The 121,706-nt window shown below is 40.2% G+C and overlaps 2 protein-coding genes across 4 annotated transcripts; both read left to right on the top strand.

Annotated features, from left to right (window-relative positions):
- Positions 1-1,386: 1,386 nt before the first annotated feature.
- Positions 1,387-35,142, top strand: nlrc5 (NLR family, CARD domain containing 5). Of its 2 annotated transcripts, none has more exons than XM_030731104.1 (56): positions 1,387-1,446; positions 2,323-2,669; positions 3,494-3,544; positions 4,988-5,077; positions 5,791-5,976; positions 6,205-6,359; positions 6,905-7,036; positions 7,662-7,977; positions 10,296-10,767; positions 10,944-11,106; positions 11,301-11,431; positions 15,120-15,351; positions 15,442-15,683; positions 18,149-18,232; positions 18,331-18,414; positions 18,525-18,608; positions 18,716-18,805; positions 19,075-19,125; positions 19,214-19,243; positions 19,502-19,585; positions 19,821-19,910; positions 20,077-20,166; positions 20,364-20,444; positions 20,685-20,768; positions 21,532-21,615; positions 22,119-22,208; positions 22,460-22,507; positions 22,607-22,636; positions 22,729-22,812; positions 22,907-22,990; positions 24,053-24,142; positions 24,253-24,312; positions 24,879-24,962; positions 25,090-25,173; positions 26,503-26,592; positions 26,719-26,784; positions 27,721-27,804; positions 28,048-28,125; positions 28,260-28,346; positions 28,487-28,546; positions 28,754-28,801; positions 29,040-29,123; positions 29,218-29,301; positions 29,379-29,462; positions 30,106-30,180; positions 30,274-30,357; positions 30,458-30,541; positions 31,106-31,204; positions 31,326-31,409; positions 32,090-32,173; positions 32,346-32,429; positions 32,527-32,610; positions 32,704-32,781; positions 33,106-33,189; positions 33,373-33,456; positions 33,563-35,142. In XM_030731104.1, the coding sequence occupies exons 2-56, from the start codon at positions 2,339-2,341 to the stop codon at positions 33,642-33,644; spliced, it is 5,862 nt and encodes a 1,953-aa protein (XP_030586964.1). In that variant the 5' UTR covers positions 1,387-1,446; positions 2,323-2,338; the 3' UTR covers positions 33,645-35,142. The 2 variants fall into 2 exon arrangements, with proteins under 2 accessions (XP_030586964.1, XP_030586963.1); XM_030731103.1 differs by having other exon boundaries at positions 10,293-10,767.
- Positions 35,143-36,626: 1,484 nt separating this feature from the next.
- Positions 36,627-87,732, top strand: cpne2 (copine II). Of its 2 annotated transcripts, XM_030731720.1 has the most exons (16): positions 36,627-36,839; positions 41,369-41,562; positions 50,275-50,454; positions 50,629-50,703; positions 50,907-50,978; positions 53,036-53,119; positions 53,314-53,403; positions 53,705-53,803; positions 55,916-56,002; positions 58,367-58,426; positions 72,762-72,895; positions 73,992-74,046; positions 74,479-74,530; positions 76,202-76,335; positions 83,350-83,586; positions 86,361-87,730. In XM_030731720.1, the coding sequence occupies exons 2-16, from the start codon at positions 41,386-41,388 to the stop codon at positions 86,466-86,468; spliced, it is 1,644 nt and encodes a 547-aa protein (XP_030587580.1). In that variant the 5' UTR covers positions 36,627-36,839; positions 41,369-41,385; the 3' UTR covers positions 86,469-87,730. The 2 variants fall into 2 exon arrangements, with proteins under 2 accessions (XP_030587580.1, XP_030587581.1); XM_030731721.1 differs by lacking the exons at positions 36,627-36,839; positions 41,369-41,562 and adding an exon at positions 44,963-45,104 and having other exon boundaries at positions 86,361-87,732.
- Positions 87,733-121,706: the final 33,974 nt, after the last annotated feature.

Raw genomic sequence — 121,706 nt, 5'->3', positions numbered from 1 at the left:
GAGAGGGCAAACTGGGAGGTCAAAGATCACACAATGTGGTCAGGGTGGGGATTTTGAGGGACAAGGCAGTTGTTGAAGCTCTTGTAAAAGAACAGAATAAACTAAAACTAAAATAAATATTGTAATAATCAGCAAAGTAGTTATAGGAGTACAACCAATAGATTGTCTGCTCATGATCAAGTCTATATGCATCTCACAAGGTGGGATCAGACCGATCAGGGAAACTTCTGACATTAATTCAAATACTTGATACTGATACATTCAAAAAGTGCCAGTATTTTTGGATGATGAAAAATAAACACCCAAATAACTGTCCATAGTCACTTAACTAATATGTTACTTGGGGGAATCTGTGTAATGATGTTATTATAGTCCATTAACCTTGCTGAATTTGAGCAAAACTGTCCTTTAATTTCTCAGGAAACTCTGCACACATATAAGGTGGATGAGTTTGTTTATTCTAATTCTATTCTAATGTTTTTTCTCACCCATGAGAAACACATCAAATGAAAATAAGCTAGAACACAGTTTATGTCACACTGAAGATTTGAATTAATTTTAATACGTGAATCATGAATGAAGAAGTGGATTACCAGCAAAACTGACAAAAAAAAGAGTAAAGGAGCACATCAGTACTGGAGCTTTATTTCTCTTAATTTCTTCCAAATAACACACACACACTCTCTCTCTCTCCCTCTAACTTTTGTCTTAAAATGCAGAAATCTTATGGGGATATGTCAGTGTTTTACGTAACTGTGACATAAATACAGTGTGTCCAAGCTTTTGACTGCATATATAAATGAAATTATTACAGGTGTTTTTTGGTCCATGGAACAGTAATCAACAACGAGGCACTACCGTAAATCTTAGGATAGAGGTTAAAGAAGATTTAACCTGACCTGCGCGTGTTTCACCGCGGTTCAGAATTACGGCTCACGGGGCCGCTGGTGGCAGAGCGCCGCCCACACGGCACTCCAAAGGTTTACACTTTCTATAATAAAAACCTAGTTTGGATGCATAAAGCAAACACTGCTCACCCACTGTCCTGTCTACCCCTTATCCGTATAAGGGCTATCACACTATCAAAGCCACGGTACTTTCAGAGATATGCTCATTTTCCTGCATTGAAATGGGTTTAGTCCGGGAGTGAAGGGTAACGCAGAACGCACGACGCAGCGCGCTTGTATAATTAACGTTATATATTTCAGAGAGGGTATGCTTAACCAGAGCCAGTCATTTGTATGCCTTTATTATCTCACCCTTCCAGAACCCCACTGCTTTATATCTAATTTTTTATATCAGCGTATCCCTCTGAGCCTTTCCCAGTTTGGCTGCGCTATGAAATCGAAACAAAAAGCATGTAGCCAGCTATTCCCTGAGTTTCGTTTTAAATAAAAGCGACTCTGGCTGGCCGCACTGTGTAGCACTCTGCGACAAGCATTGTTGGTGAGTTTTTATTTTATGTCTGAACATTATAACCTACCTCGTGTCGCAGACTTTTGCCTTGCGGCGCAGCCTGATTCCGTTAATTCTGTTGAGTTGAACACAATGACGCAGGTCTTTCAGGCGCGTTACCTTACACGACCTCTGCCTCAAGCCACTTGAGGACAGGCTGCGGGGCGGCAGAGACAAAGCGGTGGACGTTCATTTTTACATTAAAAGCCTTTTCACGAGGCCAGAGTATTGAATGCAGCTACAGACTTAGCTACGTAAAAAAGAGGGAGAGAGAGAGAAAAGAGAACAAAAAAAAAAAAAAACACGCATCTGAAAAGTGCTGCGTAAACGCACGCTCACGTTCTTAATGAGTCGAACGTTCCACGCTACTGCCTATTTCTTGTTAATAATCCACATAAACTTCCCTAAATTATAATTCAATTAACGCTTTTTTTCCCCTTATAGGGACACTTTTAATCGTTTAAAGTGTAAATCTATAAAGCCGATGGAAACATGCAGCGATGGTTTGTCAGATGCATTAATGTCAGCAGCAGAGGGTGTGTTTAAAAAAGTTGGCAAAAAAACCAAAAACATTTACAAAAAAACGAAACATTTCTGCAGCTTCATCTCACTTCCTGTGAAAATGTGAAGCACAGGGACAGGTTTTTGCACATGAAAATGTATTTTTATCCTCCTCGTGCGTCGACTTTGGCCTGTGGCTTTCTGTGTGATTAAGCTCACAGTGCTGAATATTGAAGCTTTGATTGCTATAGCGTCATAAGAAACCAAAGATATAAGAACTAAAATGGTTTGCTGTTTGTTCTTCAGCCCTTCAGTTAAAGCTCCATTTCTCACGCAAGATTGTGCATCTTCCTTTTTTGTTTGTAGCTGATGGAGTCTGACCATGGATGAGGAGGTCGACCTTGACCCTGAAAATGTGAACTCGGTCTTGGCTCAGGAATATTTAGAACTTTTCCACATTCTCAGCAGTCAGTCGCCCTCAGTCATAATGGCGCTGTGTCACATGATTCCTGCTGAAGCTCGGTGCCAAAACCAGCTGGACCCCACAAGCTCTTGTGCAGCAGGACCAGAGCTCATCAAAACCATGTTGGACTACTTCAGGTCAGCCAGTGCTGGAGAATGCCAGAACTTCCTTCAGAGTGTGTGCTTCTCATGTGAGAACATCCCCATGCGCCTGGAGTCCAGGCTCATGTCAGTGGCAGGATATGAAACCAGTGAGTATGAAGTGATGTTTGTCCCTGACTAAAGCTGTGCAATCCTCACTAACTTTCGCCTTAAGGTTCGCTTTAGTTTTTAGGGGCTTATATTCAGTAAAAACTGTAACACGGTGCGAAAGGTAATTCAAAGAAGTCTTAAACTTACATTTTTGTTTCATACATACATTCATACATACACAAGTTTCATGCATTTCATGCACAGTACCAGTCTCTTGCTAAAGGGGTGGGGTGGGGAATCAGACAGGGTTAAAACACAGAGGTTGACGCGGAAGTAGGTGACTTTCATTGCATATGTAAAGCACCAAAAAAAAAACCAACCCCACAGTGAACAGAACAGCAGCCATGTTCTGCCCACACTGCATTCATTACCTTTTATTTTATTAATAAACTTGTTAAATCACCAAATTCAGGAGGAAAAGTTGTTTTAATATAAATGATGATGCACAGCTCTTAATCTGTCAAAGGTGGTCCATAAAGCCGGGACTTAATCATCAGAATCCCTTTTTTTTATTGTATAGATTCTCACTGTGGAGCATTTTAAATACTTTTGGTTTTGATGTTGCATCTCACATTTTTTCACGACTATAATGGTTTTATTTTGGGTTCACAAGTTTGTTAGGATCTAAGTTTTCACTTAGCTCTGGAGGCTTTGGATTTTGATGTTTTGAATGAATGAATGAATGATACTTTATTGATCCCACAATGGGGAAATTACAGTTTTCACAGCATGAAGTTGAATAATAAGCACCATAGTATTTTAAAAAGAGCTAAATGTGTTTACATGCATGGCTAACAGCATGACTTTGTGTTTGACTGTTCAGCTGATGGTATACAGTCTCTGGCCACTGAGAACGTGTCTCTGGGAAACACAGGTAAATCGCTTTAGTTTTTAACTGTCTCATACTGTATTATCTACAGTGATTACACATTTCAGATAAATGTGTACAGAATGATTGTGTGGGTGTGTGTGTGCATGCAAAAGATTTGTGGTTACGTATACTTGCAGGTTATTTTCCATTCATTTTGTGTTTTATTTTTTTGGTTGTCATAAATCAGACTGACTGCACTGGGTATAACACGAAGTCAGTTAAACTTCAGGGACATCAATCTGTCCAGTTCAGAGGCATAAATGATTATAAATCAATTTTAGCTGTTTTGGTGCAATTGAAAGTGATATAAGAGGCACTGGAGAGGCAACACCAAGATACTCCCCAAAGAGGAAATGCTTTTGCAAGTCGTTCTGCAGACCGTTGCTCTCACCTTATGCCTCCTTACTGATTTTTTTTGGTTGTTCTGCTTTTGTTACTAGCTTTCTTCTCGTTCCTTGTAGCAAGAGATGGTACCTGCAGATAGCCAGTGTGCCATCATAGAAACATATGGAGTCTGTTTATGACAGTTTGGTCATTAAAATCGTTTTCGTAAGCTTCTGGCATTGCTCCTCCTCTTCCTCCTCACACAAAGGTGCAAATGCTGGTCCTGCTGTTGGGTTGATGTTCTTCTATGACACTGTCCTGTCTCCTTGTGTAATGGTGTCTCCTCCATACTCTTAAGACTGTGATGAGAAACTCAGCAAACCTTTTTGTGATGACATGTATGGAGCTGGACTACCTGTGTAACATGAATGAGCTGCAAAAAAAAGCAGAACTCGAGAAAAATGAGTCTTGGGGGAAAAGGAGAGAGCGATCATCCGCAGACACCACCTGCAAAACGATTTCCTTTGTTAGGGGGGAGGAGTCTTGTTTTTTCCCCTCTCCAGTGGTTTGTGCTTCCGCACTGGGCAGACTGACAGACGTTTAACTGAGTTTCTGTTATACTGTAAGATTTTTGCCAAAATCATCACCATAATTACAGCCATTCTGCAACCACTCAATAATCAAGCTTCTTCTTTCAAAAGCTTATTAGAAAACGGTGTTTTCCTCTAAATTAGTTTTATGATGTTTCTTGAGTTTTTTAAAGTATCACATGTATTATTATACATGTATTATCTCAGTTTAGTTTACAGTAAATGCTCAAAAAAATAGATACAGACTAAGTGGAAAAGTGAAATTGAAAGTTGCAGATTGTTTATGTGAATTCATAAATTCATGTGACTTGTTTGTTTCACTTTGGGAATCCCCTAGCATTTTATTTGATTGTTTTATTAATGTTTAGACCATGTTGAAACCAAGAAGGCGGTTTAAGAAAATGAGTTACAAAATATTTGAAAATCTTGCAACACATTTTATTACATTCATCCATTTTGATATTTTTTAACCAATTTTTTTTCTGCAGTATTTTCATGCGCTGTATGTTTTCTGCGTTTTTCTGCATTGTAGACAGTTGTGAAAATTCTGGCCCTGCTGTAACGGATCACGACTCATCACCAACATCATCAGAGCAGCAGCTCAGCAAGCGCCCAAGGATTGGTAGGATACATATGTGACACTTAAACCCTCTTGCATTATAACTCCATTCAAATACACAAACCAAGAGAAATATTTAAGTAATTTATTTAATAATAATAATAAGCTGATAGTTGAAGGACTGGAACTCATGTTGGGATTTATCCAGCACCCATCTAGTTATAATTATATGGATTATGTGGATTAATTATAATAATTAATCCACCATGGTTAAAGTATTTCTTAACATTCAAAGCTCCTGCTTTATGTTGACAGTCATGCCTGTGCTGCCAAAAAATAGCTCTGACCCTTTGGCACATTGACCCATGAACTCTGTTCTGTGGTTTCTAGCATCATTGTGTTGGCAGCAGATCCTTTTGATGTTGGATATAGTGGATAGGGGGACAGGGCTTACGTGGATTAGGGTTACACCTCATCCCACAGATACTCAGTTGGATTTGGATCAGGAAATCTTTGGTTGTGCCATTTCATGTAGTTCAACAACTTTTAATCTGTGGATTATCCTACTATGGGAGGCTGATGCTGTCAGGGAGTGCCCATGCTGTGGATATCAAAGTAAGATCAATATGAAAGCTAGTAACTAAGGTTTCCTAACAGAAAATTGCTCTAAAGCAACTATATGCATTATCCACTTCACCTACAGTATAGCTGATTTTATTGTTGTTATTTGTTGTACTTCCTGAGGGAAATTGTTTTCTAATGGATTACATCCACAGATCACTGGGAGCAGTACATCGCTGCAGCGGGGAGTTTCTTGCTGAGGAAGTGGGAGCGGCTCAAAGATGGCCTGGTGAGGGAGGTCCAGCTGGAAAACGTATGGGTCAGCCTGAGAACTGCAAACAGAAGCAGGGACAGACCTGATCAAACTCCTGCCTCAGCAGACAGAGGGGGCAGAACACCAGGTCACCGAGACTTCCCTTATTGTACCACAATAGCTTCTGAATACATATCTGACTATTTTCTTTAATAACTGATCTTTTGAAAGTACTTTGTTGTATAGGAAGAAACAAGTACAAAACCGCCTTGCATGTTCAAAGTTGTGGTGTGGTTGTATAAACATAAAACATATCTAATCATTAACATTTCAAGTCTGCTACACACTCACTGCACACCTTTCTCACCAAACTCAGAGCCTGATGGGGATTATGGGTTTCTGGAGTCCAGAGTGACTTTGGAGACGTTCCTCCAGGGATGTGTGGGAAAAGTGACAGTTCTAGTCGGCCAGACTGGATCAGGAAAAACTCTCCTATCGTCTTATCTAGGACAGCAATGGGCTAATGGACTAGTAAGTTCCCTTTCTTGTCAGCATTATTAGGCACGGTCAGTGTTTATCTGCTCGGTTACTGTTGATCTGATTTGTATTTAGAGGAAGATAGAAATCCCTTTATTTGTCCCACAATGGGGAAATTTCAGAACAATGGGGAAATTTCAGGAATTCTCAGCCTCTGAGAATTTGTGATATAACAACAAGGCCATACTAAATGTAACTGACCTAAACTGGTTTTAGCGTGGCTACCATTATTTTAGTTTAATCAAATCAGTATAGTTTGCTGTAGTATAGGATATTGGATGCTGTGGAACCATCCCGGAATGCTCACAGATGTTTTGGGGAAAAACCTAATTAGTAATTAAATTTTTGTTCATTTAGAATAACCGCAAAGGAGCTCCTGGGACAAAGAATGGGGCTCAGTGATTGGTCATTAAGTAGACCTATTCACAGAGCTGTCGTGTTACTATCTGGCTGCTAATTCGTCACCACTACCTAAAACATGTAAACAGAATTTGATATGGCCTTTTTTCCTCTTCCCTTGTCCTTCTCTCATCATCCAGGGTCCTATACCTTCGTCCTTCATGTTTGTCCTGCTGGAGTTTCGTCAGCTTAATCTACTGTCGCGCCCTCTGTCCCTGTCAGAGCTGCTGTTCCAATCCTACCTCCCCCCAACTGGCGGAGAAGATGCAAAGGTATACAAGTAATGCTTGAATAGTAGCTGTTAAAAAACAGGGCATTTGAGATACTAAAGATAAAAAAGAAATTACCAAAAGGTGACCCCTTGGTCAGTTCATGTGTGTAGATAAGACCACGGTAATCACATCGGCCTTGGTATGGTTCCTAAAGAACTCCAGAGCAGTTTGTTTATGGTGGGAATGTGATCCGACCTCGATCCGCATCTACCAGATGTACGCTGCAAGTTTGAGCTAAACACCTTCCCATTGCCTGGTATGCTTTGCATTCTGGGATGTGGCAGAATACCATAGAAACAAAGTGCAACAATTAGTAGTAAAATTAATGTAAATTGAAGGTTCCTTGGAGTTTTTCTATGTGAAAACCAAACCAGGGGAAAAAGGCTACAAGTTTAAAAACTCATCTGCTGGTTTGGACCAGAGTAAACAAACTACACATGTGAAGTCATAATGGTCTGTGCTCATTAGGCTAAGTTGTTTTAAGAGTTGGTCTAAACTGAAACAAACAAAAAAAAAAATCTAAGGATTTAGCCCTGGTAAAATAAGAAAAACTGAAAAACCTGTATGTTGAGAAATGTTACATTTAGTTGCTCTCACATTCTGAAGATAGTCTGTGTTTGAACAGAAAGCCATTATGGACTACCTCCTTACCAATCCAGAGCAAAGCTGTTGGGTACTGGATGGCTATGATGAGTTTTACAGCAAACTGAGCAGACAGGAAGTACAGAGGGTACCGTTGGACTTGGAAAATCCTCTGCCTGTTGTAGACCTCATCTCAGGGTTGCTAAATCACCAGCTCCTTCCAGGAAGCACCGTGCTGGTCACCTGCCGTGTGCGGGATCTTATAGATTTCGATGGCATATCGGATAAAGTAGGCCAGCTGCTGGGTTGGGACCACCATGAGATCAAGGAGTATGTAAACAACTTCTTTGGTGCCAAAGGTAAAAACTTTATTGTTTTTTTATATTTAAATTGTGCCATTGTGCTTTATTTATAGAGCTAGATCAATTAACATTTAATACTGCAATCTCTTCTGAGAGCAGGTCACTGGTTAATCATAGTAGCTCAGCTAAAGTTTACATTTTGTAGAATCATCAGATAAGATATTGTATTGCATGTATTGGAATATAGCTTTTGCTGTTTGGTTCACGTTGAGCTTTTTATTTTATTTTATTTTGCTTTTCAGTGTGAGTGAAAAAATGGTAAAATGTATTTTGTGGTTTCTAAAGCCTGAAGGCAAACTCTGGTAAAGACATGGTGGAGACTTTAAATAGAATCAGAGCTCTGTTGGGCCGAGTACTCATTTGAACTTAACTGACTTCATGAATTTCTTCACAAATAACCATTGGAGAAAAAATGATTTATTACTATCTTACAGACATATCATTATGTACAGCTACTTTCAATACTACTTAGACTCTTTTGCTCTGATTGATCTGTCGATGTTAACTTCAATATTTACTTCCTCTAAGCCATCAGTGTTTCTATTAGATCCCATTCCTACAAAACTGCTCAAAGAAGTCTTACCATTAATTAATGCTTCATTGTTAAATATGATCAGTCTATCTCTATTAACAGGCCTTCAAGGTGACTGTAATTAAACCTCTACTTAAAAAGCCATCACTGACCCAGCTGTCTTAGCTAATTATAGGCCAATCTCCAACCTTCCTTTTCTCTCAGAGATTCTTGAAAGAGTAGTTGTAAAACAGCTAACTGATCATCTGCAGAGGAACGGTTTATTTGAAGAGTTTCAGTCAGGTTTCAGAATTCATCACAGTACAGAAACAGCATTAGTGAAGGTTACCAATGATCTTCTTAGAGCCTCTGACAGTGGACTCATCTCTGTTCTTGTCCTGTTGGACCTCAGTGCAGCTTTGATACTGTTGACCATAACATTTTATTACAGAGATTAGAGCATACTATAGGTATTAAAGGTACTGCACTGCAGTGGTTTGAATCATATTTATCTAATTGACTTCAATTAGTTCATGTAAATGGGGAGTCTTCTTCACACACTAAGCCTGATTATGGAGTTCCACAGGGTTCTGTACTAGGACCAATTTTATTTACACTATACATGCTTCCCTTAAGCATTTATAAGTAGAAAGCATTGCATACATTTTCATTGTTATGCAGATGATACCCAGCTTTATCTATCCATGAAGCCAGATGACACACATCAATTAATTAAACTGCAGGAATGTCTTAAAGACATAAAGGCCTGGATGACCTCTAATTTCCTGCTTCTAAATTCAGATAAAACTGAAATTCTTGTACTCGGCCCCACAAATCTTAGAAACATGGTGTCAAACCAGAGACTTACTCTGGATGGCATTACTTTGGCCTCCAGTAACACTGTGAGAAATCTTGGAGTCATTTTTGAGCAGGATATGTCCTTCAATGCTCAAACAAATATGTAGGACTGGTTTCTTGCATTTGTGCAATATTTCTCAAATTAGAAACATCTTGTCTCAGAGTTGATGCTGAAAAGCTATGGGAGGCAGAGCCTTCAGCTTTCAGGTCCCTCTTCTGAGGAACCAGCTCCTGGTTTAGATCAGGGAGATAGTCACCGTCTCAGTTTTAAAGATTAGGTTAACTTTCCTTTTTGATCAAGCTTATATTCAGGTCTGGATCAAGTGACCACGAACCCTCCATTAGTTATGCTGCAATAGGCCTAGGCTGCTTCCTATGACACACTTAGTGTTTCTTCTTTGCTTCTTTGCTCACCTCTTTTCAATCTCACTGTTATACACCACTCTGCAATTATTATTTTAGGGTCTTTACAATATAAAGCACCTTGAGCCAACTGTTTCTTGTGATTTGGTGCGATATAAATAAAATTGAATTGAATTACTGTTTGCAAAATTGGTGTTAAAAATTTGTTGAATGATCAGAATATGAGAAGGCCTGTTTGGACACAATGGATTTACATTGAACTCATGTAATACATGCATTTTGAAATTACTGCTGTGCAGGACATGTTTTAATTAATTTTACCAGATCTCTGATCAGGTTGAACAGTGTTATGCTTTGTGTTATGTAACATCACTAAACTTCATTCAGTAACCAGTTATTTAAAAAAAAAAAAAAAGAAACAGCAGAGATCTCAGTCAAACTCAGTCTGAACATGCCTGACCAGTAGCAGAAGAAATCTAATCAGGGACAATGAGTAAAAAAAAGTAAAGTCTCTATAGTCATAGCTATCTTAAATTTCTGTCTTGAACTAGTTTATGTCTCATTTACAAATGTCACTCAGCAGATGCAGCTCTGAGAGAGCAGGCAGCACAGCTTCTTATCTCCAATCGACACCTCCTTGATATGTCTTCCATCCCTGCCCTCTGCAATATCTGCTGCATCTGTCTTGAGCATTTACTGCTGCAGTGGAGAAACAAAGATACGGGCAGAGCACAGATACCAGAAGAAAAAGGAAGTAAGGCAAAGACAAACACTCAGGAAGCAGAAGAAGGAGTGCAGATGTCAAGAGAAGGAAGAGTGGAAGAGGGCAATAGAGGAGGAAATCTTGCACAAACGAAACAAGATGGAAAAAGAAAAGGAAGCAAAGATGTGATAATGGATGGAACAAATGGCAGAGCCCAGCTACCTCCCACTTCACCCCAAATCCCCACCACCCTCACTCAGGTCTACCTCACTGTTCTGGGCTCATTTCTTCACCGTGACCCTAATCAAGGTGGAAGAGATAGCAGGCCAAAAGCTAAAAGCTTTCCTCAAAGGTAAAGACCGAGTAGAGAACTTAGTGCAACGTATTACCACCTTGAACATTATAATTCAATAAGATGAAATACAGTAAATAGTAACGTGGTACTGAAGAAAAAAAAATCCACCAGCATTACATAATACATGCCGTGCTTCACTTTATAAATTATGTGTTTTCTGTCTTTTTGTGCAGTGCTGTGACCACACTGACCATTCTGAGTCAGTATCAGTCTCAGCTGTGTGAGCTGAGTCAACTGGCTTGGAGAGGCTTAGAGGAAAGCAAGATAGTCTTTTTGAAAAGAGAAATTCCACAGGATGTTTTAGAGTTTTCAGTGAGGACGGGACTCCTCTCGCAGGTCAGACATGAATGCATTCATTAATGTTTTCTACATATCTGTGAACATCCACGAAATCCTCTAAAGCAGCAGGGTGGTATTAGTATTTAAAGGAGGCTTGATGTCAGGTGTATAAGGGGAGTTAGAGGTGGTCACTGTAGAGCCCCTGTCAGGTTTGTAACATAATAATAACATAATTATTTATCTGCTGTTAGGTGGAGCTCAGACATCAGGATGGGATGCTTGTTGATGCCTACTGCTTCATTCATCTGACAGTGCAGGAGTTCCTAGCTGCACTAAGAATCATGACTAGTAATGATGTTACTGACGCACAGCTGAAGAAGAGGTAAGGGACTGAATTCAAGGGAGCCAAACAGAAAGAAACATGGCTATAATTTTTAAGATGATTGCAGTGTCAGGATTGCATTCAGCTGCTCACTAAAGCAAACATCTGATCAGACAGTCACATGGCAGCAGCTCTGTAAATTAGGGCACATAGACATGGCCAAGATGACCTGCTGAAGTTCAACTCATCAAAATGGAGAAGAAATGTGATTTAAGTGATGTGGCATGGTTGTTGTTGGAGCCTGTACTCTTTCAAAAAAATGAGCTCCCTGATCATTTTTTCAGACACATTTTAAAATAAAATTAAGCAACCTCTAGCTGTGGTGCACAAAAGAGCTTATGAATACCATGTATGTAATATAAGCACTTCAGTATTCTGCCCATGGATACTTTGGCATACCAACTAGAACAGCCTGGGATTGAACCACCAACCTTGCAGTTAATAGGTGACCTGCTTTACCTCCTGAGCTATAGCGACATTACACACTGGCATGACCAACATGATACATGAAGCCACATGTAGGAGTGCTCCTTTTGGAAACACTCATATAGGTCATTTTGAGACAAACAACTTATATTATATTATTATGTTATGTTGGGGTCAGACGGGCCGGTCTGAGTGTTTCAGAAACTACTGATCTGCTGGGATTTCCCCACATAACCATCTCAAGGGTTTACAGAGAATGGTCCAAAAAAGAGGAAATATCCAGCGAGCGGCAGTTCTCTGGATTAAAATGCCTTGTTGATGCCAGAGGTCAGGGGAGAATGACCAAACTGCTTTGAGCTAGAAAGGCACCAGTAACTCAAAGAACCACTCGTTACAACCAAGATATACAGAAAAACATCTCTGAAGGCACAATATATCAAACCTCAAAGCAGATGGGTTGCAGCAGCAGTGAACCACATCAGGTGACAGCCATGTCAGCTAAAAACAGGAAATTGAGGCTGCAAGTCATATGGTTACACCAAAAGCGGGCATCAGACGACAAGAAGAACTTAGCCCAATGAGGCTGAATTTCTGCTGCAGCATTTAGATAGAAAAGGTCAGAATTTGGTACAAACTACATAAAAATGTGGATCTTCCTGCTTTGTATCAGTGGTTTAGGCTGGTGATGCTGTAGATGATTTGGGGAATATTTTATTGGCACACTTTGGGCCTTTGTGTACCAATCCAGCACGCTGACCATGGGCATCCCTTTGTGGCCACAGTGCACTGATCTCCTGATGGCTGCTTCCAACTGGAGGAGTCAGGAATTGAACCACCAACCTTCCAGTTAGTAGGTGGCCTGTGCTCCCTCCTTATGTCATAGCTGTATGCCATGCTGCAATGACACATGAAAACACATGTCGGGGCCCTCCTTTTAGAAACGCTCATACAGGTCATAATAGAACAAAAGCCTGATATTGCTGTTCAGACTGGAGGACAAATCTACAGCAACAGTGTGATGCCATCATGTCAGTATGGAGCAAAATCTCTGAGAAATGTTTCAAATATCCTGTTAAAACTATGCCACAAAGAACTAAGACAGCTCTGAGGGCAAAGGTTAATGACACGCGTGCAGTAACCACTGCACTCTGTCATTGGTGTGGGACAATTCAAATTACAAATAAGTGAAACTGCTTTTTTTCCCCCTTTACACAACATTATTACACAGTTGTTGAGCTTTTCTGTTAAATGCATTTAAATTGTCAGCCAATTCACATCCTTAAAACATTAATATTAATTAATTAATTGTCCAGCACATAAACCAAATTGACAAAATGCCCTAAATACTGACACATTCCTCGTTGCTGCCTTAGCTGAATGAGGCTTCTTCTGTTTCCACCTGTCCTCCCAGCTCTGCGCCATGCAGTCTCTACTTGGTCTGGAAATAGCAAACATTAAAATTATTTTCAAATCAGGTAGACACTAGTTTCATGGGACTGTTTTAATCTCAACCTGTAAATTAACTAACAATTCTCATTTGGATTACTGTATGTGAAAAACAACATGATAGAATTTGGCCATGTACAGTCACACCGTATACCAGGAATAACTTTTCCGTGGAAGCAACCTGAGCCGTGCAAGTTAAGCACGCTACAGTATGAGACATATTTGTCCTTACTCCCTACATCAGAAATATACTGATGTAGGCACAAAGTGAACGGTCCAATCAGAGTAGGAGTCTCTGGGACTCTGCAAAGGAGGGGGCGCTGGAAGTGAAATATGGCACAGCTGACATAACTAAGCAGCAGGCGGCTGCAGTCACTCACTGACAGACTCCTTGCATGTACTGTATGTCTGCTACCAGGCTGAATTTTATTCTAACTCTTTTTCTTTTTTGATTAAGTCTGATTCTACTGCTTACTTAATGTATTTTCTAAAATAAACATTTGAACCTATGTTCATAAAACCTATGTATTTACCTATTTATGCATTCTTCTGTGAAAGGGTCTTGTTTTTAATCAAAGGTCATTTTGAAAGCGGAGGTTTAATTGGGTCAGAGCCTGCAGATGCTTAGCTCCACCTCCTCACATCTAAGTGGTGCCCATACGGAGCTCAGCTTCCATCCCCTTTTTGGCTTGAGATCATCTCTCACTTGTCCAAACATATATGTGCTTTTGACAAATTAGACAGGTGGCACAGCTTCATTAATAACTTAAATCTTCTAAAGTAGTATTCTTATCATACAGGAACTTTTAACCTGAACGTTGTACAGTGGTTGTGCATAGATTCCAGGTTTGAAATCTCCAGGAACAAAGCCACTGCACTCAGGATTACAACAAAATGGAATCTGTTCATACATCTATATTTTAATCAATCTGGGTATTGTTTCCCCTAAAGAATTGCAACATTTTTTGGTGGTCATGTGATATATGGATTAGTACGTGGAGTTTTCATCTGATTTAGCTGACGAGGTGGTATGTGGAATGGACATTACCCGTACCCAGGCCCCTAACATGATTGGATGAGGGATCTGCCTCCTTGCACTTCCTCATTTAACCCTATAATTTCAGGTTTACTCCCTCAGCGTCTTGGAGCCTGCAGTTTGAAACCAGTCAGGCAGCTGCAGCACGGTTCAGTTCTGGCTTTGAAGTTTTGTTGTGTGTTTTACTCCGTGAGCATTTGGGGAGCGCAGTAAAATGTTTGCCTTTTCCTTTATACTCAGGAAGAGAGCAGAGGAAAAGGTAAAATCCACTCAAACTGGTGCACTGTACTTCCTTCCTGCTCTGTTTGTGAGCTGTAGAAGAAGCTTATTTTTTCCCTTTGTTTACCTGTTAGTCACTAATAAATGTAATAATAATATTAATTCCTTATTTCAAAATATGCCACTGACCAAAGCACGTTGGACATATTATTATTCCCATCTCCCTGTAGAGCACTGAAACTATCATGTAGACCAGGGGTAGGGAACTCCAGGCCTTGAGAGCCAGTGTCCTGCAGGTTTTAGATGTGTCCCTGATCCAGCACACCTGACTCAAATGACTGAATTACCTCCTCAGTCTGCAGTCAAGTTCTCCAGAGTCCTGCTAATGACTTCTATATGTGATTCAGGTGTGCTGGATCAGGGACACATCTAAAACCTGCAGGACACCGGCTCTCGAGGCCTGGAGTTCCCTACCCCTGATGTAGACAGTAATGTAGCATAGGTCATAATCATACTTCAAATGTTGACTTTGTTCCTTCTGCTTCCTCATCTCATCCTCAGATTCAGTCTGAAAACTCGCTGGACAACCAAATCAGACCAGAAGACGGTGTTCACTGACTCCCTGTACCTCTATGTATGCGGTCTGGCATCCTCACAATGCGCCCCAGCCCTGGTTCAGTTAGCCAAGGTTGCTGGTAGACCAGGACTCCAAAGTTGGGTACAGAAACGACAAGACCTCGTTCTGAAACTGCTCAAAACCATGTGTAACAGCAACACTCTGACCGGACCAAAGGTAGAGTAAAAAACAGGAACAGCAGATAAATAAGAGGCATTGTTTTCCTTTCTGTCTCTTTCTTACTGATCTTTTCTGTCATACGTTTAGATACTGCAGCTTTGCCACTGTGTGCAGGAGAGCCAGAACCAGCAACTGGCCAAGCAGGTTGTGAGTGTGAGACCCACACTGGAGCTACGCAACATCTGGCTGTCACCAAATGATATTGATGCTCTGGCTTTTGTAGTAAATTCAGCTGATTCTGATGGCATTGGTTTGGACTTTGGAGCATGCTCCATGGAGCTCGAGTGTTTAGAAGTTCTGGCCAGGTGTCGGCGTATTCATTGTCTCAGGTGAGTCCACACAGATCTTCACAAGTTGCTAAAAAAGTGTAAAGTGTTTAAGCTAGAAAAAAGGTAATTAAAACAATACTGTGCACTTAAAACTAGCATAAATAAAATATAATTATATTTATTGTCAAGTGTTTGTACTGTACTTCTGTACTGTTAGCATAATAAAAATAACTCCTACACTAAGAAAAACTAAACATTTTAAAGCATCTGAAACCAAACAGAAGCAAATGAGAAATACAAAACCATAATAACTCAGATGCAAGTATTAAAAAGTAACAGCATCTATTTGAAATTATTCCACAAGCTTCTTCATTTGATATTTGTGTGAATGCTTGGGGCCCAGAGGCACTATAGGAGCCACTGAATGCTGTCATTGTGACACATGAGAATGTTAAAGTGGTGGCGTTGATCTGTCAAAAATCCTGAAACCCATGTTTAGCCCGTGGACATTCGGAGAGAGGACCGGTTATACAGCAGCAGTGGATGTCGCTGTGGACAGAGCTGCTGCTTTGCCTTTGACATTCCCCCAGCTGCCCGGCCACCTGTCAGACAGGGAAATGAACGAGGCTTTGTATTTCCTGCCGTGACCCCGTGGTTAGTGCGTGCAGCCGATCCTTCTTGTTACAAGCAGACAGAGAGTAGCCTGGACTCAAGTGTAAAAACATAACTACTGATTCCTTTAAAGCATTGTTTTTTTTATCAGTTCCAAGAAGAATGCCTCCTGCACACAAGTTTGCACTTGCATGTTACTTCGTGGTGGGCAGGTCAGGGCTTATCTGTTTAGCAACATCTGGAGGCTGCATGTTCCCATCCCACAGCGAGTTACTCATTTGTTTATTGTGACTAGTTTTATGCTGACTGGTGTCTTTCTAACTAACGCTGTCTGTCCAGCTGGAGAGCTGTCCCTCCTTAGTTGCTCTTCCTGATCTTTTCCTTATCCAAATCAAGGATTTAATAACAGAGGCATGTGTGTTGTACGGACTGTGAAACTAAAGAAGGTGTCTTAATTTTGGACATGACAAATGAGACAAACAATAATGTGGTAATACCTTAAACCAGATTAGGCCCAAACATCAGAGAACAAAGAGAAGTTACAGTGTAACTATATGATAAAATGCATTTACACATAAGCTATCATAAAAAAAAAGTGCTGTCATCAATACTATATGTAAATGTATTAAACTACACTAAAAAATTGGCCCTCAACTTACATATAAATTCAAAGGTTTATTTAGTCAAACAATTAATGAATAAAGAAAATGTCCTTGTTAAAAACTGAATGTGTACCAAATTTCATTTGACCAGATTCATTAAACACTTTACTTATGTAACATAATTACATGGAAAGTTTACATGTAATTAAATTACTTAAAGTCATTTTTTGAGTATCCGTCATAATTTCATTCAGAAATGTGAAAAATATAATCTACAAAAACTGCTGTAAACTCAAAATCATATACAGATTAAAACTTTATGACCCTGCTAAGCGACTAGTTTATACAAGTAAAGCAAACACATACCATATACAATGTAACCAGTGTTCAAAATGAATTGCGTCAAAAGACCCAATATATAGGGATCCTTCAGTGAGTTATTGACAGAGGTTACAGGAAACAATACAGCAATTGTTTTTTTTTTTGTTTTTTATACTTTTTTTTTCAGCCTTTATTTGACAGTGTAGAGAGACAGGAAAGTGGGAGGAGAGAGACGGGGGAAGACACGCATTAAATGGCGACAGGCCAGGATGCGAATCTGCACCTCCTGCACCGTATACGTGGTCGCCTACTCATTCACTGAGCCACCCTGGTGCCCACAACACAACAATTCTTCATATAATAACCTTTTTTGGCTTTCAGTTTGCAGCCTGTGAATTCAGCGTGCATTCCTTTGTAACTGTAATCTGTCTCTGTCACCACCTTTTTGAGTAAGAGGTACCATTTTTATGATTTGATGCCTCCTTATTTTACTTTTATGTTCAGAAATTCAAGCACATTTTAACAAGTATATTCATTAATTTGGTCCTGCACAGAGTCTGATTCATTTTGAACTTTTTTTATTACCAGTATGAGGATGTAAAAACAGATCCTCTTTAATTATAGCTCTGCATTCAAGCAAAGATTAAGCATGGGAATTTAACAACTCACAGGTTAGATAAAAAATGATAAGGAGGGTCAAAATGGGGTTTTGGCACAGTTATAATCGAGTGCCTGTTTTCTCTTTGTTTTCATAAGTTGGTAAACTGCCAAGGAAACTGGCGCTCTCACCGGGGACTATCCTCAACTGATAACTACACAATTAATTTATCTGTTGATATAAACAAAGCAGTATAAATATGTTAGCTCAAAGCACGTTTTCTCTTGTCGTAGTTTTCAGTGACATTTTCCAATTTATGCTTTGAACACGTCTGATGTAGATTGTTTTTTTGCAGCTTCTAATCCTAGGCTTGTTTCCATGTGTGGTTTCAGTTTTCACAGCCGCAAGTATGGAGACAAGTTTGCTGAGAAGTTGTCATCTGTTTTGCATGAATTCACAACCCTGAGAAAGCTAGAGTAGGTTTCATATTGTTGCTTTGTCCTGTGAGAAATTTATTAAAGGTAACCGTCCCTTAACCACAATAGTTAACTCATTAGATGTTTGTCTTCACAAGGTTTTCTGTTGCCAGTCTGACTGCTGCAGGAGCAGCTAGCTTGGCCTCTGGTCTGCAGAAGTGTCCAGAAATCACTGAAATCAAGTATATTTTCTGTTGTTCATATAGCACACCATTATTTTACTGCTAGATTAACAAGATACTTCATATAATAAAGTTTATGCTAACTTTCCTGTTGGTTTTGTTTGTTCCAGCCTAAGTGACAACAGTATGAAAGATGAAGGAATCAGCCATATTGCTGGGATTTTTACCAAACTACCAAACCTTTCCACTATAATGTAAGTTCACATTTCTCATCGGACGACTGTGCTGCATTTGGGCCAAGTAAATTATACAGGTGGTTCATATGGTGAACATATATCTGTGTGTGTTTGTGTGTTTGTAGGCTGGGACGAAACAGCACAACCCTGAATGCGGCAGACTGTCTCATCGAGACAATGTCTTCATGTTTGAACATTCAGCATATTCATGCAGAGTATGAGCGCACACACATGTACACATACACACACATTGCCAGTTAAAGCACAGGCACGATTAATCACTAGAGCTACACAATCTCATTTTCAACAACAACAAAAAAAAAAAAATTACACAAATTTATTGACTGCTCTGTAAATATTTTCCCAGTCATAGATTTGAGTTTCCTCAACTTCAAAGCAGCAAATTATAATGAATCAAATAAAAAGTACCAGGTAAACATTGTCGTGAATGTGTATTATAGTCAAGATTTTTTTTTCTTTGCAGAGGGAACAAAGAATTGACAGTAAAGTTCTTCCAAAAGTCAGATATGAACAGGTGACTTTTATGCTTTGATAAAACAAATAAAACAATAAAATGAACAGAGTAATATTCTGATCTATTCATTTCCCCCCCCCCTTCACAGCCATAAATTTAAGTCTGAACCAACAATCAGGTAAGACATGAAACAAATAAATTGATTTACTGTATCTTAACTGTGTTTATTTGGGGAACTTTGTTCCTGTGTTGATCTTAAATGGGTGTTCACAAAAAGTGCACTCACCTCGACTTTCTCGGCATCAATAAATCTGGAATAGAAAGGAAGTTTATGTGCAGATTGATTTAAATACGACTCCTTTCAGGGTTGCATTTTATTGTTTCAAGGTTTTTGTATCATGAATGTTTGGATTATGACGGTAACATTTTCCCCCAGCTTGCTGAACCAGAAATGGAGCAAGTCTGAGATGCAGAAACTTGCCAAGTCCTTGGCTCGATGCCGTGCCCTGTCTGTCCTAGAGTAAGCTACCATAAATACTCCTCTTCAAAAACCTCCAGCAAAGGCACAGAGCACTAAAAACAGAGAAAATCAGTAATGAATAGAATAAAAATACAGTTACTGAATTATTGTTTTTCAACTCGTAGCAATTGAAGAATCTGCAAAACTACACAATCTGTACTGTACATTGGTTGTTTGTAGTAACAAAGGCCAATGAATTTGCGTGCATGTTGTGCTGTATGTGTTTGCACTCTAGTCTGTCTGGAGGCCAGTGGGACGAAGAAATTTTAAAGACACTGACTCAGTTTTTGCTGAAAAAAACTGATAAGATCACTGAAAAGATCATGTAAGTCTGGATTCATTTTGGTGGTGTGCTTGTGGTGCACTTTTCTATAATTATGCATAACAAAGTCCCAAACCTTTCATACACTCTTTGGCTTTTAAGGTTTAAGAATAAGCAGTGTCAAAAATAAGCAGCAGCATTTTGTTGATGTTTTCCCATCTTTTCTTAGCATGAATGACAGCTGCTCATCAGTGGAGTGTTTGGTGGTTCTGACGGCTCTGCTGTCTGATCATCCCGCTGTGATGGAGCTTCACATCAGGTACAAACACACATTTATTGTTAACATGCATATGAAACACACATCCACACCTGCAGTAGTTGCAGGCACGTTTAGACATACTGTACATTTTTCTAATGCATTTTACTTTTTTAGCACCTCGTTTAATTAAACTGAATTTATTTTCTTAATCGTGGCGTCACTTCTGCCGTGTTATTTGATGTTTCTTTATGTTGCAGATTACAGGATCCTGTTCAGGCTTCTGTTGTGTTCTCCAGAGGGAGCGAAAAACCTGCAAATGAAATATCTAAAACTCTCTGGTATGTCAGCAATGATGAAACAGTATTTTTGAGAGCACAGCAGTGGGGTATTAATTACACCCAAGCAGTAACACTGCAGTTTGTAAGTGGTAACCATCAGACCATCAGTTAGCGAGAAAAACATGTTTTTATTGTTTAAATGGGTTGTTCAGGTATATCTTTTGCTCATCTAGTTCTGCAGTTGTAAAATATATCATCATAACTAATGACAATCACACAGCTTTTGCTGTATTTTGTCAGCCTCAGCTACTGCAGTCTGAATCCTGCTGACCTGGAAAGAGTGTGGAGAAGTCTGGGAACCTCGTCTGATCTCACCGTGCTGGAGTAAGATACACAAGAAGCACGAACATGCACACACTGTTTGCGGTTAGACCTTTACGTAGCTTTTACAGTGCTTAACAAATTTATGAGACCACCTGTTATAAAAACAATAAAATACAAATATTTTAGGAATCTCTCAAATGCTTGTTTCAAACTAAAAATTATATTCTTATTTATTAGCCAAATAAAGAACTGAATTCACATTTTTATGCTCAAATTTGAGCCGGCACACCGGACCTCTCTGAGAAGCATAATTTTCAATCACTAAAACTTATTTTTCTGTTCAGGAATGCAAATAAATAACTAATAATATTTTTTGTTAATTTGGCATCTATATCAAAAAATAATGTGCATTAGTATTTTTTCTGCTTTCTTTTTGTACAACAGTAAATTTGGAAATACACGGATAACAATAATTATATTTCAGCAAAAATATAATTGTGGTTAAAGGCCTTGCACATATTGGTGGATTAACCATTACAGAAACATGAAAAATTATTTTGGTAATTACCTATATGGTTAATTTAGGGCAGCTGTGGCGTAAACCTTACACTGGATGGTGGTCTAATAAATCTGTTAATATTGTATATTTGTTAGAGTATACAGATACACTTAAAAAAGAGACCACTGTTGACACTTATTATACATTTTAGTTTGAATAACTGTATCCACACTGTGTTTAAGAAGTTATTTATATGTTATGTTCCCTTGACAAAAATCCCATTGAATTATAATGAATTTTTTTTTTTTTAACCTCTCTTTTCAGTTTGTCCAGTAACTGTTTAGGCAACAAAGGTCTGAAAAAGCTGCTGGATGTCCTGCCTCATCTTGGCAAAATAAAAGAAATTAAGTAAGGCTCACACACATCCTTACATTGTCTTTGGGGGAAGCTGGAGCCCGTTCCAGCTGTCATGTGACACAGCCGGGTGAGAGGCGGTGTGCACATTGGACAGATTGCCAGCCTATCACAGAGCTTACGCACAACCATCATAACTAATAATTACTTAACAATTATACCTCTTTTAAGGGTGCACTGATGATATTTATAGCAAAAATTCATGATACCTAGAATTGTGTTGTATAAGTGACCCTGGTAGCAGGATTTCCCTCCATTGCCTCTTTAGCGATTTGCGAGTATTTCAGGAAAGACGAGTCTTTGTCTCGTTGTAAGATATACACAGTAAGCTGGAAAATGCAGGTCGGCTATTTTTTCTCACCAAACAGGTTCCAAACAGCCTGTGCTGATGTTGGCGTCCGCTTTGTTTACCCCACAGCATTATTCAATTTAAATTGCTTTTTCAAACACAACGCTGACTTCCTCCTTGCTCATTGTTTTTCTTTTCTTTTTTTCAGCGCCAGTAACAATGACATCAGCATGGAAGGTGTGGTGATGCTGGCTAGTGCTTTACGCTCCCATAGCAGCTTAACACAAATTCATGTCAGGTAATATTTGTTCTACATTGTAGCCAATTAATGATGCTGCTACAGTGAGCACCCGTTTTAACAACTGCTGCAGTTGGCAAATATTATTAAATAGCTGTTTTATCCAACCATTTCTGCGAGTTATTCAGGTCTGGGGTTTACAAATGCATCTGTTTATGAAACATTCAATACTATCTGTCATATAGCTTTATATTGGTCAATCAGGGAGGCAGTGGTCTGGTTATAAACTGGCTGTTGGTGCTCTTTTACAGTGGTGGAGGCAAAGAGGAAGTCAGTCTGAAGTTCTGCCCTGGTGAAAGGTTAAAAAAAAAAAAAAAAACTGCAAACGTTAACACAATCCTGCCAGTGCTGGTCTGGTAATCTAATTCTCTACTTTATTTCTTTTTTTTTTTTTTTAGTGATGACAAACAACAGCCAAAGCTATTCCGGTACAGTAAGCAAATAAAGGCGTGCAGAAAAAATACAAATTTGACTTCTGACTTTCAGTATAAAAGAATTTTCCTTCTTTATCTTTTTCTAGAGTGAACAACAGCGACGTCCCACCACCTGATTTAACCAAAATATGTAGAAAATTGGTTCAGAGTCACTTTTGTTTGGAGTTAGAGTAAGTTTTAATGTTGTATATCAGTAAATTATTCAATAACATTTTAAGTAGTGACTGAACAGGTACACATTTATGCACTGATATGTTCTGTCAGGTTATCTCGGTGTTCGCTGACCGACAAAGCCATTGAGACTCTCCTCAAAGTGTTGCCAAAAATGACGTCACTGAAGAGACTCAAGTAAGATGTTCACATGCATGCAAGAATCAATGGTAATAAACTGATGATACAGCTATATATATCTACATGCTAAAGCCAAGAAGCAGTCTAAAGAACTGTCAGCAGTGGTATAAATTATAACTAACTGGTTAACAAATTCAAATTTATTCTTAATGTCTAAAGTCTGCAAATGCAGATCCAGATGTAGGAGGGAGACCAGTTGTTGATAAATATTTAGGGACAAGTTAAAAAAAGTTGTGAATAGAGTCAAGAAGAACACATATTTGTTTAATATGTGCATTGAAAGACATATCCTGGTCCAAATTGACTCCTCACAGTGTTATTGAAGACCAAGGTAATGCCATTCAGAGTAAGTAACTAGTTAGACACCATTTGTAGGGCTGAGTACAATGACCTCAGTTTTATCTAAATTTAGAAGCAGGAAATTAGAGGTCATCCAGGCCTTTATGTCTTTAAGACATTCCTGCAGTTTAACTAATTGATTGTGTGTCATCTGACTTTGTGGATACATAAAGCTGGGTATCATCTGCACAGCAATGAAAATGAATGCTATGCCTTCTAATGGAAACATGTATAACCCTGTGGAACTTAATAGTTAACCTTAGTGTGTGAAGAAGGCTCCCCATTTACGTGAACAAACTGGAGTCTATTAGATAAATATGATTTAAACCACTGCAGTGCAGTACCTTTAATACCTATGGCATGCTCTGAGAAGCTCCTTTGTAACCTTCACTAATGCTGTTTCTGTATTTTGAGGAATTGCGGCTTCTCAGGTTCATTAAGTACAGTTCATGAAAAAAGACAGACACTGACCTTCTCTCATGCTACAGATGAAAATTAGCCTGTCTAAATCTGGTATATTTGCATGATGAACTTAAGTGCATTGTCCCTTTTTACCTAAAGATACAAATAATATCAACATGACAGGATAGCAATTTAAAAAAAAAAACACCCAGAAGAACACTCAGTTTCTTTTTTGTGTTACATTGTGGATTATTAAACCAAGCAAGCTGACTTCTATGACTTAATTTCCTAAATTCTAATGAACTCGTTCCTCCTCAGTGTCAGCCATAGCATCACATCTGCAACCAGTGCTGTCACGCTGGTCAGCTGTTTGACTGACAGTCAGCGAGTAACATCAGTGGAGCTCAGGTACGGTCCACACTTAAGCTGCATTCATCACAACACAGTAGGCATCATAATTACTTTAATTCCTCTAACTTGTCTTGTTTGGTTAATTGCTGCTTTGATCTCTCCTTTAGCCCTGAGAGTGAATCCTTCATCAATTTTGATGCAGTGAAAGCAGAACAAGTGAGCTGCAGGTCTGTGATCAGCAACATTTTGAGTTTATAGGTTACTGATGACTTAACAACCTCTGTGGGTGTTTTCAGACTGCTTTATTTGTCACTTACCTAAGTATTCACAGCTCACACACTGCAGCAGGTTTGGCGCCTAGTTTTAGGCTGCCAGTGTGTCTCAATAGGAAACTGAATATACACAGCTCTGGCAGGAGGTGTCAGAAAACAGTAAATGGATCAGAGCACTTTCAGTCTGTTTATTTTAGCATTTGGCTGAAAACTACGTGCTGCCATTTTTCTGTTTTACTTTCAGTGTAAAAAATGCTGTTTAAACCAGTAAGATGAAAGAGTGCACGGCACTGCAGAGCAGCACACATAATTTTATGGTACTTAAAGGAAAAAGATAATATCAATTGCTAGTTTAAAGGTCTAAACTGTATGTATGTCTCTGTATTTCATGATCTATGTTTTTTATCAGGACACAATAAGAAAGTTCAGGTGCTAGAATAAATCTGTAACTACAGCACAACTGGTAGCTAATTAACTTAATCAGCTGTTTCTTTCTGTCTCCCTGATTGTGTGTAACACAGGTTAATTAATTTCTGCCTAAAGAGTGACAACTTGAAGAAACTGCTTGAGATCCTGCAGCGGGGTCCCCAGCTGTCAGATCTTGAGTATGAATCACACAAACACTTATACACAGTCTTAGAAACATAACCGCACACCCATGTGGATAATCCAGTGCTTTCTTCTTGAACTTTCATCTGGGATGGATGCTCAGCTCTTTTCTTTCCATTGCAGTTTGTCAAGTAACCAACTGGAAGATGAAGGCATTAGATTCTTTGTGAATTCTCTACAAAGGCTAAAAATCAGCACATATGTCAAGTAAGATTTAAACATATTAAGGTTTAGGTTATTTATAAAGCCGAAGAGTAAAAAAAAAACACTGAAATGTACACTCACTAGCCACTTTATTAAATACGCCTGTTCAGCTGCTTCTTAACACAAATATCTAATCAGCCAATGACATGACAGTAACTCGATACATTTAGGCATGTAGACATGGTCAAGACAACCTGCTAAAGTTCAAAGCGAACATCAGAATAGGAAAGAAAGGTGATTTAAGTGACTTTGGACGTGGCATGGTTGTTGATGCCAGTTGGGCTGGTCTGAGTATTTCAGAAACTGCTAATCTACTGGGATTTTCCCAGACAACCATTCCTAGGATTTATAGGAATGGTCAGAAAAAGAGAAAACATCCAGTGAGCAGCTGGTTTGATGTCAGAGGAGGATGGCTGGACTGCTCCAAGCTGATAGGAGGGCGACAGTGATTCAAATAACCACTTGTTACAACCAAGGTGTGCAGAAGAGCATCTCTGAACATTCAGTGCATTGAACCTTGAAGCACACGGGCTACAGCAGCAGCAGACCACGCTAGATGCCATTCCTGTCAGCTAAGAACAGGAAACTGAGGCTACAATTTACACTGGCTCGCCAAAATTGATCAATAGAAGCTTAAAAAATGTTGCCTCGTCCGATGAGTCTCGATTTCTGCTGCAACCTTCAGATGCTAGGGTCAGAATTCAGCGTAAGCAGCATAAGAGTCTGGATCCATCCTGCCTTGGATCAGTGGCTCAGGCTGGTTGCGATGGTGGTGCAATGGTGTGGGGGATATTTGCTTGGCACACTTTGGGCCCCTTAGGACCATCTGAGTGCCTACCTGACTATGGCTGCTGACCACGTCCATCGCTTTATGACCAGAGTGTACTCATCTTCTTTTGGCTGATAATGTGTCCTGTCACAAAACTCAAATCATCTCAAACTGGCTTCTCAAATAGGACAATAAGTTAATGAGTTACTTTAACGGCTTCTGCAGTCACCTCATAGCATGTGATAGAACGGGAGATTTGCATCATTGATGTGCAGCCAATAGAGCTGCAGCAACTGTCTCATGCCATCAGGTCAATATGGACCAAAATCTCTGAGGAATGTTTCCAGCACTTTGTTCAATCTACGTATGCTGTGAAGAATTAAGTCAGTTCTGAAGGAATAAGGGGCTCAAACATGGTACTAGCAAGGTGTACCTAATAAAGTGTCCTGTGAGTGTATATCAGAGTCACCTTCAATCAGACCCAGATCAATTAATCAATATTCAAAAATGATTTGTCTGACAGTTAATGGGTAGAATATATACTAACACTTTTCTTTATGCAGTCTCAGTAACAACAGACTGACCCAGCAGGGGCTGCTAGATGTGGCCAGCACACTGAGCACCTATGCTAATGTCTCTGCTGTAGAACTCAGGTGAGTCTGTGCACAGGGAAAAAAAAAAAAAGTTAATGGAATGCTTTTGATTAATCTATAATCAATTATTTGGCCCTGTCTCTCTCTCTTTGTCCATGGACTCTACATTCTGATGTGTGCTGGTAGTTTGGGAGAAGAAGAGCGGTGTCTCATCTGGTTCAGACAAAATGACAGTTGTGAAAAAACTCTGAGGTAGGAGCAGAGCATTGAGACACATCACTACAACTAAAATCTACAATAACAGTTAATTTTTAAAGTGGAATTCGCACCTACAGCGTGCAGACATTACAAATTAATCAGGCTGACAAACTCTCCGACTCATCAAAGTTTGTGCCAACACTAAACAGCCAAAGTCACCTCAAATCAACTGATTGGGGATCTTAAGCTAATTGATGCCTACAGAGCAGGGGAAGGCTTCCAGTTTGCACTCAGTTAAGAGAAAGTGTGGAAAGAACCGACACAGAGGTGCAGTGCATAATGCAGCACTAGTGCACAACAGGACAGATAAAGGGAAAGCTTACATGTGCTCTGATTACAGAAGACAACATCTGATATTCAATGTAACATCTGCATGAGACAGGGTTTGCTTTGGGTTTGTGTCTGCAGCACCAGAGACATATAGAAAAGAATGGATTCAACATATCAGCTAAATCTGAAGGTCAATCAGTAAACTGTAAAAATCCACCATGAGCAACTTAAAAAGAGTTCCCCTGACCTCAGTGCCAGTAGAAAAGAACTTGAAGGAATCAGGAAAGAAAAATGGGTGAAAACCCCTAAATCCAGCTTGCACACTGTGGGCTACTAGGGGCAGACACAGCATGCAACCCACACCTTTGTATAAGACTATAAATATTTTACCACCTAATTCATTTCCGGTGTCTTGTTGACACGTTTTAGCTGCTCTGAAAGTACCTTCCTTCACTGTAGCGCTCACAGATGGAAACAAACAGAAAGTGAAAACTGAACTGTCGCCGTATGTCACTGTCCCAGAGTCGTTTTTGAACTAGAACAAGTTATTTTCAATTCTTCTTTGGAAACTCATAATGTCAGTGTTTCGGTAATCTTTGCATTCAGCACTCACTTTGCAGAAACCTACATTTGTATTTTCTATTTTTTTTTTCCCACCAGTATCAAGGAGGGCAGTTTGAGGGAGGACCATGTAATCAGGTTAGCAGAGATTGTGTCCAGTTGTCCCCATCTGGCCAAAGTGGAGTAAGTTTACCTCCATCTTTAGACTGCTTTAAGGGTTTCATCAGATAAAACAAAGGTTTCTTTGTAATTACAATTACAATTGATAAACTTGGATTCGTGAGATGATTAAAATATGTAAGGGTGAAGATAAAACAAGGTCATATTTCTTTAACATTTTAGACTTTAGTTAACAGTAAGGAATTGATCAGAAGTGTCTCAGCCCATCAGAAAATGAGTAATGATCGATCTGTGGTTGGTCTGCAGGTTAAAACACAGTTTGCTGCAGCTGACTGAAGATCTTGCACATCTGCTGAGCTGCAGTCAAAGTGGATGTGTTTTCAGGTGACCCAAATTAAGCTTTGCTGTTTAGCTCTTGAACAAACCTTTTCAGCCTTTTGTCAAACTACAATTTCGACAAATCAGTCAGTGAAGTGGTGTAGAAATGCTTAATCATACTGAGATGCTTTTCCACTCAGTATCGAGGAGAGCTGGATCAGAGCTGAGGAAGCGCTCCGATTAGTGCGGCGCTGTCTGGAACTCAGCAGCAACCTGCAAACTGTCAGGTGAGATATGCAAACTGATGCAAATGAATACACATGTCAGGAGACACTTCTTTTAAATATTCAAACTTACTGCTAAATAATGTCCCAAATAAAGATATACAGCACGTGTTTTAAAGCTGTCAGCGATGTTTATTTTCCAGGATTCACCAGAACACACTCCACCTGTCTCTGATGGAGTCCACTGAACTGACGTCAGTTAGGTAATGACTTTATTAATAATTGTGATTGTATGCAGTAGCTGCGTGCTTCGTGTGTATATTGATAAAACTGCAAGTATAAAAATGTAGTTAAATCAGTGGAAAATATGAAGCCAGCATCTGCTGGTATTTTGAATTTCATATGTGCAGAAATAAACTGATCCAGGCCGTGTTACATGCAAATGATCTGATGGTGTCTTTTGTTTGCAGTGGTGACTCCGGAGCCGCAGCTCAATCGAGGGTCACACAGAAAATAGGGTACTTTTTATTTTACTTTTTAATTAACTTTATTTTAACTCGCCTTCCACGCAGAAAAGAAAAGCCCTCCGCGGCAAAGGTTACTTTTTCTTTTAGTGATGACAAGGAAGAAAATAGTAGATGTTTATAGAATAGAATGTTTGTGGTTTTGTGAATAAAAATGCACTAATTTAAACCACACTTGGTTTTGATTCATTATGAATCAAAGGCAGTAATCCTCCTCTCTCCTCTGTTCTAGCCTTGTGGACTGTGGAGTAGACGGGCAGCAGTTTGCATCTATAGGGAGCATCATCCACAGTTGTCCTTTACTGACAGAACTGGAGTAAGCAGTCCCTTTTTAATATTTAACATTAATGTGTAAACTGCAGTACTGAAGGGAAATATATTAATAAAAAAGTATGTTTGTTCCCATTTAGTTTATCGCACAACAGCCTTGGTACGGAGGGAGCCGAGTTCCTCTGTTCAGTTCTTCCCTGCTTGCCAAATCTGACTTCACTCAGGTCAGAAGCTTTTCACATTTGACCAGCACGTCATGTTTTAAAGTTCTACTATAATGTATTTCCGCTGTCATCAACAGTATTGCTTCCAAAGAGAGTACTACGACTGTGGTTGAGAGGTTGTCAGAAGCCTTCCTGCAGTCTAACTCCATCCAGCACTTGAAGTGAGCAGCACATTTTATAACATCTCTTAATCACTTTCATCCATTAAAAAAAAAGGATTTTATATATATACACATGTTCCTAAATGAAAGGAGAAGTATAACACCTACTGTTTGGCTTTTTTAGACTGACCTCTGTATCCTAAACATAAAAAAGACACCGAACTCAAGGGATGAACTAGTGTTGTGTCAATCAGACAAATTAGCAAAGGACCAACTTTAAAGTGTATCTTTAGGCGCTTTGCTCCCAGTTCTTTAGTTGAATCTACAAAAAACGCCAAAGAAAACAGACATTAAATAGTATTTTTGCACCAACGAGGCGATTCCCAAAGAGTTATTACTGTAGCTGAAAACTAGATAGGAGAGCTGTGGCAAAGTTGTGTCCTCAAGCTTTAAGAAACAAATCCAGCTGGCACAGGAGCTGAGAGGCGCTTCTGCTCCGTCAGTTGATCCGTCGACTGTTTGCTGAAGCCTCATCAGAAATGGTCTCAGTGAAAGTGTGGCTGTGAGGAAGCCGTTCTTAAGTTAGGGACAGAATAAGATAAACATTCCCGTCACACTCCCTGGTGAACGCCCTTCTGTTAATGTTGGTGTTTCCATAATCTTTTGTGGACTGGTGGCTCTAACCTTCCTCGCCTTCTTCCAGTCTATCGGGTCACGGAATCAGTGACACGGCAGCTCAGAACATGAGCAGGTTGTTGCCCCACCTACGATCACTCAAGTAAGTGTGTGTGAAATATGCTTCTGTTCACAATCAAGTGAAACAATGTGAAAAATAAATGGTTAAAATTGCCATGTATCTTTTCTGCTGCAGTCTTTCCCACTGTGTATGCTACATGTCTGGAGCGCTGCAGTTAATTGAAGCACTGGGACTGTGTGTTATTCTTGAAGACCTGTGGTAAGACATGCACACACACATACAGTACATAGAACAATACAGCTGTTTCTCCTGTTGGATAAAATAGAGTGGCATGTTGTGTTTGTATGTGCACCCCAAGTTTGGATTGTGTGCCCCTGAAAGAGGAAAGCAGGGCAGGTCTGGCACAAGCTCTGAGGAAAATCAACTCCATACGCCGTCTCAGGTAAGAAACACACTCAGTTTTTTTTTTTTTACTGTAGTCATAATCCAAAAGCTTGGCTTGTTCTTCACCACATAGTCTTCAGGGTTTATTATAGACATGGAACTAACAGAGCAAAACTCTTCCAAGCACACATCTTTACTGCTTCTACCACAGTGCGCTATCACAGTGCATTTATGATGTAATATGCGTGCTCGCGCTGTCAAAGCTGCTCATATTGCAGCCACTGTTGGTGCAGTTTGTCGTACCAACATGCCACCAGCCCCTTGGGAATGTCATAATTCATTAGTAGGATCTGATCCTACTGATTCCCCCACAGGAAAAATTAATCCCTCATCATTCCCTGCTCTCTCATAGTGCTAAGCTCTAAAGTGTTGTTAGCTGGCAAGACAGAGTATAGAAATACAGATCATATTTACATGGCCATAAATACTCATCATATATCTACATATCTATGTATTTAACATACTTTGTGTGTGTGTGTGTGTGTGTGTGTGTGTGTGTGTGTGTGTGTGTGTGTGTGTGTGTGTGTGTGTGTGTGTGTGTGTGTGTGTGTGTGTGTACCAGGCTGAATGAGATTGTCACAGCAGTGGATCAATCAGAATCCAAGAGCGTGCTGGATCTCCTTGCTGCCATGGAGGGACACACACATTTAGAGGAGATTGAGTGAGTCTTTCACACATACATGGCACTTGCTGCAAATTACCAAACACGATTCCCCTTCTTTCAGTCTGTCATTAAAAAAGAAAAGGTCAGCATCAACAGTGGTGAATTTACTCTCTCTCAGGCTGGAGGGCTGGAGGTTGGCTGACAGAGGAATAGAAGAGCTGAACAGACTCATTCCTAACTGGAAGGAGCTCAGGAAGATCAGGTATGAACCTAATGCATGGAAATGATGTAAAGTTTGGATTTTGCTCATCTCCAATTCCTATAGCTGCATTTCCAATGTGTTTTTTTTTTTTTTTTTTCAGGATATGCTCACCTTTACTCCAAGAGAAATATTTTAGTGTTCTTTCTTTGGTCACATGATCTTTTATAGGTTATTATTAGGCACAGGGCCATTTATTCTTATTATTAATCCAACAATAAGTTAGCTCCTGCTTTGGCATTTAATTAATATCAATGCAAGTTAGGGCATAAATCAAGATCACATGGTGAGAAGCCATTCAAAACATTCCAGCCATTTTAATGGACTGTTATAACCTGTCAGTTTTTGAAATTTCTTCTATCCTAAATATTCCACAGTCAACTGTGAGCGTTCTTATTGCAGAGCTCTACAGAGTAGATTTAACCGTAATGTGCAGGCGGCCAAGTACTTCTGTCCATACAGTTTAAATGTAAAGTTTGAGCATTTCTAAGTTCTAAGGGGAAGAATCAGAAATGGCACATCATAGAACACTTTGCACAATATGTTAACAGCTTATTAAAAACTATTAATTTTACATTTTCTGTGTGTGTGTGTGTGTGTGTGTGTGTGTGTGTGTGTGTGTGTGTGTGTGTGTGTGTGTGTGTGTGTGTGTGTGTGTGTGTGTGTGTGTGTTCATCCTCCAGGCTTTCAAAGAACCTAATCAGCGACCAATCAGGAGAGAAGCTGCTCGACGCTTTGAAAGGCTGTAGGCACCTGGAGGAGCTCTGGTAAGAACTCAGTGACATTTTTATGTCTGGCTTATTCCTGTAAATGAGTTTTTGGAACTTGAATGCAACACTGTGTAAGAGTCTGTACGTGCACACAGCTGATGAGGTGAGTTAACATTTTAATGCAATAAACATGTTGCATATTTATACGTCGGATTGTGCTCTTTTCCAGTCTGTCCAGTAACGCTCTGGGTGACCTTACGGCTGCCAGGATGTCCCTCGTTCTCCCGTCACTGGCACATTTCACTGTGTTAGAGTAAGTGTCACACATGTTTATATGTTCTTATTGATATTTATTTTTCCTGTCACATATTCAAAGTTTTTGTCTTTATGTATTTGTGTGTCTTATGCAGCATTTCGCTCAATCGTATTGGGCGTGAAGGGTCTGTTAGTCTTTCCAAAGCAATAATGTGCATGAAGAACTTCAAAAAGATTAAGTAAGACTCATTTGCTTTGATTATTCTCAGCATAACAGCTCACACATGTAACTACTGTGTAACTACTGTTACTGATGGTTTCTTTTTGTTTAGCCTGACCTCTGTTGGGACTTCAGAGCTTGGTGCTGTTGCTGCCAGTCTGGTTCACTGCCCCCTCATGCAGGAAGTTGGGTAAGATTACTTAAAAATGACCAAATATTTAATCAACTTCCAGTGTTAAACACACACGTCCCCCAATTCCATAATAGGTGGGACTAAATTAACTGCAAAATTTTCCTCCAGTTGTTTTTTTTGGGGGGGGTTGTAGGTAACAGTTCAGTTATTTAATCTATAATTTTATGTGACACTCGTTTTAAATTGCAAGTGATTTTTAAATAGTTGCATCTTTCTTCGCACTAACTCTTTCAAGTGTGTCCTGAAAGATAGAAGTTTTGTGTGACACTCTGGCTTCTGCCCTTTGACCCTCGTTCTCCGTGTCTCTTGGTGTCTGTCTAGTCTGGGCTGGAATAACTGCCGTGATGAAGTGGCACTGGAAGTGGCCAGGGTTTTGCCTGCCTGTCGCATGCTGACCCGGATAGAGTGAGTTTGAGAAAACCACACATGTACCAACAGACCCACAACTGCAAGAGTTTTGCTAATTTCCCTCCATTTTTATGTCTGTTTACATGTTCATATGTACATCATTTAGGCTTTATTTTATTTGTAAAGAATATACGACTGTTGGCTCAGTACATGAGAATCTAAGTGTTTTATTTCTCCTAGTCTGGAGTGCAACAGCTTGAGTATTTGTGGAGCGGAGGCTCTGCTTAAAGCCTTAAGGTTTTGCCCTGCTCTGCAACTGATCAGGTAAACTTCCTGTACCTCCAGACCTGCTTTATCTATTGAAACCTTATTAAATTCTAATGTTGTGATAAATGTTCTATTATTTATAAGTGACTGAAATTGCTTTTAGACTGTGGAAGAACAAAATCTCTGAGGGTGACGTCTATAAGCTCGGTCTGAGGGACCGGAGGATGAATTTCTCTTCCACCTAATATGATCTGCACAGCGGGACAGTGCAGAAGCACCATTCCAGTTCATCAGCGTCGGCAGAGATGATCAGTCCAGTGCTTCTTCTGCGCACATGAAATTTCTTTTTGATTTTCAAAAAGAGCTGTACAGTTTGAATAGCTTTGATAGAAGAAAGAATGTATTTTTGAGACTTTAAATTGCTGAATGTGCACTGATTGGCCTTTAGTTTCACAAAGCAGGAAACAGATGGGACCGACTGAAAACATTTTTTTGTCCGGCCCATGAGGGATACAGTTTTTAACCTGAAGTACCAGCTGAGCTTGGGCAGTTGTTCCTCTTTTGGAGGGCGTCTCATACAGACAAGCCTCTGTTGGCACACCTCAGCTAGATCTTCCTTGTGGGAATCCAAAACATTAAATTTCTACACATTTTACTTCCATCACCCCCCCCCCCAAACTCCAATATTGTGATATGTCCCAACAGCAGACAACAACACAAAAGTGCTGCTGTTTTGAAACCATCACCAAATACATAACCATGATTCTTTCACACAGGTCACAGACCAGCCACCTGCTTCCAGTTTGATCAGTGTGGAAGGGAGAACACATGCACGCACACACACACACACACACACACACACACACACACACACACACACACACACACACACAGCAGGCCCCGCCAAAGCTTGAGTGCTCAGTTCTATGGGACTCACGGATAATGGTATTCTGTTATAATGGGGCTAAAAATGTTACCATATGAGGGTCGTTTCAAACAAGTTACAATAAAGTTAGTAAAAGTCACAAAGTACAGTTTAGAAAAAAAAGATTATACTAACTTAAGTATGCACTTAAAAAAGTGTGAAATCACTAAAACCGTGTCGAGCTCCATCTTTCAGTGCGCGCACCATCACTGCTCTTCACACCGACCCAAACTGCTGTGAAAACAAAGGCCAATGTTGTGTTATTTTCCTGTGTGGAAACAATGACTGTATGCTTGCATACTCTGATGAGTCACTTTGCACTGTAGCGTGTTTACAATAATTAGGGGCCACATTACTGAAAACACAAGAAATCATGAACTCACAGTAAAAGCAAAAAAAAGAGTTATACGCTCTTATGGTCATTCTAGGTTGTGGTCTCTAACCAATGTGCGTATTTATTACAGCTGTTTATCAGTGAAGGACACAAGATATTGTTTTTATTTATTGAACAGGCGTTACTTTGTAATTTGCTGATGCTGTGTTGATGCCCCCTGCTCTGAATCTAATGCAGTTCTTAGTCTGTATGTATTTGTTCAATTTTTTCCATTTTTATTTTGAGCTTTGCAGAGGGGTTTATGTAAGGTTGTGATTTGAGTTCTCACCAAACAATTTCCTGTATTCTTGACATTCATTGACTTGCATTGAGATGTCACCTGATGCTTATAAAAAATTACTTTCCATCTGTATTTTTTTAAAAATGGCTAGCTGCTTAACAAAGAATGTGTTGTGGATGTCTCATTTTTTATTTATGTTCTCTTTACGACCTCTTGTGGTCAACACGGGTACTGCAGAAGAGGAAGCGTGGGCCCTTTTCGCTGTAGGTGTTTGCTGTTCTTCAGTAAGTAAGTAATTATGATGGCTGTGTTCCATTTAGCTGCCTCAATTTCAGCACATCATCGGCAGCTGGTAAAGTTAAAGCTTTGCTTGCTTTGATAAGTGAAGGCGTTTCCTGATCAGGTAGTAGAAGAAGAAGAAGAAGAAGAAGAAGAAGAAGAGGTAGGCAACCACAGTGTCCTACACACAGATCCCAGAAAATCTAAATGTGGGGCAAACGTGTGAGCAATTCTGGGAGATGGTCTGAAACGTTCATACACAATAAACTGTGCGGGTTACCAGTTTGCATTTGAGTAAAGATAAAGAGGAGCTGATGTTTGTTCTTATAGTCTTTATATACTCTTGTATTATCTGTCATTTCACTTTTATTTCAGCTGCTGATAATCTTCAATGGGGGTGCATCCTAGGAGTATCTACCGTGGCACTTCACGCCATATTTTTCCTTTCCTGCAAAATACTTTTATCCAAAGAGACCAAACCTGTATCTCCCAGTATAAACTGACACTTCATTTCTTTAGGGTAGTTTCCACCATTCTCACCAAAATCTGTAAAGCTTGTGGCTGTTTGCTGCAGTAGTTTTAGCAACAAAACAATCAAACAAAACAGCAATTAAATTATATTAAAAGTGCAATGATAACATTTTTAAAATGGAAAAAAACATCAATATTGCACATGTTGCTCTAGTTATTTTTGTATTCGTGGCAGAAGAAGGATTTGGTTCCTAGAGATGCAAGTATAATTTTAAAGTAAATTGTGAATACAATGGAAACAATAAAAACAATGATAAATGAGCATACTGCTGTACATATTTTTGTTCTGTGTTTTGACTGAATGTGCATTTACTGTGGTTGCCAGTGCTGGAGCAGAAGCATAAAGCAATCACCTCGGAGCTGGACTGTTGTTGGCTAAATATAATGTGCAACTTGGGCATTGATATCTGTACCGTCCGCAACGGAGTGTCAGCAGAAAATTAAATGCAAAATTTTAAAGTACACGTTTACACACACACACACAAATCCACATGTATACGAAATACATTAAGTATTAAATATTTCGGGTAACACTATAAATAGATAAATAACTAGCAGGGCATTCTCTGCCTGGGCCTACTCCCTATTCTATAATTTCATGGAAAGTTATACGGATCCTCGCCTAATGGGTTCTTCCTTTACCCGTGCGCCATTGCTTTTCCAAGTTTCAATAAATTCGGCTCTGTAGTTTTTATTAATCTTGCTCACAAGGGGCACCGATCGCACACGAAGCACTAAACGGAAGCGGGTTTATCTGCTCGACTCTTCCGCTTTTGTTTTGAAAGTGAGGTTGCCGTACTTCCGCTGCCAGCGCTGTTGGCTTGATTAACCTCTGTCCTTCAGTGGCGCCGGGCGCAGAGAGCGCAGTCCACGCTGCGAGGATGACTTATGTTCACACACTGTTGCGCCTTCCAGGATCCTCCGGTTAAAAATAAATGAATAAATTTAAAAAAATGCCAACGTCAGCTTTCACTCCTTTATAGAAAAATTGACTCTTTATTCTCACTATTATTATTTATCTTCACTGTGCGCAGCAATTAAAGATTTTGTTAAGTGACAAGCGGCGGCGAAGTTGGTCGTCATTTACCGAGGTGAGTCAGTTTTCACATTTTCCTCTTGGATGTACATTTGAAGAAGAGATCTGCCAGCAGCTCCTCAGTCAAAGGGGAACCGGGGAGCTGCTAAGGCGCAAAAATAACCAAATGTACAGCCAGTCTGCTGCTCATTGGGGTTAAATACGGAAGGATGTGGGGAGACTGTCAGGTTTTGATGAGCATCTTGCATGTGGACGAATTTCACAGGAAATACAGTACAGTACAGAGAGGCACGTTTGTGTTTGTTTGTTTGGGTGAAAGAGAGTTTTAATCTCTGTCAGTGTAAGTTGGCACATCTCTCTCCTTGATTAATATTTGCAGCCTGCTCTTCATCGCTGTTGGCCACTTTGGGCACCAATATGGCAACACCGGTCCTGTAATTAAGCTTACAGCGCGCGCAGAGCCTTCTGCTGGGCTTAACAAGTTGGCATCAGCTTCCACGCGTTTCCTCCCTCAGTCACTTTAAACTGCCTGCGCATCCTGCAGATAAGTGGATCAGGTGTGACCGTATTTGGCAGGGTCAGCACCGCCGGAGTGCAATATTTACCACAAAAGTATATCATGTAGCCAAAACGGGTACAATGCCCTAAGAGCAGCTCTAGGTTGTTTAGTGCGACAATGCAAGAAAAAAATGCAGCTGAGAGGGTTCAGCTGCTTTTAGACAGCCTTTAACATGTGTGTTCTCAAAAACTGGAGTCCAGATAAAGTACAGTACAGTCTGACACTTTTTAAAGCTGCTCCGGTGCACTGAAGTCGTCTTTTCTGTGATGCCTTTTTAATCTTAATCACTGAGATTTTTTTTTTTTTTTTTGTGTGTGATGGATGCAGCAAGTGTCTGCTCAAAGCTGGGTTTATCTCACTCTGTGCTCCTTCTTGGACTGGAGTTAATAGAATCAGTGAATACAGGAGACAGTCGCTGAGACCGAGAACAGTGAGTGAGTGAGCAAAAGTAGTTGAGCCAGTCAAAACAAGCTTTTCGCCACCTATGAATGATGAAGTGAGTGAATGAAAATGTTGCACTGGTATTTTCAGTGCATCACCACTACCAGTGTGACATCACAGTGGAGCTGAGCGGGAGGAGCACGCTGCCTGTAACACATTAGTATCTTAGCAACAGACAGCATCCTTTTAGCATGCCGCTGTGAGAACAAAACCGCTGTTTTGGGCAATGCGCTGTTTATTTGTCCTTAAAGCCGCTGGGGAATTATTTCAAATACAAGTTACCACTGAGAACGTGTTTGCACAGTTTTTACTAAACTCAGCAATTGTTTTAAGATGAATGTGTGTGTGTGTGTGTGTGTGTGTGTGTGTGTGTGTGTGTGTGTGTGTCTGTGTGTGTGTGTGTGTGTGTGTGTGTGTGTTTCCTCTTTATGTCTTTTCCATTCCTAGCCTGAGGCTTCTGTAGTTGGGAGGTTCTGTGATGGCTTTGATCTGGGCTTAGGGCACTATGTGTGTGTGTGTGTGTGTGTGTGTGTGTGTGTGTGTGTGTGTGTGTGTGTGTGTGTGTGTGTGTGTGTGTGTGTGTGTGTGTGTGTGTGTGCGTGGTCTTTGCGATGCTTAATACTGGATATCATTGGGATTATCAGAGGGTAACTATGACTGACACAATGCCCCCAGTGGATTTTTCACACCACTGGTGTTTTATTCGTGCTCAGTGGGTATTTTTAGCCAAACAGAATCATTAGTGGGATGAAGCTGTATTTCTCAAAGGGGCTATAAAACCACAGGTGATGTAATGTAATTGGGATCTATTAATTGTGTACATTTCCCTCCTTTCTTTAGATCACACATATGTTAAACTCAAAAAAAAAAAACGTGACTGTAAAATGTTTCTTCCATTTGACAAATGTCAGACACTGAGTCCTGTGTGGTAATTGTGTCCTCTGTGCGTGAGAACAGATACAGACACCCAGGGCGTGGGGATCTTGTGTTCTCTCCTCAGCGATGTCTCCAGTAATGTAGGATTTGCTTGGATACCAGTGTAAGATGAACACACGCACATGCTTGTGTGTTAGAGTTACGTAAGGGAAACTGCAGGTTATCCTGGACGCCGGCCATCTGTGTGTATGTAACAACAACCTACCGTTGTTGACATTACGTGAGAGTAATGCATTTATTTATTCACTCTTCATGGCACTGGCAGATACTCTGAGCTGATTGTGACCACAGGTTACAAATGATATTGATATTGGCTGTTTATTTTTATTTTTCATGATAGCCTGGCAGGAAAATATCCACACTTCCTTTTTTTGTCTTTTTAAATGATGTGATGTTTCAGCCAGGTTTCTGTTTTAGTTTCGTCTAATTAATTGGCCCTTTACAGAGCAGCCATTTTGACTCAGGGTAAACACAGGTGTGATTAATAACTCTAATTATGCCTCTGTTTCATTAGGATGGGGTGCTGGTGCATGCTCGCTGAAAAGAACGGGACCATAATTTAGTTTTATCAGTTACACCTGTGTTTGCCTTGCTGTCACACGCCAACACGGCTGCTGTGAAAAGGGCTCTGTTAACATGCCAATTCCAAAAAAGTTGGGATGGAGCATAAAATGTAAATAAAAACAGAATTGATGATTTGAAAAGCTCATAAACAGAAAATGTACCACTCTAAGAAAAAATAAGGTAATTTTAAATTTCATGAAAACAACACGTCTAAAAAATTGGGATGGGGCAGCAAAAGGCTGTAAAGGTAAGTGGCACTAAAAAGAAACAGCTGGAGGAACATTTTGCAGCTAAATCAGGTTATTTGGCAGCAGGTCAGCGACATGATTGGATATAAAAAGAATTCCTTAAAAGTAAAGATTGGCAGAGGTTCACCAATCTGCGAAAAACTGCATCTACAAATCAGACATGATCAGAATAATAATCAGAATAATGTTCCTCAATGTAAAATTGCAAAGACTGAGTACCTCATTATCTATAATACATATTATCATCAAAAGATTCAGAGAATCTGGAGAATTTTCTTTGTACAAAGGGGGGTCCAGAAAACAGTTTGCCGTGCCAGCCACAGATTGAAATTAAAGATCTGAATCGAAGAAGAAGCCATATGTGAACATGATCCAGAAACTCCACCATCTTCTCTGGGCCAAAGTTTATTTAAAATGGACTGAGGCAAAGTGAAAAACTGTTCTGTGGTCAGATGAATCCAAATTTTAAATTCTCTTTGGAAAACATGGATGCTGCATCCTCAACACTAAAGAGCAGAGGGACCACCATGCTTGTTATCAGCACTCAGTTCAAAGCCTGCATCTCTGGGGGTGCATTAGTCCCTATGGAACTGGCATTTTGCACATGCTGAAAGGTTTTAGATCAACATATGTTCCCATGTGTCTTTTTATAGGAAGATCTTGCATATTTCAGCAAGACAATATTAAACCGCATACCGCCTCTATTACAGCAGCATGGTTTCAGCTGCCTGCGGTCCAGACCTTTCACCATTTAACCAAAAAAACAACAAAGCAGACCCAGGACTGTTGGGCAGCTAGAATCGTGTATCAGAAAAAAATGGGACACCATTCCAGCTGCTCACCTCCCAGATGTTCCAAGATGTTTACGGACTACTGTTAAAAGAAGAGGTGATGCTACTCAGTGGTTAAATATGGCTCGTACCCATATTTTTAGATGTGTTGCTGCCATCAAATACAAAATTATTTTTCTTTTTTTAAATGGTACACTTTCTTTGGAATTGGGGTCATAAATTAGTCAGTTGACAGAAAAGCAATTTGTTTCTATAATATGTTTCTAAACATTTCTATAAACAGTCTATAAAGTGTCAAATATTTCCTGCTGCAGCCTCCTAAATATCAGAGTTTTATGTATTCATTTTTGTATATAAGGGTAAAATGAATATTTGGGGATTTCAGATAGATAGTCAAGTAGTTGAATAAAACTAAAAGACTTTTAAGGCATGGGGCTGCTGGAAATTTTCTTACAATTTATAGACAACTGTAAATCAGGAAAAATGTTCAGCAGAATAATCAATAATGAAAATAGTTTCTAGCTGCAGTGCTCGTAGCTCCGGGCTGCTGTGCCATACTTTCTGCCAAAAGTTTTTTTTTTTCCTTTTATGTTATTTTCAGCTGCAGTTTGGCTTAGTTTCTCTTGAAATTGACCTTTCAAAAACAACGTCTTTCAGAGGCAGCCTGGTAAAAGGTCTTGAAGACAAACCTCTCCCATATGCTCCACTGCTTTGATGCAGACTGTAATAGCTCTGCTATGATGGGAAGTCTGCAGAGGATAAACTAATTTAGTTTGTGAAAAAACACTCACTACTTCACAGAACCAAAACTTGCATCTTCAGGTGTAATGTTTCCACCAACTAACTGTACAAAATGCAGAGATTTGTAATTTACTGTTATGATATCACTGCAGAGAATACACTGAGTTTTGTTATTAATAATCAGAGCAGCTGCTGGTTATTTTTTTGTCAGCCAACAATGTAAAACTCTAACATTATTGGTTAAGTAGGCAAGTATGAAACCAAAGGTCCTTTTGCTCATTTCTGCCTGTTTGCTTTCCTTCAGGGTGATCAGCTGTGACCATGGCCTACACACTGGGCTTGGCCACCGACGGCCAGAAGCGCAGTGTCGGACCTCAGCACTGCGTCACTCGGGTGGAGCTGTCGGTCACTGCGTCCAGCCTGCTAGATCGAGATGTAGCCTCCAAGTCGGATCCATTCTGTGTTCTCTTCCAAGAAGTGGATGGAAACTGGGTGGAGGTACAGTAAGGATGGAGAGCTGATGAGTCAGAAACTCGGGAAAAATGGTGATGGTGAATGAAACGGCAGATTGAAGTGGAAAGACTGAACAGAGATTTGCTGTATTAGTGTTAAGATCATAAGTAGTCGAACTCATGTTGGTGCTTCCTCAAACTGTGATTGCAATTCCAGGGAGGTGGAGAGAGAAGATAAAAGGGATGCAGAAATAAAAAGATTGAGGGGAGGATGGAAAATTTGAATAATTCTAAGAAGTGCTTTCAAGGTTACATCCACCATGCCGGCTCCTCAAGGAAAGGGAACCACAAGGGTTTGTTTGTAGTCTACGATGCTCTGCAGGAAGGAGCCTATAGGTTGTGAGCCAGATCCAAAGTCATGTCTTGACCATCTGGCATCAGGCATAGCATGCTGAGCCCAATAGGATGTTGCAAGATTCGTGAGCATCATTTCAATGTAAGACAAGTACTGTAGACTCAGGCAAAGGCACAAAAACCGGAGGGAAAGTCGATAATGTGTGTTTGACAAGGAGGCCCACTGTTTTAAACCATGGAGCTAAAATGTGAGGTTTCAGGAGAATGCATCATCATGTTAAACTAATAATTTTGTCAGAAATAAACTTTGGAATAATGGAAAACACTAAAAGCTGCTGCTGATGGCATTTAAAGAGGTTTTTTTGGCTTCCTGTTGCAAAGCTGCTGCATTTGAGTTGCTTAGAACTGAAAGGAATGTGTTCACACTACAGAATATAAGAGGAATATTTACAACTTGACAAGCTTACTTCACTTTAACACTCAGCAGCCGGACATTTGAGGAATGAAAATACTGTAAAATGTTCAAAGAGCGTCTACAAAAGCTTTTGGCTCTGAAAAATGAAGCCCATACAGACGTACCTTAAACCTGCATCCCTTCTAATGATTTGTGTGGAACTATATGGGAAAACATCCCTCAGCTCACTTTCTCTGTGAAGCCAGGCTAACAATTTGCCTAAGTTTCACAGATTTCAAAAAGCTCAGGTGCTGTCTTTGAAAAATGAAAAGCTTGAGACCTCACAATGAACTTTACAAACCAGTGGGTGGGGTCACAGTGGCTGCGTGCATCTTTTTCACACAGCCTGTGGAAAATGAAGGCCTTCGGCTGCGGCATTAGCTGTTTATTTGATTTTAAGTGGCTAGTAGTATTTTTGACACAGACGTGCATTTACAGGTCAGAATCTGGTAATTACACATATAGTGCCTTCATGGACCAAAGCTCAGTGGTAAAGCCACTCAGGACTGTGTTTGTATGTGCATCTCCTTCACTCACCTTATTATAGCATTAAATCTAGGCAAATGACATAAGACATCACTATATTTGAACCAGAGCACAGGTCTAATCAGCATAAAAAGTGATGATATTTTAGGTACTTTTTACTGTTTAGAAAAAAGGTGAAGAAGTAAACAACTACCTTACAGTCCTTTTGAAATTGTTTCTGGGCAGCAGAGCCTCTCATTGGTGGTGATGATGGTGATTAGGGCGAGCCTGGCTGGGTTGGGTTGTACTTAACTGTTAGCTGCAAATGCCAACAAACTGGGTGCCGGGCTAAAGCCAACACTGATGTCAACTCTGTCGCTACATAGTAACTCCAAAATGTCTCTGATTCCCAGAAATCTGTATTTGATGTGTGGTTAGTGGCCTGACTCATTTGATTTGCATGGCTGGTGTGGCGTTCGGGTGAGACGGGCCAGGCGGTAAATTCCAGTCTTGTGCATTGCATTGATTCAGCTTTCTTATAATGGCTATATTTTGTCTCCATTTGTTGTTGTGGTTCATAACAGATTTCGGTCAGATAGTTTTGCTGTTCGTCAGCTTGTTTTTTACTTTGTTTTCGGCTCACTGTAATTATGTGTTACTAACAGACCTTCAGTTGTTTCTTACATCCTTTTTGTGAAGTAAACCTTACTGTGGTTTCTAACGGACTTTATGCACATTTTAAGCATTAATTAGAAGTGTGCAATACATAGTCACTGTTGCTGTGTGCTTCAGTCAGGTTTGAAGTGTCGATCACAAGGTCCTAGCTCCAACATGTGAGGATGGTGATGACCATGGGGTCATTTTCTAGCCTCAACTACACCTCCCAGCATGGAAACCAATAGGTGAAATCATTGCATGCTACTGTACACTTATTTCTAAATAGAGCAGTTAACTGTAGGTTTCTCTGGTTTGTGTGTTTTTAATGTATAATGTATTTGATTTGTAATCTTTCCCTACTGAGTTTGGGGTAACATTAGCAGGTGCAGGTTTGTGTTTGAACTCTTACTTTACTAAGCTCAGGACTTCCTAATAATGTTTTAATTTTCTTTATTTCCATGGATCTGTATCTGGTGAGGATGATAACTTTTTGCTCAGGATGAGTAGATTTAACCTTTTATTTGAGCATAGCATCACATACAGTACCAAATATCCCTTTTGAGGACTTACCCAAAAGTGGTGCATGTGATGGGGACAAATGTCCATCACAGTAGGAATGGATATTATCTGATATTTAACCCTCAAGTGTGTGTGATGTTGGATTGTGCTGATGTCAGAACAGCACAGTTAATATTCTGGTGCATTCACAGCTAGGAAGTGTCTGTCGTGTGTGTGTGCTGCCTCATACACGCTCTGCCCGCGTGGATCCCTCAAACCTGAAGTAGCGCAAATTTGTTTGAACACGACTATTTCCTGCCTTGTTTGTGGTGTGATGTACTTCCATGGTGTGGAAAAAGAAAAGAAAAGCAATGGCGAACAAGTTGAAGACGCTCCAGAGGAACGTGGTGATGAAGTTTTGGTGTGTGTGTGTGTGTGTGTGTGTGTGTGTGTGTGTGTGTGTGTGTGTGTGTGTGTGTGTGTGTGTGTGTGTGTGTGTGTAGGCTGCTGCTTCAATAATTTTTTGCAGCTAACAGCTGGTCAACAGAGCAATCTGTGTTTTTTTTTTTTTCGTGTATGCACATGCCCGCGTGTGTGCGTGTGTGTTTGTGTGTAGGCGAGTGCCTCGGGTTGCAGCTAGCTGTCGGTCAGCAGGGCATGTGGCTCCGATGAGAAATTGCCAACAGTTACCATGGCAACGGGAAGGGAAACAAAAGCTTAGTGCTCCTGGAGTGAGGCAACGATGGAGGAGGCAAAATGAGGCCCAAACCTTTTCTCGGATATTATCCACAGCTCGCCGTTTCACTCGCTCTCACACAGCTTTCTCACTTCTCTCATCTCCTCCTGTTAGCTCCACTTTCTTTCTCCTCATTTCTCCGATTGTCTTTCTCATTCCTGTCACCAGCCTTCCCCTGTCTGTCTCTCTGTGTCTCAGTCTCTGCCTTGTGAGCTAGAGATGTGAGAAGCAGCTGGGACCATGGGGGGGGGGTACGAAAGGGTAAGAGTGTGAGAACGAAGAAGTGCGAGAGAGGGAGATGAGAAAAGGGTGCTGCAGAAGGCGAGGGGAAAATGATCCAGAGAAAGACAAGAGGAGGAGGAGGAGGAGGAGGAGAGAAAGACAGCGAGGTGATGACATAAATGAGCGACAGAACAAGAAGAAGGTGAAAGAAAGTGAATGAATGAAGCCATAATGGGGGCGATAGCAGCCAAAGTTGGTGTTAGAAAGTCTTTGTGTGATGTGATAGGTCTTCAGAAATATGGATCTCAGCTATGTAAATGATGTGGCACCCAGTTATCAGAATACTGAGGCCATTTTCTCTCCACGCTTCCAACTCCAAATCCTAATGCTAATCTCAACACATGTTATAAACCCAGATATAAGCCTGTAGCGCCATAAGTGAGAACCCACAGACAGTGGCACATTCAAACCAGAGGGTTTAAAAATCAAACATCCTCCTCAGTAAATGCAGCCTTATTTGTTGGATCTACTTTTGTGATACTAAACCGGATTGTCAGTAACATTTCTGTTGTTGTTATTCAGTTAATTCCAGTTCAAAGTGGTTTATTGCTGATATATTGTTGTTGGTAACTGAAAATTAGATTTCATTTTTTTTTTTTACTATTTCATAACATGAAAACACTGATGGCTGGAATATTTTGTCGATGGCAGGAAAGGTTTCTTTAAATTGTTAAATTGTGAATAGACAAATCAGTTTTGTATTCACTACAGTTTCTGCAGCGTAAAACTTGGCAAAGGTTAACATGGCAAACAAAACATTTTTCTGCATTTTTTTTTTTTTTTACATCGCTAACTGCAAATTCCTGTGACAATGCCAAACAGATAGTTTGTGATGCTGTAACTTTACAGCGGGGCTTCAATCAGTAATATTAGCAAATGCACGGCTCGACAGGCTGCATGTGCAAAACGTACCCTTTCAGCGGAGACTCTAATGCACCGGAGCGGACTGTCACTAAAAGAATGAACCTTACAGATCGTTTTAAACTGAAGCTGAACATAATCTGCTCCAGATTATTGTATATTAAGCACAAGTTACCGTGGTGATCTAGCCACTTTCCGAACACCGAGAACTCAGACTTTGAGCTTGCTAACCCATTAATCTTGCTTCGCGGTGCACCTCTTCACTCCAAAGAGCAAAGTTAGTGACTGGACAGTAAACACAGGGCTGTAAACACAGGCATTCCCCTCAACAATCAGTGGTAAACAGACTGGAGCTAACAGAAAAGTGAGTATTGGACTTGAGTTGTCAGGACACAGATTATACTAAAATTGCTGTATTTGATTTGTAAATAAGTAACTTTTGTGGATGCATTCACTGTTTTATGTAGAGCCAAAGAATGCTTTGACTGGTACATTGTTACGCCTGCCAGTTGTAACTGTTTTAGCAGAGATTGTTTTGCTGTTGTAGGCTTGTCCTAGTGATTGCTTTTTTTAGCGACATTGTCTCTTATGTTTAAGTTTTCAGAACCGCTCATTGATTCCACATCTTAGCACTGAGCTGTTTGGCTGAGCTGTTTCTGCTTTTTTCTCCCTGTCTGCTGAGCAGAGTGTGCACGCTCAAAATCTAAGGCACAAACAGTAACAATAGATTGCCACTATAGTTCTTTTAATCAGTATAAATTAAGCTGCAGGACTTTAAAAATCATGCCCATGCCTCCCCGCACTCGCTCTCTTGAAACAGCTTTAGTTGTGAGCAGACTGCATTAGCTCTATGAGTGGGCAAAATCACCAGCCAGCCCCAAATAATTGCCAAACCAGCAAACAGTGGAAAACTGAGCTGTGATAAAGGATACGGTTGAAATGCTGGATGCTACTGAAGCATACAATCTCAATTGATGTTTTGAATGGTTGATAAAACTAGAAGGTCTATTTATAGCTCTATTAGCAACTATTGTGCCTTCCAGCTGCAGTTCTACAGCTTCATTTTCTCCTGCAGAGGACAGTTCCTTTATCTGAAGTAATCTCAGTGACCTGTTTTGTTGTTGTTGTTGTTTTCCTTTTATCTAATGGTAAATATGAGCAGGTAAAAAAGAAAAGGGGGGGTGGAGTGCCACAGGGATTTGATTCATTTCTGTAGCTTAGTGAACCAGGTTCAAATCCACAGAGGCACAGCTTTGAGAGTTCAGGCCACTGGGGTGACGTGATGTCCCAGTAATATGAGTTTTTAAGCCATGAAGTAGAGCCATTCTCCACTGCTGCCTTCCCATGAGTCAAACAGATGGAAAAGTGCTGCAAGCACTTGTAGCAGACTGGAGTTAAAAGCCTTTTCCTGCTGAAGTATCTCAGTTCTGTACTAACATCATTACCTGCAGTCAGAGAGAAATCTTGGATAAAAGCATTCATAACAGCATGAGAAAGGTACATTTTATACAGATATATTGTATTTAAACAAGGTATCCAAAAAAAGGAACAATGGAATATCACATGTGACCACTGGGATACATTTCTCTGTAACTGTTGAAGAAAATCAAAAGATGAAAGAAGAAGGTGTGATTAGATCAGAACAGCTAAGTAACAGATGGCAATACTTTTGTATCGTATTGCTCTTTCAATTCCAGCTGCTGTGGTGACACACACACACACACACACACACACACACACACACACACACACCCGTGACAAGGGAGCACCTGAAAGTAGCTTCATGTACATTAGGACAATCAAAGTATCTACACTGCTCAAAAAAAAATTATAGGAACACTTGGAGAAAACATCAGCTCTTAATTGCCAAAAAAAAAAATCATACTGGATATCTTTACTGATGGACTGGGTAATGTGTTAGGAATGAGAGGATGCCACATCATTTGATGGAAATGAAAATTATCAACCTATAGAGGGCTGAATTCAAAGACACCTTAAAAATCAAAGGGAAAAAAAATGATCAGCTACTTCATTTTGCCGAAATTTCATTGCAGCAACTCAAAATGGTTCTCAGTAATTTGCATGGTCCCCATCTGCATGCCTGACAATGTCTGGGCTCCTAATGAGACGACGGGTGGTCCTGGGGGATCTCCTCTCAGATCTGGACCAGGGCATCACTGAGAAACATTTAGGTTACTCTAAAAATTCAGCTCACCAAGCCGATACCTAATGGCAGCCAGTGTGCTGTTGCTAGCCTGCAGAGGTCTGTGCATTCGTCCATGGATATGCCTCCCCAGACCATCACTGACCCACCACCAAACCAGTCATGCTGAATGATGTTACAGGCAGCATAACGTTCTCCACGGCTTCTCGAGATCCTTTCACATGTGCTCGTGGTGAAGCTGTTCTCATTTGTGAAAAGCACAGGGTTCCATTGGTGGACCTGCCAATTCTGGTACTCTGTGGCAAATGCCAATCAGGCTCCACGGTGCAGGGTAGTGAGCACAGGGTCTACTAGAGGATATGGGCCCTCAGGCCACCTTCATGAAATCCGTTTCTGATTGTTTGGTCAGAGACATTCACACCAGTGGCCTGCTGGAGGTCATTTTGTAGGGCTCTGGCAGGGCTCATCCTGAGCAGATACCAGTCCTGCTGATGGGTTAAGGACCTTCTATGGCCGCGTGTAAAATGTACAGAATCTTTAAATTTCTTCCATTTATTTCAGTAGAGGGCTCTATAAGGTTAAAGATCATCAACAGTTTTCCTTTTGAAATGAGTTGCACTTTTTTGGTGTGTGTAAAGGTTCAGTTAGTTAATTAATTTTAATTGAACAACAATATTTCTCAAGACTGAAATTCTACAGCATCAAATGCCACATGATAAAATCCAACGTGCAATGTAAATGTGTTTTGTTCCGTTCCTCTGAATCAGCAGAAGGTTACATGCATTTCAGTCTCAAGTGGTTAACATTTCATAGATTCCATCTCCCAAAGTGGTGACAGGCTGAGCATATATGACCTTGTTTAATGGTGGATAAACATAGTGTGTGTCCTGGATGAGTCAGACTGGAGAGTAGCACGGCCTGTGGGATTAGCTAGTCAACTACCTGGTTTAGAAGAGTCAGAGCAAAGAACATGACTCTCACAGCACTCTTCCAGGCACCCACACACTCTTATCTGTCTGCTGTCTGGACTGCTCTTTGCAGCCATGAGAACACACCACACTGAGAAACATCAAAAACAAATGGCTTTAGGGGAAGGGACCATTAAATTGGGTAAAGTGCTGTCAGATAGGTCTTTGTTTTGGTTTCGGGATACATGTACCACAAACCACTGCAGCAGGCTACTTTAAAAACCTGCTCTACTTTACCAGCCCAGCATCAGACAAAGTTAGAATATTTATAGCGATCTATGGTGACGGCAGGTAGGAGGCACATTGTTGGGTCTCTGGCTAACACACTCCCACTGTTTGATGATCACTGGCAACGTTTTTTCTTTTTTAAGCTGCATCTTGTAATCGAGGGGGGTCCTTGCTTTCAGTGGGCACCACAGACTTTACGACACACCATTGTCATAATCAGTGACGTAGAAGATTTCCCCGAGACTGGTTGTTGTTTAATGATTAATGTTTGCTGAGAAAACTAACGCTGACAGCACGCAGCATTCTCTTGGAGTCCCTCATGTAAAGTAGTTTGGATGAACTACTGTCGAGAAAAGACACACAAACACACACACGCACACAAACTTATTTCACAAAAGCTTTTTTGTTTTACATTTCCCAGATTCATATCAGAGTCATTGTATTAAATAGCACGTACAGGTTTCCATGCCAGAATACGTCACTTTTATAAACACTAACAGTGAGATTTTTATAACATGATATTAAAGTTTGCTTTTTTGCAATTTTGTTAAACAGCTTCCAAAGTAAAGCCTAATTTTATTTTGAAAATTTCAAACTTAATAATCAAAAATTATTAAAAAAAAATAAAAGGCTTTTGAACTTTCAGTCTGAATTATTTACAAACCCTGGATATAAATTCCTGCAGGTTTCAGGATTGCAGAGTTGCAGTGATACATCGATTACCCAGTCCTGCAATTTTGTACAAATGAGCCACAGTTCCTTTTATTGCTAACCTGTTAGCATAGCTGTCAGCTCTTTCTTAACCAAAGTGGAAGGAAAACTAAGAGCACAAATATCTAAAAGCACGGCCACTCGTGTTTTGCTGAAAGGGATAGGTGTTACAGTTTATGATGACTTTGAGGTGAGCAGCAAACAACGGACATCACAACAAAGGACGACTGAAGCAGTTTATACTAACTGACACACTAATGCTAATCAAGGGAAAAGGGAACAGCTGGGTACAACAAGGGAGAGATAGTCAGTCAAAGGAAGTAAAACTAAGGATAAGGATTTTTTTTTTTTAAATAGCATTTTTCTCTCTTGACTTTTAGCTGGGACGCACTGAAACAGCTGTGAACAACTTGAACCCAGTGTTTGGAGTGAAGTTTCAGGTGGACTACCACTTTGAAGAAATCCAGAAACTGCGCTTTGCCATGTTCGATGAAGACAAGTGTGCCACACAACTCGACGAACATGACTTCCTGGGAGCATTCGTTTGTACACTGGGAGTGGTACTGAAGGATTTCTTCTTCTTTTTTTTTGGCTTAATGTATAGTCTGTATTAAGCTGCAGGTATATTCTAGAGAAGGAGGAATAGGAAAACTGAACTAGAATGAACACATTCATACAATTAGACTGTATTTCAAAGTGGTTGATTGTGGTCCTGATTGTCTCTTATCCATTAGATTGTGTCCAATAAGAAACTTCACAGACCCCTGATCTTAGCCAATGGGAAGCCAGCTGGCAAAGGATCCATTACAGTAAGAATAAGTACAGTACACACTGTACTGCATCATTTATTTACATTAATGGCATGGCTGCAATTGCTGATTATGATGGCACAAGAAGTCACTGAGGCTGCTGTATTTACTGTTTGACAGTCGTTGCTGCTGTTGTTGATGTGAAAGTTAATAGTTGTGAGTGCTTCTGCTGGCACTAATATTGTGCTGTACTCTTATTTTAGATAACAGCGCAGGAGTTGTCTGACAACAGAATCATCACTTTGACCCTGAGTGGGCGTAAACTGGATAAGAAGGTAGGCAGTTGGACCCCCCCACACACGCATACACACAGATACTCAGGATGCAAATCCAAAGACACACACACTCAGAGATATTTGAGCAACGCATACCACATTAGGACAGAAAATTACAGCCCACACAGATGAGATTTACAGTAAATGTTTTCACACTCTTCACCTTTGTCTGCCAAGCAACGGGCTATCAGGTGCACTGATAGCTGGAAATAAAAACTGGTGCATCGACACGTTAAATGTTTATTTTTGGATATTTGCTGAATAAACTGCGACCTCCCACCCATCTATCAGTACAGAAAGCTTTTTTTTTTTTTTTTAATAAATGTGTATTTTTCCCTTTCAACATGACACCTTTTCTAAACAACATTCATCCCCAGAGCTCATTTGGATCAGCCAAAAATCACTGGGTGGAACATGAACATATAGAGGAAACATACATATAGGCCAGGGGCATGATCAGACTGAAAGTGGTGTGCTTCGCTAGTGTTTCTGGGTTGTTAAAACAGGCGTGGAAAGGGTTTTAAGGTATGTTTATGCTTGTTTGGTGGGTTTTTAGCAGCAACATGTTTCTAACATTATAAATTATATTGCCAAAAGTATCCACACACCCATCTGAATCAGTGAATTCAGGTGTTCCAATCACTTCCATGGCCACAGGTGTATAAAATCAAGCACCTAGGCATGCAGACTGTTTCTGCAAACATTTCAGTGAATTCCAGCATGGTACCATGATAGGATCAATCAGAATCAGAATCAGAATACTTTATTGATCCCAGAGGGAAATTTCTGTTGTTACAGCTGCAACCGTTTCATTTAGACGAGGATGCCACCGGCCCAAGTCCAGTTGTGTAATTTTCTCGTTACTACAGTCAACTGTTAGTGGTATAACAAAGTGGAAGCAACTGTGAACGACAGCAACTCAGCCACGAAGTGGTAGGCCATGTGAAATCACAGCGCGAGGTCAGTGGATGCTGACATTAGCAACTTTCTGCAGTGTCAATCGCTACAGACCTCCAAACTTCATGTGGTCTTCAGTTTAGCTCAATAATAGTGCGTAGAGAGCTTCATGGGATTGGTTTCCATGGCCGACCAAGTGCAATGCAAAGAGTCAGATGCAGTGGTGTAAACCACGCTGGCACTGGAGACATGTTCTCTGGAGGGATGAATCACGTTTTCGCTGTCTGTAAATCCAATGGATGAGTCTGGGTTTGGCAGTTGCCAGGAGAACTGTACTTGTCTGACTGCAGTGTGCCAAGTGTAAAGTTTGGTGGAGGGGGGTATGGTGTGGGGGTATTTTTCAGGAGTTGGGGGTCAGCACCTTAGTTCCAGTGAAAGGAACTCTTAATGCATACCAAGACATTTTAGACAAGTTCATGCTCCCAACTCTGTGGCAACAGTTTGAGGATGGCCCCTTCCTGTTCCAACATGACTGCACACCAGTGCACAAAGCAGGTCCATAGAGATATTGATGAGCCAGTTTGGTGTGGAAGAACTTGACTGGCCTGCACAGAGTCCTGACCTCAGCCTGATAGAACACCTTTGGGATGAATTAGAGCGGAGACTGTGAGCCAGGCCTTCTCGTCCAACATCAGTGTCTGACCTCACAAATGCGCTTCTGGAAGAATGGTCAAAAATTCCCATAAACACTCCTAAACCTGTGGAAAGCCTTCCCGGATAAGTTGAAGCTGTTACAGCTGCAGAGGGTGGGCCGACATAATATTAAACCCTGTGTATTAAGAATGAGATGTCACTCAAGTTCATATGTGTGCGAAGGCAGACGAGCGAATACTTTTGGAAAAATTGTGTAGCTGTAAGCAGGATTAAAGCTCAAGCTGTGTACTTGCTGAACACTCTGGTCAATCCTTCAGGATACACAGCCAAAAAATTAATTCATGATCTCATCTTTTAAGTGTTCAATTAAATATTTTTTTTAGCAGTTTGATTTACCAGTAGGGTTGCAATTGTCAAGCAGTGGTTGGTGGTTGTAGTTTTGTGATGGAAATGAGGTAGAAATTGTCAAAAAAGAAGTCAGAGCCATTTGTCTGTGTTCTGTGCAGGACTTCTTTGGAAAGTCAGACCCCTACCTGGAGTTTCACAAACAGGGAGAAGATGGTAAATGGATGCTTGTGCACAGGACAGAGGTGAGCCATTGGCAGGGGTTAAAACTCGCCTTCATCTGACTGTTATTATTGTCAACCACGAGCTGTCATTGTCAGCTAAACCTGGCCTCGCACAAAGTGATACACTGTAACTGTAATTACAGATGGAAGTTCAGGTAATTACATCATACATCTGCTGCTCGGTAATCTGCCTATTTTTGTGTCTGTGACTTCAGGTCATAAAGAACACTTTAGATCCGGTGTGGAAACCTTTTACCGTGCCTCTAATTTCTCTGTGCAATGGAGACGTGGACAGAAGCATCAAGGTTAGCATTAAGAATTTTTACTTTCTCTGTTGGAAGACATGTTTAGTATCACATTTTATCTTCCTGGGATCTAACGGTTGTGATTGACAGTGGAAAGCAAGAAAAAAATATTTTAACATGTTCTTTGGCCAGAATGTCAAACATGAAAAAACCCACACCTAAAAATCAAAAAGAGGTGAAGCCTCAGTATAGAATTGAAAGTAGGAAACAGACACCACATAACCACTTAAGTTCAACTTTTATAAGCTACCCATGTCAAAGAACAGACTCACATGATCTGATGCATTCTGCACAATTACAGGTGCTGTGTTATGACTACGATAATGATGGAGGACATGACTTCATTGGAGAGTTTCAGACCACAGTTGCAAAGATGAGTGAAGCCCAGAACTCAGTGGAGGTAAAACACTGAATCCATTGTGTTTGTGGCTCCATTTTACTATCATCATTGCTAATCTGAACTTGAAGGCAGCGTGACCTTGTTAGAGTGCTGTTCACTAGCAGGTAACACAACCCAAACGTGATTAAACACTGTTTATTGATAATAAAGGTGACAGGCACATGAGCTGGGAGAAAATGAGCACGGTCAGAGGCTGTGTTTTGAGGAAGACCTCATTCAGGATCCGTGGCTGCTCCTGGGTTTAGCATATCCCCCTAATACCAGGGATCCTCAAATCCAGGCCTCGAGGGCCGGTGTCCTGCAACTTTTAGATGTGTCTCTACTTCAACACACCTGAGTCAAATATAGAAGTCATTAGCAGGACTCTGGAGAACTTGACTGCATACTGAGGAGGTAATTCAGCCATTTGATTGAGGTGTGTTGGATCAGGGACACATCTAAAACCTGCAGGACACCGGCCCTCGAGGCCTGGATTTGAGGATCCCTGCCCTAATACCAATGAGATGTCGTGTGGCCCCACTCCTGAATGTCAGAAAAATCATCTCCAAATATAAGTATTGAGCTTAAAGCAAATGTGTAAACTATGAAGTCTACTAAAACGAAGCCTAAGATGTGCTAAAACATACACCACTTGAAATTAGGTAATTACCCACAGCCCTGGGTGTGGTTATAGAGCCACCAGTGAGAATGAAGAATACAACTGATTGACACGTGACCTGGTTATAAATAGATCAGACAACCAAAGCAACCAGAGCCTGGAAGCGACTAGCCCTCAACTTCAAATGTGTCACGAGTGAATTGCTTTGAGTGTGTAAGCATTTTAATTTACATAGATTGCCCACTTTATGTTACAGCTCAGTTATTACAGTCTATTAGTAGGTAATTAGATGATAATGATGATGTATTAGTTACATAATGACAAAGTAATTAACAGACTTAATACCAGGAAACAACAATGGCTATCACTGAGATTAGACTTTGTCTTATGCAACAAGGTAATAAGCCGTTATTTGGTTATTGCTTTGTTAATTGCATAATATTATAATTAATATTATTATTAACCATTACCTCACTGATATTAACTTATGACACAAAGATTATCATGTAATATGAAGCATTATATTTAATTTCTTACCACATGTCTGCACACCTGCCTTTTTTAGGGCCCCATTTGGAGTTTAAATGCATTCATATACATATCAGTATTGTTTATTGTAAGTAATTTTATTGATATGAATTCTTTTCACATGTAAATTCCTGGCCTGTTGTAGGGTCTTTACCTTACAATATAAAGCCCCCTGAGGGGACTGTTTGTTGTGATTTGGTGCTGTATAAATAAAACTGAACTGAACTGAATTGAAGAGATGCTGTGAACACAGTTCATTCATTAGCAGCTCTCTCTCTGTGTGAGTGTGTGTGTGTGTGTTCACTTGTTAAACAGCATGTGTGCATGTGCCAAAGCGGCCTCATGACTTGTTCTCCCACTGAGTCTGGTTGTGTGTGGTAACGATGTGGGGTGGGGGGAATAAGAAAATATAGATAAGCGGCAGGATGGAGAGACGGGAGGCTGAGAAAGAGACAGAGTGTAAAAGAAGGATGAGAAAAAGAGAGGTGCTTTTGAGATGTAAAACAGCCTTTAGCTGAGCCTCAGCAACACGACAGGGCATTTAAAGTCACCTGTCATATGAATCACCGACTGACTAAAATGTCTGTTTTGATCAAAGACGTTGCCACCTAAAGTGTGTCTGTGTGACTTACAGTATTAACAGCCATCCTGCTCTTCATTTTTCTTTCAAGAGGGTCACGTAAGAATAAATCCTACTGTTTTTGACTCAGTATTGTTGTTTTCTGTCTATGTGTAGGTAACTGTATTAACAGTAATCCCCTTAGTTTGACAGTCAAGTTGAAGCTGCTGTCATCATTATGGGGAAACTGCAAATCCAAGTCGCAGTCTTTCGGTCATTTGCCTCCATCGTTTTCCTCCATCTCTGCTGTCATCTCGACTTTTCCCCTCCTCGTATTATTCCTGTAAAAACCTGGACTCTGTTAGTCATAGTGACACCTTTAATTTTATTTTCTTTCATTTCCTCATATCTGTTTGTGTATCTGCAGGTGGAGTTTGACTGCATTAATCCCAAGAAACAGAAGAAGAAGAAGAACTATAAAAATTCTGGAGTTATCATCGTGAAGTCCTGTAAGGTGAGGATGGATGGATGGATGGCATATAAATTTACTAGCACTGCAGTAAATGTGTTATTTTTCTCACTGTTCTCACTGACACATTAAACTTATGAGTTCACATAAAAACTAAATCTAAAAATCACACATTTACATTTTCTTGTCTATTTCCCTGTGGAGTTACTTGTAATGCTTCAGTATAACCCAGTAAAAATGAACTAAAAAAGCAACTAATGGAAGTTACATCTTTATTGTACACTGCTGAATCTGTTGTTCACGTATCACAATTTATCATATATGTAAAATATCAGTCAGGAAATTGAGTGATATTATAAAAACATGAAAAGATCTTTCCAAAAATTATTTTCCAAGTTTTTGTTTTATATAAAAATACTACATAGTATTATATACTAATACTACATTCATCATTATTAGTTGTCATTTTCTGATATTTCCAAGAGCTCTAATGATGGTTTTAACTGAAAGCTTTTAGCTCTCTACCAATTTTTTTTAGCACATCAGCTCCTTTACATATATTATAAGCTTCTGGTAAATAAAACAGAAAAAAAGTATTCCATTAGATTCTCACCAGCTGCTTTATTAGGTGCACCGTAGTAGTAGAGGGTTGGACACCCTTCTCCCTTCAGAACTGCCTTAATTGGCATAGATTCAACAAGGTGCTTGAAACATTCCTCAGAGATTTTGGTGCAACAGACACTGAGATTCATCAGACCAGGTGATGTTTTTCCACTCTTCTGTTGTCCAATTTTGGTGAGCCCGTGTGAACTGTAGTCTCAGTTTCCTGTTCTTAGCTGACAGGAGTGTCACCACAATGTGGTCTTCTGCTGCCGTAGCCCATCTGCTTCAAAGTTTGACATGTTGTGCCTTCAGAGATGCTCTTCTGCAAATCTATTCTTATCAGTTTAAAGCAGCCTGGGCGTGCTCCTCTGACCTTTGGCATCAACAAGGTATTTTAGAACTTCTGCTCACTGGACAGTTTCTCTTTTTCTGACCATTCTCCGTGAGCTCCAGAGGTGGGTGTGCAGGAAAATCCCAGTAGATCATCAGTTTCTGAAATATTTAGACCCTGGCTCTGTGGCACCAACAACCATGCCATGTTCAAAGTTACTTAAATCACCTTTTGTTCCCATTTTAATGCTCGCTTTGAATTTCAGCAGTTTCTCTTGACCATGTCTGCATCCTTAAATCCAATGCCATATGATTAACTGATTAGATATTTGTGTTAATGAGTATTTGAAGAGATGTACCTAAAAAAAAGTGCATTTTATTTGGTATTGAATAGGTTTTGGGAATGAGGCAGAGGAGTATTGTTTCTCTGCAGCTCTTCTTATTTGTCTTTGTCCACCAACCTTTGAGGAAAATAAGTTTATTTAGCTCCAACGTCTTTGAAAAGCAATTTGCGTACGTGCTTTGTGCCATTTCGTGTCGGGCAGCTACCACCCTTTTATTGAGTTGCTAGGTTTTATAAAGTGAACCATGAGCCTTAACTGGAGATTAGAAAATTCCTGCTGTAATGGGCTAAACCAGGCCACACCGAGCAAAACAGCCAGGTGATATTCCACAGTGAGTTCAGCAGTGCAAGTGAGATTCTGATTTATTCCAGTAGTTATATGAAACTTTCTGTTTTAAATATTAGCTCGGTAAGTTCAATCATTTAAGCCGGGGGAACACAAATAGCCCACCGACTGTAACCAATCAAACAAACCATGAGGTCTCTCATCACGTCTTAATGACCCATCTTCACACTCGACTTGGTGAATTTCAGTTTTGATCAACTGACACACTTCTAACTGGGCGTTCATAACTCCATTTGAATAGCTAATTAGTGCGGCAGCTCAGAGCCCCACAGAGGACACATTAAGCTGAACCGTGGAGTCTTTAGATGCCTGTTGGAGTGACATTAAAGCTGTGTGCGTGCAATGACAAGCTTTCATAATTGATTCCTCTCCTTCTTTGCATTTTTCTTTTTCTTACACACAATCATGAACAAGCCTTTGTACAGACACACACATACAGCACAGCACATGAAGAAAATGGCTAATATAGTAATTATATTTGTTGGCTGCCAGCAGGGATTAGACTAATGACAGTAAAATCCATGCTAAATATTCATTGTAATTGGAGTGCTCAAACAAGATAATAAGTGGTGCTCTATTGGTTGCACATTATATCACAAAAAATAAGCTATTTACCAGCTTTGTATTAAAAAAAGAAATAATGTAGCAGTCTGTGTTTATGTGTTGGTGAATGGTGCAAAAATACTACTGAATTAAAAGCTCTGATCACATGAAATCTTTAGCAGATCAGTTCTCACGTCTTCTATTGCAGGCGCTCTTGATTTCTTACTTTGCCCTGTGTCTATAGATTACAAGGGACTACACGTTTCTGGATTACATACTGGGAGGATGCCAGCTCATGTTTACAGTGAGTATGATATTAGCATGCATGTTTTTACTTTTGCAATAATGTAACAACGAGATACGTGCTCTATTTTCATCTTCCGGGTTTACAGTTGGATCATTTAAAAACAGGGTGGAGGCACTGATTGGAGTTGAGGGGTGAAACTGGGCATTTTCAGGTGGTTGAGATTGAAAATGAATGAGAGGATGACAAATGAGGAGAGTAAAGGAGACAGATAAACAACAAGGAGATAGAATTTGGTATTTTACCAGAGGGAGGGGGAGAGAAAGGGAGGCGTCATGATCTATTTTAGTGTCTTGTTAGGAGAAACTCTTGTGTGTCCCTGATGATGTCACACCTTTTTGTGTAACTCAGTGAATGAGAGAGAGAGAGTCCAGGCGCAATCGCTGCCATATTGAGTTGTTTTATTAATATACTGTCTATAGCACACATCCAGTGAGAGAATACATACACACTCACACACTCTGCGCCGACTTTACTGTATATACCCTCCTTCTCTCTCTCACCAACAATTTCCCAGCTTTGTGAGCTAGAACCAGGTTCCAGATGTAGCCAGCTTGAAGATAATGTTGTTTTTTACATGCTTGATTTTTTGGCATTTCTTGTAAAGTGTGCTCTCAGATTGGACAGCTGTGCGCCACATTGTACTGGAATATTTATCTAGATTCATTTTTTTTCTCTACAAATGTACTGGAGGAGAGTCGATTGTTTCTGATGATATGAAGTATTATGCATAGTTTAAATGTCCTGCATGCACCTTTTGTTGGTACTTTGGTTTAGTTTTCTAATGTTGGGAAAATACTTTGAATACTCATATGCAATACTGTGAAAAAATAAGTAAACTCTTATTACTTACATAGAAATTAAGAGGTGCTAATCCAATGCACTTGATTAATTGATCATCAGCAAGTGTGAGAAGCTGTATAAAAACAGAAGTTTTGCTGATCTGGAGCATTCAGGTGTTTCTTAATACAATGCCAGAATCTTCCCAGGAGTGGATGTCCCAGCAAGTTCACTTCAAGGCCACACTCAGAGAATCTGCAAAAATCCCAAGAGCTACACCTCAGACTCTACAGGATTCAGTTAAATGTTAAAGTTCATGACAATATAATTAAAAAAATAAATAAACAAGTATGGCTTGTTTTAGAAGAGTTGCTACTAAAAAGCCTGTTCTCTCTAAAAAACAAAAAACTAAACTAAAGGACATGTCAGCATGATGATGATGATGATGATACTTTATTGATCCCACAATTGGGAAATTACAGTTAACAGAACACCCATCCAAGAAGACTTAGGTTTAGGCTTAGGCTTAGGTTTGCAAAGCATCTGAACAAACCACAAAACTCCTGGAAGATTGTCCGCTGGGCAGACAAGACCAATGTGGAGATGTTCTACCATAATGCACAGCACCATGTTTGGCAAAAACCAAACACAGCATATCTGCACAAGCACCTTTTACCAGCCATCAAGCATGGTGGTGGAGGGGTGATGATTTGGGTTTGTTTTGCAGCCACACCAGTTGGGCACCTTGAAGTTGACCATGAACTCCTCTGTGTACCAAAGTTTTCTAGAGTTAAATGTAAGGCCATCTGTCTGATACCTCAAATTGGCTCAGATTGCAGGAGTGATATTACCTGCACTCACAACAACAGCGACTCTTACATCGTGAGCTCAGGAAAACGTGTTTAATTCCATCAATGCAGCACTAAAGTAACGTCATACTGCAACTGACCGTTTTCACATTAAAACCCACCAACAAAGGGAAGGCTACAACATGTTTTCACATGAAATGAAATGTCTGGGATAACAACTGAGTTCCATTATGTTTAATTTAGGTAACAAGGAAGATGCATATTAATTAACAAGCACTTAGGTCCATCATGTACACATGTTAGATTTATCTATTATTGGCTAATTTTCATCTGCAGTCCCTGACAGGTTGATGGTATTCATAAACAAATGAACTGAATGTTAATATCTTTTAGGGAAAAACTCGATGTGGACACCTGTTGTGGTAAAATGGGCAATATACAAAATTTATCAAGCAGACATGAAAATGCAGAGGAGTTTGCACTCAGGGAAATGTGTTTACCATAACTTTTTAGACTGTTGGTATAGTTTAGCCCAGAGAGCAAATTTGCCTCAATGCTCTGATGTTTTGCAAATAAACACAGACAGTAGACATATGCTGTTTTATGTATGTTAAATTTAGCATCTTAACAAGAAGGCACGATTGTGTGTGTGTGCATTAGTACAAGGGTTCGTGTGAATGTGTGTGGAATTAAGAGCACACAAAGAAAAGAGCCCTTTATCAAAGCATACGGACACAGTAATAATTTGAGCTTTACAGCATGTACTGACTTCAAACCACCAGAATGTGCTGTGTGAATACCTGTGAATTACGACTTAAATGTTAAATAGATATGGAAATGTCAACATTACCCACCCTGGAATCTTTTCTCACCCTTTGCGATATGTTAACAGTGCAGAGAAGTTTCTGACTTGGGCCACAGCTCTGGTGCTGTATTTAGGGCCTACTATTCAGCAGTGACAAATTTTAGCACAAAACATTGTCAACTGTAAGGATTCATAGAACTTTTCACTGTGGATCCCAGTTCAAGCGGTTCAGCCTTGTTGCTGTTGTCTGCTTCTATGTGCCCCTCTTGTTGTCACTGAAGGCAGTGTTGAGATTGTGTTGAGTGATTTTTTTCTAGTCTCAAGAAAGTTTTTGTGCAGAGCGCTGTTAGTGTCAGAAGGCATATCTAACAAGCAAACACGCACACACACAAAGACGACAACCACCGCTGTCAACCTGTTATTAATTTTTTTTTTTGGAATAGCTAGATTTTAGCTTGTCAGGCTGAATGCAGTATAATGGATCAATTTGCTACATATGTAGTTATAGTTCTGGAGTTGAAAGTAATTAAAAAAATATTTCCCTGCTGAGTTTGGGGTAATATTAGCAGCAAAGCAGGTTTATATTTGAAGACCAGGACTTCCTAACAATGTTTATTTTTCTTTATCTCTATGGATCTTTAACTGGTGAGGATGATACATTTTGTTTGTAATCACTGTCCATACATTTAAAAAATAACAGGCAATGTTGTACCACCTATAATGCAGAGCTTGATAGTCAAAATGGGGAAAATGTGAGTAACATCAAAATTTGACTAAAAGATGAAACAGATTAAAACAGAGGTATTATCTAATCAAAAAGGTGTAACTACTAATCCTAGTATTTACTGAACGATAAATGGGTTTTTAGTAGCAGGTAAGGGCCATTATTGAAGTTTAGGGCCATCAGGATGCTCTAGATCCAGCCTGCTCTCTTTTGGATGGCTGAGGTGAAGGTGAAACACTCGTCCCCAGGTAATCAGCCAGCAGTCAAGTGCCCCAGCAAAAGGTTGGACAGCCCTCAGCCATGGCGATGTTTGAGTGTTGCTAAAAATGCAAACATCCAACGCAATGCGTTAAAATAGAAATATAATAATTAGTGGAATTTGCAGACGACTTCTGATTCATAGAATCGTGTAAATTTTTTTAATCAGTTCCTCACTCGAGGCTCTTCTTGTCTGGAATGTGTTGAATTTCAGTGCAGTGAGAATCTTTGCCTGCACTAGTGGTGATGAAATGAGCAAATTTGAGGCAGATTGGTAACTTAAATCCTCCCTGCTCCCTCCTAATCTTTTGCCGTTTGTCACAAACCTGCAGCTTTTTCACTGACGTACATACGCACGCACGCACATGCAGTCATTTCCTTTCTCCTGCTTACAGGCTCATCTACTTCACACATGTGAGCTCAAACATATATCCTCCACACTCGCTCTGAAACACTACAATTGATTTTAAAATGCAGACTGCCTTGTTTAAGCCATGACTTTACTGTACACACACACACACACACACACACACACACACACACACACACAAACATACACCTCACCTGCTTATATACACTGACTGATTTAGACATGTATAATGAAATGCTCAGTTACCAATAAGCTCTCCTCACATACACACTGACATTTATATGCTCAGATTTTAGGACCTCACTCTCATTCAGTGTTCTCACATACGGGGGGGCAGTCATGTACAAAAAACACATCCTCACAGTCACACACACACATGCAGAAAGAGCTGTTCTCCGGTGTTCAATCAGACTTAGTATGGCTCTAATCCTAATCTCCGCGAAGGGAAAGTCTTTCCTCTGGGCTGCAGGAGCTTGAGGAGAGAGCAATATTTCTCTGTTACACACTCCAACACAAAGAGGCAGCCTGCTACTGCTGATAGGCTGTTTGTGAAAAACATTTCTACTGAATTAAGATATTGTTAGCATTGTATGTTTGATATCATTCAGGGCCATGTAGAGAACAATTAATGTAATGGATTTTTGAAAATGGAAAGCAGAGTTTTAGCGAGTATCGAAAGCTTGCAGGAGCTACATGTATATTATACCACAATGAACCACTTCCTGCAGTATAAGCTGAACGTAGTATTAGTAATTACTGCAATGGTCAAATCCATTAGTGTCAACGAGGAGAATCGTGAGCTTGTGCTTAAATGAAAATTCCAGTTCATTTCAGCCTGGTGTGATTCTCTTTAAGGTGGCACAGGACACTTTATTGGCTGTCCCTTTGCCTTCGGGACCACCTTAGTTCTTCGTGGCATAGATTCAACAAGGTGCTGGAAAACTTCCAGAGAGATTTGGGTCCATATCGACATGATAGCATCACACAGTTGCTGCAGATTTGTCAGTTGAGCATCTATTATGCAAATTTTAATTTCACCACATCCCAAAGGTGCTCTATTGGATTGAGCTCTGATGACTGTGGAGGCCATTACAGTGCACTTTTTCTCATGTTAATGAAACCGGTCTGACCCCCAGATGAGGCCTGCTCGCTCTCTCAGCCCCAGCCCGCATGATTGACCTCCATGGGATGGAGGGGCACTCACCCTGCATATTGCATCCAGGAAAGGTGCTCTCTGGCCAGGGCAAAAATCCCCACATCCAGCCCCGGAGCCTAAGGCTCCTCCACAGCTGGGATGAGGGCAGTTTAACTGGGAAATATGATTTAAGCTTTGTGATGAGGCATGTGTTATCCTACTTTAATCAGCCATCACAAGACGTGGTTAGCAACAATACTCATTTGAACAATTCTCAGTTGGTTCTAAGTGGCCCAAAGTGTGGCACGAAAATATCCCCAACACCATTACACCAGCAGCAGCCTGAATCATTGATACGAGGCAGGATGGATCCATGCTTTCATGTTGTTTACATCAAAGTCTAATCCTATCATCTGAATGTTGCGGCAGAAATGGAGACTCGTCATTTTTGTGAGCCAGAAACGGACAGTTATAGTCTCAGTTTCCTGTCTGGCCATTCTCCTCTGACTGAAAGGAATCAACAAGGCATTATCACCCAGAGAACTGCCGGTCACTGGATATGTTCTGCTTTTTCTGACTATTCTCTGTAAACTCTAGAGATGGTTCTGTGAGAAAATCCCAGGAGATCAGCAGTTTCTGAAATATTTAGACCAACCTGTCTGGCACCGCATTCAGTCACCTTTCTTCCCCAGTCTGATTCTCGCTTTGAACACGATCGAGCAGGTGGTCCTAAATGGAGAGCTTTCAAGGGTGGTAGTACCAATCAAGAGATTATGTTTTTGCTTGTTGTGTTAGATTTCCTTACCATATGGAGATCTGGTTGTTTGTTCTGGCAGGTCATTTGTCTTTTCTTTTTTCTTTGTCCAGGGCAAAAAAATAGTGTTTATCAAAATTGCAAAACTAGTGCAATTACTCAGCTCTGTGTTGTTAAAAGCAAGTGTAACAATCAAATCCACTCAATATGATTAAGATGGATGGATCATCAATTATTGCTTTTTAATTGCCCTGCTGATATTCAGATTGCCAGTGGTAATAATGATGATTACTCACCTCAAGTGAATTGGCTCAAAATTTAAACCCCATTTGCAAGAATTGGCTCTTTCCACACTCTGTTATGTTTTTGCAGTGGGTCTATTCATTTTTTTAACTAGTTCAAATGTTTAAAGCTAAAATTGTGTCATTAATTCACTTAAATTCAATTATTTTGACAGGTGACTCACAACACATTTGGATCAAACATTTGAAAATATTAAAAAAAAACCTAATTAGAGAGATAGAGTGATACCTAGACAATGGAAGGAGTCAACCTTCATTCAGTTACACATTCTGAGTTTCAGTGCAGTAGAATTTACAGTACAGTTATTCTCACTGATATATCTTCATTATTTTCTTATCACGGCTACCTCGGCTGACAGGATGAACAAAACGTCGTGTTAATGGCAGCTGCTGTGCTGCGTGCTGTCGCAAATTACAAAATGACAAAAATCAAAGAGAAACTTGGACGCTTGATTGCAGTCGGTTCTACTTCACCCTTTTTGGATCAGTCCAAAGTCGGTGAAAGTGATTTCTTCCAGTTGCATCACATTGCACATGCAAAAGGGAGATTATGTCTTTAGAGCTAGTAAGTTTTTTCTTTCCTTTTTTTAAAATTTTTTTTTATGCATTTTGCCCATTTAAAAAACACCAGAGTGGCAGCGCATAATTTCAACATTTTTAAGTCTCTGCTGAGGTGGAATAATTAGTGTGTTAATAAAAACAAAGCAACAGAATTAGTAAGTCATTACAAGCAAAAAACAGACAGTGTGATTTAAGAGGCGTATACAAAAACAAGCAGCCAAGTGGACTCTATAGAATGTCAGAGAAGTCAGTGACTTCACTTTGTAATGTCCACCAGGGGTGACTCCTCCTTTTTCTGCTTCTTCTTCTCCCCTTAGAGGTCACCGCGCTGGATCATCTGCATCCATCTCACCCTATCCCTTGCAATTTCTTACACCATGCATCTCCTCCTTCACTACATCCATGAACCGTCTCTTTGATCTGCCTTTTTTTCCTACTGCCTGGCAGCTCCATCTCCATCATCCTTTGTCCAGTATATTCACTATCCCTGTCCAAACCATTGCAGCAATTCCTCTCTAACTTTGTTTTCAAACTGCTCAGCCTGAGCTGTCCCTCTGATATACTCCTCCATAATCCTAGGGAGATAAGAAAGAAAGATAAGAAAATTTTTACATCTTCAACTCTGCCACCTCCAGCTTCACCTCCTGTCTTTTTGTCGGTGCCAGCAGGAAAAACTCCTCTGGTAGCAAAAACAAGTCCGATTGTATACAGGTCATTTGATCTACAGCCCTGCTCATATTGAATGCAATTTGATATTTATTTTGTAAATTATGGTCCAGTTTAAAGTAAAATAGATGATAACACAGGTTGTGCTTCAGTGGGATCTACATTGTGATGGGCAAGTCGCTGCTGTGTGAGGGTGTAGTATCCTTCATCTTCTCAGTTGCTTACAACCCTTGCTCATAAACCAGCTGTGACAATGGTGGTGGCCAAAATATTTCATTCAAGGCCTTAAAAGGGGCCTTCACAAACCAAGACGTGACATCATGGTGGCTAAATTAATCTTTTATATGCAGTCTATGCAGGGACTAATTGTCCGCTACCAAGTGAAAGTAGTGAGTGAGGGGGCACTAAAGAGGCAAAAAAAAAAAAATGGCACCAGATGAATGAATGAATGTTTCTCTGATCAGTAAATGGAAAAAAAAACAAGTGTAATTCAGCAGTAACTTGGCTAGGTAGCACCTTAACAACAAATAAAAAGAACTTCAAAGAGCTGACAACATAATTATTCTGAGTGAGAAATCCTTTGATATGACATGGCCAAGATGGCAAACAAACAGGGAGGAAATTTGTATTAATTTTAAACAGTGCCAACAGCAAATTAAACAGGAGGTAAACACTCAGGAGTCTCACTAAAATATGATAATATATTCATAAACCCAGGAAAAAATACAGGTAATATAAAAGCTTATTTCACGTACGGTCTTAATCCCTCTGCACTTAAAAAACCTATATCATTAAAACAGCATAAAATACCACTACATTAAAAAAATCTTTGTCGAGCACTCATACAACCACTATGAGTCATTCATCACTGCATCCTTGGCACTACTGTAATTTGTACTGTTTTCTTTAAAAAGCATCCAGTGGCTCCTATGTGCCTCACAAAAGCAAAAAAACAAACAACTACAAGCAAGAGAACAAATATGAACCAAAAGCAGAGTTTCCCACAGTGGGCCGCAGCTTCTGGTTGTCACCATCTCTTTATCGCCTCAGAGTGAGACAGAGAATAACTCCAGAAGATATTCACACAAGCTCTAACACATTCATCCATCCAACCTCCCCTTCCATTAATCTCTGTGACTGTTTAACTGCAAATGAGTCTGAGAGGTTCTGACACGAGAACTGGCTCATCAGTACTCTACAGGGCACAGCTGAGAAAACTCCAGCGTGATTGTCAGCATGTCTGTTATTTGACAGTAATTTGGCAGAAGTCGAATCTGTCCATGTAATGCGGTCACAGACGTTCTGCCACATTGCTGCACTGAAATATACGGTAATGAGCTGCTCCTCTGTCACCCCGTGATCATTTTAATTCTTGTACTTGCTTGTCGAAACTGTGTGTTTGTCATGGTGTGTTTAGTCCACTTGTGTGTTCACTATTACTAATAGCTTGAGGCGCGGAATAAGTTGGAAACAGAATGGTGTCATCGCCTACTGTCATCAAATCCACAGCCATCAAACTAATAGCATCTGTCATGGGAGAGGCCACTGGAGGAAAAAATGCTGTAATAGTTTAGGGTTGATCTTATGCCCATCAATTTGGCGTACATATTTTCAGCTTCATAGTAAGACAAAATGGATTGATACCAGAGGGGAAAACAGTCACTGTTATGTACTAAAAAAAAACTACTATATAATGTACTCTTTTTCTCTAAATTAAAAAAATTTGAGGAAACTGAACAAGTGCAGGGCAAAAGAAGAAGTAGCAGACCTAAAAAACCATCTACAGCAAATTACCAGCATCTGAAAGTCATGGCCTTAACACTTTATAGGGCACTCGTTTAAATACTTTGAAGTTCAAAATTTCAATCTTACAGTGTTATAGGAGGACGCGAGACTTAATTACTTTTGTGACATTTTTCAAAAGGTTTCATTTTCATGTAGAAAATCAAGGTAAAGGAAGTTACCATAAGCTTAGGAATGACTCGCGGATGGTCTCAGAGAGTTCAGGTTGGATGGATGGATGGATGGAGAGTCCAGGTTGTGTTGAAGGATAAATGTGGTCATATCAAATATTGACTTTGAAGCTTGTTTGACTTTTGCACTGCTTTTTCCTTATATACTGTATTTCCGTGTACGTGTGCACATTTGAATAAAGCGCTGCACCTATTTCCCATTTTCCCAGCAAAACATTAAGAAATGAGGGGAGGTTTGAGACTTTTGCACAGTAATGTATTCAGTCCTGTATCCAGTCTCCTCAACCATTAACTTCTTTAACAGAACCAACTTAATTGCAGTACAATAGTGTCATCTTTAGCAGAGCAAATACTAAAGACTTAATTGTTAGCAGAAATGTGATCTTGGCTATGATACCAGCAGTGAGAGGTTCAAAATCACTTGCCACAACCGTGACCTGGCCAGCCCTGAGCTGTGAGCTGTGTGTGTGTGTAAAGTACGTCTGAAAATGCAGCTGAGTAAAGGAACATGTTCACAGCTATACCCATATGGAAAAGAAACAGAATTTTTGTTTGTTTGTTTATGTACTGTATGCCTCATAAATTATTTATGAAAGTTGCCACATTCAGATATAGTAAGACAGAACCGCGTGCATTCAAATCCACATACTCAGCCAATTTAGAATCACCAATTAACCTAACATGCATGTCTTTAGACTGTGGGAGGAAACCAGAGCAGAACCCCCCCCCCCCCCCCCCCCCCCCCCCCGTGCATACTATTACTTCACACAAAAAGGCCACAGCCAACTCTTCTTGCTGTGAGTCAGCAGTGCTAATCACTATGCCACCATACTGCCCCTCGTGCAACATAATTATAAGGATTAAGTGTGAATCAAGTAAACATTATATATTTGAGAAGAATGCAAAAGAGGCCACTTTGATGAGCAAATCATAGTCTTGTGAGACTTACATGAAAAAAATAAACATGTATTATTGGACACAAAAGCATATATGATAAAAATATATATATTTTTCAATATGGTAGTATGTTGGTAAAAACAATGTCAGTCCAGAGGACTGTAGGAGAGTCCTGCTGGGAGACTTCTGACTGAGTTTGACTGTCAAAACTAGAAAAGCAAAAGTCACCTCCACCTCCCTTTCTGTTCATCTGATTGACTGTCTTATCTTAAATTCTACATTTTAACCATATTACATATAAAAGATGAACCATGGTAACGCCACCTGTTGGTTTTAGACTCCACATTTTGATTCCTCATCGTTAGTGTTCTCCATCACCATGTTTGTTTGTTTGAGTCAGAAGTTACTATATTTGGACAAGATGCTGAATGACAAGCTGCATTCTTACACTGTCTGGTGGCAACACACAGACACACACATACCACCTATTTCGTACCAAGCCACAGAATAATAAAAAATTCAACTTTTAGTCACCAAAATTGAAACAGACCTTTTGTATGGGCTGTACTGTACCTCTCTTTTATCAAATATTTTCATTAAACATGCTCCAGAAGACAGGACAGCTTTTCGATGCTATAAAGTTGGGCATATTAATATGGGAGTTTATCAGGGTTGACTCACTTTTGGAGGCAGCCTCAAGTGGCCTTCAGAGGAACTGCAGGTTTTGGCATTGTTGCCTTAGCTTCATTATCAGCCTCAGAGTACGTCACTTTGTTTTAATCTGTCTTTCTGCAGGGCCTGGATCTGCACCGTTTATATTTGTACACAGTGCAGATTAGTTGAATGGTAACTCATAATGAACAGAATGCCGGGCTGAATTGCCTATTTACAGGTCTAATCACGGTTTTTCAAGATGGAAAAAAACAGTCAGTCTCTTCTTTCTCAGGGAGGAAAGAGAAAGGCAGTGTTATTATGTGTAGGCTGCTCTTATCTGACTGTTCTGTGCAGCAGTCTCAATAATAAATTTGGCCTGCTAAAAATCCAGCTGGCACCAGCTTTTCAGGGCAGATCTTTGTATGCTGAGGCATTGATTGGTTGCTTTGGCAGTATGTGTGTCATCTGGCAGAAATTATTCTAAAATTAACCGGGGGCAACAGTTCAAGGCTAAAATCAGGCTTAATCAGGACAGCCTCTGTGAGGCTTTAGTCAGCTGTGAAAATTCAGGTGCAGTGGTCAAAGTTGGAAGATAAATTTCCTTTGCCTCTGGAAGTAAACCTGAAGGTAAATCCACTGAAATGAAACTCCTTCAGTCAGTAATGTTACTGTTATAAAAGAGTGTCACCGAGCTAAAAGATGAACGGATGTCCTTGTGTCCCGTTGTTGGGTTTCTGTGTTAGCCATGGGTTTACCAATATCGCCTCAATCAAGGCTGATAAAAGGTATTTCTTTGCTTGACATCCCGAAGATCGCCGTGTTTTATAGGTCTCTTTTCCCACTTAATACTGTGAAAACGTTTTAGCTGCTAAAAGTAAAGCAAAGATGCTTTCAGAAACTATGAAAGTAGTAGTTTTAATTTAACTTAGAAAAAGTAATGAACAGAAAAACCTTAAATAGATAGCAGCCCAAATGCCTGTATGTTCAGGCTTGTTTTCCTGCTGCAGAATAAATGTGGAATGATCAGAGGTCGCATTGATTTTACTGCGATGGATAAAAAGTACCTAAAAACTTATGCGCAATCCTGCATGTTGTTGTCACATGCCCACAATACAAAACACAGCAGCACCCTAATTCTGTCACCCCGCATTTCTGTATCTGTCACTCCTGCTGCTCCTGTTGCTCTTTAAACTCTTTCCTCTCTCTGCCCTGCAATTCTTTACCTCATTTTCCCAATGTTCCCTCTCGTACTCACACATTCCCCCACCGTTGCTCCCTTCTCCTTTATATCTTTTCCCGGTCATTGTCCTTACTGAACCAGAACATTGTTGTTTCATAATACACCAAACAAAACACCAAAGAAGAAGATAGTTTCAGACTATGTTTAAGCTGATAGGAGGAAGGCGGAGATTGTGGGTTGGGTTCTTGTCAGCACACAAACCTCTATTCACCGCCTGAGGAAAAGCCTGTCACTCTTAATCTCATATTGAGTTTGGCTGTGTTTCTCTGTGTGTGTGTGTGTGTGTGTGTGTGTGTGTGTGTGTGTGTGTGTGTGTGTGTGTGTGTGTGTGTGTGTGTGTGTGTGTGTGTGTGTGTGTGTGTGTGTCTGTTTGTGTGTTGGCTGCATGTGGAAAGCGTCTGTGTGTGCTCATATTTGTTTCTACGCTATGTCACCCTGTGGTCATCTGTGTTAAAAAAAAAAAAAACCTCTGTATGATTTCAGAGTCTTTGCACCTTTTTTATTTGTCTGTGGAATATACTGTGGAATTGTATTTACGTTCAGTTTTCCTAACCAGAATTCACTGCACAGATCCTTGAGGCTCCAAACGCACCTTCTTTGTAAAAGTTCAAATCCTGCATTGATTACATCCATGTTTACGAGCAAGCAGTGCCATTTACCATAGCACTGGTGATATTTTATGATACATAAAAGCAACAACATGCAATGTAGACCGTAAAAAATAATATAAATCTACTAAATCATATCAGTTGGCACTTAAAGATGGTATGTGACTTGTGCTGAGTAGGACCTGATCTTAAGCTGTTCTCTTATACGCTGTTACACCAAGATAATCAGATGCTTCATCCAAAACTTATGAGAGACATAAAAACTTATGAGCAACTCTAGTTTCCTAAAGGCAAGAATAAGAATTCTCCGCTGTGACTGTTTGTTCTGTTTTATACTGAACCCTGAGCTGTTCACATCTGTCAACAGATATTCTGTGTTTTTCAGAGCCCCAAGTTAGCAGCTAATGCCACCTAGCGTGATTAAACAAAACAGGTACGGTGCACCTGGTGCACGTTGAATGATCAGAGGTACAGTTATAGGCTACAGCTGCACAATCAAAGCAGATACTCCCCTAACTTTAAGGTTTAACAAACTTTAGTTGGGTCAGTTTTATACAAATGAATTCCTTTTTCTTTTAAGTTGAAAATATGCCCATTTTAACTCATGTAGCTTTGCTGGTATTGACTCGCTTTTGGAACCAGCTTCAAGGACCTGCAGTTTTTTGACAAAGGTTTAGGTTAGTTCATATCAGACAAAGCAACTGCTGTTTGTTGTAGCTCTAACTTGGGCATCAGTAAGAGAGAAGGATTTATTATAGATGTTCTTCCTGTGACTCTTTATTTATATCAAAACCTCTTCCTGTTTTTATGCATGCAGGGCTCCACATGACCCCTTATACACCTTTTTTCTCACACAGCTGTTAAACCATTAAAATGATCACTATTGGTAAAACAAGTATTTCTGAGTTGTTATTCAAAGAAGTAATGTACAACACATTACTCATTACTTTTCTTAAAAGTAGTACATTACTTAATTACTTATCTGAGAAAGTAGCTCATTACACTACTCGTTACATTACTTTCTCTGTAACATGAGCTGAAATGCGCTGTCACATTTTCATCAGTTAACTGTTTAAACCTGACACAAATCCCTGTCCTAACGAGGACGCCCCAATCCTTCTTTTAGGGTTTAGGTTTGAACACAGAGCCAACAATAAAATGCAGAGTTGAAATCTAACTTCAAAGCGATCGCCACACTGATGCTACTGTAGAAACACACACTCAGGTAGAAATGGAAGCTACAATGTTACGTGCTGCTAGACTGCTCATCACACTTTTGTTACATGTTGAAGGTCAGGCTCTGGCTGCTGGGCTGGGGTCAGCATATACTCAGCTATAACAGTACTCTGGGGTCTTGGCTAGCTTTGCGCTAACATGCCATCTACGCATATGCATGCAAAAAGCTGATGTGATAGCAGCTGTTTTTGTCCTAGATGCTCTTGTTCTTTTGTGCAATGAAATATAAAAGCAATGTCTTCACTTCTTCAAAGCTGTAGACCACGCCACCTTTGCCCTCCTCCCTGCAGACAGACTGAAATCTGCTGATTGTAGCGCAAGTGCAGAGGAAGAAAAAGGCTTTTTTTTTGCCGATCTATCCTTCTGTCATGCAGATAACTAAAGAACCTTTGTAACACAAGTAACAACATAATTGTAACTGATTACTCAATTTAGTACAACACGTTACATTACTGCATTACTGAGAAATGTAATGTGATTACAGTAATGCTTTGGAACATGTTACACCTTAATCCAGGTTCCAATGACCACTGCTGATCCGTCACCTCTCTGTATTTCTATAGGTCGGTATAGACTTCACAGCATCCAACGGGAACCCCCGAGAGCCGTCTTCCCTCCATTACATCAACCCACTGGGCAGCAACGAGTACCTCGCTGCCATCTTAGCTGTGGGGCAAATTATACAGGACTATGATACGTGAGTATTCAAACCAAATCCTGAGGGTTGCTGCATTGCTTTTAATCGGTTACTGTAAGACTACAGTAAATGTAAATCTTACATACATTTTTTGCAAAGGTAGGGTCACGCACAACAGTAAGAAGGGGACGCGTGAGGCTGGTTTATGTAAAGGTTTATCTTTTCAATACTGAAATCCAAAGACTGTATAGATAAGATGGACTGTAACCCCAGTCATTTTTATAGATTCCTTTGCTGAAGCCTTGAGCATTTTTAGAGATATTGCACCTTCATATGGTAGCAATCTGTCAATAACAAGGTAGGCCTACCCAAAAGCAGTCATTTTATCACAGACTTCATTCAAACTGCCCCCTGCTGATCATTAGAAAAAATGCAGGTTGAGGGTACCTATGCATTGGCTTCCCTTTTCAGACTATGCTGTGTCCATCTTTTATATACAGTCTATGCTACGATCATATTAATTTTATATATAGCATGAAAGTGACTGGGGTCCTTATGAGAGTGACAGTGATGCAATGGTTTGAGTATTTTGGCAAAGACATTTTTATATTCCAGTTGTGAAGTTTGAGCTTCGGACAGTTTTGGCTTTGTGGAAAGAACTAAACAGGTTTATCAGTTCCCTAATACCCATCTTAATTCCATCATCTACGGAAGTGACACTGAACAGAGCTGTATGGCAACATTTTTGGACATTATACACACAAACATCTATTTCATGTTTTACATTTTATGTTTAAAAAAGGACAAAATACACAGACTGAGACCACCAGTAACATCTAGTGATTTCTATTCCTCCTTTTTTTTCAGCAAATCACTGTACATCAATATATATCTGACTTTCTGTGTTTCCTGTCCTTTAGAAAAAAAAAAAAACCCTGATGTTTTTCTTTGTGAGAAGCCATTTTACCTCACTGCCTCATTTTACCACCACTTCTCCGCTCGCTTTTCTGTAAATGCCTCTGAATGTGTTTCTATGTGAACAAGGTAACAGGATTTCTCCTGCTATCTAAATCCAGCTTTTTGAATTTGTATGGAGAAAAAAAAAAAAAAAAGATTTAACTAACGTTCCAATCTGTTGTCATGGTTTCCTCCTCAGTGACAAAATGTTTCCAGCTCTGGGATTTGGAGCCCAACTCCCACCAGACTGGAAGGTATGTGTGTGTCCATGGTGTTGTTGTTGTTGTTGTTGTTGGTGTGTATGTGTGCGCGCGCGCGCGCGTGCGTTTTCCAAACACAAATGTGTGTTATAAATGTATTTGTGTGTGGCAAAGAGCGAGGATGGTGGGTTGTCATTAGCGGACTTACCATATTAAAGCCAGCGTGTATGATTTTTACACACGCATACAGACACACACAAATAAAACTATAAGCATTATAGATGCATATTCACATGATTACGCAACTGTCAACCCATCTGTGTTGCCATGGCACTGAGCTATTGAAAAGGACAAAGAAGAGAGAGCAGTACACAGAGGGATGGAGAGAGGGTGGGAGGGAGAAGGCGGGTGAAATGGACGCTATTTCTTAACGGTATTGTACAGTGAAGGATTAGCATTAAATTCATTCATTTCTTGTCTCCTCAGGTGTCTCACGAATTTGCCATCAACTTTAACCCCACAAACCCTTTCTGTTCAGGTGAGTTACCGTACGGTAGCTGCTGATGTAATCAAGAACTCTGCAGCAACCTGACTGATCTCTACAATCTGACATATAATAGTTTTTTTTAAGGCAGATACTCATATTCACGTTTTCGGCATTACAGCCTGACATATGAGCTGACTCTTATTTTTAAACATAAGCCCATACCATAAAAAACATGCGCAGATATGTCTGTACTTATAGGATGTTGTTATCTTTGAGGGTACACGCATAGAGCCCGCTAAGCCTTTTCCTACCCTAAAAAGACTTAAAGCCTATGGTTTTGGGATACTGACATAATTTAGGTTATATTAGAAAAATAAACAACAGTGTGATTAAAAAAAAAAAAAACACTAATTAAAAAAAGACATGCCATCTCCAGATCATGTGACAGCAGCAGGTGGTGCACTCCTCTCTACGTGCCTTGCTGAGTAAATAAGTCCTTAACACATCACCTACACTTGCTACTTTGGATGCATGTCTAAATTAGAAATATGAACACTAATGCACATTATGACACCAAACAGTTCAGACCAGTGAAAACAGTCCAGTCCTTCACATTTAATTACCAACAGTGTCTAACAGCTCTGACTCCGGGAATCTTTACGCACACTGATTACATTTTACAACACTCAGGCATATGAACAAAAAGATTTTTAAAATGGTGATGCTCCCCTTAGCCTTACCTACACTTTACACTTTAAAACACTGGACTTCAACTTCAGTGTGTTTGTTAAGTAATCATACCTGAGCACAGCCTCACAGAGATACCCCGACTTTCATTCACACACAAAGGTAAACTTGAAAAGATTTATACACTGTCAGCATCTTGCACCTTGCCTTAATAACCTCATAGTAAGCCCTCTTTTTACTATGGTGAACTTGCATCTGCTAATGCATTTGAAATGTGTAGGATGCAAACGTGTTTATTGACAAATGCAAACCACATGAGTGCCAGCTGCTGTGAGACCCAGAAAAAATGAAAATTGCGTAACGTGTTTTAGCCTGACAAAGAGGTTACGTTAAATAACTCCATTTATACAAACCCCTGTGCTGAAAAAGGCCCATGTCAGAACATTAAGTGCAGCTTGTGGTTATTCAAAAAAAAAAACTGCCTCTGTAAATGCCCTCTCTTTTAGGGGTTAGCTTCTTTTCTGGGCCAATACAGCCTCCGGTGCGCTCTGAAATGAAAAGCTCCAGGACAAAGGAAAAAAGAAAAGAAAAGAGAACTCGAGGACTTCAGCTGTTATGCAAAACTTTATTCTACAAACAGCAACAAGCAGCTGTCCTGATAACAGAATGGTTTTATGTTCCCATCTAATGTCTTCCAGTGTCCTCTGAAGGTGCATATTTTTAATCAGATTAAGTAGTGAGTGAGGAGAACACAAGAAATAAACATAAAAAATATAGAGCTGTGTTGCCAGGTCCCTTACAGAAACAAACAATGGATGTGTGCTCATCAGTGCTCATTAGAAACAATATCATGGTTTCATTCTGGTCCTCGAAATACTGTATGTAAACTTTTTATCCATCTTTCCCAACTCTTTACAAACCTCTCTCCCTCCTCCTCACTCCGTCTCTCTCCTGCATTCACTATTTATAGCTCAACTTTACATTTCAAGTGTGCTGGAGCCTAAATTCTCTCTCTCTGCCTTTCGGCATCTCTAGGTGTGGAGGGCATCGCACAGGCCTACTCCGCGTGCCTCCCTCACATTCGTTTCTATGGTCCTACAAACTTTGCTCCAATCATCAACCATGTAGCACGCTTTGCTGCTCAGGCCCTTCAACAAGAGAAAGCAGCGGTGAGTGACTACAACGTACCTATTTACTTGCTTTTATATATATTTTTTTTTATTCCATGTATTTTTCTGTATCTCATTTGAGAGGTTGACTGTGTTGCCGGAAGAGTTTCTGTATTCCCAGACGCAGATGCTGATTCTAACCATAACCACTGCAAATCCAAGCTTAAACACAGCCAGACTTTCACTGCAGTCTGTCAGAATACTCTCTTCTGTTGACGCACCTGTCCATCAAGGATGTAGGTTTCCTTTTAAATTCAGTAAGGGCTTTTTCTTGCTTAGATGTGTGTGTACAGAGACAAACTCAGTTTGATTCTGCATAACGGTAACTTTATATACACATTCACTGTTCACTTCATTATTTGCGGCCTGCTAGTACCAGGTTGGACCATCTTTTTGCCTTCAGAACTGCCTTAATTCTCCTTGCCATAAATTCAACTCGGTGCTGGAAGCGTTTCTCAGAGATTTTGGTCCATATGGACATGAAAGCATCGTGCAGCTGCTGCAGATTTGTCAGCTCCACATTAATGATTCGAATCTCCTGTTCCATTTCCCAGAGGTGCTCTAATGGGTTGAGATTTGGTGGGGCCCAAATTTGAGTACTGTGAAGTTATTATAACATTCAAGAACCCAGTTTGAGATCATTTGAGCTTTGCAATATGGTACATTATCATGCTGGAAGCAGCCAGCAGAAGATGGGCACACTATGGTTATAAAGGGATGAACTAGGTGAGCAACAATATGCAGGTATACTGCGGTGTTTAAATGATGCTCGGTTGATACTAAGGAGTGCAGAGTGTGCCAAGAAAATATCCACCTCACCATTACACTGCAAGCAGCAGTCTGAGCTGTTGATACAAGGCCGGATGGATCCTTTCTTTGATGCTGTTTGTGTCAAATTCTGACCCTGCCTCTGAACCTATAGAAATTCAGGTTATCATCATCAAGTCCTGTAAGGTGAGGAAGGAAGGAAGGAAGGATGGTTGGATGGATGGATGGCTTGTTTTATATAAAAGTAATCATCATTCATCATTATTAGTTGTCCTTTTCTGATATTTCCAAATGCTCTAACGATGATTTTAACTGTTTGTCACTTTTACATAGGATACAGTTTCTCTCTCTCTCATTTACCAGTTCTACTTCATGCAAAGACAACACATTTTAAAGCTGAAGTGTATGAGTTTTAGTATTAGCTTAGGAATTCACTAGTTGTGAAACACACCTCCAGCAGACTTTAAAGTAAAAATTTAGAAAGGCTTAGCTTTGCAACACCCCAATATCTTGTGGCAGTTTGCTCATTTTGTTATCTCTTACCACCTACGGAAACAAAGAAATCTTCATTCTAAACACAACAGATAAAATTCCTTAAATGCATTCCTAAATTGAACCATTCAAGTCCTTGCTGAAAGAGTGCACACAGTGCTAAGTGAGCCTGCTAGTCCCAGGTATATCTGTCTCTATTTCACAGTACGCCAGAGTTTCAAAATCTGGTGTCTGGAGTGGCATTCCCACGTGATGTTTTACATCAACCAACAAAGATTGATTTGTCCCAACCTTGAGAGGGGAGTATCTGTAGTGAGGGAGAGGGACTACAGCTGTAGCTGCGCATAGAAGCACCAACATAGGACATATAGGACAGCTCATGACAGAAAACAACAACAAAAAAACAGGAAGTGTCGACAGTGATTGTCTAAGGCCAGGATTATACTTGCTTGCGGACATGGACACAGACAGCTGCTTTGCCTTTATTATACTTTTTCCCAGTCCACATGGAGTCTGCTTGAGGGCTGTTTGCATCGTCAGTTCTGGTGTAGAGCATTTTGTTTGTTCTCTCTTAATTGGAATAGCCCTCCTTTTAGAAGTGTCACACAGACCTTGCACCTTAGATTAGATGTGACATTTCCTCCATTTTTTTTTCTATTTTTGTCTTTAATTATAATGAAATGTTGTTGCAATATTGTATATATATTTCACTACATATCCATAAAGCCGTTGTCATTGCCCTTTAACTCGGCACTGAGTCTTTCCATTTGAAAAACCCTTAAATTTGACCAATTCTACTGAGTTAAAGTTTATTGTGAAATTCCATTTTTTTTTAATGCATTTGTCTTTAAAATTGTGCAAATTTTTTTAGTTATGCATGTCCTAAGCAATTTACATTTAAGGCACATGAGATCACGAGAGGCTGTGTTGCCTGTGAAATATTCTATACTCCATTTCTCTTCTTTATTACTGAGAAACATTGAGTAAGTGAGTTGAATACATTCCTGCCAATCGTTTAATATGCTGCTCACTTTTTAAACAGATATAGCATAGTATATTATAGCATCAAGTCAGTTAAACATCTGGGATATTGATCTGGTCACTTAAGAAGCAGAGGGGGTTGTTAATCAGTTTCAGCTGGTGTTAATGAAAGGTGCACTAGAGGGGCAACAATGACACAACCCCCAAAACAGGACTTTTTTTTTCTCTAATTCAGATACTTTTCATTAATTTGTAGGGTGTTTTTCTCATTTTTATTTTTTGCATAATGCTTAGTTTTAGTTTAGGTTTCATTAGTTCTTGTATTAGTTTTTTTTCATACTTTATTTGTCAGCTGCAAGAGTAACTATTGTGTAATAAGAACTCAAAAGATACCATTCAAAAAAAAAAAAAATTATTTACTTTTATTCAACAACCAACTGTTCACAGGATAGCAGCATTATGTGCTAGATGTATATAATACTCAGGACACACATGAATCATCATGAGACATCAACAGGAAGAAAAACAAACTCCAAAACCAGTAATAGTTAACAGTGAGAGTTGATACTCACAATTCATCTACACGGATGGCTGATGCAACTAAGTAGTGTGCATCTGTTGGCTCAGGCTCCTGACATGTGGATCAGCGTGTCAGGGAGGAAGGTGACAGACTGGAGTGACAGCGTCTGTCCTCTCTTCCTCTATGTTACACCTCTTTGCAGCTGAGACACTGACCAGGCCTTTTACACATTTTTGACTTCACAGTACGACAGGGAAGCTTTCTCCACCTTATTTTCTCCTTCTCGTGACAGTGGCTTGGTTCGGTCTACTGCTTTAGTCCAGACCAAAAAGAAAAAAAAGAAAAAAAAAAACCCTACTGGATGGACTTCCATTAAATTTAGTTCATGAATTTAAACATTTTAATTTTAGTTTGCTCAACTACAGCCTGAATGTTCTTATAATATGTGCCTCCACTTTTGTAGCAATTCTACTGTAATGATGGTGCTTTCAGGGCACTTATCAAGGTTTATCCCAGACACCTTTAGTGGCACAAAAAGTCATGAGGTGCATATTTCAACTAAGCTTGACTGATCTAGATTCAGTTTCACACAGTAACAGCACGCCGTCCTTCTAGTGGCTTATTGCCAGTGAAGCTAACACCCAAAATCCAGAATAAGAGCAAGCCTAAGGCTCTATGTCACATCCAAAAGAGACCTTCTATTTTGGCAGCATTTGTTGGTAGAGTGTTCCTTGAGCTCTGGTACTTACTCATTCAAGTAAGATTTATAGGAATGTCCTTTTATGAAGTTTATCTTTGTGTCAAAATAGAGAATAATGCCACGTTGCTGTTCTGCTGCTTCACAAACTCATATACAGTATACAAAAAAAACCCAGCACCAGAGTACAGACAGTGGTCTGTCACATAAGGCTCTGCATGATGTTCCCACAGGTGGATGTGTGTGTAGATGTGCGACACAGAAGTTTGGAATCTACAAACTTTAAACATGTGTATGTCCCTCTACAGTACACATCCAGTGGCATTTCTCCTGCCTATATGTGAAGAGAGTGTAGTGGCTGGGTATCATTATGCTCCCACGGTGCTTTTTGTCCCTAATTGTACCCTGTCACCCTGTAGAGAAGGAATATATGAGCAGAATACACAAAGGCTTGTACTCGTCTGTGTGTTGTGCACCAGAATCCTTTTGTTTCTGAAAGGAAATGATTGCAGACCCTTTTCTTGTCTTATATTACAGCGAGTTCAAACACGGATGGAAAATAGGAAGAAGTAACAGACAATGAGGATCTAACAGCTGCAGCACAAATGTGTGCCTGTGTGTGTGTGTGTGCGCACAGGCCACATGCTGAGTTACTGGTTAGACTGGTGTGTGTTGGAGAAAGTCGGTGGGTAGGCTTCACAAATCGGCTACTGCTCAGCCTCGGCGTTTTTGTTCCTCAGATAATGAGAGAACCTGCAACTGCAGACTGTGCGAGTGTTTATGATCACGCTCCTGCTAGTGACACGCACACACCCAGGCTGCAGGCCAGTGCAGTCTGTGCGCGTCTCAGTGTGTGAGCGACCCTGTCTGTCTGTGTGATAATGATTCTCTAATGAGCGCTGCTGTTAGCACATTAAAGAGACAGGCTTCAGAGCCCTCCTCGCGTGTGTGGCTGTTTGTGTGTCACGTGGAAGTGCGATTTTCTTCCAAGTAAAGTCAGTGTGCGTCGTCACCTTGTCTGTTCTTATCATAGGACATCCATTTGCATTTTGTTATGCAGAACTGATGCATGCGATTGTGTGACAGAGTAAGAGAAAAAGATAGAGTCCAGCAGTTGTCTGTTTGGAACGTTTCACTTTTTTTTGTCATTTATGCATTGAGATTCAGCACACCGAATATGAAATAAAGTAATCCTAAATTAAAGCATCCAGTCTCAGCTTTTTTCCATTCATTCATCCATCCATCCATCCATCCATCCTCTTCCGCTTATCCAGGGTCGGGATGCGGGGGGCAGCAGCCTAAGCAGAGAAACCCAGACCTCCCTCTCTCCAGCCACCTCCTCCAGCTTATCCAAGGGAACACTGAAGCGTTCCCAGGCCAGCTGAGAGATATAATCTCTCCAGCATGTCTTGGGTCCAGCCCGGGCCCTCCTCCCAACAATTAGAACACAACGGTTGATTTTGGTGACTACCTATGATGTTTATCTGGGAGTTGGCAGCTCCTCTTACCTTTTTTCCGTTCACTCTCGTTACTCTCGTCACCTCAGAACTGGCTACATTGGTGAGACACATCTATTGAGGCTTTGCAGCCGCAAGACAATTAACCACGTGATATAAGCTCGTCCACCATTTTGGGCGTGTGACAATCATGGTGATAATGTAGGATCAAGTCAATAAGGCACCAGTCACACAGGCCTGGAGACCTGTTCCTGACCATCTGCCAACCACTGGTAGTGAGAGAAAATTGGGTATTCCCCAGCCGGTTTCGAGTGGTTGCTGGAAGTTGATGGCAGTCAGTGAGAAACTGCTGCTAGGGGAAACAAATGTGTATTCCCCCACGTGATTGGCAAAACCCTCTTTGTGATTGCTTTGGTCACATTGCTGCAGTCAGAGTTTGAACAGAAGTTACGGTCTTGTCTACAAACACTGCTACTCTCTGAGCTGTAGTGAAACTGCGAAAATTGGAATGCAAACCAGAAATGGAGAAGGTTCGCCTTCAAAGTTGAAACATGTTGGCTGCAGCACTGAGGTACGGCTTTTACTTTCAAGATGAACCTTCTCCATTTCAGATTTGTGTCACACTTTATCAAGTTGTAATAACACTCAGTAGTTAACAAGTATTTGCAGACAAACATGAAGAACTACAGGCAACTGTGGAAATCTGCTAGCAACCAAAGTAATCACTGGGAGGTTTTCAGTCCAGCACCTTCTTTGTAGCCGATTTCACCCAACGAGAACCAGCAACTTCCAGCAGCCACTGCCAGCCAACCAGTGAGCCATTGGTTGTATCACATCCAATATGGCAGACAACTCTCGAGCAATGTGCACATGACGTCGTGTAAGAAACCTCAATACACCATACATAGATAAAGGCAGCATTCGTGGCTATGCAGATGATAACCAGGTTTATTTATCCATGAAGCCAGATGACACAAATCAATTAGTTAGAATGTCTTAAAGACATAAAGGACCGTAACTTTCTTCTCTTAAATTCAGACAAAACTGAAGTTATTACTGTATATTTGGCCCTAAAAATCTTAGAAACATGGCTGTCTAACCAGATACTTATTCTGGATAGTGTTAGCTTGACTTCCAATAACACTGTGAGGAACCTGGGAGTAATTTTTTAAATCAGGAAATGTCCTTCAGTGCTCACAAATACATATAAACAAATATCTAGGACTGCTTTCTTTCATCTATGGTATATAAATTAAACACATCCTCTCTCAGAGTGATTCTGAAAAGCTAGTTCAAGTATTCATTACTTCTATGCTTAACTATTGTAATTCATTATTATCAGGTTGTTCTTAAAGTTCCCTAAAAAGCCTCCAGTTAATCCAGAATCCTGCATGACTTTTAATAAGGATGAGAAAAAGAGATCATATTTCTCCTAATTGAGCTGCTCATCACTCTGTGAAATCAAGAATTTAAAATCGTTCTCCCCACTATGAGATCTTAGGGAATAATCAGGTCCCTAAGATCTCATAGCATCATATTATCCTAAAAAAGGACTTCCCTCTCTGACTGCAGTCTTACTTGTGATTCCTCGAGTTTGTGAAAGTAGAATGGAACCAGGTCTCATTTTGGATTTGGGAGACACACACACTCTCTCGTTTTAAGATTCGACTCAAAACCTTCCTTTTTCATAAAGCTTATAGTTGGGGCTGGATCAGGTGACCCATTACTTGAACCATTCCTTAGCTCAGACTGCTGCAGGACGTCATGTGATGCACTGAGGACTTCCCAACTCACCTCTTTTCACTCCCCACATGTTTATATACCACTGCAGCATATCATTAAATTCTTGTCTTCTCTCTGTGTTTTGTCTGTGTTTTGCTCGCTTTTTATTTTCTGCTTCTTCTTTTCTCTTTCCCCTCACTCCAAACCGGTCACGGCAGTTGGTTTCTTCCTGTTCCCTGAGGTTTCTTCCCACCATTGCAAAGTGCTTGCTCATAGGGGGGGTCACTTGATTGTTGTACAGTCTGTAGAGTCTGTAGAGTCTTTGCCTTATAAATTTTTCTCATCTTTTCCTCCACCGTCCGTCTTCCTCACTGCAGCAATACTTCACACTCCTCATTATAACTGACGGTGTCATCAGCGATATGGACGAGACACGCGATGCTATCGTGCAGGCATCTAAACTACCCATGTCCATTATCATCATCGGCGTCGGCAACGCAGACTTTGCCGCCATGGAGTTCCTAGACGGGGATGCCAGCGTTTTGAGGTCCAGCACAGGAGAGGAGGCTGTTCGGGACATTGTGCAGTTTGTCCCTTTCAGGGATTTCCGCAATGTGAGTATTGGTCTCGATAGATGCACAGAAATATGCATATAAGCCCTGTTTGATATATCATCATACTTGAATTGGCTGATATTTAGAATACATAGAATCTGCCTGTCTCTTTACAAAGAGAAATTTTTCTGGACAAGTCTCTTTCTGCTCATAATGTTGCTGATCTCACATGACACACAAGGTCTGCTGAAATGTGTTCATTTTAATGAGGCTTTGTACATGTTTGCTGCAGGTCAGCACACAAGGTTAATTAGTGTGTGCACATATTCAGGCTGTGCACAGGAGGACTCATTAGGGCATTTTGGGTTTTATCATTGTCATTATATATATATATATATATATATATATATATTTTTTTTTTTTTTTTTTTTTTTTTTTTTGTGTGTGTGTGTGTGTGGGCTGGTGGTGGGCGAGCTGATTTCCTCTGTAGTGGGAGGAACAGACAGTGTTTACTGGCTTCATTCCAGATTGTTGGTGGGAGGTTGAGAGACAGCAACAAGAATTGACTGAACAGAGTGAAAGAGAGAGAAATGAAGCCTAAGACAGAGAGGAAATGTAGACATTAGAGTGACCTGATTAAGGCTAACTTTTTTTTTTGTTACTAATTATCATCAATAGAGTTGTACAGTGATGACAGCTAGGAGCTTTTATTGTGTGTATAAATGCTTTTTTTAAGACAAGTTTAAAATGGGACTTCATGCTTGGTTCCAGTTAAATATGTTGGGTCTCTACTAAAGTACTGTTGCATGATTCCCAGTTTGATTAGCTGCCCCACAGAGGTTTGCCTGAGATGGCCATATTAAGCATATCCACCCTCTGACATCAAACTGAGCCAAGAGTATAAAAACTTGTCTGAAATGGAGTGTTTATGTCAGCTGTATGAGCTTCATACTGCTCATAAAGCACCAAAAGTATGAGATTTTGGTGCCTAGATAGAAGAAGAAGAAGAAGAAGAAACAGCCTTTATTGTCCCACAGAGGGGAAATTTGGGTGTAACAGCAGCCGCAGTTATTATAAATATAAGTAAAAATATAATAATTCACACTAAGAAAAGAATATAAATATATATAAAATCAACAAACAATATTAACCTTAATACTACTAATAATAACACTATATACAATGTACATGATGTGCCTGTGTGTTGAACCTTAACAGGCCGGACTATTTACAGTATATTATATATTATCCTACATTGTGTAGGTTATTGTGGTTTTTGTTGGGAGCAGTGATGATTATAAAGTCTTACAGCTGCTGGGAGGAAGGATCTACGGTAACGCTCCTTTGTGCATTTAGGATGCAGCAGTCTGTCACTGAAGGAGCTCTCCAGCTCAGCAACAGTTTCATGCATGGGATGGGAGACCTTGTCCATCAGTGATGTTATTTTGGTCAGAGTCCTTCTGTCTCCCACCACCTGCACTGAGTCGAGAGGACATCCTAGGACAGAGCTGGCTTTCCTGATGAGCTTGTCTATCCTCTTCCTCTCAGCTGTAGACAAGCTGCTGCTCCAACATACTGCTGCATAGAAGATGGCTGATGCCACCACAGAGTCATAGAAGGTCTTCAGGAGTGTCCCCTGCTATTACTATTATAGATATTACTTGTACATAACACCAACTTCATTATTTGAAACTTTGGCCATGTTTATTGCAACCATTCATCATTACACCAGTTTATAAATGACAGGAAATAAGGAAAAGCATTAAGGGTCCCCATTAAAATTATGCACTTAAAATTTATAAGCGAGGTGAATGCATCAAAAGCTATTAGCTTCAAAATGTCGAAGCTTCTCACGTGACCTCATGCACATGTTTGTCTGCCGTATTGGATGCGATACAACCATCGTGTTTTCCCTGGCTGGTTGGCAGCGGTTCCTGGAGGTTGCTGGCTCTCGCTGGGTAAAATTAGAGTCATTGGATGCTTTGGTTGGTAGCAGATTGCCACGATTGTCTGTATTTTTTTTAACATTTGTCTGCAAATACTCGCTAAATACTAGCTGAGCATTAGCAAAACTTGAAAAAGTGCAACACAGACTGGAAATGAAAAAGGTTCACCGTCAAAGAAAAAGTTGTGCCTCGGCACTGCAGCCAACACGTTTCATAAGGTGCAACATTTCATAGTTTCACTACAGCTTTGAGAGCAGCCAACAAGTGGTTGCCAAGGGGTCACTGAGTGCTATGTAGGCCTGTGTGACTGGGGCTTCAGCAATAATTTTTCTAACATCTGCCATCAACCTCCAGCAGCTGGTTGGAAATACTCACTTTTCTCTCACAACCAGTGGTTGCCAGATGGTCATGGACCCATCTCTTAGCCTTTGTGATGGGGGCCTTATTCACTTGATCCAACATTGTCACCGTGATTGTCACACATCCAAAACGGTGGACAAGTTTACATCATGTGGTTATTGAGCACTTGGCCACAAAGCCTCAGTACTAAAAGTATAAAAAGTATTAGTAGTCATTATGCAGAATAGTCCATTTAAGAATTATGTACTGTAGGTGAGATGCCTGGGTAGAGTTTGCAAGACTCATGCAAACAATGTAAATTCTGTGGATAATTACCTGCTCTCTTCCCTCTTCACTCCTTTGGACACTGCACAGACTTTGCGCTGACAGGGTAAATGTCTAATGCACGAGCCAACAGTTTGCCCAGTGAGTGTCTAGTAAAGACCAGGGCTTCTGTCCATGAGTGAAACTGTGTCGTTTTAAACCTTCATTTTATTCAGTCTAAAACCCAATGTGCTGTTTTGTTCTTTTCCCCTCTCTTTCTCTCAGGCACCAAAGGAGACCCTCGCTAAATCAGTCCTGGCTGAGCTGCCTCAACAGGTCACCCAGTACTTTAAACAGCGGAATGTACCGCCCATTAACCCGGCCCCAGAGTGAGACGCCCTGAAGACGAGCGCCCGCGTGCTATACAAGAGCTCGACAAAAACCCCTTCTTTTTGTTAACGGCAAACAAAACTGTATATGTCAACAGTAAACAAAACTTAGTTGTGGAAAAAAGAAAAACAAAAAAACTCCTACATTGAAGACATCTCTTAGTTTTCACTGATTAAAGGACGTTTGGTCAGTTTTCAGTGTGAATCCATCTGAAGTGATTCTTTCTTTCGTGAAGGTTTCCAGCACACAGATCAGTGATGATTATGTGTAAAGTACCTTGCATGTCCAAAATGTGCAGATAAAATGCAGGTGAAACACTGGCCTGTTTAGAGGGGAAATAAATTAGCTTACTGGGATGTAGGGGTTTTGTTTGTTTGTTGTTGGGGAGGGTTGCATTATTTATTTTCATTTTTTTGCTCTTGCATGTGTATTTGTCTTGTGATTGATACCATGTGATACATACAACTCCTTTGTGTGAAATCCTCTTTAAGCTGAACTGTATCAGTGGTTGATTCCTCTTTAGTTCTTGTACTTTTTGAGGTAGCATATCAGATGAAGGCTGTTTGCTTTTGTGCTCATGTGGTGGACTCATAGCACCGAGTCTCGACAGAGCACCATTTATTCAACCCCTGGTCCCTGATCACCAGGGGAAACTTTATGTTTTAAAAGTTTTGATCAGGAGTCGTCTGGGAGGCAGGTTTAATGCTCCACTATGCTTTGTCAAATAAAGAGGACATAATCAGAGGAGAATGAGGCCACACTGGCAGCTGTAGCACTACCACAGGACAGTTGTGGGATACTGTGTGTACTCAGTAGGCCATTTTGCTAGCTTTTGCAAAATCCTTGTATTTCTTCTGACTTAAGTTCATCCTGCATGTTGCCAGTATCTACACACTGTTTACAAACTAACGATCACAAATGCATGATGGGTTTAATTTTCCAAATTATGTATTTATCAGATTTTGTAAATATTTTATGAGCTTCTGCTGTAAGCAAAGGAAGTATTACACGACAAAGACAGATGTTTCAATGGAGGCTGCACCTGTCAGAGTCTTAATGAGCGGAAGCAGAGAGGAGAAGTTTGTGATATGCATATATCGAATGTATATTTCTATTCACTGTTTATGTTACGATAAACCAATGTTTATGCCATGTTTTTAATGTACTTTTTATGCAGTGAATTGTGTAATTAAACTGAAATGTGTATTGCTGTGCATCTTTGTACTGAATGTGTTGCTTTTAATTTTATAAAGTTGTGTCTATGTCCACACTCAGGATAATAAAATGAGGGAAAGTCACTTGGCCCCTGTGCAGTGGATATTTCACGACTTCAGTTGAGTATGCTGTATTTATTTTGATTCTGAGGCTGACTAATTAGTGATTGAGTGAGCCTGTCCAGGGTGTACCCTGCCTCTTGCCCTATGGCAGCTAATATAGGCTCCTGCGCCCTTAAACTGAATAAAAGGGCGGATGGAAGGCATTTTACACAACGATGTTGAAAATGAGGCTATATGAATAAATAATAAAAATGAAGTCATAAATGGCTACAAAGAGGCACAAAGTAACTGCAAAAAAGAAACTAAACAACTAAAAACAGAGAAAATTATTTGAAGTTATGCAGTACAGGTGTAAAACAGCTACAAAGCAAAGCGAAAGGCCCACAATAAGATGCTAAATGACCACAGAGTTTTTAAGTGTTGCAGAGTGACCACGAGATACAAAATGACTACAGAAGAAATGCAAATCATAAGGAAACACAAAGAAACAAACAACCGCAAACACCCCAAGCTTCCACACCTGCCACTACACGTAAGTGCAAACTGTACAGAAACAGATGTGGGATGTGAAAATGCACTTACAGGTCTGTCTTTAACTCCAGTGACTCACCTCTGATTGGTTTTGCTTGCACTGAAGAGATAGTGAATTACAGCGTGCAGCTATTAAACAGACAGGGCGAATTCGGCTTACACAAAATGCAGCAGCTGAGAAACACGTAAAAACTACAGAGAGAAAAGAAATCTTCTTTGAACCGTTGCAGACAGTCTGTGGATTTCACGGTCCTGCGGGTTATCACCACTGCCTTTGACACAAACCACCTTGAACACACTGTAATGATCGCCAGATTTAAAAAATGTTGCTGCTGGGCATAGATTTTTTTATCTTAAATGCCCGTGTGCGTGCGTGTGTGTGTGTGTGTTCGCTACTGAAATTTTCTGTGTGTTTTAGTTATGTTATTTGTTGTCATAGCAACACCTTTTACAGCTACACCACACTGAACTTCACCTGCCCGTTAAACTCAGACTCCCATGGCTTCCTTAATGATGTCAGTGAACTGAGCTCAGACAAACTGAAATGCTTGTTACTGACCATCATCACAAGATCAGATTATCTTCTAGTCTCATTTTCACACTGTTTACAAAGACTTTGAGTCAAAGCTTTGACTCAAAGCAGCAAACACTGGTACAAAAATGTAAATCATTAAAGAGAATTAAAAACACTGGAATGTCTGGGTCATTAACACACCGTGAGAACTGAAATGTTATCGTCACACCTTGACTGTCACCCTGTTTTTCAATCTCAAGTCAGCTCACTGAGCTTCGCTCCAGACGCACAGTCCTCCTGCCGAGGTCTTAATGACGACTGAATACACATCCCAGAATCCAATTAACCAAATTCATTTTGATCTGCTCCAATTTTGCACGTTAATATCAAGGCCCGTCTCGGTGTGACTCTGAGCTGCAGTACTGTGCAGCACAACAACAGGCCCTTTAATATACGGTCACAAAGAACAAACTCGCAGTGACAAGAAGAACAAGAAATCCGACAACAGATGGCACGGTTCCCCACAGAGCGCTGATGTCAACATCATGATGTCAGTCTGGGATTTCAAGGAAGAGACGGGAGATAATGAACCTGCTTGAATCTGCAGAGGAGCTGTGCAACAAGATGCTTGCAAGAAGTAACCCGCTAAGAATATTAAAAAAAAAAAATTGTGCACGTCTAACGAGAACAACTGGGTTTGCTTGTTTGGGGCTTTATGTGGTCATAAAAAACATCTCAAAGCTGTCTGGATGGCCATCAAATTGCATTGATGGAAATATAACAATGTATGGATTGAAGGTTGTTTCTAGGTCTTCATTTTGTTTCTTAACCACTGTTAAATTGCAGTACCCCTAAATAACTTTAACACGTGTCTCACACACATCCTATTCACATACACATACTTTCTTGCCCATCTTAGCACCGACTGTGGAAGCCTGCACTACCTTCTTAGACTTTTATCTGATCGGGCCTCTGATCCTTTAACTGAGACATCTCGAACAGGGACATTTACTGACATCCCAAAACGGCATTTCTTTTCAAGTGGGCACTTGACAAAAAGGTCTGTATTATTGCACTATATCTTCCTCATTCCTTCTGTGAGAGTTAGCAGTATAATACATGTCCCTTCATATTTTATGGTCACTGGTAGGCAGATTTTTGTCACCTGGACAGAACCAAGCTGGTTGTTTCCAGTTTCCAACCTTGTACCAACCTTAAAATCTCTTTAGACAAAAAAACAAATGCATTCATATGCCTGCCTTTTACCCTGGACTGAGCTCCACATTTTGAAGCCTCACTCCAAGTGGTAATTAGAACTGTGGTTTTAGGCACTTCCTCATTACCTTAATTTTCAGCCTTGGAGGTAGAGAAAACTATACTGCCCCTCCAGTAGGTTACAGGTTTTCCTTTTCTTAGTAGCTCCAGCTCTCAGTGACACTTTCTGCAGATGCTGTCTGCAATAGCACAAGTCCACATTTAAGGTGAATAATCCATAATGGAGCCCTGGAGAGGGAGCAAAGAGCAGAGCTCAGGTGCTGGCAGAAAGGGAGAATATTCAACAGGTTCTGTGCTCCCTTCAGGGGCAGCCATCACATCTCCGCATTAGTGTGCTGGAGAAAGTGACACGATTCTGACGGGCTAAGAAAAGCACTCAGGCAGAGAGGCAGAGTGAGGGAGAGAGGGTGACACAGATAAAGAGCCTAAAACAAGAACAGGAGATGGACAGAGCTCAGGAGACATGAAATAGGGTCGCGATGTTGAGACAGAGGAGCATGGACACAGAGGTGCACAAAGGGCGGCACAGAGGTTTTGACCAGTGCACACAGCTGGCCATTACGTATATATGAAATATAGATTATTCCTGAGTTTCCGCAGTATTAACTAAGGTCTGCACCTGTGTTATTGTGCGCACTTTGTGTTCACAGCAGCAAATGACTGTACGCCGCTGTCACCGTAGCTACCAGCCTATGATTCAGTTTCCACGACAACCCATCCTCTTCTTCATCTGCAGAGAACCTTTCAATTAGAAACATGTGTGTCTCCAAAGACAAAGGGAGAGGGTGACAGAGAGGAGCGGATGAAATGCTCAGAGACCAGCCACATCGGAAAAGTAAACATTCCTGAAGCTATTTCAGGTGTGCCCACACCACCGAGCTCTGGTGATGTAGGATCTGGTTCTTGATGTATAAATCTAACCACATGTAGCGTTTACACAGAAACAGACGGTCAGCCAGGGCATGGTGCAGACATTGGCTCTGTCACCTTCTGGTCAGCGGGAGCCTCTCTGTTTGGAGTCTGCCTGTTCTCCCTGTGAGTGACTGAGTTCTCTTTGGGGGCTCCAGTTTCAAAGACGTGTATGTCAGGCTGATTGGTGGCTCTAAATTGGCCATGGCTGCGGATGTGAGAGAGTGTGGTCATGTCTTTCTCTCTGCAAATCTAAGGGATCGGAGTCAAATTTGTATTATGTTATTTGTGTATGGATCATAGATGCAGATGGGGGAATTAAAGGAAAAAAAAACATGTGTCACAGATGTTTCTGCCTTCAGAAGAGCTTCAGTGGAACTTGGCATTTTCTGGAACACTGCTGAAGGGATAAACAACATTCATCCACAAGGCATTCCTACCCCTAAGTGCTGAAGGAATGCCTTGCATTAAAATGCTCCTGACAGCATGAGCCACGGCATGCCCTCACTGCAGGGGTCAAATGTTCTGTTTTTTTTTTTTTTTTTTTTTTTTTCCCATTTAACTCTCTTTATTTATGTAGCGCTGTTGAATTTGTGAAGCCTACAATTTGTTATGCTTACAATTATGAATATCAATACTGGTCTCAGGCCAAATCTATACTCAAAGTTTAGAAATGATGAACTGTGAATTAGCTCTACAGAGCTGGAGGTCTTCTTACAGATAAAATAACTCATGGATATGTACATTACTCTCCTCCTAGGGCTACAAATATTCATTGATTTTAGTGGGGTTTTTTTAATTGCACTAAACAGAACACTGCTTTCATGTCTGTACAAATCTTTAACTAAAATGTATATATTAATGTTTGCAGACATATAAAGTCTTTCACTCTAGTTTCCCCGTAATATTTTGCATACAGCGCACGTATCGCCACGTTGGGGGGGAAATACGCGAGAGGATAACATATAATTTGTCCATTTTCCAGAAGTCTTCATTACTGGACACTTACCTTTGGCCACATGGAGTGCAACTGCATGGGTGATTTCAGTGCGTCTCTGTGAGCTGGATAGATACGCAGACGCGCCATACAAGGTCGCTTTTTATGGACGTCTGCGTTGATGCTGGGAGATTCACGTTAGCATTGCATTGTTTTTCTTGGCTTTCACGCATTAATTATACTGTGCTTTGTATTGTGTTTTCAGGCGGTTGAATAAGTTGTATTGCGTTGCGGTGCGGACACACAGCACTCTTTGCATATGCTGACTTCTTGGTTTCCAGACACGGGATGATGGTCCGCATCGAGGGACAAGCTCTTCACCTTCTGCAGTGGCAGACATTTAAGTTTTGTTGTATATCCATGTTTTAACGTAGTCTTGCTTGTCCAGATTACAGCCATGAAACTTCAAGCTGCGCGCTGCAGGGAACGGCTGTGATTGGCACGTGAAAGCACGTGGTAAGGCTTCACTTTAAGGGGCGCTTGATTCGCTCTGGTTTTGCATTTTGTAAGAACGATCGTACTCGTTTAATTGTGGGAATCCAAAATCGTGATTGAGATTAAAGTTTTATTTTATTTATTTATTTTTTTTACTCACTGTATTTGGTTCACTGCTGCACTTAATATTGATTAAATCAAAAGTCAGCAATCAAGCCAGTTAATGTATTAAAGGGATTGGCTAAGACGTCTTTTTTTTTTTTCCCCTGCCTGCTAAGCTTTTAGCATTTATCTCCATGTTGTAATGTATTTTGTAACAGGGCCCGACAACACTGTATTAAATAAATAAATAGAAACCATACTGCATTTGTGGAAGCATGCGTAGTTACTGAAAGGCAGTAAAAGGCGCGCTCCTCGGGTGATTGTTAAAAGCAGCACATCCAACTGAATCATTTACTCATAAGAACATTTGGGTTGCAGTTGTGTGCATGCAAACTTTTTTTTTTTTTAATTGGAGCACCATGGCTGAGGCCATTACTTACAGTGGAGTGGCACAAAAGCTTATAATATATAACCATGTCTTATAATTTATCTTTTCTGATTGGCAACCAGTAATAGCTTCTCCTTTTTTGTTCACAGTATGTAAAATCATGAGCAGTCATACATAATATCTAATTTAACATCTATTTAATGTAACCTCAGCTGATTAAATACCAGTTCTTTTATTTTTCCTACTATGCAATATTACCTTCTCAGTTTGTGTTTGTTTAATGCATCAACGTATGACACACGTATGTGACCTAACAGTCACCAAAATTTGTATCGGCAGTTGAATTTATTTTGAGTCACCACTAAATACAGAATGAAGACTTTGAAAAAGACAGAACTTGTTTTCCATAACTAGTGAGACCATTGTTCAATCAATTAAATATACATATTTCAAACTTACTTAATATATGTGTTATCTTTTTCGACCTAGTCTCCTTGAGCAGGTTTAACTTAAAATGCGTACTTGTTAAGGCCACACAAGCCAGTTAATTTGAGACAACTTAACCAAGCTGAGTGAATCGCACAATTAATATGCCATACTAAAATGTCCTAGAAGACTTACAGTAGGCCAGACTTTGCGCATGCTCAGAAGCGCACACATGCATGGGAAAGTGGCGGGAGAGAAGATCTTGAACTGGACTCTAAAGCAATCGTTAGTGGAAAAACCATCAATATCCAAATAATGACCTGAGTAAGTATGTTTTTATGCGGTGTGTGTGAGGCTAACATGTCAGTATGTGCTTATAATGTGATATTGATGGTGTTATTGTTCATAAATGCAGAAATGTGTGAAATATCTGAGTTCATGTTGGCTAGCGAGTGGAAAGTGTTGCAGTTAAGTTGGTGAATCAGAGTTCTGTGAATTCTTCTGAAAGCAGCATTATTACGATGCAGTTCTGAGTTTAGCAGCATTTTAGTTACAGGTCAGACACATTCAGAGGGAACTTTTCAGGACTGTGGTCTGTTTGTGGTGCTCAGACAGCCTCAGTAAGTAAATCTGTGGTGATGAACTACAGCTGCAAGTTAACAAAGGTGAGTTAGTTTGTGTCGAAGAGCAGGCTCGATCATTTGAGACACCAGCAGTGTTTTAGCTGCAGGCTGATGGCTAACAGTAACCTAGCAGAGTGAGTGAGGGTCAGTGGAGCTGTTGGTTTGCAGTCCTTGTTCCCTCTGGGGCTGAATATGGATGAAAACACTGTAAATATGTTGTTTAGATTGTTATCTGTGGTTTCCACAAACTCTGATTAATGTACGGTATCTTGCCTTTTAATATAAAGTTACCAGATAACAAATGAGCTCTTGTAATTAAAAACACTTTACAGGTGCTTCATGTGGTGTTAGAACATGTGCCCCAAATTAATGTGTATTCCACCATTCCAAGAAAATAACATGAATAAACAAAAATGAAGCTGCATGCCAAAAATTGGGAGCCTGAACAGTTTGGTCGTGCATTGGTTGATCTCTAGTTAACTGGTGCAGAATAAAATATTAAAACCCTCCTTACATATTTGTTTTATTTGTTACAGCATGATGCCATTGAAACAAGAAGAGTGTGCATACTGAAGGAGTATCTGGTAAGTATTTTGGACTCTGCGTTGCACACAATTACTCTCAAAGACTCAAAATGTGATCTCTATTTGTACTTCATATAGTCTTCAGTCTACCCCAGCTGCCATAGGCTGAGAGGCAGGGTGCAGGCCAGACTATTTTTTCAAGTGGTCTTGAGCAATAGTAACATCCAGGCTTTCTGAAGGGCTTTCAAAAAAATTTTTTTAAAGCATTTGCTGCTTTTTCACTCATTTGCAATCCAGGAATTTAATAAATAACTCATTTTAAATGGTCTGTGTAGGCAATTTGTTACTAGCAACCTACCAGAAAAAACACATCATTTGTTTCCGTTTCTTTAGTTTAATCCATGAAAACAATGTCAAAGATAACACAGTAACATAGAAGAAACTGGCATTCTTTTCAGTAACATAAACAGACTGAGGTTTATGAAGTTACACAAGAAGTGGACTGAAAATCAGTGGTAACGGGTCTGATGGAGTGATGAATCCAAATGTGAACTCTGCTTCAAATCAGCGCGGTGGTTAGCACTGCTGCCTCACAGTCAGAATACCATCGGGGAGTCCTGGGTTTGATTCTGCCTGGGCCTCTCTCTCTCTCTCTCTGTGTGGAGTTTGCATGTTCTCCCTGTGTCTGTGTGGCTTTTCTCCAGGTACTCCGGTTTCCTTCCAAAGTCATATCAGATTCTTCTAGTTTTAGCGGCAGAAAATTTTCTGTATTTTTAAACACAAAACTTGACAGGTATGACCTCCACCGTTAGCCAGGGTTTGAGACCACTGTTACCAGCCGGCACCGCGAGGAGGTGGTGGTAGGGTTTTGCACAGCCAAAATTTAGAGTGTCCAATTAAGTTAAATTTCAGAGAAGGAGGGAGAGAGAAGAAAGAAAGAAAGAAAGAAAGAAAGAAAGAAAGAAAGAAAGAAAGAAAGAAAGAAAGAAAGAAAGAAAGGCACAGAGGAGAGGTCAAAGTGAAGGAGATGGATTCAAGGTGGTGGCAGATGAGGTGAGCTGTGTTTAAGGTGAAGAAGAGTTCCTCCGGAAAAACTTGAAGCCTTTTTTCTTTTTTAAGCAGCGTTCTTGCAGCTCTTTATGCTGCAGTATGATTGTATGGAGATCTCTGACACTTTCTGCGTTCAGCTCTTCAAGTTTCTCACACCGTATTTTGAGTTCTTCAACTATTTCATGCTTTTCTGCATCACTTTCTTTCAGCTCTTTAAATTTCTGTTCCACCAATCTCTGTGCTTCCTGCATGTCTTTGAGCATCTTCTCCTGTTTGTTTGCTTTGTGCTGGGCATTCTTATGGAGCTCTTCCAGTTCTGCGTTTTTGTGCATCATAACTTCGATGCCCGCACACATTTTCTCTGCACAGATTTTCTCCATCGCTTCTTTGTATTGCTGCAGTTCTTTGATTTTCTCCCTGAGTTCTCCGTTGCTCCTTTCAGAGGTTTGGAGAACATCTTGCAGCTGTTTCTGTGATGTGGAGAGCTCTTGTTTCTCCTTCAGCACTTTAGCATATTTCTCCTCGCTTTCATGGAGCTTGCACTGGATGTTGGTGTGCTTTTGTTCCATCTTCTGGAGAATTGCTTTGTGTTTAGCTTTCATTTCTTTAATCACAGCTGCATTGCTTTGGTGAGCTTTATGAAGCGATCCATGTAAGCTTTTATTTTGCTTTGTCATGTCTTCTAATTTGAGCTGCACCACCCTGTGCCTCTTTTCAGTTTCTTCAAGTGTTGCTTTCACTTCTACATGCTTCATTTTCAGCTCCTTCTTCTCTTTCAGTAGCGTTGCTTTCTTCCCCAAGGCAAGATCAAGCTTTTGTTGCAGGCTTTTGTTTTCTCCCTCCATCTCTTGGAGCTTGGATTGCAAGTTTGCACATTTTGCATCCTGTTGTTCCTGATCTAACAGGACTTTGTTAAACTTTTCTTCCAATCCTTCATTTTTCTTCTCCACATCTTGGAGGTTGTGTTCCAGCTCTGTGCATTTTGTATCCTTCTCCTTGACCAAGTCTCTTGCTTCCTTCAACTTTGCTTCGAGCTCTTGGATTTTGGTCTCTGCGAGTCGGAGCTTGCTGCACACATCCCTGAATTTAGATTCGTCAACATGACGATTCTCCTCTTGCATGCGCTGTACAGGGAGGGATTCAGGTGGACCATTACTGTCAAGGGAGTCGGCGTCTTGCCAAAAACCCCAGTAATGGGTATCTATTTCAGGGTCAAGCAGGATTTCCGGCGCATCACCCCATTCATGGGGGATTTCTGACTGATCTTCCCAGTCAAACAGGTCGGTGTTATCGCGCTCTCTTGAATCCTGAGACATGTTGTCGATGTTTTGCTTGACTGCTGTGGATACAAATCTTTCTGAACTCTTCCTTCGTCAGTGCTGAGCTGGAGAATGCTGCTAACACGAGTGCTACGAACAAACTGAATTCTATTGTTTCTTTTTCCTCCTCAAAGGAAACACTTTGCATAGAAAAAGAAAAGAATGTGATGTCATAATATAATTTAACAGTTCCTGAGAAGGTCAACATTCCATATGCAAATTAGGCTTTCACATGACTTTATAGATGTCATGTGACATCTATAAAGTCATGTGACTCAGTGTTTGTGTAAGTGCATTTGTAGATAAAAAAAAAATGGCAATCACATTTTGTATCATTTTAATCAAATGAGAGCCTTTATTGCTTTCTCTTGTCTAATAAGTCACTGAAAATTTTGGGTTTCATGGTGTTTATTTTGAACTGGATTGTTTTAATTAGTTTTCAGAGTGGTTTCGCTCATTTTTATTAGTTTTTATTTTAGGTTTCATGCTTAGTTTTAGTTTCGTTAGTTTCAGTATTAGTTTTAAGTTTTCATACTTCATCAGGTGCAAGATTCAAGGCATAAGAATGACTATTGTGTAATAAAAAGTCAACAAAAGATACCGTTTAAAGAAATATATTTTAGAACCAACTGTTCTCACTATATGTTGTATATAGTGTTATTATTAGTAGTATTAAGGTTAATCTTGTTTGTTGATTTTATATATATTTATATTCTTTTCTTAATAGTGTGAATTATTATATTTTTACTTATATTTATAATAACTGCGGCTGCTGTTACACCCAAATTTCCCCTCTGTGGGACAATAAAGGCTGTTTCTTCTTCTTCTTCTTCACAAGACAGCGGCACTACATGCTAAATGTGTGTAATATTAAGGACACAAACAGGGAGAAACAAAGAAAAATATGAACTCCAAAACTCAATAAATTCTACAATAAATTCCCAATAAAGTCCAGCGTCAGTGCAGTAGATTAACAAATCAAAGCTCAAATCCAGCTGCATCCTGATGTCATCACCACCTAAAGCTGCTTCTGGTTTGGAGCTAGCTTGGTTAGACGCTCCCTAATTCGGACATCATAACTTTCAAAATTTTGACAACATTTAAGTCACTTTAAATCCATTTAATTCAGTTTTAAAGTCTTCAAATCATTTTAGCCTCATCTTCACTCAAACATTCACATCTTTTGATCCAGACATTTTTCCATCCACAGTGTGTTCTGTGTCTAAAGCTTCATCCAGATCAGTGTGATGTAACAGTGATGCTACAGTAACTACAGTAAATGTTTCAGAGGAACTGACTGACAGTCTGACAGCTGCAGCTGCCTCATTATAAATCCGTGACATCACTGTCTCCGTCCTGACAGCCTGTTGACGAGTGAAGGACTGTAAAAGCTTCATGTTACGTACAAAAATAACCAACTAACGTCTAACTGGGATTTCAGTGCTTGCAGAAACATAAACGTCTGCAGATGAATTTGCTCCTCTGATTGCTTTGCAGCGACTTTCTGAATGAGGAAATGAATGGGAGTGTCAGACAGGTGGTTCAGGTGCAGCAGGAAGGGAGGAGTCAGAGAGACACTCGGAGTTTGTTTGATAAAACCTGCCAGTGAGTAGGTTAGGTTCACAGAGTCTGTTACCCCGGTAACTGACTCAGAGTGGGAGTTAGCGCTCTTTCTGGAACTGAAAACCCGAGTTTCCCTCATTTTAGGGTTAACAAACCCAGAGTTGTAGCTAAACCTGCTTCCTGGAATAGGCCCCTGTTCTCTGTCCCTGTGCTGCAGTTTAAGTCCTCCTCTTGTGTCTAGTTATGATCTTGTCGCCCTAGTGTACGTGTTGTAGTCCCTCTGTGTGTCTGCTTCCCTGTGTCGTTAAGTCAGCATTTGTTTCCATGTCTACTTTCGGTTTTACTTTGTATTATATTCAGTTTCATTCCCGTTGTCTTGTTCCGCTGTGCTCCCTGGAGTGTCCTCTCTCCCTGATCACCTCGTGTGTGGATCGTCTGTGTCCTCATGTTCTGTGTCACATTGTCTCAATTAGCTAGTGTGTTTACTGGCTCAAAGTTTCCCTGAGTATTCCTAGTTGTTGACCTATTAGCTCCAGTTGAGCTTTCTAGATTCCTTGTACCTGATGTGCATCCAGAAACAAAGTTGTGTATTACCGAGTTCATGCTTTCCCTCCTGAGTGCTGCGTTTGGGTCCTTATGCTGCCCGCTACTGCAGAATCATGACTCTTATATGTCAGAGTTCTTAAATATTTACTGGGTTCAGTGGACAAGACATGCTAGCTTTGCATATCTTGGTTTTATTCATGCATGTTCAGACATAACTGTGCATTTGTGAGCTGTGGTGGTTTAATCCCACTGGTTTACTCACTGTTCCTGTGGTGACAGCATTTTGCTGTTTTCACACTGTGGTCAGGTTACATGGATAGACTAGTGGACCTCACTTTTATGCCCCATTTGCGCTCTTTGGGTGCTTCCACCATGCAATTTTGTGTTGTAGCAGTGTAATAACATTTACAGTACTGGGCCCAATTGTTGACCACTTGTGTTTGATATTATTTTATTGATGCTCAGCAATTCTCTATGCTGAATAATTATTATTTATATAATTACAAATGGCTTGTTTACTAGTCTGTAATTAGGTGCATTTGCACAGTTATGCAAAACTATACATCTTTTGGATGAAAACAGTCCAATGTGTCCAAAAGCAGGTCAAACACCCTAAATCACATATTTCCTAAAAAGCCTCTAGATTGGATAGTGGCATGCATTCATACTTATCCCACCCTCCTCCATGTCATGGACATAGTTTTACAATGTGTCATATTGAAATGCATTGTTTTTCAGTTGGCTGAAACTGAAACAGCAATGCATCCCAAAAAATATTCAACTTCAACCTTGCAGCATTAATAATGGTTAGGCTTAGGGGATAATGAAGTGGTATGAGGGCCCCCCCCCCAAATCTAATCTTGCTTGGGGCCCCTTCAAGGCTTGGGCCGGCTCTAAACGGGACACTTACCTTTGGCCACATGGAGTGCAACTGCATGGGTGATTTCAGTGCTCCTCTGTGAGCTGGATAGATACGCAGACGCGCCAGACAGGATCGCTTTTTATGGACGTCTGCGTTGATGCTGGGAGATTCACGTTAGCATTGCATTGTTTTTCTTGGCTTTCACGCATTAATTATACTGTGCTTTGTATTGTGTTTTCAGGCGGTTGAATAAGTTGTGTTGCGTTGCGGTGCGGACACACAGCACTCTTTGCATATGCTGACTTCTTGGTTTCCAGACACGGGATGATGGTCCGCATCGGGGGACAAGCTCTTCACCTTCTGCAGTGGCAGACATTTAAGTTTTGTTGTATATCCATGTTTTAACGTAGTCTTGCTTGTCCAGATTACAGCCATGAAACTTCAAGCTGCGCGCTGCAGGGAACGGCTGTGATTGGCACGTGAAAGCACGTGGTAAGGCTTCACTTTAAGGGGCGCTTGATTCGCTCTGGTTTTGCATTTTGTAAGAACGATCGTACTCGTTTAATTGTGGGAATCCAAAATCGTGATTGAGATTAAAGTTTTATTTTATTTATTTATTTTTTTTACTCACTGTATTTGGTTCACTACTGCACTTAATATTGATTAAATCAAAAGTCAGCAATCAAGCCAGTTAATGTATTAAAGGGATTGGCTAAGACGTCTTTTTTTTTTTCCCCTGCCTGCTAAGCTTTTAGCATTTATCTCCATGTTGTAATGTATTTTGTAACAGGGCCCGACAACACTGTATTAAATAAATAAATAGAAACCATACTGCATTTGTGGAAGCATGCGTAGTTACTGAAAGGCAGTAAAAGGCGCGCTCCTCGGGTGATTGTTAAAAGCAGCACATCCAACTGAATCATTTACTCATAAGAACATTTGGGTTGCAGTTGTGTGCATGCAAACTTTTTTTTTTTTTTAATTGGAGCACCATGGCTGAGGCCATTACTTACAGTTGAGTGGCACAAAAGCTTATAATATATAACCATGTCTTATAATTTATCTTTTCTGATTGGCAACCAGTAATAGCTTCTCCTTTTTTGTTCACAGTATGTAAAATCATGAGCAGTCATACATAATATCTAATTTAACATCTATTTAATGTAACCTCAGCTGATTAAATACCAGTTCTTTTATTTTTCCTACTATGCAATATTACCTTCTCAGTTTGTGTTTGTTTAATGCATCAACGTATGACACACGTATGTGACCTAACAGTCACCAAAATTTGTATCGGCAGTTGAATTTATTTTGAGTCACCACTAAATACAGAATGAAGACTTTGAAAAAGACAGAACTTGTTTTCCATAACTAGTGAGACCATTGTTCAATCAATTAAATATACATATTTCAAACTTACTTAATATATGTGTTATCTTTTTCAACCTAGTCTCCTTGAGCAGGTTTAACTTAAAATGCGTACTTGTTAAGGCCACACAAGCCAGTTAATTTGAGACAACTTAACCAAGCTGAGTGAATCGCACAATTAATATGCCATACTAAAATGTCCTAGAAGACTTACAGTAGGCCAGACTTTGCGCATGCTCAGAAGCGCACACATGCATGGGAAAGTGGCGGGAGAGAAGATCTTGAACTGGACTCTAAAGCAATCGTTAGTGGAAAAACCATCAATATCCAAATAATGACCTGAGTAAGTATGTTTTTATGCAGTGTGTGTGAGGCTAACATGTCAGTATGTGCTTATAATGTGATATTGATGGTGTTATTGTTCATAAATGCAGAAATGTGTGAAATATCTGAGTTCATGTTGGCTAGCGAGTGGAAAGTGTTGCAGTTAAGTTGGTGAATCAGAGTTCTGTGAATTCTTCTGAAAGCAGCATTATTACGATGCAGTTCTGAGTTTAGCAGCATTTTAGTTACAGGTCAGACACATTCAGAGGGAACTTTTCAGGACTGTGGTCTGTTTGTGGTGCTCAGACAGCCTCAGTAAGTAAATCTGTGGTGATGAACTACAGCTGCAAGTTAACAAAGGTGAGTTAGTTTGTGTCGAAGAGCAGGCTCGATCATTTGAGACACCAGCAGTGTTTTAGCTGCAGGCTGATGGCTAACAGTAACCTAGCAGAGTGAGTGAGGGGCAGTGGAGCTGTTGGTTTGCAGTCCTTGTTCCCTCTGGGGCTGAATATGGATGAAAACACTGTAAATATGTTGTTTAGATTGTTATCTGTGGTTTCCACAAACTCTGATTAATGTACGGTATCTTGCCTTTTAATATAAAGTTACCAGATAACAAATGAGCACTTGTAATTAAAAACACTTTACAGGTGCTTCATGTGGTGTTAGAACATGTGCCCCAAATTAATGTGTATTCCACCATTCCAAGAAAATAACATGAATAAACAAAAATGAAGCTGCATGCCAAAAATTGGGAGCCTGAACAGTTTGGTCGTGCATTGGTTGCTCTCTAGTTAACTGGTGCAGAATAAAATATTAAAACCCTCCTTACATATTTGTTTTATTTGTTACAGAATGATGCCATTGAAACAAGAAGAGTGTGCATACTGAAGGAGTATCTGGTAAGTATTTTGGACTCTGCGTTGCACACAATTACTCTCAAAGACTCAAAATGTGATCTCTATTTGTACTTCATATAGTCTTCAGTCTACCCCAGCTGCCATAGGGTGAGAGGCAGGGTGCAGGCCAGCCTATTTTTTCAAGTGGTCTTGAGCAATAGTAACATCCAGGCTTTCTGAAGGGCTTTCAAAAATAAATTTTTAAAGCATTTGCTGCTTTTTCACTCATTTGCAATCCAGGAATTTAATAAATAACTCATTTTAAATGGTCTGTGTAGGCAGTTTGTTACTAGCAACCTACCAGAAAAAACACATCATTTGTTTCCGTTTCTTTAGTTTAATCCATGAAAAAATGTCAAAGATAACACAGTAACATAGAAGAAACTGGCATTCTTTTCAGTAACATAAACAGACTGAGGTTTATGAAATTACACAAGAAGTGGACTGAAAATCAGTGGTAACGGGTCTGATGGAGTGATGAATCCAAATGTGAACTCTGCTTCAAATCAGCGCGGTGGTTAGCACTGCTGCCTCACAGTCAGAATACCATCGGGGAGTCCTGGGTTTGATTCTGCCTGGGCCTCTCTCTCTCTCTCTCTGTGTGGAGTTTGCATGTTCTCCCTGTGTCTGTGTGGCTTTTCTCCAGGTACTCCGGTTTCCTTCCAAAGTCATATCAGATTCTTCTAGTTTAAGCGGCAGAAAATTTCCTGTATTTTTAAACACAAAACTTGACAGGTATGACCTCCACCGTTAGCCAGGGTTTGAGACCACTGTTACCAGCCGGCACCGCGAGGAGGTGGTGGTAGGGTTTTGCACAGCCAAAATTTAGAGTGTCCAATTAAGTTAAATTTCAGAGAAGGAGGGAGAGAGAAGAAAGAAAGAAAGAAAGAAAGGCACAGAGGAGAGGTCAAAGTGAAGGAGATGGATTCAAGGTGGTGGCAGACGAGGTGAGCTGTGTTTAAGGTGAAGAAGAGTTCCTCCGGAAAAACTTGAAGCCTTTTTTCTTTTTTAAGCAGCGCTCTTGCAGCTCTTTATGCTGCAGTATGATTGTATGGAGATCGCTGACACTTTCTGCGTTCAGCTCTTCAAGTTTCTCACACCGTATTTTGAGTTCTTCAACTATTTCATGCTTTTCTGCATCACTTTCTTTCAGCTCTTTAAATTTCTGTTCCACCAATTTCTGTGCTTCCTGCATGTCTTTGAGCATCTTCTCCTGTTGGTTTGCTTTGTGCTGGGCATTCTTATGGAGCTCTTCCAGTTCTGCGTTTTTGCGCATCATAACTTCGATGCCCGCACACATTTTCTCCGCACACATTTTCTCCATCGCTTCTTTGTATTGCTGCAGTTCTTTGATTTTCTCCCTGAGTTCTCCGTTGCTCCTTTCAGAGGTTTGGAGAACATCTTGCAGCTGTTTCTGTGATGTGGAGAGCTCTTGTTTCTCCTTCAGCACTTTAGCATATTTCTCCTCGCTTTCATGGAGCTTGCACTGGATGTTGGTGTGCTTTTGTTCCATCTTCTGGAGAATTGCTTTGTGTTTAGCTTTCATTTCTTTAATCACAGCTGCATTGCTTTGGTGAGCTTTATGAAGCGATCCATGTAAGCTTTTATTTTGCTTTGTCATGTCTTCTAATTTGAGCTGCACCACCCTGTGCCTCTTTTCAGTTTCTTCAAGTGTTGCTTTCACTTCTACGTGCTTCATTTTCAGCTCCTTCTTCTCTTTCAGTAGCGTTGCTTTCTTCCCCAAGGCAAGATCAAGCTTTTGTTGCAGGCTTTCGTTTTCTCCCTCCATCTCTTGGAGCTTGGATTGCAAGTTTGCACATTTTGCATCCTGTTGTTCCTGATCTAACAGGACTTTGTTAAACTTTTCTTCCAATCCTTCATTTTTCTTCTCCACATCTTGGAGGTTGTGTTCCAGCTCTGTGCATTTTGTATCCTTCTCCTTGACCAAGTTTCTTGCTTCCTTCAACTTTGCTTCGAGCTCTTGGATTTTGGTCTCTGCGAGTCGGAGCTTGCTGCACACATCCCTGAATTTAGATTCGTCAACATGACGATTCTCCTCTTGCATGCGCTGTACAGGGAGGGATTCAGGTGGACCATTACTGTCAAGGGAGTCGGCGTCTTGCCAAAAACCCCAGTAATGGGTATCTATTTCAGGGTCAAGCAGGATTTCCGGCGCATCACCCCATTCATGGGGGATTTCTGACTGATCTTCCCAGTCAAACAGGTTGGTGTTATCGCGCTCTCTTGAATCCTGAGACATGTTGTCAATGTTTTGCTTGACTGCTGTGGATACAAATCTTTCTGAACTCTTCCTTCGTCAGTGCTGAGCTGGAGAATGCTGCTAACACGAGTGCTACGAACAAACTGAATTCTATTGTTTCTTTTTCCTCCTCAAAAGAAAAACTTCGCAGAGAAAAAGAAAAGAATGTGATGTCATAATATAATTTAACAGTTCCTGAGAAGGTCAACATTCCATATGCAAATTAGGCTGTCACATGACTTTATAGATGTCATGTGACATCTATAAAGTCATGTGACTCAGTGTTTGTGTAAGTGCATTTGTAGATAAAAAAAAAATGGCAATCACATTTTGTATCATTTTAATCAAATGAGAGCCTTTATTGCTTTCTCTTGTCTAATAAGTCACTGAAAATTTTGGGTTTCATGGTGTTTATTTTGAACTGGATTGTTTTAATTAGTTTTCAGAGTGGTTTCGCTCATTTTTATTAGTTTTTATTTTAGGTTTCATGCTTAGTTTTAGTTTCGTTAGTTTCAGTATTAGTTTTAAGTTTTCATACTTCATCAGGTGCAAGATTCAAGGCATAAGAATGACTATTGTGTAATAAAAAGTCAACAAAAGATACCGTTTAAAGAAATATATTTTAGAACCAACTGTTCACAAGACAGCGGCACTACATGCTAAATGTGTGTAATATTAAGGACACAAACAGGGAGAAACAAAGAAAAATATGAACTCCAAAACTCAATAAATTCTACAATAAATTCCCAATAAAGTCCAGCGTCAGTGCAGTAGATTAACAAATCAAAGCTCAAATCCAGCTGCATCCTGATGTCATCACCACCTAAAGCTGCTTCTGGTTTGGAGCTAGCTTGGTTAGACGCTCCCTAATTCGGACATCATAACTTTCAAAATTTTGACAACATTTAAGTCACTTTAAATCCATTTAATTCAGTTTTAAAGTCTTCAAATCATTTTAGCCTCATCTTCACTCAAACATTCACATCTTCTGATCCAGACATTTTTCCATCCACAGTGTGTTCTGTGTCTAAAGCTTCATCCAGATCAGTGTGATGTAACAGTGATACTGCAGTAACTACAGTAAATGTTTCAGAGGAACTGACTGACAGTCTGACAGCTGCAGCTGCCTCATTATAAATCCGTGACATCATCACTGTCTCCGTCCTGACAGCCTGTTGACGAGTGAAGGACTGTAAAAGCTTCATGTTACGTACAAAAATAACCATCTAACGTCTAACTGGGATTTCAGTGCTTGCAGAAACATAAACGTCTGCAGATGAATTTGCTCCTCTGATTGCTTTGCAGCGACTTTCTGAATGAGGAAATGAATGGGAGTGTCAGACAGGTGGTTCAGGTGCAGCAGGAAGGGAGGAGTCAGAGAGACACTCGGAGTTTGTTTGATAAAACCTGCCAGTGAGTAGGTTAGGTTCACAGAGTCTGTTACCCCGGTAACTGACTCAGAGTGGGAGTTAGCGCTCTTTCTGGAACTGAAAACCCGAGTTTCCCTCATTTTAGGGTTAACAAACCCAGAGTTGTAGCTAAACCTGCTTCCTGGAATAGGCCCCTGTTCTCTGTCCCTGTGCTGCAGTTTAAGTCCTCCTCTTGTGTCTAGTTATGATCTTGTCGCCGTAGTGTATGTGTTGTAGTCCCTCTGTGTGTCTGCTTCCCTGTGTCGTTAAGTCAGCATTTGTTTCCATGTCTACTTTCGGTTTTACTTTGTATTATATTCAGTTTCATTCCCGTTGTCTTGTTCCGCTGTGCTCCCTGGAGTGTCCTCTCTCCCTGATCACCTCGTGTGTGGATCGTCTGTGTCCTCATGTTCTGTGTCACATTGTCTCAATTAGCTAGTGTGTTTACTGGCTCAAAGTTTCCCTGAGTATTCCTAGTTGTTGACCTATTAGCTCCAGTTGAGCTTTCTAGATTCCTTGTACCTGATGTGCATCCAGAAACAAAGTTGTGTATTACCGAGTTCATGCTTTCCCTCCTGAGTGCTGCGTTTGGGTCCTTATGCTGCCCGCTACTGCAGAATCATGACTCTTATATGTCAGAGGTCTTAAATATTTACTGGGTTCAGTGGACAAGACATGCTAGCTTTGCATATCTTGGTTTTATTCATGCATGTTCAGACATAACTGTGCATTTGTGAGCTGTGGTGGTTTAATCCCACTGGTTTACTCACTGTTCCTGTGGTGACAGCATTTTGCTGTTTTCACACTGTGGTCAGGTTGCATGGATAGACTAGTGGACCTCACTTTTATGCCCCATTTGCGCTCTTTGGGTGCTTCCACCATGCCATTTTGTGTTGTAGCAGCGTAATAACATTTACAGTACTGGGCCCAATTGTTGACCACTTGTGTTTGATATTATTTTATTGATGCTCAGCAATTCTCTATGCTGAATAATTATTATTTATATAATTACAAATGGCTTGTTTACTAGTCTGTAATTAGGTGCATTTGCACAGTTATGCAAAACTATACATCTTTTGGATGAAAACAGTCCAACGTGTCCAAAAGCAGGTCAAACACCCTAAATCACATATTTCCTAAAAAGCCTCTAGATTGGATAGTGGCATGCATTCATACTTATCCCACCCTCCTCCATGTCATGGACATAGTTTTACAATGTGTCATATTGAAATGCATTGTTTTTCAGTTGGCTGAAACTGAAACAGCAATGCATCCCAAAAAATATTCAACTTCAACCTTGCAGCATTAATAATGGTTAGGCTTAGGGGATAATGAAGTGGTATGAGGCCCCCCCCCCCCCCAAATCTAATCTTGCTTAGGGCCCCTTCAAGGCTTGGGCCGGCTCTAAACGGGACACTTACCTTTGGCCACATGGAGTGCAACTGCATGGGTGATTTCAGTGCTCCTCTGTGAACTGGATAGATACGCAGACGCGCCAGACAGGATCGCTTTTTATGGACGTCTGCGTTGATGCTGGGAGATTCACGTTAGCATTGCATTGTTTTTCTTGGCTTTCACGCATTAATTATACTGTGCTTTGTATTGTGTTTTCAGGCGGTTGAATAAGTTGTGTTGCGTTGCGGTGCGGACACACAGCACTCTTTGCATATGCTGACTTCTTGGTTTCCAGGCACGGGATGATGGTCCGCATCGAGGGACAAGCTCTTCACCTTCTGCAGTGGCAGACATTTAAGTTTTGTTGTATATCCATGTTTTAACGTAGTCTTGCTTGTCCAGATTACAGCCATGAAACTTCAAGCTGCGCGCTGCAGGGAACGGCTGTGATTGGCACGTGAAAGCACGTGGTAAGGCTTCACTTTAAGGGGCGCTTGATTCGCTCTGGTTTTGCATTTTGTAAGAACGATCGTACTCGTTTAATTGTGGGAATCCAAAATCGTGATTGAGATTAAAGTTTTATTTTATTTTATTTTTTTTTTTACTCACTGTATTTGGTTCACTACTGCACTTAATATTGATTAAATCAAAAGTCAGCAATCAAGCCAGTTAATGTATTAAAGGGATTGGCTAAGACGTCTTTTTTTTTTTCCCCTGCCTGCTAAGCTTTTAGCATTTATCTCCATGTTGTAATGTATTTTGTAACAGGGCCCGACAACACTGTATTAAATAAATAAATAGAAAGCATACTGCATTTGTGGAAGCATGCGTAGTTACTGAAAGGCAGTAAAAGGCGCGCTCCTCGGGTGATTGTTAAAAGCAGCACATCCAACTGAATCATTTACTCATAAGAACATTTGGGTTGCAGTTGTGTGCATGCAAACTTTTTTTTTTTTAATTGGAGCACCATGGCTGAGGCCATTACTTACAGTGGAGTGGCACAAAAGCTTATAATATATAACCATGTCTTATAATTTATCTTTTCTGATTGGCAACCAGTAATAGCTTCTCCTTTTTTGTTCACAGTATGTAAAATCATGAGCAGTCATACATAATATCTAATTTAACATCTATTTAATGTAACCTCAGCTGATTAAATACCAGTTCTTTTATTTTTCCTACTATGCAATATTACCTTCTCAGTTTGTGTTTGTTTAATGCATCAACGTATGACACACGTATGTGACCTAACAGTCACCAAAATTTGTATCGGCAGTTGAATTTATTTTGAGTCACCACTAAATACAGAATGAAGACTTTGAAAAAGACAGAACTTGTTTTCCATAACTAGTGAGACCATTGTTCAATCAATTAAATATACATATTTCAAACTTACTTAATATATGTGTTATCTTTTTCGACCTAGTCTCCTTGAGCAGGTTTAACTTAAAATGCGTACTTGTTAAGGCCACACAAGCCAGTTAATTTGAGACAACTTAACCAAGCTGAGTGAATCGCACAATTAATATGCCATACTAAAATGTCCTAGAAGACTTACAGTAGGCCAGACTTTGCGCATGCTCAGAAGCGCACACATGCATGGGAAAGTGGCGGGAGAGAAGATCTTGAACTGGACTCTAAAGCAATCGTTAGTGGAAAAACCATCAATATCCAAATAATGACCTGAGTAAGTATGTTTTTATGCGGTGTGTGTGAGGCTAACATGTCAGTATGTGCTTATAATGTGATATTGATGGTGTTATTGTTCATAAATGCAGAAATGTGTGAAATATCTGAGTTCATGTTGGCTAGCGAGTGGAAAGTGTTGCAGTTAAGTTGGTGAATCAGAGTTCTGTGAATTCTTCTGAAAGCAGCATTATTACGATGCAGTTCTGAGTTTAGCAGCATTTTAGTTACAGGTCAGACACATTCAGAGGGAACTTTTCAGGACTGTGGTCTGTTTGTGGTGCTCAGACAGCCTCAGTAAGTAAATCTGTGGTGATGAACTACAGCTGCAAGTTAACAAAGGTGAGTTAGTTTGTGTCGAAGAGCAGGCTCGATCATTTGAGACACCAGCAGTGTTTTAGCTGCAGGCTGATGGCTAACAGTAACCTAGCAGAGTGAGTGAGGGTCAGTGGAGCTGTTGGTTTGCAGTCCTTGTTCCCTCTGGGGCTGAATATGGATGAAAACACTGTAAATATGTTGTTTAGATTGTTATCTGTGGTTTCCACAAACTCTGATTAATGTACGGTATCTTGCCTTTTAATATAAAGTTACCAGATAACAAATGAGCACTTGTAATTAAAAACACTTTACAGGTGCTTCATGTGGTGTTAGAACATGTGCCCCAAATTAATGTGTATTCCACCATTCCAAGAAAATAACATGAATAAACAAAAATGAAGCTGCATGCCAAAAATTGGGAGCCTGAACAGTTTGGTCGTGCATTGGTTGCTCTCTAGTTAACTGGTGCAGAATAAAATATTAAAACCCTCCTTACATATTTGTTTTATTTGTTACAGCATGATGCCATTGAAACAAGAAGAGTGTGCATACTGAAGGAGTATCTGGTAAGTATTTTGGACTCTGCGTTGCACACAATTACTCTCAAAGACTCAAAATGTGATCTCTATTTGTACTTCATATAGTCTTCAGTCTACCCCAGCTGCCATAGGCTGAGAGGCAGGGTGCAGGCCAGCCTATTTTTTTCAAGTGGTCTTGAGCAATAGTAACATCCAGGCTTTCTGAAGGGCTTTCAAAAATAAATTTTTAAAGCATTTGCTGCTTTTTCACTCATTTGCAATCCAGGAATTTAATAAATAACTCATTTTAAATGGTCTGTGTAGGCAGTTTGTTACTAGCAACCTACCAGAAAAAACACATCATTTGTTTCCGTTTCTTTAGTTTAATCCATGAAAAAATGTCAAAGATAACACAGTAACATAGAAGAAACTGGCATTCTTTTCAGTAACATAAACAGACTGAGGTTTATGAAATTACACAAGAAGTGGACTGAAAATCAGTGGTAACAGGTCTGATGGAGTGATGAATCCAAATGTGAACTCTGCTTCAAATCAGCGCGGTGGTTAGCACTGCTGCCTCACAGTCAGAATACCATCGGGGAGTCCTGGGTTTGATTCTGCCTGGGCCTCTCTCTCTCTCTCTGTGTGGAGTTTGCATGTTCTCCCTGTGTCTGTGTGGCTTTTCTCCAGGTACTCCGGTTTCCTTCCAAAGTCATATCAGATTCTTCTAGTTTAAGCGGCAGAAAATTTCCTGTATTTTTAAACACAAAACTTGACAGGTATGACCTCCACCGTTAGCCAGGGTTTGAGACCACTGTTACCAGCCGGCACCGCGAGGAGGTGGTGGTAGGGTTTTGCACAGCCAAAATTTAGAGTGTCCAATTAAGTTAAATTTCAGAGAAGGAGGGAGAGAGAAGAAAGAAAGAAAGAAAGAAAGGCACAGAGGAGAGGTCAAAGTGAAGGAGATGGATTCAAGGTGGTGGCAGACGAGGTGAGCTGTGTTTAAGGTGAAGAAGAGTTCCTCCGGAAAAACTTGAAGCCTTTTTTCTTTTTTAAGCAGCGTTCTTGCAGCTCTTTATGCTGCAGTATGATTGTATGGAGATCGCTGACACTTTCTGCGTTCAGCTCTTCAAGTTTCTCACACCGTATTTTGAGTTCTTCAACTATTTCATGCTTTTCTGCATCACTTTCTTTCAGCTCTTTAAATTTCTGTTCCACCAATTTCTGTGCTTCCTGCATGTCTTTGAGCATCTTCTCCTGTTGGTTTGCTTTGTGCTGGGCATTCTTATGGAGCTCTTCCAGTTCTGCGTTTTTGTGCATCATAACTTCGATGCCTGCACACATTTTCTCTGCACACATTTTCTCCATCGCTTCTTTGTATTGCTGCAGTTCTTTGATTTTCTCCCTGAGTTCTCCGTTGCTCCTTTCAGAGGTTTGGAGAACATCTTGCAGCTGTTTCTGTGATGTGGAGAGCTCTTGTTTCTCCTTCAGCACTTTAGCATATTTCTCCTCGCTTTCATGGAGCTTGCACTGGATGTTGGTGTGCTTTTGTTCCATCTTCTGGAGAATTGCTTTGTGTTTAGCTTTCATTTCTTTAATCACAGCTGCATTGCTTTGGTGAGCTTTATGAAGCGATCCATGTAAGCTTTTATTTTGCTTTGTCATGTCTTCTAATTTGAGCTGCACCACCCTGTGCCTCTTTTCAGTTTCTTCAAGTGTTGCTTTCACTTCTACGTGCTTCATTTTCAGCTCCTTCTTCTCTTTCAGTAGCGTTGCTTTCTTCCCCAAGGCAAGATCAAGCTTTTGTTGCAGGCTTTCGTTTTCTCCCTCCATCTCTTGGAGCTTGGATTGCAAGTTTGCACATTTTGCATCCTGTTGTTCCTGATCTAACAGGACTTTGTTAAACTTTTCTTCCAATCCTTCATTTTTCTTCTCCACATCTTGGAGGTTGTGTTCCAGCTCTGTGCATTTTGTATCCTTCTCCTTGACCAAGTTTCTTGCTTCCTTCAACTTTGCTTCGAGCTCTTGGATTTTGGTCTCTGCGAGTCGGAGCTTGCTGCACACATCCCTGAATTTAGATTCGTCAACATGACGATTCTCCTCTTGCATGCGCTGTACAGGGAGGGATTCAGGTGGACCATTACTGTCAAGGGAGTCGGCGTCTTGCCAAAAACCCCAGTAATGGGTATCTATTTCAGGGTCAAGCAGGATTTCCGGCGCATCACCCCATTCATGGGGGATTTCTGACTGATCTTCCCAGTCAAACAGGTCGGTGTTATCGCGCTCTCTTGAATCCTGAGACATGTTGTCAATGTTTTGCTTGACTGCTGTGGATACAAATCTTTCTGAACTCTTCCTTCGTCAGTGCTGAGCTGGAGAATGCTGCTAACACGAGTGCTACGAACAAACTGAATTCTATTGTTTCTTTTTCCTCCTCAAAAGAAAAACTTCGCAGAGAAAAAGAAAAGAATGTGATGTCATAATATAATTTAACAGTTCCTGAGAAGGTCAACATTCCATATGCAAATTAGGCTGTCACATGACTTTATAGATGTCATGTGACATCTATAAAGTCATGTGACTCAGTGTTTGTGTAAGTGCATTTGTAGATAAAAAAAAAATGGCAATCACATTTTGTATCATTTTAATCAAATGAGAGCCTTTATTGCTTTCTCTTGTCTAATAAGTCACTGAAAATTTTGGGTTTCATGGTGTTTATTTTGAACTGGATTGTTTTAATTAGTTTTCAGAGTGGTTTCGCTCATTTTTATTAGTTTTTATTTTAGGTTTCATGCTTAGTTTTAGTTTCGTTAGTTTCAGTATTAGTTTTAAGTTTTCATACTTCATCAGGTGCAAGATTCAAGGCATAAGAATGACTATTGTGTAATAAAAAGTCAACAAAAGATACCGTTTAAAGAAATATATTTTAGAACCAACTGTTCACAAGACAGCGGCACTACATGCTAAATGTGTGTAATATTAAGGACACAAACAGGGAGAAACAAAGAAAAATATGAACTCCAAAACTCAATAAATTCTACAATAAATTCCCAATAAAGTCCAGCGTCAGTGCAGTAGATTAACAAATCAAAGCTCAAATCCAGCTGCATCCTGATGTCATCACCACCTAAAGCTGCTTCTGGTTTGGAGCTAGCTTGGTTAGACGCTCCCTAATTCGGACATCATAACTTTCAAAATTTTGACAACATTTAAGTCACTTTAAATCCATTTAATTCAGTTTTAAAGTCTTCAAATCATTTTAGCCTCATCTTCACTCAAACATTCACATCTTCTGATCCAGACATTTTTCCATCCACAGTGTGTTCTGTGTCTAAAGCTTCATCCAGATCAGTGTGATGTAACAGTGATACTGCAGTAACTACAGTAAATGTTTCAGAGGAACTGACTGACAGTCTGACAGCTGCAGCTGCCTCATTATAAATCCGTGACATCATCACTGTCTCCGTCCTGACAGCCTGTTGACGAGTGAAGGACTGTAAAAGCTTCATGTTACGTACAAAAATAACCATCTAACGTCTAACTGGGATTTCAGTGCTTGCAGAAACATAAACGTCTGCAGATGAATTTGCTCCTCTGATTGCTTTGCAGCGACTTTCTGAATGAGGAAATGAATGGGAGTGTCAGACAGGTGGTTCAGGTGCAGCAGGAAGGGAGGAGTCAGAGAGACACTCAGTTTGTTTGATAAAACCTGCCAGTGAGTAGGTTAGGTTCACAGAGTCTGTTACCCCGGTAACTGACTCAGAGTGGGAGTTAGCGCTCTTTCTGGAACTGAAAACCCGAGTTTCCCTCATTTTAGGGTTAACAAACCCAGAGTTGTAGCTAAACCTGCTTCCTGGAATAGGCCCCTGTTCTCTGTCCCTGTGCTGCAGTTTAAGTCCTCCTCTTGTGTCTAGTTATGATCTTGTCGCCGTAGTGTACGTGTTGTAGTCCCTCTGTGTGTCTGCTTCCCTGTGTCGTTAAGTCAGCATTTGTTTCCATGTCTACTTTCGGTTTTACTTTGTATTATATTCAGTTTCATTCCCGTTGTCTTGTTCCGCTGTGCTCCCTGGAGTGTCCTCTCTCCCTGATCACCTCGTGTGTGGATCGTCTGTGTCCTCATGTTCTGTGTCACATTGTCTCAATTAGCTAGTGTGTTTACTGGCTCAAAGTTTCCCTGAGTATTCCTAGTTGTTGACCTATTAGCTCCAGTTGAGCTTTCTAGATTCCTTGTACCTGATGTGCATCCAGAAACAAAGTTGTGTATTACCGAGTTCATGCTTTCCCTCCTGAGTGCTGCGTTTGGGTCCTTATGCTGCCCGCTACTGCAGAATCATGACTCTTATATGTCAGAGTTCTTAAATATTTACTGGGTTCAGTGGACAAGACATGCTAGCTTTGCATATCTTGGCTTTATTCATGCATGTTCAGACATAACTGTGCATTTGTGAGCTGTGGTGGTTTAATCCCACTGGTTTACTCACTGTTCCTGTGGTGACAGCATTTTGCTGTTTTCACACTGTGGTCAGGTTACATGGATAGTGGACCTCACTTTTATGCCCCATTTGCGCTCTTTGGGTGCTTCCACCATGCAATTTTGTGTTGTAGCAGTGTAATAACATTTACAGTACTGGGCCCAATTGTTGACCACTTGTGTTTGATATTATTTTATTGATGCTCAGCAATTCTCTATGCTGAATAATTATTATTTATATAATTACAAATGGCTTGTTTACTAGTCTGTAATTAGGTGCATTTGCACAGTTATGCAAAACTATACATCTTTTGGATGAAAACAGTCCAACGTGTCCAAAAGCAGGTCAAACACCCTAAATCACATATTTCCTAAAAAGCCTCTAGATTGGATAGTGGCATGCATTCATACTTATCCCACCCTCCTCCATGTCATGGACATAGTTTTACAATGTGTCATATTGAAATGCATTGTTTTTCAGTTGGCTGAAACTGAAACAGCAATGCATCCCAAAAAATATTCAACTTCAACCTTGCAGCATTAATAATGGTTAGGCTTAGGGGATAATGAAGTGGTATGAGGCCCCCCCCCCCCCCAAATCTAATCTTGCTTAGGGCCCCTTCAAGGCTTGGGCCGGCTCTAAACGGGACACTTACCTTTGGCCACATGGAGTGCAACTGCATGGGTGATTTCAGTGCTCCTCTGTGAGCTGGATAGATACGCAGACGCGCCAGACAGGATCGCTTTTTATGGACGTCTGCGTTGATGCTGGGAGATTCACGTTAGCATTGCATTGTTTTTCTTGGCTTTCACGCATTAATTATACTGTGCTTTGTATTGTGTTTTCAGGCGGTTGAATAAGTTGTATTGCGTTGCGGTGCGGACACACAGCACTCTTTGCATATGCTGACTTCTTGGTTTCCAGACACGGGATGATGGTCCGCATCGAGGGACAAGCTCTTCACCTTCTGCAGTGGCAGACATTTAAGTTTTGTTGTATATCCATGTTTTAACGTAGTCTTGCTTGTCCAGATTACATCCATGAAACTTCAAGCTGCGCGCTGCAGGGAACGGCTGTGATTGGCACGTGAAAGCACGTGGTAAGGCTTCACTTTAAGGGGCGCTTGATTCGCTCTGGTTTTGCATTTTGTAAGAACGATCGTACTCGTTTAATTGTGGGAATCCAAAATCGTGATTGAGATTAAAGTTTTATTTTATTTATTTATTTTTTTTACTCACTGTATTTGGTTCACTACTGCACTTAATATTGATTAAATCAAAAGTCAGCAATCAAGCCAGTTAATGTATTAAAGGGATTGGCTAAGACGTCTTTTTTTTTTTCCCCTGCCTGCTAAGCTTTTAGCATTTATCTCCATGTTGTAATGTATTTTGTAACAGGGCCCGACAACACTGTATTAAATAAATAAATAGAAACCATACTGCATTTGTGGAAGCATGCGTAGTTACTGAAAGGCAGTAAAAGGCGCGCTCCTCGGGTGATTGTTAAAAGCAGCACATCCAACTGAATCATTTACTCATAAGAACATTTGGGTTGCAGTTGTGTGCATGCAAACTTTTTTTTTTTTTTAATTGGAGCACCATGGCTGAGGCCATTACTTACAGTGGAGTGGCACAAAAGCTTATAATATATAACCATGTCTTATAATTTATCTTTTCTGATTGGCAACCAGTAATAGCTTCTCCTTTTTTGTTCACAGTATGTAAAATCATGAGCAGTCATACATAATATCTAATTTAACATCTATTTAATGTAACCTCAGCTGATTAAATACCAGTTCTTTTATTTTTCCTACTATGCAATATTACCTTCTCAGTTTGTGTTTGTTTAATGCATCAACGTATGACACACGTATGTGACCTAACAGTCACCAAAATTTGTATCGGCAGTTGAATTTATTTTGAGTCACCACTAAATACAGAATGAAGACTTTGAAAAAGACAGAACTTGTTTTCCATAACTAGTGAGACCATTGTTCAATCAATTAAATATACATATTTCAAACTTACTTAATATATGTGTTATCTTTTTCAACCTAGTCTCCTTGAGCAGGTTTAACTTAAAATGCGTACTTGTTAAGGCCACACAAGCCAGTTAATTTGAGACAACTTAACCAAGCTGAGTGAATCGCACAATTAATATGCCATACTAAAATGTCCTAGAAGACTTACAGTAGGCCAGACTTTGCGCATGCTCAGAAGCGCACACATGCATGGGAAAGTGGCGGGAGAGAAGATCTTGAACTGGACTCTAAAGCAGTCGTTAGTGGAAAAACCATCAATATCCAAATAATGACCTGAGTAAGTATGTTTTTATGCAGTGTGTGTGAGGCTAACATGTCAGTATGTGCTTATAATGTGATATTGATGGTGTTATTGTTCATAAATGCAGAAATGTGTGAAATATCTGAGTTCATGTTGGCTAGCGAGTGGAAAGTGTTGCAGTTAAGTTGGTGAATCAGAGTTCTGTGAATTCTTCTGAAAGCAGCATTATTACGATGCAGTTCTGAGTTTAGCAGCATTTTAGTTACAGGTCAGACACATTCAGAGGGAACTTTTCAGGACTGTGGTCTGTTTGTGGTGCTCAGACAGCCTCAGTAAGTAAATCTGTGGTGATGAACTACAGCTGCAAGTTAACAAAGGTGAGTTAGTTTGTGTCGAAGAGCAGGCTCGATCATTTGAGACACCAGCAGTGTTTTAGCTGCAGGCTGATGGCTAACAGTAACCTAGCAGAGTGAGTGAGGGTCAGTGGAGCTGTTGGTTTGCAGTCCTTGTTCCCTCTGGGGCTGAATATGGATGAAAACACTGTAAATATGTTGTTTAGATTGTTATCTGTGGTTTCCACAAACTCTGATTAATGTACGGTATCTTGCCTTTTAATATAAAGTTACCAGATAACAAATGAGCACTTGTAATTAAAAACACTTTACAGGTGCTTCATGTGGTGTTAGAACATGTGCCCCAAATTAATGTGTATTCCACCATTCCAAGAAAATAACATGAATAAACAAAAATGAAGCTGCATGCCAAAAATTGGGAGCCTGAACAGTTTGGTCGTGCATTGGTTGATCTCTAGTTAATTGGTGCAGAATAAAATATTAAAACCCTCCTTACATATTTGTTTTATTTGTTACAGCATGATGCCATTGAAACAAGAAGAGTGTGCATACTGAAGGAGTATCTGGTAAGTATTTTGGACTCTGCGTTGCACACAATTACTCTCAAAGACTCAAAATGTGATCTCTATTTGTACTTCATATAGTCTTCAGTCTACCCCAGCTGCCATAGGCTGAGAGGCAGGGTGCAGGCCAGACTATTTTTTCAAGTGGTCTTGAGCAATAGTAACATCCAGGCTTTCTGAAGGGCTTTCAAAATAAATTTTTTAAAGCATTTGCTGCTTTTTCACTCATTTGCAATCCAGGAATTTAATAAATAACTCATTTTAAATGGTCTGTGTAGGCAGTTTGTTACTAGCAACCTACCAGAAAAAACACATCATTTGTTTCCGTTTCTTTAGTTTAATCCATGAAAAAATGTCAAAGATAACACAGTAACATAGAAGAAACTGGCATTCTTTTCAGTAACATAAACAGACTGAGGTTTATGAAGTTACACAAGAAGTGGACTGAAAATCAGTGGTAACGGGTCTGATGGAGTGATGAATCCAAATGTGAACTCTGCTTCAAATCAGCGCGGTGGTTAGCACTGCTGCCTCACAGTCAGAATACCATCGGGGAGTCCTGGGTTTGATTCTGCCTGGGCCTCTCTCTCTCTCTCTGTGTGGAGTTTGCATGTTCTCCCTGTGTCTGTGTGGCTTTTCTCCAGGTACTCCGGTTTCCTTCCAAAGTCATATCAGATTCTTCTAGTTTAGCGGCAGAAAATTTCCTGTATTTTTAAACACAAAACTTGACAGGTATGACCTCCACCGTTAGCCAGGGTTTGAGACCACTGTTACCAGCCGGCACCGCGAGGAGGTGGTGGTAGGGTTTTGCACAGCCAAAATTTAGAGTGTCCAATTAAGTTAAATTTCAGAGAAGGAGGGAGAGAGAAGAAAGAAAGAAAGAAAGAAAGAAAGAAAGAAAGGCACAGAGGAGAGGTCAAAGTGAAGGAGATGGATTCAAGGTGGTGGCAGATGAGGTGAGCTGTGTTTAAGGTGAAGAAGAGTTCCTCCGGAAAAACTTGAAGCCTTTTTTCTTTTTTAAGCAGCGCTCTTGCAGCTCTTTATGCTGCAGTATGATTGTATGGAGATCGCTGACACTTTCTGCGTTCAGCTCTTCAAGTTTCTCACACCGTATTTTGAGTTCTTCAACTATTTCATGCTTTTCTGCATCACTTTCTTTCAGCTCTTTAAATTTCTGTTCCACCAATCTCTGTGCTTCCTGCATGTCTTTGAGCATCTTCTCCTGTTGGTTTGCTTTGTGCTGGGCATTCTTATGGAGCTCTTCCAGTTCTGCGTTTTTGTGCATCATAACTTCGATGCCCGCACACATTTTCTCCGCACAGATTTTCTCCATCGCTTCTTTGTATTGCTGCAGTTCTTTGATTTTCTCCCTGAGTTCTCCGTTCCTCCTTTCAGAGGTTTGGAGAACATCTTGCAGCTGTTTCTGTGATGTGGAGAGCTCTTGTTTCTCCTTCAGCACTTTAGCATATTTCTCCTCGCTTTCATGGAGCTTGCACTGGATGTTGGTGTGCTTTTGTTCCATCTTCTGGAGAATTGCTTTGTGCTTAGCTTTCATTTCTTTAATCACAGCCGCATTGCTTTGGTGGGCTTTATGAAGCGATCCATGTAAGCTTTTATTTTCCTTTGTCATGTCTTCTAATTTGAGCTGCACCACCCTGTGCCTCTTTTCAGTTTCTTCAAGTGTTGCTTTCACTTCTACATGCTTCATTTTCAGCTCCTTCTTCTCTTTCAGTAGCGTTGCTTTCTTCCCCAAGGCAAGATCAAGCTTTTGTTGCAGGCTTTCGTTTTCTCCCTCCATCTCTTGGAGCTTGGATTGCAAGTTTGCACATTTTGCATCCTGTTGTTCCTGATCTAACAGGACTTGAGTAAACTTTTCTTCCAATTTTTCATTTTTCTTCTCCACATCTTGGAGGTTGTGTTCCAGCTCTGTGCATTTTGTATCCTTCTCCTTGACCAAGTCTCTTGCTTCCTTCAACTTTGCTTCGAGCTCTTGGATTTTGGTCTCTGCGACTCGGAGCTTGCTGCACACATCCCTGAATTTAGATTCGTCAACATGACGATTCTCCTCTTGCATGCGCTGTACAGGGAGGGATTCAGGTGGACCATTACTGTCAAGGGAGTCGGCGTCTTGCCAAAAACCCCAGTAATGGGTGTCAATTTCAGGGTCAAGCAGGATTTCCGGCGCATCACCCCATTCATGGGGGATTTCTGACTGATCTTCCCAGTCAAACAGGTCGGTGTTATCGCGCTCTCTTGAATCCTGAGACATGTTGTCAATGTTTTGCTTGACTGCTGTGGATACAAATCTTTCTGAACTCTTCCTTCGTCAGTGCTGAGCTGGAGAATGCTGCTAACACGAGTGCTGCGAACAAACTGAATTCTATTGTTTCTTTTTCCTCCTCAAAAGAAAAACTTCGCAGAGAAAAAGAAAAGAATGTGATGTCATAATATAATTTAACAGTTCCTGAGAAGGTCAACATTCCATATGCAAATTAGGCTTTCACATGACTTTATAGATGTCATGTGACATCTATAAAGTCATGTGACTCAGTGTTTGTGTAAGTGCATTTGTAGATAAAAAAAAAATGGCAATCACATTTTGTATCATTTTAATCAAATGAGAGCCTTTATTGCTTTCTCTTGTCTAATAAGTCACTGAAAATTTTGGGTTTCATGGTGTTTATTTTGAACTGGATTGTTTTAATTAGTTTTCAGAGTGGTTTCGCTCATTTTTATTAGTTTTTATTTTAGGTTTCATGTTTAGTTTTAAGTTTCATTAGTTTCAGTATTAGTTTTAATTTTTCATACTTCATCAGGTGCAAGATTCAAGGCATAAGAATGACTATTGTGTAATAAAAAGTCAACAAAAGATACCGTTTAAAGAAATATATTTTAGAACCAACTGTTCACAAGACAGCGGCACTACATGCTAAATGTGTGTAATATTAAGGACACAAACAGGGAGAAACAAAGAAAAATATGAACTCCAAGACTCAATAAATTCTACAATAAATTCCCAATAAAGTCCAGTGTCAGTGCAGTAGATTAACAAATCAAAACTCAAATCCAGCTGCATCCTGATGTCATCACCACCTAAAGCTGCTTCTGGTTTGGAGCTAGCTTGGTTAGACGCTCCCTAATTAGACTTGCAGGGTCTTTTCGGCCTCTGTGCACAATGTATGAAGTGTCTGACCTCATGTCTGCATTTATGCTTGTGTAGCTGGATTGCATGTGTTAATTACGTTGTGGTCGTGTGATGGTGTGTTATATGCAGTGAGGGCTGGGACTTTTTTGGTCCTCACTCTTTGTGCTCAGTTTTTTGGCTGCAAACATATTTGTCCCTGTTTTGTCATTTTCTTCATTCCCTCACGTCCATTCCGACAGCTTCAGCAGTCTCCCTCTAGGAATTTGCTGACATTTGTGAGTCCTTATATTGATGCTTTGATTATTAGTCCTGATTGTTATTCTCTGACTGATAAAGTAGCCGGAAACGCACAAGGACGGAACAGGTTAATCACAGCGTTGCGGCTGCGTGGACCCAACAAGTAGTCACATTTCTCCAGAGGTGAACGTCAGGTTACATCGGTTCAGAGCAACTCTGCCGCTTTCTTGTGCACTCGCATGCACACAGCTGCCTGACGACGCTTAAAGCTTAAACTCGGAGAGCGGAAAAATGATCAACCCACAAGGCTTTTAAATAAAATGACAAACAAGAAAAGAGAGGTCATTTTATCTGTAATTTCAGTTAGTTTTAGTTAGTTTGTTAAACTCACAATCCAGTTTTAGTTAGCTATGGTTTTTCCTTTTAATTGTAGTTATTTATTTCAGTTAACGACAATGTTTTTTCAATTTCAGTTTTCGTTATTTCGTTCGTTTTCATTAACTATAATAACCCTGATGACGAGTCACTTTAATCAGCCTGAGCCACTCTGACATCACCACAGACAGAATCAAAGTTTGTTATAAAATATATCGTTTCTGTTATCATGTCTGCTGTCATCATTTACACAACTTGAATTTTCATCAGATGAAGATGAATCCTAATTTTCTTCA

Source organism: Archocentrus centrarchus, chromosome 6 (genome assembly GCF_007364275.1).
Source record: "Archocentrus centrarchus isolate MPI-CPG fArcCen1 chromosome 6, fArcCen1, whole genome shotgun sequence".
Lineage (NCBI taxonomy): Eukaryota > Metazoa > Chordata > Actinopteri > Cichliformes > Cichlidae > Archocentrus > Archocentrus centrarchus.
Note: the sequence above shows the minus strand (reverse complement) of the source record. Positions and strands in the feature narration are given on the sequence as shown.

Bases quoted from the DNA above. Each gene is read 5' to 3' on its own strand.
- nlrc5 (XM_030731103.1), top strand. From the start codon at position 2,339: ATGGATGAGGAGGTCGACCTTGACCCTGAAAATGTGAACTCGGTCTTG. The intron at 6,360-6,904 runs GTAAGTTCCCTT...CTCATCATCCAG, and splicing joins AGCAATGGGCTAATGGACTA to GGTCCTATACCTTCGTCCTT. The intron at 20,769-21,531 runs GTAAGATACACA...CTCTCTTTTCAG, and splicing joins TCTGATCTCACCGTGCTGGA to TTTGTCCAGTAACTGTTTAG.
- cpne2 (XM_030731720.1), top strand. From the start codon at position 41,386: ATGGCCTACACACTGGGCTTGGCCACCGACGGCCAGAAGCGCAGTGTC. The intron at 50,979-53,035 runs GTAGGCAGTTGG...TGTTCTGTGCAG, and splicing joins GGCGTAAACTGGATAAGAAG to GACTTCTTTGGAAAGTCAGA. The intron at 83,587-86,360 runs GTGAGTATTGGT...TCTTTCTCTCAG, and splicing joins CTTTCAGGGATTTCCGCAAT to GCACCAAAGGAGACCCTCGC.